The sequence below is a fragment of the Pseudonaja textilis genome, chromosome 1 (assembly GCF_049901715.1).
Source record: "Pseudonaja textilis isolate UNSWEBS1 chromosome 1, rPseTex1.2, whole genome shotgun sequence".
Lineage (NCBI taxonomy): Eukaryota > Metazoa > Chordata > Lepidosauria > Squamata > Elapidae > Pseudonaja > Pseudonaja textilis.
Window position 1 is genome coordinate 273,329,183 of NC_141990.1, and position 144,179 is coordinate 273,473,361.

The 144,179-nt window shown below is 38.0% G+C and overlaps 3 long non-coding RNA genes across 4 annotated transcripts; 2 read left to right on the forward strand and 1 right to left on the reverse strand.

The window, feature by feature from the left end:
* Positions 1-11,739: 11,739 nt before the first annotated feature.
* On the reverse strand, positions 11,740-46,512 carry LOC148128213 (uncharacterized). 2 transcript variants are annotated; one of them, XR_015741046.1, is made up of 4 exons: positions 46,265-46,512; positions 22,531-22,617; positions 13,347-13,446; positions 11,740-12,134 (listed from the first exon to the last, which is right to left on the reverse strand). It is a non-coding gene; the product is annotated as an uncharacterized LOC148128213 (long non-coding RNA). The 2 variants fall into 2 exon arrangements; XR_015741047.1 differs by lacking the exon at positions 46,265-46,512 and adding an exon at positions 25,886-25,980.
* LOC113439225 (uncharacterized) lies at positions 45,730-55,621 on the forward strand. Its single transcript, XR_003374521.2, has 3 exons — positions 45,730-45,803; positions 52,917-53,123; positions 54,623-55,621. It is a non-coding gene; the product is annotated as an uncharacterized LOC113439225 (long non-coding RNA).
* Positions 55,622-72,792: 17,171 nt separating this feature from the next.
* LOC148128214 (uncharacterized) lies at positions 72,793-111,603 on the forward strand. Its single transcript, XR_015741045.1, has 4 exons — positions 72,793-72,880; positions 104,747-104,905; positions 108,975-110,297; positions 111,210-111,603. It is a non-coding gene; the product is annotated as an uncharacterized LOC148128214 (long non-coding RNA).
* The last annotated feature ends 32,576 nt before the right edge of the window (positions 111,604-144,179 follow it).

The following is a 144,179-nucleotide window of genomic DNA, read 5'->3' on the forward strand; positions in this document are numbered from 1 at the left end:
TTTGGAGGATTTAGCCAAAGCTTTTATTTTTCATTAAATTTCTAGGATGTAGTTCAGTAATTTAATTAAGAAAAATAAACTGTAACATTAATACATTAATATGCACCCTGGAATTAATGGGCATATTTTTAGAGATGTATATGCATGTGTCTAAGGGTGTTTTTTAATAATCTAGACAGTCTTCTATTCTGAATGCTCCTCATGCTGGTCATTTATTTTAGGAAGTCCCAGAAAGATTATTTTGACCTTTTATTTGGTTCTTATTCTCTAATTGCATTTTGTTATGCTGCTTAAAATGTTTGTGTAATTTTAAGTACACATATAAATGCAAAACCAGAAAACACACAAAGCTTGTAAGCCAGTAAAACAGAGACTTATTTATCAGTTGAGCCTTCTCCATATTTGATCAGATTTTGCTTGTTTGTGATGTGTATTGGGTTTTAGCAGATTTATTACAGAAACTGGCAACAATATTGTTTAAATTTGTTTCAGCAGTTTATATGCTGCTGAATTCCAAAATAATTGTGAGTGGTCTCTATTGAATAAAATAGAAAGAAAACAACCATTCCCACTCCAAGTGAATGACATCCAATTTCTTAATCACTGATACAACAAGGAAAAGTGTCTTAATAGTAATCATCTCCTATGGCCAGGAAGGGAACACTTCCATCAATCTCCAAAATTGTCTGGTCACAGCTGAAAGTATAAGACTAGAATCATATATAGATCAAAGTACAAATATGCATCATATGGACAAGTAATGAAGCATTAGAACTGCTGGTGAGAATAGAGATGAAGATAATTAGTAAAATGTAACTTGAGGGATTAAAACTTTACACAGAGATGAGGAGGAGAATGATCATCACCAAAATAGTCGCCAACATACATGATATACACACCCAGAATTGATAATCATAGCCAAAATATGGCTTTACTTATGATTCTTCTTTTCTTCCCACACTTAAATAAATCCTATTTACACAAATCCTATTTAAATATTCTACAAATGAAAGATTTGAGTAAAGAATTGTTTACAAACTGGCAGTCAAAACTTGAAATTGGCAAAAAAACAATTGTGTTTGGAAGTCTGAACATTCACATTAAAAAAAAAGCAATTATATCTACAAAGTATCCTCCCCATTTCTCAAAAGACAGACAAACAATCTCTTTCCAGCAATACAGATATAATTTAGGATGTGAAATTAAGTGAGCCAGACAAAATGAAGCAAAAAACAGATGTTCAGGAAGTCCCTCCAAGCTTCTATATCACGTCTGCAAAAATGTATGATCCAACAATGGAACTTGGGTGCACATTCAAAACCTCCCACTTTTTGTTTTGTTTTTTACCATTTCTTGCAAATAGCAGCAAAAGAAAGAGGAATGAGTCTTAGTGCGTGATGACTTTATGACCCTTACATCAAATAAATGGATGATTAAGAATAAAATATCACATAGATCTGAGAGGCAGGGGTGAGTGAATGAACAAGAAGGAACAAACCGATACGTAGCAAATCATAAAATAAATCATCAAATGAATAAATAAAAATCCACTCCCATTGTGTTGGAACGGGACAGGTAATATTTTACCAATCACTAAGCAGTTTTTAATTTGAAAGGATTCCTGCCCAGCATTGAAACACAAGCCTTTCTATTCCCTGAAGAAAATTACTCTGAAACTTCAAAGTTTTAGAAATATGGCTTCAGATATGTACACTTAGAAGCGAATATTTGTATAGGGTTGAACTGTGGGTTCCTTGATGCTCTCTAAACTTGATCTTTTCTTGCAGATGTTTCATTACCCAACTAGGTAACACCATCAGTGCCAGAGAGGGAGTGAGGTTTGCTCTCAACATTGGTGGGAGTGATCTGTGTGGTTCCTTAATTAGGTTGTTGTTTACTGTTAACTTGTTTGTCTGAGTTGGTACCCTGTTCATCAATGGATTTTGGTTTCATCCAAATGCACAATTCAGAAACAAATTCCTAAACAATGCTTATGCATTCAAATGAGCTAGAAGTCCTGAAAGTTTCTGGCTTTGTTGTGATAGTACTGTCAAGAGAATGGTGTTGATTACATTGGAACAGACTCAGATGAAAGAAGACTAAATAAAATATACACTGCTCAAAAAAATAAAGGGAACACTTAAACAACACAATGTAACTCCAAGTCAATCACACTGTCCACATAAGTAGCAACATTGATTGACAATCAATTTCACATGCTGTTGTGCAAATGGAATAGACAACAGATGGAAAGCATAGGCAGTTAGCAAGACATCCCCAATAAAGGAGTGGTTCTGCAGGTGGCGACCACAGACCACTTCTCAGTTCCTATGCTTTCTGGCTGATGGTTTGGTCACTTTTGAATGCTGGTGGTGCTTTCACTCTAGTGGTAGCATGAGACGGAGTCTACAACCCACACAAATGACTCAGGTAGTGCAGCTCATCCAGAATGGCACATCAATGCGAGCTGTGGCAAGAAGGTTTGCAGTATCTGTCAGCGTAGTGTCCAGAGCATGTAGGCGCTCCTAGGAGACAGGCCAGTACATCAGGCGATGTGGAGGAGCCGTAGGAGGGTAACAACCCAGCATCAGGACCGCTACCTCCGCCTTTGTGCAAGGAGGGACAGGAGGAGCACTGCCGGAGCCCTGCAAAATGACCTCCAGCGGGCCACAAATGTGCATGTGGCTACTGAAACGGTCAGAAACAGACTCCATGAGGGTGGTATGAGGGCCTGACATCCACAGGTTGGGGTTGTGCTTACAGCCCAACACCATGCAGGACGTTTGGCATTTGCCAGAGAACACCAAGATTGGCAAATTCACCACTGGTGCCCTGTGCTCTTCACAGATGAAAGCAGGTTCACACTGAGCACATGTGACAGATGTGACAGGGTCTGGAGACACTGTGGAGAATGTTCTGCTGCCTGCAACATCCTCCAGCATGACCGGTTTGGCAGTGGGTCAGTAATGGTGTGGGATGGCATTTCTTTAGGGGTGCACAGACCTCCATGTGCTCTCCAGAGGTAGCCTGACTGTTATTAGGTACTGAGGTGAGATTCTCAGGCCCCTTGTGAGACCATATGCTGGTGCGGTTGGCACTGGCTTCCTCCTAATGCACGACAATGCTAGACCTCATGTGGCTGGAGGGTGTCAGCAGTTCCTACAAGATGAAGGCATTGATGTTATGGACTGGCCCGCCCGTTCCCCAGACCTGAATCCAATTGAGCACATCTGGGACATCATGTATCACTCCATCCACCAACATCTCGATGCACCACAGACTGTCCAGGAGTTGGGGGATGCTTTAGTCCAGGTGTGGGAGGAGATCCCTCAGGAGACCATCCGCCACCTCATCAGGAGCATGCCCAGGTGTTGTAGGGAGGTCATACAGGCACGTGGAGGCCACACACACTACTGAGCCTCATTTTGACTTGTTTTAAGGACATTACATCAAAGTTGGATCAGCCTGTAGTGTTTTTTTCCACTTTAATTTTGAGTGTAACTCCAAATCCAGACTTCCATGAGTTGCTAAATTTGATTTCCATTGATAATTTTGGTGTGATTTTGTTGTCAACACATTCAACTATGTAATGAACAAAATATTTAATAAGAATATTTCATTCATTCAGATCTAGGATGTCTTATTTTTGTGTTCCCTTTATTTATTTTTTTGAGCAGTGTATGTAATCAAGACTATTCTTTTCACTCTTTTCAAGAACATAGTAATATGGGAAGGAAATCTTGAGAAATAGGATGCTTGGTATCCAAATAGTCAACTCAGGGAAGTCAGGTGAGCCTTGTTAAGAAGGAGGACTACTGTAAAAGATGTTTTACCTGAATCAATACATTTCCAAGAGAACAGAATTCACTGCTCAATGAAAGGTCAGAGTTTGTATTGCATGGCAATTCTATTATTCTTTTCAAAAATTATATCCTATTTTTCCCCATAAGTATTCAAATTAATTCAATATGTATATGAAGATATCTTCTCTCATTTTATCTTCATGGCATCAACTCTGACAGCTGGATGGAGTTGAGAGACAATAATTGGCCATAAGCCACCCAAAGAGCAACATGGGTGAATATAGATTTGTACCTGGGTCTTTCTAAAGTAGATACATGGGTGTGTCAGTATGTCTGAAATGCGTTGTAGACAAGTTCCGGGAATAGGAGCAACTGGGAGGCATGCACATCTGGCCTTCAAGCTGGCTTGCCTTCTGATCACTCAGAAATATCTCATTTTGTCATTCAATCCTAATCCATCTTCTTTAACAATAGCAACAGGCAAGATATTGCAGCAAATCACATATGAGAAAGAGCATGACATACTTTTAATATTATTCCTGGGAAATAGACATTAAGATATAAATTATATGTTGCTAGTTTAAAACTGGATACAAGAACAGAATGTAATGAAATCAAATGTGTCACCTAGAAGTACAGAGATTATTTCCATATTTATATTTGACTTTTGCTGTTTGCTCATTCATATACCACGATGATTATAGATGGCCAACAGGAAGGGAGTAGTAATTGGAAGGATTTTGCAAATCAGTCTAACTTAATCTTCCCCAAATTGGTGACCTCCAGCTGTCCTGAACTTCAGCTTTCACAATTCCCAGATAGGAAGTTCATGTTCAGCACATACTAGACCGAAGATGGTTGCTGTAACTTTGTTTTTCATGAATCAAGTCTAACCTTTTGCAATATCTTTTTACATTATTCAAAAGATGGTATTATTCTAAACTGGATTTGCTTCTAGAATTCCCGATAACTTAGTTTAACTTGACACATTGGCTCTCATGCTGCATAAAAACATATGACATCAATGCACATTAACAAAAATCCACCAGATTAGTGTGATGTCATGGTACTAATTTAATTTTATTTATCAGCATAATCTTTTTGTGGGTCTGTTGAAAAGTAAATCTCACTGAGGAAATAAGTGCAGATAGCAATAGCATGTAGACTTATATACCACTTTACAGGGCTTTACAGCCCTCTCTAAGCAGTTTACAGAGTCAGCATATTGCACCCAACAAACTTGGTCCTCATTTTACCGACCTTGAATCAACCTTGAGCTGGTGAGATTTGAACTGCCAAACTGCTGGCAATTGGCAGTCAGCAGAATTAGCAGAATTAGCCTGCAGTACTGCATTCCAACCACTGTGCCACCATGGCTCATAATGCATAATTTATGTTTAATCAACCTTTTACTACATTGTGGATTTGGCTATATTGTAGAAGAAGGAGCTCTGAAAATCCATGAGATTTTATTATAAATAGTGCATAAAGTCTGGGCTGACTGATATAATGAAAATATTTTAAAAAATGATAGATTGAACATTTATTTTAGTTCTTATTTTATTCAGGTGAAAAAGAGCAATAAAATACATGCAGATGAAATGCAGGTGTTTGTTTTGCTTGGTAGGATTGGGCTTCCCTTCCCTTTAGTAGCAACTTACATGATCCTTAACATAAAATAAGAGGCAAAGGACTCATGGAGTGAAGACTTCTATTCTACATGAGCCTGGCTCTATCAGATATCAAATCAGCCCTTTGTGAACATCACATCACCTGTGAACAATCTTTAATTTTTAATTATCTGTTCCAAGATAGGTGCCTCATTGCCTGCAATACATGTTGCTTCATATCTTTTCAGTCTAATTATTTTATATGGAGGCGGCAAAATTATACCCTACAGAAAAGGAGCTTCACAGGAAGAAAACATTTTTTAATCTTTTAACATTTCTTGTAGTTTGGATGAACTGGGTAACAGCAGGAGACTGTTTTGAGTCATACACTTTCCTGAAATAGGGCAAAAGGCATGGGTGCCATGTTGATGCTTCTTCCTTTGAAGTCTTACACAGCCCTATACAATCTGGCTTTCCCAAAATTTAATAAAAGTTTTAGGGATTGCTTTTGGCTATGTCACTTTACTCTGATATCCTTGTTTGCCAGACCTCATAAGGGCTGCATTATTAAATATGTGATTGCTTAAAATAATGACTGTGGGTCTCCAGCTTTCAATGTTGTCTGCCCATACGGAATTATCAGTTTTTAATATCCTTTTAATAGATGATTTTAATATACATTATTCTGTACTTTTAATTGTTTTAATGCACTCTAACTTTATTCGAAGTTAATATGTTGAATAGCTTCATGTAAAAATAATAAACTAATTCCGTGATATGGACTGCTTGTGAGAAATGATTTTGTACATGTAACTCTATACATATAACAGTCAGGAATGCTGATTGCTCTAGGGTTCCTATTCATATAGAGAAAGTTCTACACATTTAACAGTGAAGAGGTGACTATCAGTGGTGAGACCCAGAAACCAAGTCAGTCTGAAATGTCTTGACTGGTGGGTAGGAGAATCTAAGTTCAAGTGAATACTCATGTGCTTCCTTGAATCCAGAAAGAGTGAAGGGACACAGATTGAAGATAATAAAAATATGACATGTTTTAATGTACCTTAGTGCTTGTTGTTCTTAATGCAAAAGATTAAAAGGCAATTATTTTGGAAACTGTTGATAAAAATATGATACTGCAGTTTCTTTAATTATAAATTTATTTTATAATTTTTGTGACTGGTGGTCTTAAATTTCTGACTCACCGAAGGGAAAATGTGTACTGGTAGGAAGAACAAAATGTTCTTTGTTTCTTATTCCTGTTTATTAGTGCTTGGGCATTCTAGGATGAAGAAGGAAGAGCTTGGCTGAAAGCTCAGGAAGGTAGCCATACCCTTGGATTATCCCAGTAGGACACTGTTTCTCAATCATGGCAACTTTAAGATGTTTGGGCTTCAACTCCAATGGCTAGTTGGGGGATTGTGGGAATTGAAGCTCATGCATCTTAAAAATGCCAAGGTTGGGAAATACTGCACTAGGATGCACATCATTGAATGTGCATCCATACATTAGATTTATTTTTTCTCTTTGCACTTATGGACCTTTCTTTAAAATACTCTTAATTATAGTACACTTTTCAGCAGGATGAAATAAGGTCATGGATGGACTCGTTTCTGCAATCATGATTAAGCAATTTGAAGTAAGAAATCCTTGGGGATTTTTTGCAAATACCCCAGAAATATTTCACTGATTCAGCTCCATTTTCTGCCAAGTTTTCAGTAAAAACACTGTTGGTGCTAATGTGGAAAATATTAGTTGCTTTTGCCATGAGAGAAATGTCCTTAAAGAAGCAGTGGCTTAGTTATGAGATGACTAGGAGAGTGTATGTCAACCCCTCGGAAAGGTTTTTTCAATAGCACTGCCAGAATCCTCAGTAAAGGGATTATTGCCTTCCAGAATTTTTTTTCTTTCTCTTGGCAGAATTTGAAGAAATTTGGTAGCCTTTTGGAAGGCATTGGTGCCAGAGTTTCTAACCGAACAGATTAATGGAGTTGGAAGGGACCTTGGATATCTTCTAGTCCAACTCCCTGCTTAAACATAAGGCCCCATACCATTTCAGACAAGTGCCTGTCTTCTTACACCCACAACTTCTGAACACAAACTGTTCCACTGGTTAATTATTTTAACTGCCAGGAAATTCCTTCTTATTTATAGGTTGGTCTTCTCCTTGATTAATTTCCATTGATTGCTTCTTGTTCTGCCTTCTGATGTTTCAGAAAATAAGTTGAACTGCTCTTTTTTGTTTTTCTTTCTTTGTATTGTAGCTATTGATGGATGGCAGTCTCTAATATGTCTCACCACTGGCCATTTTCCCTACTGGTATTAGGAGTTGGAATTTAGCAATATCTGAAGGACCACATGTTCCCAAATCAGCTTTAAAATCATCAGTGGATATAAAAGCAATGAATATGTATTTTGTTTATAACAACCTGGATATTTGGGTTGCTTGTTGTCACAACATATCCATGGAACAATATTTAAGAATATTGTTGAAGGTCAATGGAGAAGAGAATAAGAAATATGGGTTAAAAGAAGGATGTGTAGCAAGTTTATTTACCCATGGCAGAAAAATACATTGGATTGCTGCTTAGTGGAATTTGGAAATTTCATCTAGTGGTCCATACAGTGAGCTGAGTACTAGTGAGGAAAATAGGCAGGAAACACAAGTCACATGACAGATATTAAATTCATGTCATGTCAATGTCTATTCATTCCCAGACTCAATCAAAGTGCTGTCTTTTGATTGCTGAAATCCATAATATGTGACTGACCAGGTTCTTTGAGAATAAATTGTCTTCATATGGAAATGTCTGAAAGTTAAGATATACAATGTTAGAAAGGTATCTGGATAGCAATAATTGTATTTTACTTTTATTATGTTTACTTCCCTACTCGAGTTGTAAAGACAGCTGATACATAATTAAATGTAATTTGGTTCTAAACATAGAACATAGAATCATAGGGCTGAAAAGAATCTTGGAGGTCTTCAAATCCAATGCCCTGCTCAAGGCAGGAGACTTTATACCAGGGGTGTCAAATTCATGTCCTCACAGCATCATCATGTGACATATCTGGACTTTTTCCTCCTTTTCTAAACTGGGTGTGAGTGTGGTCAACATGTGACACATCCGACCGACGGGCTGGGAGTTTGACAGCCCTGGTGTTGTGTCTTTGGGACTGGTTGGGGTTTCCAACCAGGTCCGTTCTTTAAGCAGGAGCACCAGCAGCTCCCATTGGTTGGCTCCGTTTGACAGTCGGCTATAAAAGCCGGCTGTCAAGCCAAGCCAGTTGTTGCTCGCTAGCAAGCCTGCCTGTTAGCTGGCAGACGTGACAACCCTTGTTCTTTGAATAAAGCCTTGTTGATTGCATGCTCTGGTCTAAGCCTCTCCTTTTCCTTCAAACCACAACACCTGCCTTATGCCATCCGGATCAAATGGTTATCTAGTCCATGTTTGAAAACCTCCAGTGATGGAGGATACACAACTCCAGGAGGCGAGGTCTTCAATTGTTTAATTGTTCTCACTGTCAGAAAATTTGTCTTTACTTCTAGGTTGGGTCTCTTTTTAACAAGCTTCCACCCATTACTTCTTGTCCTGCCCTTTGGTGCTTTGGAGAATAAGGCAATCCCCTTTTCTTTGTGACAGCCCCTTAAGTACTGGAAGACAATTATCATGTCCTTCCTAATCTTTCTGGTGAAGGATTAGGTGAATATATGGTAAAAACATTACTGTATCAGAGAATTATTTTTATTAACTGATGTAATTAATCAGATGTGCTTTGTAACAACCAAATGCCTTGTGTAAGAAAAATATACACAAGCTTTTTGTGTGTGTGTGAAGGCTACCGATTGAGCCATAGGCCACATTTGGCTGATCACAGACCCACAGATCTACTGCCTTTAAGAAATTAAGATACTGTATATGAACAATCCCAGTGTTCTTCTGTTTGTGCATCTTGTTGCTCATTCTTGAGTCAAAGAACCAGTGAGTAAGCAAATAACAAATATCTTTTCAATTGGCTACATTATTGTATACACAAATTGTGTAGAGTACAGACCTGTATGCATTTGAAAAAATTCTACCTAATATATATATTTGTGTGATGTGAAAATCAGATGCAGCCTTCTGTAGTGTTCAATAAATAATAAGAAAATAAGAAATAATAATACAGTTTTTAATTTGTAATGAATCTAAACTTAGCAAACTGAGTAAAGAAGACAGGGTCTGGAAAGTATAGTGAAATTCAGTCCATTTTTAAAAGAAATATACTTATTTTAAGCAGGCAATATTAAAAGCAAACATTGTTTACTTTTTTTTCTACCAAACTATTACTACTGGAAAGTCTAAAGTTCAAAATAGTGACATATTTTTTAATAGGGAAAGGATAGATCCTGGTCCAAGCCTTTCTATCAGTTTCTGCTATATTTAGAAAGTAAGAACCTCAAAAATGATAAAAGTTTCCTTTGAGCCGAGCTCAAATCCAAATGACTTCATAAACATATCAGTTGATTTTATTTGGCAGCCATACAAATACCATACAAGTGGTTTGCCACTGTTTTCTTCTGAGATATTTACTGAATACTCAAACCTCACCTAAAGCTCTGGGAATTATGGAGGTGCCTCATCCAAGTACTAATCATGTCCAGTCCTGCTTTCGATCAAAGGGAGATTGACCTTTCCACTTTAGGATGTTGCCAGACTTTCAGAATTGTCTAGACCACATGGAATCTAGGAGGCATTCACTCTGGATAGAAGAAAGAATATTAGTTCAGGAAAAAAAAATGTGTAGTGTAAATGTAGCCTAGGTCTTTCTCCTTCAGAAGAATGTACACAGTTGGGCTACCATTTGCAAAAAAAGTAAAAGAAGAGAAGTCTGACAAAGCCTTGAAATACATAAAGGAGAGCCATATTTATCATGTTTATTTGTTTAATTTACAGGTCTTCTCATCTCATATACATGATTCTGGCCAGCTAACAATTAAAAACAGAATAAAAACATAATGAAAAACAACCATGGATGCCTTACCTTCTCACATTATCTCTTTTGATATTAATGTAGTTCCACTTCATAGAGAAAATAATTATTTATTTAAAATAAATTCTCAGCCAGTTTTCTAGACACTCGCAGATTTGTAGATACAAACCAATTAACTTTAAGGTTTGAAGTAGTTTAATTTACAAGCAACGAACATCCCTTTGGCAAGAACGGCCAATATCCGATCTAGGTTAGCGCTGGGAGCATCTGCCTTCCAGTGCTGTTTATAGTGCAACCATGCCCACCTAATCACGGCTAACTCCTGCATTCCGCCCTGTTCTAATTATCCCCTTTGTTTATCTTCCCCAGTTTATCATAGCCCTATCCTTCCTACTCTTCTCTCATCTGCTTTCTCCGCTCTCTTTTATCTAGCCCCGGCCCATCTCTAATCCCCAAGTCCCCCCCCCCTCTGTTTGCAAGAGGGGAAAGCTCTCTGTCATAAGCTGAATCACCCCCAAAGGGCCTGGTGCTGCCGATCGCCAAACAAGGGACCCCCGTTGTTACAACAACATCATCTCCTTCTGGGGATTCCCCACGTGTTCACTGCCTGTCAGCTGATGGTGTGGCTCAGGGCAGCAGGGGGGATCGGATACTGTCATCACCCTCAATGCTGGTGGGCTCCAAGGTTAATATTGTCACGTTCGGAGCCTGACATAAATAATCTATTTTAAAAACAAAAACAAAGAGAAAGGAAGCTTTGTGATATGGGTAGGGAATGGCAAAAGGGTGTCCCCTGGAAGAAGTTAGTCTTGAAAGGCCCCAGATTCTAGAGTTGAGGATAATTCATTGAATTAAAGGCTATTCTTGGATCAGTCGCAAGATTCTTGAAACAACAACACAATCAGCAACTATTAACCAGTGGAGATCAAGACAACCTGGCAACTTAGTATGAAATTATTATCCAGGGCAGCAACAAGTTTTAGAGGGAAGATGATTGCTAGGTTCTTCAGCATTTCTGAGCAAGGACTGTCATTAGATTGAAGAAAACTGGTGATCATCTGTTCTGAAGAACTTAAGACAGCTTAGGCTCTTGTAGGATTCATTGTTTTTTTTAAAAAAAAAACTTGGGACATACATCGAGATATACAGTATTGTAAATACCTAAAGTAAAGGATTTATTGCATTGGCATTCCTTATTTTCTGTGATTTCACCTTTCAAAATTTTATAGTCATCATCATCACCATCCATTTCAATGAAGCTTTAACAGCTATCATTTAAGTTTTAAACTATTTCCAATATAATTTATTACCCAAAACTGATGGAACAGAGCCACTGATGATCATTTCACATGTATCTCAGAAAGTAACAAAGAGCTTTTATTCCCACAAAATGAGACCAGGCAATTGCCTTGGAAATGACCAGACGAGACAATATTTCTCTTTCTAATATTTTTCTGCCTTGAGAAACATGGTGTGAAATTAATTTCCTTTTCTTATTCGTTCAAAAATAGCTCTTAATTGCCTTAAAAAGGCTGTACAATTTGGAATAAATCAAATTGAGCTTTGCTTTCATCATTCTTGGAGAGAATGTATACTTATAAGTTGTCCTTTGAGTTGCATAGATCTCAGTGTGGTTAACATGCAGGTGCAGTTGGACTACTCTGTCTGCTTTGAGTCTGGATCAGCTTCATGTGGCTTTATTCATAATTCTGCTCAGTATCATTTCCCCATAAATCTTAATTCATTTCTAAAAAAAGAAAAAAGTAAACATGTTTTAGCATCTTTCTGAATTTATTTTCTGAGAAAATACAAAACAAATGAAAGAAGATATTCTGAAATATTTCTATTTAAATCAGATTTTGGTCACCATGATGTAAAAAAGATGTTAAGACTCTAGAAAGAGTGGAGAGAAGAGCAACAAAGATGATTAGGGAACTGGGAGCTAAAACATATGAAGAACAGTTGCAGGAACTGGCTATGTCTAGTCTAATGCAAAGAAGGACTAGGGGAGACATGATAGCAGTCTTCCAATATCTCAGGGGCTGCCTCAAAGAAGAGGAAGTCAAGCTATTCTCCAAAGCACCTGAGGGCAGGACAAGAAGAAATGGGTGAAACTAATCAAGGAGAGAAGCAACTTAGAACTAAAGAGAAATTTCCTGACAGAACAATTAATCAGTGGAACAACTTGCCTCAAGAAGTTGTGAATGCTCCAACACTGGAAGTTTTTAAAAAGATGTTGGATAACAATTTGTCTGAAGTGGTGTAGGGTTTCCTGCCTAGGCAGGGGGTTGGACTAGAAGACCTCCAAGGTCTCTTCCAACTCTAAAACTATGATTCTTATAGATCACTATATTTCACAAATTCTCTGGTCATAGATATAACAATTCCAGACATCACAGCTAATGTGGATGTCCTAAATGAAACTCCTGATATAAAATACATTAAGATACTTGAAGATTTTTCTTAATTTTTCCCCCTCTTATGCCATTCTAGTTTTCTGCTTTCTTTTTTTTTAGAAAAAAATTTCAATATTTCTTAATAAATAAGTTGTTCTTTTCATTCTCATCTAATTCTAGCATCTCCTTGACTAACAGAGAAAAAAGTTCTAAGATTAGGTCAGCCTGCCATAATAACTATTAAGCTCAGCCAGATTGTTGACATATTTCTTGGACTATGCAGTAGCAATGAGTTTTAAAAAGCAGAAGCAGAAAAACTTATTAGAATTTGTTTTTGTTTTAATCCCTCTGATAGTTTGAATACGCTTTTCTGTTTCAGCCTGATGGTCAACATTTGTTATGGCCAAAATTCCAAACTAAGTTTTTTAGAACTCTTAGTTGTAATATACTTATTATTTCTCAGGCTGGATTTGTTCACACACTTATTCTAAATCAGTAAGAGCAAGTGCTGAAAGATATTGGAAATGGCAAAATTTAGTAATAAATTACATGTAATCACACACCTGTGTGCAACCTGTCTTGTTGCTGTTTAATTGTACATGTCATGTATCCTTACACATCCCTCTTTCTTCGTTCCCTCTCTTCTTCTGATTTTCTTTTTCACTGATGATAAAACAGAAGTTCAATAGGATTAAATTCAGGAAACAGATTCCAATTAAGAGGTTGGAAAAAATCTTTCCCAATAAGGTTTCAGAGGATGAAATAAATAGCTGAAGATGTTTTGTTCAAGCTGGAGTTTTTTAAGGAAAAGCTGAATGAATTTTAATGTGGCTTTAAGATGAATAAAGATAAAGGAATTCTTCACAAACTATATTTCATCTCAGATTATCTGATGCTCCCACACACGCATTTTAAAAAATAAAGTATAAAAATGGTCTGGCATGTTAGAGGCACATGTTTTACTGTACTCTCTCTCCCACTCTCATTCCATCCCTCCATTTTTAAATCTGTTTGATCACCTTTTGTTAAGTATTCAAATAGATTAGTTCATGAAAAATTGGACAGCATAAGTAATTTATTATACAGAATAAATGAATGCTATAATAAGTGAACATGTCTATGGAGATTCTCAGCCATCCAGGTCATGGTTGTCGCAAAGGTACTTTTTTTCAAGAGGCAACTGGACTTTCTGGTTTTTCTTTGAAAACATTTTGCTTCTCATCCAAGAAGCTTCTTTAGCTCTGGCTGGATAGTGGAAAATGGAAGGATTTATATACCTTGCAGACAGCTGGTCATTTGCATCCTTTCAGAGAGCTGGTGAGGCCATTTGGAGGTTTATCTGTGTTCTCAAGGTCATCTGAGTAGTGCAAATGAATGTGGAGTCTTCTTTGTCCAAAATGTGGGCATCCCTTCTTAGGGATGACCACTGGTTTGAAAGAGGGTCAAACAGACCATCTATAACAAAATTGAACAGCCCTCTCTCAACAGAGGGGGAGGGATACAACACCAACTATCTCTAGTCTACAACACAGTCCTTTCAATAGTTCCAAGAAGGCTTCACACCCATTTGCACTACTCAGGTAATCCTGAGGATACAGGTAAACCTCCAAATGGTCTCAACAGCTCTCTAAGTCTGCAAGGAATATAACTCCTTCTATTCCCCAGTCAGAGTTGAGGAAGCTTCTTGGATGAGAAGCGAAATGTCTTCAAAGAAAAACAAGGAAGTCCAGTCGCCTCCTGAATAGCATCTTTGGGATAATAAGTTTATAATTACATGTAATCATTTCCATGGTAATCCATGGTTTATTTCTGAGGAAAGTAAGTGTTTGCCATTTCTGTCCAGAAATTAGTAATTCAACTGGTTCAATAATATAAGAGATGATATCAACAAACTTTCTTTGTTATTTGTTAAACCATAAAGAATGTGTGAGAACCACCCAAACATCTATTATTATAAACAACTGGTAATGCTACATTCGGTAAATGTTTTTAGCATATTTCCATGGATATACAAGGATAAAAATCTCAGTCTTTGATATTCTATATATTTGTAGTTTGATTTATTGTTGTTTTTAGCAACTCTTGTAAATGCTAGTAACCTTACTAAAGAATTATGATACTGTACTAGACCACAATTATAGAACTTCAAAGGAAGCTTCAGATAACTTCATTTCTCAGACTTAGAATTTCCTGGGTGTATATATATTCCACCTTCAGCTATTCTCCAGATGTTGTAGAATTTCATCCCTATAATCTCTGGCCACTGGCTATCCTAAACATATTTATGGAAACTGAAGTTCAGTACATTTAGAAGTTTGAGAAAATGCCTCTCCTTGCAGGCATTGGTAATGTGGATTAACTCTCAAAAATTTAAACACTTATGATTATCCAAATATTTTTTAATTTAAATTTTTCAATTAAGAAAAAAATTATTCAGAACAGAAATTGACTTTGACTTTTCAGCCTGCAAGTAATTGTGGAAAGTTTATCAAACTTATCCTCTTTCATAGCTGCATTTAACAAAACCAAAATGTTTAACAAGATTTCTTGCAGTTCTTTTGGATTACCTTTTAGGTAATTGTAACCACATGTAAGTCCCTCTGAATTCAATCATATTTAATATTTAATTTAATCATATTTAACTCTGGTTAAAGTTAAAGGTTTAATTCTTTTTCTAAAAAACACCAAACACTTCAGTAGGCAAGTCAGTTACAAACATTACCTAATCTGAAAATTCCAACGACTAAAATAAGAAATAAAATAGTAGAACTGCTGGTTAGTTTATAAAATGAATTCTATTAGTGTTCCTTTGAAAACAAATTAAGATGAATGAAAATATTTTGATTTAGGCTCAATAAAATTTGCAGACAAAAGATTCACAATAATCTGAAAAATCAAAAGTTGCTATTTTTCTTCCAAATTATTTTTTCTTCTTAGTTGGAAAGTTTAAGGACAAATGCATCCATTCTTAGAAGAGCACAGTTTATATTAGGCAAGGGTTTGTTAGTACTGTACAAAGTAACAAAGATTGGTATTGATGTGGTTTAATCCAAAAAGGGTTTGCCTCATTTGGATGTCTCCTAAGGTTTTTCTGAATTGTTGGATATATAATGTAACAGTAACTGGTGAAATCAAAGTTATGCTTTAATGGGCACCAAATCGCCTAGTGGTCTTTTAGTGGGATTATGGACTTAGTTATTCTTGCGTATCCACCACAAACATCTCTTTCATGGCTTCTTACTTTTAAATGCCTATTACTTGGCAGTGGCAGATGAGAAACGATGCCAATTCAATCCAACAATTATTCATTCCAAACTCTGGCCACATGAAACGAATGGAATGTTTCCTGGTAACTTGGCCTTAACAACTTGTTGCCATCCCTGATTAAGCACTGGAGAAATAGCCTAAACCATTCCACCTAACTGAGTCACAATAAAAGAGGAAACTAGACATTTCTTTCTAATAATGTATTTTCTAATGGGAGAAACAACCCTATGCATGATCTTTATTTTAAATCTAATTCCCATCATGGGAATAGCTGTTTTTATGCTGCCCCATAGAGCAGCACACCTATTTTAAGATGCAGGCGAGGGATGGAGGTGAAAAGGGTGAGTAATGTGTAGGAGCCAATTAGTCTGAAACCATTTGTCTGAAATGGAATAGGGTTTCTTCCTTGAAAGGGGGTTGGACTAGAAGACATCCAAGGTCCCTTCCAACTCTGTTATTCTGTTAGAATGGCAATGTGACTTTCCATTTCTATACTTTCCTTATCCAGTTTGGTAAATACAACACAGCAATAAGAGACAACCAGATAATGACTGTTTCCTCAGGAAGGAAAGTATAGAAATGGAAAGTCACATTGCCATTCAAAACCACACAATTATGGGAAGTGGGTGCATCTTTTATAACTAGGTATAAAGATTAAAAAGGGAAGGTAGTAGAGGAAGATTATTTATTGTAGAAAGGTTTGTAGAAGTTGTTTCAAGTGCTGGTGTTATGTAAGAAAGCTCAAGGAAGAATAAGATACACATAAACCTTTCTGTCACTTGCAAAACAAACAAACAAACAAAATAAACAAATAAATAGATAAAAACCTGATAATGTAAAAAGAGAGATCAGAAATTGACTTAATAAGTGTATTCTATTGAATGAATCCATTCCTTACTGATTACTGAACTAACTGTTATTTTGTTTTGTGTTATCTTAACAGTATATTGGATGCTTTGGGAGTTAAGGTAAAAATTAGCATAAAACCACTTGATTATTGCAGGCCAAAGCAGGTCAAAGAGGGTGGGTGGCCTTTCAGGAAAATGTTTGCAGAACAGATCAACTGAAGAATATTCAAGCACATGAGCCAAGGCAGATATTCTATGAAAAGGAAAACAAAGAATCTCCTTGAGTGAAAGATTTTTTGCAATTGCTGGACAAAACAATGATCTGAGCATTATTTAATATGCATGTTAATATAAAGCAGAATGTGGACTTGACTAACTTCCATCTTCTTAAAGGAGGATTATATAAGAAGATGTTTTGTAATAATGACTGGAGAGAAAAAAAATCATCAGATCAAAATATTAAATCCTTAATTGGGCTTCAGTTGAATAACTTTATTGATCAAAGACAGCAGACGTGAAACTCTGATGCCAATCCTTCAGTGGCATTTTTCTTTGGCAAATTTTATGGCTGCCCATTTCACAAACAAGCGGCTCTGGGTGGCAGACAGCATAGCTAGAAAACAATAAATATATCCAAACAGCAATTGTTATTAAAAAAAAAAAACTTTTAAGACTGTATTAAACAAAAAGCACAAAGCTAAAAATAGAAGAAATATTGGGTGGACAGAAAATCTTTCGAGTGAACCACCTCACTATTCCACCAGTTCTTTGGACTCCTCCCCAGACTTGATGGCAGTATTTGAAGGACTTCTGGAAAATCAAAAGGGATGAAGCCAGCTTTGCTTTGGGAAAAGGGAGGATATTTTCAGTGAAAGATGAATTTAGGAGAAACTGCATTATTGCCTAAAAGCTGTGATCTGTGGTCTAATTGCAAATTAGAATTTCAAAAAGATTTCCCACATGTACGTCTGCAGAAAAGGCCATACCCTATTTCAGGGGTGTCAAATTTGCGTTGTCATGGTAGTGTCACGTGACCTATTGGAACTTTTCCCCCTTTCAGTAAACTGGGTGGGGGCGTGGCCAGCATGTGATGCATCTGGACTACAGGCTGGGAGTTTAATAGCCCTGCCCTATTTGAAGTGCTACTGCAGGTTAGTGTTCACCTGAAGGCACTTTCCATTTAAAGGTCAGCCTAATGAAATTGTGAGGATATTCCTCATTACAGGTGGTCTTCTTAATAGTGTGAAGCCTGCTTTACAGATAGTCCTCAACTTATGACCACAATGGAGCCCCATTGCTAAACAAAGCAGTTGTTCACTGAGTTGTGCTCCATTTATGAGCTTTTTTATTCATGTTGTTAAGCAAATCACTACAATCGTTATATGAATCATGTGGTTGTTAAGTGAAACAGGCTTTCCCTATTGACTTTGCTTGTCACAGGCCAGCTGGGAAGATTACAAATTGTGATCACATCACATCAGAGTAGTGCCATTGTCATAAATACATGCCAGTTACCAATTTTGATCATGTAACCATGGGGACGAACCATGTGGCAACGATCATAAGTATGAAAAATGATCATAAGCCACTTTCTTCAGTGCTGTTGGAAGTCGAAGACTACCTCTCATTGTATCTAAATTAAATTAAGCCTTTCAAAAGATTATCAATCTGAAAAGAATTAATATATTAAAATCTATAATTTGTGCAATTTGATTATGCCACATAACTGGCTACAAAAATGAACTTGGGACTTGCATTAAAGGATGTAGGCAATTTCCAGAAAGATAATCTGGTCTTTTTGTCATTAGAAGATGGAGGGGCACATTCTGCAAAGTGATACACAGGTATAAATAGCACTTTTTCCTATCCTCTAAAAAGCCTCCTGACCAAAGACACTTTGTACTGCTGTTGAGATCTTTTCCAATATTTGTCAGGGAGTTTGAGGAACTGAGAAAATGTTGCTATTGTTCTTCTCATCTTCAAGGACTTCTGCCATGTACCATAGTAAAGACCAGCATACTAGTCTCCTGCCTAAATATTATAGAGCTATAGTGCATCAGAATATAACTTCTGAAAAATGAGAAAGATGACAAAAAACAGAAAAACAAGGAAGTCCAGTTGTCTCCTGAAAAACCACCTTTGGGACAACCATGACCTGGATGATTGAAAATCTCTACAGACTTTTAGCTATACAATTTGGAATGAATACACTTTGAATAAGGGACACGGTGGCTCAGTGGCTAAGATGCTGAGCTTGTCAATCAGAAAGGTTGGCAGTTCGGTGGTTCGGTGGTTTGAATCCCTAGCGCTGCGTAACGCAGTGAGCTCCCGTTACTTGTCCCAGCTTCTGCCAACCTAGCAGTTTGGAAGCATGTAAAAATGCAAGTAGAAAAATAGGGACCACTTGTGGTGGGAAGGTAACAGTGTTCCATGCACCTTCGGCATTTAGTTGTGTTGGCCACACGACCCTGGAGACGTCTTCAGACAGCACCGGCTCTTTGGCTTTATAACGGAGATGAGCACCGCCCCCTAGAGCCGGAAATGACTAGCACGTATGTGTGAGGGGAACCTTTACCTTTACCTTTTACCCTTTGAATGGTGTGGGAATAGGAATGGATTTCCAGAGAAAAATTGCAGACTACAGGAACCAAAGCGCTACTCAGGTGACCCTGAGGACACAGATAAACCTTCAAATGCTTCAACAGTATTCTAAAAGGATGCAAATGACCAGCTGTCTGAAAAAAATATAAATCCTTCCATTCCCTACTATCCTATCAGAGCTGAAGAAGTTTCAGTTTGGATGAGAAGCGAAATATTTTCAAAGAAAAAAAACAAGAAAGTCCAGTTCCCTCCTGAAAAAATACCTTTGGGATGTGACATGAAGATCATTTTCTAATCTTTCTGAAGCATTACCTCTTCAGCATTTCATGAGCACATGTAACCTCATGATGCACGTTGACTTCAGGAACCACAGTTTGTGTAACTCTTTATCCTTTCTTCTCTTTGTTTTCATAGTGTTTTCACAAGACACCCTAATTCTCAGATGTCTCAAAAGGAGCAACTGCAGTCTACTTGAGCTCTTTACTCACTCCTATTAAGTCAACTAATATACCAATATACCCATACCAATTAAAAACTCACTGGTTTTGTCAGCTGGTTTGGTTTTATATCCCCTTTTTAATGTTTAACCTTGTATATTTCACTTATATTAAGGAATCCTCTGAATATGCAAAAACACAAATTGATTTTACAGTTGCCTCAGTCCACTGCCAAGTAGTTGCTCATTCACCTGAGATGGTTATCAGAGGGGATAATGATTTATATATTTACTTATCTTATGCCATATACATAAGGCCAAATCTGAAGTTGGCTTTGTGTTTCATTGTCAGCTTTCTGTCCAGTTTGAATTTGAATGGTATTTTGTTGACAGTGAGTCAGAGTTTAAAAAATGGAGCTTATATTCAAATCAGCTACTTGAATTGCCAACATTAATTAAAGAGAAAACTCTAAAGTAGGTTGGAGCCAAATACCTAATGATTAACCATTACAACAGCCCAAGATTCTCCTTTGGCAGAAAATATATCCATTAAATTTTCTGGTAAATACCAAATGGAGCAAAAATTACCACAACTAAATGCTGGCAAGCTGCTCTTTACCTCAAAACATGAAAGGAATGTCAGATGGAACTCTCTAAACCATCAGAATCATGAACTTTGTGCTACATAGATATGTAAATGAAATTCACTGGAAGCTTTGAACAAATGTTTATACTTGCAAAGTTAAGAAAGTGAGCAAGGTCCTTAACCTGCAGGTTAAGATGGTAAAGCTATCACTTGAAAATGATAACTGTTTAATGTACATTTATCTCTATTCCCAGACCTCTGCAAGCACAAATTACTTTAGCATTCTTTGGCATACATCATTTCACTTATTTTGAGGGATGATCTTATTGAAGTGTCAAAACAATTTGAAGTCAATGGAACAGAATGTCCCATGAAGAATACTCGGGTTCAGCAACCCTGATGGCAATTCCTTTGCATTGGCTTTACTTTGAAGGTAACAAAAGATGACTTGAACAGCTCACCCAAACAAAAAACTAGAGCACAAATAATTGCTTGATAGGCAGACTGTCCCTGACCATCTGCAATGGTGCTTTAGACACCTGGCAAGTAGCCCTGGTATGAACAACAAACCTTGGAATTTGAAGTTCATACTTGAAATATTATTTCATAAAAGATTATGTTCATATTATCAGAATCTTGTATTCAGGTAAATAAGTCAATGTTTAAGCTTTTTCTCACCCTGCATCCTTAAGTTACTTCTCTTCTCTGCATTAGCTAATTAGAAATGAGATGACTGATGAAACCCCTTTCTAGATTTCAGCTTATTTCTCCAGTTTGGCACAGTGATGGCCTGATGCTCTCCTTTTATCACAGCTCTGACTGGTGGGTTCTCCTGCTTCCATTTTCCTCACTGATATATTAAAATAACAACAACAGAACAGGTTGTTTTACCATTTTCCTGTGTCTGGGCTATTAGAGTTTTAGTTAGTTTCACCAGGTTAAAAAAAACCTCCATCAGTGAAAAGAAACTAAACTAAACCCAGGTTTTCTCTGTTTTTCCATGTTTAAAAAAAAGGACTGAAGAGTGGGGTAATTGTAGCATTTCTGCCATAGTGCGCAATAGTTGACAGGAGTGGAGGAAATTGCCCATAATGAAATGAAGTATATAGAAGGTGAAAACTACCTGAAATCTTTTGTCCCCGCTAGTGTCCAGTTTTTGGAATAATGAAATTATTTATTTATATTATGTTTTGTAAAAACCAATACAGGATCTGTTGCTGGCAAAATGTTATTTGTTCTTTATAATTAATTCCAAAATCAGATAATCAGAGTTGGAAGGGACCTTATAGGCCATCTAGTCCAACCCCCTGCCCAAGCAGGAGATTCTACACCATTTCTGACAGATGGCAACCCAATCTCTTCTTGAAAGTCTCAAGTGATGGCTCTCCCACAACTTCCAAGGGCAAGCTGTTCCATTGGTTGATTGTTCTCACTGTCAGAAAGTTTCTCCTTATTTCCAAGTTAAATCTCTCCTTGTTCAGCTTCCATCCATTATTCATCTTTTTTCTAATCTTTTTTGTAAAAGTTTCAATATTACATTTTTATGTAGATCCTTTGTCCATTTATAATATTTTAAGATCAAAATCATACTTAAGTTTTTGCAGTTTATTTCAGCTTCTTTAAATTATTAAGTTGATTAAAATTTTCTTTCATTCAGGATTGAAGGCAGACCCACCCAGTGTTTTCCAAAGTGTCATTCTAAAGGTTTCTAAAAGTTTAGAAGAGTTAAGGAGCAACTTCCATGAGTGGTTAGAAATTGAGGCTTGTGAATTTTGTGTCCTTTTAAAAGGCTCTGCCATGTTTGCAAAAAATGTCATCTTTCAATGCTCTAACCCAGGGCTGTAAAACTCCCAGCCCATGGGCCAGATGCATTACACGCTGACCACACCCACATCTGGTTTAGCGAAGGGAGAAAAGGTCCTGATACATCACGTGACACTGCGGTGACGATGTGAGTTTGATACCCCTGCTCTAACCTGTGGAAAACTACTATCTGGAGGTTTCCTTACAGGGAACATTCAGAGTAGATGTGGGTGATCTCCTGCCTTCTTCTTATTCACAGAGGTGCCAAGGAACCAGTCGTCTCATGGAATGACCTGGGGAAAGGATGGAAAAAGATGCTGCCTATTAATTAAACAAGAAAGGCACAGTGACTGAATGGTCAGAAACAGAAACTTTGAAAGGATCCTAATGGATCAAGCAATTAAAATTGGCAATGGAAATTTTGTACTTTCAGACTCGCAAGATTCTGTTAATGTAGCCTTACAATAAAATAGATCTGGCTCACCCAGTGTTTTCTATCTGGTTTATCCCACTGGTTCATTGGTCTTTGCCACAGTCAAATAGCCATCTTCCCTTTGCCATATCTCCTCTGAAAGCTTCAGATAACCCTACTTTTGGTATGGAGAAGAACAAATTGGTGGAGGTTGCAGGGACTAAGTTCAGAGAAGGACAACATTATGCATTCCTGTCTTCAAGAGATGGTCAGTGGCTCATAAGTAGGTTATGCAGATGAACCCTTTGACATATCTTTCCTCTTAGTGTTGTATCTTAGAACTGAGATTACTCATTTCACAAGATATTTTTCCGAGAGACTGTTAAGGTTCTTTTTCTTCTGTTCTTAGGGGGAAAAAAAATGCAACTTCACAGAGTTCTTCAAATATGCTTAAAGGATCACCATTGTTCTTTCTGGTGGTTAAACTTCTTCCTAATATGCTGCTACAGAATGGCATAGAAACAAGCACTAATGAACTTGGGGCAAAGAAGAGAAACTCTGCTCTGCCACTGTGAATGTTAAATCTAGGAAACATATGGAGAATTGCTCCTCTCCCAAGTGAAAAATTCTTTTTCCATTTTTCCCCATCTGCAATAAGAAAATTTCAAGAGATAATTTATTCTCACCTCATCTTTATCTACAATTAAGAGAGCACACAGTTTTAATCAAGCCACACATTTCTTTCACAGACTATAATCACTACAGAATATTAGGGGAATATTTTCCTTGCAAAAGAAATACAAATATTCATCTTCGGTGCTAACAGTTTGATTTTCTATTTTAATCAACCAAATGTATATAAAACCATATGTTATGATTAAACTCCAAAAGATTTTAATCGTGTGATTTTTTTTTCATTCCTGGTAACATACCTTAATGAACATGAAGGTAAAACAGGTGGAATAATTTTTAAAATAAACATTTCTGCAATTTGTTTCATTTACATTCCGCTGCAATCAATTATACTTTCTATGAAAGCATCAGCATTTGAATTCTCACATGCAGTACCAAGGCATATTTGATAGTACTGCTGGCTTCTTATTTGTGTTGCCTTTCTGAACATTCATCTTTCAGAATTCCCAAACCTAATTCATACTTTTGATGTTCTTATTAGTTTTCCCAACTTTCTGGGTGGTTCAGTTGTCTGAAATCATTTTATGTCAAAACAGGTTGCTTGAGTAAACTGACTTTTGAGTAACGTGCATCCTTTTTTTCCCTCCAGAATTTCTCCAGAGCTCCAATGACTGTTCTTAATTTAGAGTTTATTTGGCAATGCCATTTTCACTGTTATCCAGATGCAGACAAATTTGCCTCTCCTAGAGATGAAGCAGACAGTCACACTGAGTGAGCAGCTCCCAGAGCAACTTGTTTAGAGCTTTCATTGCTTTCAAGTGACATTGTCCATGTCCATGTTTGTATATTTTCAGTTCTCTAGCAACAGCTTCTGTTCCCTTGCAGCAGACTTTCAAAAATACCACTTGATGTATTTGCGTTCTTTTGATAATTCCTGGAAAATATCAAGAATGTGAGATAATTTTTAAAACAAGAAGTAACTGAACAGAATAATTCAGAGACAGGATCCCACTTCCACCAAGTGTTTGTAGAATACAAACATGTCATTTCAAGGAAGTTTCACAAAGAATATTGGACCATTTGTAAATCTTAATACAGTGGTACTTTGGCAAATCATTGTTAATTGGTTCTTGGAGGTGTGATGAGTACCAAACATTTTTTTCCTATAAGGAATAATGTAGTGAGTCACAAAGTAGCTGGCCCCAACAAGTTCTAGCTTGTTCATTGAGCACCAAACAAATGATGAGTACCAGAACAATATTTTCATGTCAAAATGCATTGAATACCAAATTCGATGAGATTCAAAGCAGTTGAATACCAAGATACCACTATAATTTGATACAAGCTTCATTCAGTACTGCATCATACCTTCAGGTGTGTTCTTTTACCTTAATCTGAATTCTTTTACCCCTAATCAGTTCACATTACAGCTAGATCTCAATTTATGTCCACAATTGTGACTGGATGGAGGTTGTCAAGTGAATTGTGCCCATTTTTATGACCTTTTTGCTGTGGTATAAAGCTCCACAATTGATGTTAAGGGCCTTGAAGTGGCAGATTTTCACAGCACCCTCAGCTTTTCCAAGTAGATTACAGCTTGAAGATACTGCTTTTTGTAATATTTAAATTTCCAAAAAGATATCAGTTTTATGTTTATAGTAGAAACAGAAAAGAAATTGAGAAGTGATTGTGTAGAAAGCAGTGGAATAGTTATTTTGTAAGTTAGACCTCTAAAATGATATTACAGACAAATACAAATTTTAAAAATAATTTTGTTGAAGCCATCCCATTCATTTTTAATCTTGGTTTATAAAAAGGTGACCAGTATTCTACAAATTAAATCACACTGATTTCTCTCAAAAGCAGATATAAATTAAAGTGATCTTATGATTACAAGTTATGTACATTAAGCTGAGAATTATGTTCACTTACCTCTCTGGACATATGGAGCACAAGCAGTATTTCTGAATAGTATTTACTATTCATAATTAATTCAATGCAAATCTTAAGCAAAAGGAATTAATTCCTACTCACTAGTCATAGTCCATGCATGGTTGCATTAAGCACTGTTCATTCCTAGTACATTTCAATACTTATGATTCAGGTAGGTAAGGGGAGAAAATTGGGCTTTAGTCTTTCTCTCTGATAATTCATAATTGAAATAATATTTTTCATCATTGTCATAAGGAACAAATCAAGTTGGTTTATTTCAAGGTTAACCATTGGTTCACCTGGTTCAATGTTTGTTAGATTGACTGAAAGTTATTTTCCATCTGAAATGCCAGAAAAGAGCCAATAAGATTAAATATGAACTTAAGTTGAGGAAAAAAGAAAGGACTTCTAATAATGACATATTTACTTGAGAACTTTGGAAATAGATCATCATTTGGAATGGCTGTTTTACTTCTTTTAAGACTTGATTTTTTCCTTGATAAATATTTCAAGGCCACCCACAAAGTTTCAAGCCTGAGGAGAAATTTGAACTCAGGATTTTCTGGCCCAAGTCCAAAACTAACATGCAGCCTATCATAATGCAATAACCCTCTGATAAGTATCTGGTTCTTCTTTTTAATAAGAAAGAAATAAGAAGCATCCACTTTCTGGCTAGAAGTTTTCTCACAGTAAGTGAGCTGCCTTTTGTAGCATCAGTTTATGCCAATATTTATGACGCAGGATTTATCACATGGTGCTTGTTGGTCGAGAAGCTGAAAAATGGAAAACAAACGAGGGAAAGTTCAAAGTTCAGTTTCTTCTTCAAACATTTTGTGAAGAGAATGGATAAGATAACAGTGCTCAACAAGACAATCATTGGCAGGGAACAAAGCCAATACAATGTTTCTTTTAATGAGTAATCCTTGGAACTTTCCTAAACAGCTAACAATTAATTTTAATAAATTGCGGTCAAGCATTTAAGCACATTTGAAAGGTAATTTTCCCAGAAAACAGAATAAAGCAAAATTAATACAATTCAGGGTTTGATACTGCTGGGTACAATGATAAAATGTGTTTCTTTGTTTATTTATTATATTTATATTATAATATAATATCTTTGTGGATTTCTTACATGAGGTCCACTGTGAAACTACAGGTATAAGAAATCAAGAAACTACCAATTAAAAGAGGGTTGTCATTATATTGATCTGATGATACAAAACACATGAGAACACATGTGTAATGTAATGATAATAAGTGGAGGAGTCATGGCTCCTCCACTTATTACTTTTAGGCATAAAGATGAATTATGCAATTATTTATCAGTAGTGCTTTCGTTGATGTCAAATACATTTTTCACTTTTCATTCTTGTTGAATATTTGGAGTATGTGGTAGTATACCCATACGGCTCAAGGATTATTGAATAACTCTGGTTAACCGGATCTTTTTCAATTTGATTTCTCAGTATTAAGGAATTACCTTGGTTTTAAATTAAATTAGCTATTCAAAACTGAAGGAAATAATCAACCCTTCATCATATATCGTGCCAGTTGAATAAAATAGCCAAAAAGCCATATCTCATCTAATATACATATTTTTTAGGATTAGGTCCTTACCTTCTGTGAAGGTAATGCCACCAAGTTTTAAAAGGGTTGTTTTCTTTTAAATTAGATGAATACTAAAAGAATATATGTTCAGCATATATGGGACGTTATGGGAAGAAGAAGAGAATGAGGGAGAAGAAGGAGAAGGGGAGGGGGAGGAGGAGGAGGAGAAGGAGGAAGAGGAAATCTGAGTTGTTATAAAACATATGCTATGATGATAAGAAGGTCCAAGATGCCTAAATAGGAGTCTATGCGGAAAAGAGTGCTGTTCCTCATAAAGAAATACAAATGCTAAATCTACATTATCATAATAAATCTCACATTTCCTGCTTAAATGTCTGGTATATTATGTCAAACAAATGGTTATCTCAAATAAGCATGCAATGGATTCTGGACTTTGGTATTTATATGTTCTGTTTTCATTTATCATGTTGCTTTTAGTTGTGGTTTAAGAAGAATGTCATGGTATTGTATACAAGAAACTAATCCATGTCATGTGTAATGTAATAATTTTATGGCTAACAATAGTTTGATCGATTGTTCTGCATAACAATAATCTTAACCTTTTCTTGGAATTGTATAATTTACTGTTGTATAGATGATAAAGGAAAAGTACAAGTTAAGACAAAAAGTTATTTGCCAATTTGAACACCAGAAATAATGTTCCTTAAGAGAATTAGAATAAATTTTACACTTTAAATTCATGCTTGGAAATATGTCAAGTTTCAATGCTTCAGAGAAAATAAAATAATTGTGCTCCTGAAAACATTCAGGTCAGAGCAAGTTATTCTAAATTTACCTTGGGGTATATAGGCACACCTTAGCAGACCACATAGTTATTTAGTGATTCACAATGTTATAATACTGTACTGTTCAATATTTCCAAAATAATCCAAAATACACAAAAAACCCATCTCTTTGGTCATGATCATAGATCGATTTTAAAAAAGTACATTTTTTTGTAGGAAGTATAAATGGCCCATAAAATAGTAATTTGGAACAATCAAAAGCCAATTACTCTCGTGAACATATGGCAGGGCAGCTTTGGAGATTCAGAACTTTGGAGATTCATCACTATCGCAAACTTACCTTTTAATTTTTTTTTTTATTTATGTAGTCTTTTAAACTCTCTTCCCTTGTTTGTGCTTTAAAAAGTCCAATTGGCTGTAACATGGATGACCTCTAGGTGGCAGCTTTTAGGAGAACATTTTATAGGATTATAAAATCGTAAAATAGAGAAGCCAGAGCCAAAGTTCTGGATCTTCCATTTCTTTGTGTATCCTAAAGCCAATTTTCCATGTGAATTGTTTTTGCATAGACAAGACATTCAGTATTCCAAAGAAAATCAAAAAAGAACCAGTGTCCTGTCTCACATAGCCAAAGCCTGAGAAGTCTTGGAGGTGCCAGCAATGGGAGTTTTGGCAGCAGATTTACCAGGCCAGTTGGAGCTGAGCAACACGTTGCTACTGACTATGTTTTCCACAAGATACTTCACCTGCAAAGTTCTGTTTCAGGAAAAGAAGGAAAACATTCCTTCCAAACTGGAATAACTAAAGAAGGTTCTAGCCTTCCGGAAGCAGACATCTGAGGATAAAATGAAGCTGATTAATTCAGAGATAGTGTGTAAAGCATCATTGTGCCACAGCAAGAAGGACGTGTGAAGCTTTGTTCTAGACATTTGTCAGATAATACAGAATGTGGTCCTAAGACTATGTGCCACTTAGAATAGAATAACAGAGTTGGAAGGGACCTTGGAGGTCTTCTAGTCCCACCCCCTGCCTAGGTAGGAAACCCTACACCACTTCAGACAAATTGTTATCCAATGTTTTTTAAAAAAACTTCCAGTATTGAAGCATTTACAACTTCTGGAGGAAAGTTGTTCCACTGATTAATTGTTCTAACTGTCAGGAAATTCCACCTTAGTTCTAAGTTGCTTCTCTCCTTGATTAGTTTCTACCCATTGCTTCTTGTCCTGCCCTCAGGTGCTTTGGAGAATAGCTTGACTCCTTCTTTGCTGCAGCCCCTGAGATAGAAGACTCTAGAAGTCTATGGAGATTCTTAGGCATCCTGATCATGGTTGTCCCAAAGGTGCTTTTTCAAAAGGACTTTGTTTTTTTAATTGAATATGCTTCACTTCTCATTTAAGAAGCTTCTTCATTCTTTAGAGGCTATTGTGTCTTAGATGTAAGTTTGCGACTTCTATTTTCTTTTCTTCCTAGCATTTTTCAACATGTGCTGGATCCACTTTTTTTTTTCAGATCAACTTCAGATCAGTTTCAGATCAACCAAGTGTTGATTAATTGATTGTGACAGGAATTGACTTACTGGCTTGTGCCCGAACTTAATATTGTGGCCTGAGAGAGAATGACTGTCCCAAAATTATCCAACTGTCTTACATGCCTAAGGCAGTCCCTGGTTTCTAGCCCAGTGTCTTAACCACTAGACCAAACCACTAGACCAATCTTCTAAAGTGGCATTATATAATATTTAAATTCTTATATAATAATATTCTGTTGGGGTATTTTTAAAATATGGAATGCCCTGGATAGTATTCCTTAACTGAGTGTTAGCGATTTTTAATGGAGTAGAAAAGCCATGTATATTTATTCTCCAGAAGTTAGATGACTAACTTATGTTCTACTAAAAAATTAGCTACTGGAACAGTACTAATTAACATCTGAACTTACAAATGTATCACTATTAGGAACAGAATAGGTCAACTTGCTGCAGCCAACCTCCATGTGCATAGAATACACATTGTCTTTTATTTTGCTCCTGCAAAAAATTCCCTGTTTAGTCGAATCAAGTTCTGGTTGAGAAGAAAGCTATTTCTTCTCAGGGATGTCAAACTCTCAGCCCACAGCCATTTCTACTCCATTTTAGCGAAGGGAAAAAAATGGGACACCGTGAGTTTGACACCCCTGACCTAGCTTTCTTTTCTGACTAGCTGTTGCACATCCCTTACATATTATGGCCTTTAGAGGCTGAGCTAGAGTAAAGAGTCAGAACAATGGTGGGGAACAATTTCTTATGCCAAGAGGCAAAGTTATCTTTTATTTAACCTGTAGTCTGTCAGAAACTGAAGCCAATCATCTTGATTGCTACTGTAAAGGTGTGCAAAAACCCCAAAGTGTGCTTCAAATCATGCCCTTCCTTATTGAGAAGGCAGAAAGGGACCAGCAGTGGAAGTTGGCAGAAAGGCAGGAAAATGGTTCCAGTGTCAGATTCCCTCCTCTGTGATCAGAGCCCTGTAGCAGTCTTCGAGAATGGAATCTAAGAAATTCTATGGTTCCTGAGTTGTTGTCCAAGAGCCAGATAATAATCCTCAAAAGGAATCTCTGGTGAAACTCAGAGACAAATGTTTTCTCTTCCACCCCTTCTTCCAGGAGTCATCTTTTAAATTCCAGAGTTTGTACTTCAACCTCACAATATGATTTTTGAATTTTCAGAAATTCATTTCATTTTTCCCCCAGTACTAAATGGAAAACAATAAAGACGGATTGTTTATGACTGGTCGTGAGGTTTTTCTTTCAAAAGAAGCAGTATATTAATTATTGTGGGACAGTTATTCAAAGTTCAAAAGCTCTTATTCTTAGAACCTTAACTTGTCCTTGGCTCCATGAAATCATTGATGTCTGAACAATTTTATACTTGGTAAGTAGAAAAACATATTCTGAAAGAAGGGAAGAGTAAAGTTCTGTTAGTGAGATTGTTGCATGGACTTGTCCACATATTAAGGGCATCTTTATTTTTATAGCATAGGTTGGAACAGGAACTATTTTTAATTACTGGATTACATTGGTAATCCAAATAAGCAACTTTAAGTATAAACTAGGAAAACAGTTCTAACAAAAAATAAAAATAAATCCACTGCTTTTCATTTTTAGTGTATTTTATATGAAGAGTATTATTTCCAATTCTTGATTGATTATATTTGAACTATAGCTTTGCACATAGTTATCTGGGAGCACATCTCCTGGGTCTATAGGATTAGGATGCTAATTAAACAGTTTATATAGCATCTCATAAAGTTGTCTTGCTATTTTGTTCTCTTAGAGATAATCCCATCTGTTTATTATGTAAACAAATATGACTTTGAAGTTTCCATCTTCTACCTCATAAAAATTTGTCTAGTCAACTAATTAAACATAATCAGTTGTTTAGTCAAGTAATTGCTTTGTTTTCCATTTAGTACAAGGGAGAATATGAAATGAATTTCTGAAAAGTCAAAAATCATATTGTGAGGTTAAAGTAAAAACAGTGGAATTTAGATGATGATTCCTGGAAAAATAAAGGATATTTTCTCTCACCCAAGATTTTTTTATGGGTACAGTTCTTTCTTTCTTTGATTCGTCAAGGTCAGATTCCCTTACAGATGTTCCTATTATAAATGTTTCACAGTCTTGGAGAAGCATACTATGTTTACTACAGATGATCCCCACTATAGAAGAAAAGAAAAGCATGCTGAAATTTTACTCCTTTCCAATTTTTTTCCTATTTTTCCTTGAAGAACCAAGTTCATGCTGGCCTCCATTCAACAGGATGGAGGGTGGGAGGAAGGCAAGGGAGGGCATTTTAAATGGGTTAATAATAGCTTATGAATTGGACTACTGATCTCAGATTTTTTTTTTCGGACTACCAATTTTAGGATGAATGAAGCAAAAATTGGTGCATATCAACCTAGCAGATCCAAATGAGCCAAGGAACTAAAATTAAACCCAACCTTTCTTTAGAGTCAAGAGTTTAATAAGGTTCCCTAGCCTATAATTTGTTGTCAGCATAGGTAAAGACTTCTTCTTTTTTCTTTACCAAAGCTTGAACAGTTGAGTTGTCTCCCAGCCACAAAACTCAACAGCCAGATTATGTTCAGTTGAACAATCCCTCTTCTTCTGCATCTTCAACATAAAGCAGCTGCATTAGAGTGTTAGCTTGCCAAGCCTGAATATTCTAAATATCAATTTAAACATCAGCAGGAATAAACTTGGATCTAGCAAAGCTGATGGAATCTTAAAAATGTGATACTGTCAGGATACTGTGTCTGGCAAGTAGAGAATTTGGCTCTCTTCTGCATGAAGATGGAAAATAAATAATGTAGCAGGATATACAATCATTAACAGAAAATAGTATGGTTTTGGAATAATACAAACTATTTGGATTATTCTACATTGCCCCACGCATAGAGAGGAAACCCACTCTAGTCTCTTCCCAAGTTCTTTTCCCATTTTTTGTCTTTGTTTTGCTTCTTCCTCCCTTGACCCAAATCAACTGAATTTCACCATTGCTTTCATCATTTATTGCTGAAAATACATTAAGATATTTTTTATAAAATTTTGTTGAAATATATATGGCAAGGTAAGAAAGTGAGAATAAAGTTAAAACTTTTGCAAGATGCTAGAATAAGAGGAGGATTTGGTTTGCCTAATTGGGAGTTGTATTACCAAGCTACAAATTTGATGTGGGTTAAGGAATGGATAACATTAAGAAATACTGGACTGTTGACCTTAGAAGGACATTATCTGTTGTTGGGTGGCATGCTTTTTTATGGTATAAAGGAACTAAAACACAGGGGTACTTTAGAAGACATTATACACGGGAGTCTCTGTGCTTAAATTGGGAAAAGATTAAAAGACAATGTTATTTGAAAATTCCAGTCTGGCTATCGACTATTGAAGCATTTTCTTATCCTATAATATACAAAAAAGAACAAACAGTTAGATATGGTGAAATATTGAATGAAAAGGGTGAACTTAAATCTATACAAAAACTAGAGGAACAAGTTATAAAGATGAATTGGTTTTCATATGCGCAAATACATTCAAGGTATGATAAAGATTCTAAAAGAGAAGGTTTCTATGATAAACTGACTGACTTAGATAAGATTTTGACAGGTACTGATGAAAAGGTGATAAAAAAATTGTACGGATATTTATTAGAAATTAAACTAGAAGAAGAACAAGTTAAAGAAACTATGATTGCTTGGGGGAAGAATTTTGGATATGGGATTGATCTTGAGAAATGGCAAAAACTGTGGTCTCAAAATTATAAAATGACAATGTCAACAGCATATAAAGAAAATTTGTATAAGATGTTTTACAGGTGGCACTTTCCCCCGACAAGAATAGCAAGAATGTTCAAGAATAAATCCAAAAAATGTTGGAAATGTCATCAGATACCTGGCTCATATTACCATATGTGGTAGACTTTTGCGGATGCTAAAAAATACTGGACTAAAATCCACACGTGGTTGGAAAAAATGACAAAAAAGCATATAGATTTGAAACCAGAAATATTTTTATTGGGAATTTTACCTGAAATATATAGTAAAGACTTGAAATACCTGATTGTAAATGTATTAACAGCGGCTAGGATTGTATTTGCTAAAAACTGGAAAAATGAGAAAATACCATCACAGGAGGAAATCATTAAGAAAATATTGGAATGTGCTGAAATGAGTAGATTGACATTTGACATTAGAGAACAAGAGGATAAACAATTTTATAAAATTTGGGATCTATTCTATCAATGGTTAGATAATAAAATATAGTAATGAAATATGTAGACTTTTAGAAAATAATAAATATATAAAGATATATTCTTTTCTAATTATATCTACAAAATGATTCTAGGATAGATCAGGGACGATGATATGAATTGTTATAAAACAAATTAAGTAAAATATGATCATTTTGGAAAACATGAATGAATAAAAGTATAGTCAAATGATTGATTAATAATGATATTAATGTATTTAATATATTGATTGAAAATACGAGATTATATGCTATGTAATTATAATTGAAGATTATGAAATGGAAGCACAAAACAATTTGTAAACCAATCGGCACACTGTATGTACATATATGGAAGATGATTTGATGTTTTTATGTTTTGTTTGTTTATGTTTGTTTTAAAAACCAATAAAAATTAAAAAAAAAGATATTTTTGAAGAGCTTGTTTGATGTAGTGGTTAAGGCACCAGGCTAATAACAGTGAGACTGTGAGCTCTTGTCCTGCCTTAGGCATGAAAGCCACCTGGGTGACCTTGGGCCAATCACTTCCCCTCAACCCTAAGAAGGAAGCAATGGCAAACCACTTCTTAAATTTTGCCAGGAAAGCTGCAGGGATTTGTCCAGGAAGGCATCAGCAGTTAACACTAACTTGAAAGGGACACAAACAGAAAGTGATACAAACATTTCATACAGACATGAATTTTTGGCAATTCTCTACATTCTCTAAAAATTCTCTGTCTTATGAAAGGGTGTAAGGCAATGTATGTTTTCACAGTGTTTCCTAAATCTATGGGGCATACAGTAGGAGAAACAGACCAAGCACATCAAGAAGGCACCAGACTGAAAAAGAAGGCTCTATTGTAGCTTCACAGCACTGGGAGTATTCCTGTGCAGTTTGTTTTTGCAGTTAAGGTTCTTCATGTAACAAAATCCAGTCAAGCAGCAAGCCAGGCTGTAAGATTATCTGTTTCTTTAATGCTTATTTCCAGTTAAGGCTTCAAAGCGAATGCACAATAAATTTTTTAACATAAATTTATAATGAAATGAATAATGGTTCTAACAAAAGAGGAAAAGTAGCCAAATGACTTTGGCAGTGCAGAAGTTATTAATCACCATTTAAATATAAGAAGAATGAAAGAAAAGATTCATTCAGCTGATCTTTTGTTCCCAGTTTTTGTCCAATACAGATAAAATTCCTAATATATTTCATTTTTAAGCACTTCCTCATAAAACAAAACACAAAACAATTCCCACAAATATTAGACATCCTCTGAAACACCAAAAGTGACTTGCAGCTAAAACTGAATTGGATACCTACTTCTCACAGATATCCAATTCTGACTATATCAGATGTCCTTCTGGCTACTTGCATTCTCTATCTCTTTCTTTCTTTAAAAGTTTTCAGCAGAAATTTGGCAAAATATCTGAGACAGAAATAACATTTGGGTGATGGGAAGGAAGCAGGGGAGACCTAATACATCACATTGCTCTGGGAAAAAAATCTGAACTTTTTGAACAGAGTTTCATTTATTCTGTTAAAGGTTACGGCACAGTGGTGGGATTCAAGAAACTTTACTACCGGTTCTGTGGGAGTGGCAGGAGAAGACTACTGTAAAATCTCCAGTCGGAGGTGATATTTGCCGGTTCTCCAAACTACTCGAAATTTCTGCTACCGATTCTCCAGAACTGGTCAGAACCTGATGAATACCACCTCTGTTATGGCAGTATCACTGAAAATGAATTTTAAAATGGAAGTAGGAAAGCTGCTTACCAAATTCTGTAATGCACAAAGACCCAAAGCGAAAAAGGGCAGATCCTCATTAAAATCTCCTATGTCCTGCATTTTGCCCCCTCATTGTGACATTTAGTAGTGCATAAAGAAAGACACAAGTTTACACTTTGAATGGAAACCGCAACAGACTAAAAGCCACAGGGATGTCAAAGGATGCCATTTAGTTTGAAATGGTCTAAGATGTTAAAAAACAGAAATAGTCAGGAATGCGTAATATAGCTTTATAACTTACTAGGCTTCTGCCTCAAAGGTCATGTTGTGTGATTCACAGCTGAACTGACTATGACTGGCTTCAAAGCTGTAATTAAATTAAGGTGCAAAGTGTACAGCATGCATTTTACAAATCAGAGAATAAGACTTTCACCACCATTATCACTATCACAGTCTAAGTAAAGTACTGTTACCACCATTGCTGAGAAGGAGGAGCTGTGAGGACACCCAAATTGTGCACGGAGTCTTTCTGAGGCAGGGACACTTCATCTAAAGCCAACAATGGAAGTCCCTTGGTATCAGAATATCCAAATGCTCACAGCCATTCAATGTTGCTTGGGTTGAATAAAAGTCTTTTCCAGCCCTCACAGCTAACAGGCATTGGAACAGGACAATCAGGTGGCCTAGGATGGAAATATAAAACTGGGTCTCATCAGCAAATTGGTGACACCTTTACCCCAAATGATCAAATGACCCTCACCCAGGGGTGAGATATGACAGGGTTAATAACCGTTCAGGATTTACGAGCTTCCCTGCCTGCTGTGAGCCGCGCGCCTATCAATCATCATTAGCACATCATTAGCACGCTGCTGCTGCCTTGCTGCCTAGAAGCAGCCTTTGAAACAGCCCTCTTTTCTTGTTTTTTCAACTGCAGCTGTGCCTCGTTCGGCAGCTGAAGTTGAAAAATCAGGAAATAAAGATCAGGTAAGAGCCCGGGTGGGCAAAAACATCAGCAGATTTAGAACCGGTTCTATGTCTGCTGCTCTTCAGAGCTACCAGTTCTACAGAGGTAGACAGAACCGGTAGAAACCCACCCCTGCCCTCACCTACTAGTCTCATGTAGAAATTAAATGGGAGAGGAAAAAGGACCAAGTCCTGAGGCACCACACAAAGTAAGGACTGCAGAAGGGTTCTCCCCTCCTATCAACACTGACTGGAACCAGTCTTTGAAAAAGGAGAAAAACACAACAAGAGAGTGCTAGCCACCCCCAACTCCCAGAGCTGGTGCAGAAGGATGCCATGATTGATGGTAGTGAAAGCTGCTGAGAAGACAGGCCACAGTAATTGGACACACTGCATTTTATAAAGGAATAATGTAATTCATATTCCATCTTCTTGTGTTATACGGTGGCCTTTTAAAAATAAAAATAAGTATCCATTTACTTCATCCTTCAGTAAAAGCTAGAGACATTTAATCAACAAGAACAGGACATACTTTGTGTGTATCTTTCCAACAGTATTTGATTTAAAACTGCTAAAGTCATTACTTTTTTGCTTCTAGGTGGATCAAGGCCCAAATCTTCTAAAAATATGACTGTACGTCTCTATTCGTCTGTTGATCATCTGTGGTTGGACTCTCAAATAGAAGGACTATAAGCCAAATCTTCTGAAACGAAGAAGCAAATTTAGAATTCAGCACATGAACACACGTCTTGGATGTAACGATTTTCAGAACTTGCTACAGCATCAATTTTATCATGTTTACTAATCCTACAGGAAGCAGAGCTGCTTATGAATTCATAACATGAAGGAAAATGCTGCATGCAAAATCAAAACCCAATCCCACAAAGAATATGTTTTTGTCATTTCATTAAGAGAATCTCTGTGTCTCTCTGTAACTATTAGTCTTTTCTTAATCTTCTATTGCTCTTTAAAGCTCTTTCTCTATTTGCTGTTTTGTCTGTGACTGTTTTAAATTATTTGGTTTAATTCTAAGTTATAATTTACTAGTACTACTCTTCCTGACCACAATGACAGAAATTTTTACCATATGTTGATAAAATGTGTGGAATCTGAAAACACACTTATTCATAGTCTGTATATTTAAAAAGGAACTACATTTTTTATTATTTCATTGGATAAGTGTTTTCACAGTTATTAACTTATATGAAGTTCATATATTTTTGGTAGAGTTCCAATCTCAGCAGAGAATAAATGACATTGGTTTAAAAAGAAAAGAGTTAGAGTTTGTTTACATAAAAATTAGAGCTGAGCACATTCTTTCCTTTCCCTCTTCAGAAGCAAAAGAGGAACAGTTTATGAAGCAGAGGTGCAAGAGTGGGAATGATTTGGCTGCTTCAAAAATTCGAAGAGAGGTATGTCCTCTTATGAACTAAGAAATATCTTTTTTTTTGAAGGATTTGCGCAGCCTTTACAGTGACTTGTTTCAGAATAAGCTTCACTGAACTCAATGAATAAGTAAGCACCATCTAGGACTGTTTTATGTGTGCATTGCTATGTTCCCTCCAGTGGTGGGATTCAAAATTTTTTACTATTGGTTCTGTGGGTGTGGCTTGGTGGGGGTGGCAGGGGAAGGATACTGTAAAATCTCCAGTGAGAGGTGGTATTTGCTGGTTCTCCAAACTACTCAAAATTTCCACTACTGGTTCTCCAGAACTGGTCAGAACCTGCTGAATATCACCTCTGGTTCCCTCTATATAGAACAGTTACTAGTACAATTATAAATATGTGTCTTGCTTTGCTGTTATTTTTTCTATAATCAAACCCATAAAGCATAAACTCTATGACCTTATTTCTACTGTTTGTCCATCAGTTCCTGCAAAAAGCCTCCAATTTCAATTGTGTATTGATTTTTAAAAGTATTCCTAATTTTTAAAATCTATATATTTTAACCTAAAACTTCCTGGCTTTGTACATGTCTACCAAACAGAATAAAATGTCAACTTTTATTTACATTTCCATCATAAATTTGAAATACCATTATACATTCCAGAACAGTGGTTCTCAACCTTTTCTTCACCATTAAATACCTTTTGTGGCTACTGATCACCAAGATTTAATTCAAGATTTAAATGATAAAATTTCATCAAACCTGTGCAGACCCCCTGTGGCAACATTGTGTGTCCCCCAAGGTCCATGGACTATAGGTTGAGAACTAGTGTTCTAGGCCAGGGGTCTCCAACCACTGGGCCCCGGACCGGTACTGGTCCGTGGAACATTTTCTACCGGGCCGCCGGTTTGCTGGGCGCCGCCATCTTGTTTCGATGAGAAAGTGCTTCTGGGTGAGCTTTTCCAGTTGGAAAGCAGAGTTCGGGTCCTGAAGGAATCCTCACGCCTTAGTTTCATTAAAGGGGGGGGGGCGGCTTCGAACGAAACTAAGGCGCGAGAATTATTTCAGCACCCAAGGCAAGGCGAGCCGAGTGACCGTCCCGAAGCCATCCTGAAGCCCATCGACAAAGGCACAAAGGAGGAGTTGAAGGTGGTGGGGAGAAGCGGGGGACGGCTGGCTGGCTGGTCGCTCGGCTCGCCTTGCCTTGTCATGCGTGCTGATCATTTTGTGATGCCGGTACTGGGCCGTGGCACAAAAAAGGTTGGGGGCCACTGTTCTAGGCAATTTCTCTGGTGACATATACCTGGCAAATGTTCCCAGCTTTAATGGGTTCATGCTTAAAACTTGCAGGCATAATCTTTTTTTAAAAAAAAATACACTATATTATTAACAGTATAAAAATGTGTAGTAGTAATCTAGTGGTGGGGAAGTTGTTGAAAAATTAGAAGACCTGCCCTTTTTAATGTGCAATGGTTGCTACACCTTGATCACATGACTCCCCTCTGAGAAGAACAATTAGTTCTATGATTCCTCCTAGTCTTAACCTTAGTCTTTGTCTTAGTCTTAACTTAGTCTTTCTTAGTCTTAGTCTTTCTTAGTTTTAGTCTTTCTTAATCTTGGTCTTAATCTATATTAGTCTTAGTCTTAACTTTTCCCAACCTTATATATAAAAAAAACTCAAGGAGGCAAACATACCTAGTATTGCAGGGACCACCTGTTTCTATCCAGTGTGTGTTTGGCCAGACTGGGCATACTCTGGTTCTGACTGATTGAGCGTTGTCATCTCCTGGGACCCAGAAAGCCTGCCTTCTTTGTTGTAGTACTTGCCCTCTGGAATGAGGTCTGGATGAGCCTACCCTGATGGTGTTCAAGGAAGCTATTAAAGACCTGGCTATTCTCCCAGGCTCTGGGCAGAGAGAAGGCTGAGCTCCTGATGGATGCTTTTTTTGATTTTATGTGATTTTCTTATTATCTTTTGTAACTTTTTTGTTTTAAAATTATAAGCTATTCAGAGTCATTGGAAGTTGGGTGGGCTCTAAAAAGAATAATATTTTTTTCTCTTTGCTGTTTTAATTTAAAAGCTGCCTGCTTCTGACTCAAAGCGAGACGGGCTTTGGGGAGTCATATTTTGAATTTTCTCTGTTGTAAATTTTGTTAGGTTTCTGGGAAAGGTTTCTATTTATAAGTGCCAATATAGCTGTAATGACAGAAAATGTTCATGTAATAGTTGCAGCTATTAAGATTCCAGTTCCAAGAGTTCTACATATTATCCTATTATAAACCACAAGGAGATAATTTGATTTCTATACCAATCCAATTAACTCCTCACACTGAAAATCAGGTTGGTCCAGGGGGCTTTAAGTAGGGTTACATGTTGCTCACCAACAGCAATAAGGGCTGATTGGACCACAGTGTCATTAATTCTTTTTAGTCACATACAATAGAGATAAAAAAAATTGCCATTAACTGGAAGAGCTACAGAGCTACAGATATTAAAACTCTGGAAATTTGTCAGGACAAAGAAAAGGGCTATCTATCACCTCCCCACTTTTCAGGACTGTGGGGATTCCTAGGCTTCTCTCTGCAACTATGGAAGGTTAAGGTTGAAAAGAAGGAAGAAACAGAGGAAGGGATTTGCCTGCCTATCTGGAGGATGCAGTTTTAGTATAATCAGGAATCAGAGAAAATAAATAAAGCTAACATAAAATAACGTTTAAATATCAACAATGCAGGAAGTGCCTAAAAGGTTCCAAACTTGGGTAAACCCCAGATCATTTTTTAAATAAATGGCAACTGTTTCTAGGCAAAGATTTGCAGCACTGAATGTCATAAACATGTTCTTGAATAGAAGTCAAGTTAGAATTTGTCAGAACAAATTAGGATGTGATAACAAAAGAAAAAGTTTCTTCAGCTGTCGTTAGAAAAGAAACAATGGACCAGTACATAAAGAATGGATTCAATAGCACCAGTTCAAATCAGGCAAGTTATAGTATAGGGATATATTAAATTTCAGAAGAGTTGAGGATAAGATGTCAAGCCTGCCTTTAAATCTTTATTGGAATTGGAAAATGTTGGATTATAACCAGCATATTATCTATTTCTGCCTTGCTCTCTGATGAGCTCTGAGAGCAGGTTAAGCTCATTTTGATATTTGATATCCAAAAGCTTATCGCTGACTGTTTTTGAGCCTCAGTAAGTTCTAAGAGATGTAGAAAGTCTCTAGAAAGGCCACCTAGTAAGAGTTGTCCCAAAACTACTGGAGACCATGACAACTGAACATGCTTGGTTAGGACAAGAATTACCAGCCTTTTTGGAAAAGAGGCAAAACATAGTCACCAAACGGTAGTAACACTGGTTGAATCCCACCCCTGATTAATGGCGGAATAAATCTAAAATCTGCCTGTTTAAAGCCCAGATTGGTTTCTTCTTCATTCATTTTTGCAGCCGAGCAGAAAGCTTGCTTGCTATTCTCAGCTTTTTAAAAAAAGAAAGAAAGAATTATAGCCACACCCCAGTTTTGAGGTATGTTACCAATTTGGTCTTTACAAAGCAAAAGGGAGACCATTAGAGCCAATATTAGATTTCAATATTCCAGGCAGAATATAACTATTGCCAAGAGCCTTGCCTGACTTTAGTGTATTAATGTGCCTCCTCATTTTGGGCGCTCAAAGAACTCAGGAAAAATCCATTAAGCTGCACAACCACAAATGCTTCCATATGGGATTTTTTAAATAATTCTAAAATAGATGAAATTAATTGCCATTTGGTTGCCCAGATGCAATATGTCAAAATGAGTATTTTAAAGTTTTGGCTGCAGGAGACAGGTGTTTCCACTATTTCATTAAGGCCTATCTTCTAAAAAATAACTTCCATAACATTTTAAAATTTGAATAACATAAAAGTAGATTCTATGCAGACATATTTATTATACTGCTCAGAGTGGTTAACCCGGTCTCTCTTAACCTAGCTCTATAGTCATAATCAATAAATTCTTTAGGCAGCCTTCCTTCCTTCCTTCCTTCCTTCCTTCCTTCCTTCCTTCCTTCCTTCCTGTTCCTGAAAGCTTGAATGAGAAATACATAATATCAAAGTGCTTGAGACCTACAGTATCTCATTACTTGGTGCATCATTTCAGCAGACTTTAACTCTTTAGAAATGATTCAAATGAGTCAAAGCAAAAGTAAGTGTTCTTCTTTAATTGCAGTCTTTAATTCATTTGGGTTCCCTCTAGTGTCCAATCTTCAAATTCCCATCCTATCATGTTTTCTTTAAAGAATTCAAAGCAACAGCATGTTCCCATAGGAAGGTTTCTTATGATTAACTTTAAAATTTTATCTCAAATCCATCTGACCCCTTCGTCTGTTTATAGCTTTCCAAAATCATTTTTGTGATCACCTTTTTACTGTTGATTAAAAAACCCCACATTTTTATGTCTTAAGCTTATATTTAAATTTTATTTTACTAAGTATTAAAGAAAACTGTCTCAGGATGTGTTATAAGGCCTATTGATCAAAAGGTTCTTAATAGTTTAAAAGCAGTTAAGAAGCAAGTTCCAAACCTGATTAAGAAATCAGACTTGTAGGAATTTATGTCTGTGAGTTTGGTGGAAATCCAAGCTCCAACTCCCAGCTGCTCAACTCAAAAGCCAACTGCAAAACCCTCATTTGATGCAAGTTACTCACAAGAAGCAGCTGTTCTTGTCACCTTGGGATCTTCCTTTCCTCTTTGTTTATTTATTTTTTGGTTGAAAAATGTAAAAAGCTTCCATACACATCCTTGACTCTTCCCCTCCCCACTTTACCCAGAAATATATAATACACATAAAGAGAAAATTGTAAGTCAAAGCAAGTCTCAAACAGGTCATTATTAAAGTTGATCTTGGAGCAAATCATTGGGAGGAATTTTCGCTTCTTAACTATATGCCATACAATTAATGCTGACTCCTAGAAACAATACGGATAGGCTTTTCCCCTAACCTGTTTCTTTTGATCTTCCAATAATTGCCCATCACTGCTGCATTTAAGTCTAGCCTCTTTTTTTTGCCTTCTGCCTTTCCCATTATTATATTATAATTGTCATCATCAGATTTTATGCCACAAACACATGTATATGTATATAATTTGGGGCAGTGAATTTACCTAGTACTCCTACCTCCTTTTTCCCCGCAACAATAATCCTTTTACAGTACGTGGGTTTTGCTGACAGAGTATGAATGGCCCAAAGTCAACCAGTTCACTTATGAGCTCAAAGGAGACCTAGAATTCACAGTCTCCTGATTTTTAAGCAACAGCTTTAACCACTACACTGAACTGGCTCTCTTAGCTCAAGAAAGCTACTACTAGAGATCCAATTACAGACTTCTCAAGAGAGCTAGGTTTTCTCATAATGTGTTCAAAATATGTTAATTTGGGCTGGTCATTTGTATCTCAGGTAAAATCTCTGAATTGTTCTATGATCCATTTGTTTGCTTTTTTGGCTGCTCATGTTATTATTGGTAGTCTTCTCCAACATCATAGTTTCAATCCAATGTTTGCTTCCATTGGATGTCACAAGGAAAGCCATTATTTGCATGATTCTTATTTCTGTTAGCTATATTGCATCACAGCTAAATCTCTTTTCCAAAACTTTCATTGTTCCCTATCAACCGCTGTGGTGTTTTTTTCTATGATGATGATGATGACATAAATGCTAGAATCAGATGGTAATGGCAGAATTTCTGATAACTAAGCTTTTCACTTATATGTATCCTGATAGTACAGGCTTAATATTAGATTATATTTCTGAGTATATTTCTCTTTTTTCTAATAGAGAACAAAGGTCAACAAAGGAGGATGTTTTTATGAAGGTTCTGGGCACTAAAGAGACCTCCACTGTCAGAATTATTCCTGGGTCAAATAAACATTCATTCATACTCTAAGTTCATTCGTACTCTAAGAAGTCAATAAACCTTTTGTTTCTGAATTCAATGAGCATAAAAACCATACTGCTAGCTTACTTGAAAGGGAATTTTATTTATTTATTTATTGAACTTATTGCCTTCTCATCTTACCACTGGGTAACTTCATGCAAAATAAATTAACAAAACAACTAATATAGGAAGTATTTTGTATTCCATTACAAAAATATACTCTGTAGTTTGACAATGGCATGCCTAGTGTTATTGAGTGAGCAGTAGTCTAGAAGTTAGGATGCCCTTTTCTTTATCTAGCTTTCATCTTACATGCCTCATTGTCCTTTTCCTTTTCATTCTGCTGCTCAAAATTATCCACTTGTAACATTCATTGCTGGAGCGAAATGTAAGGAAGCCTAAAGAAAGCATGATCTAGAATTCCCCTATAGATACTTTGGACATTTACTTTCAAATTTCTCCTTCCCCCCTTCTCTTATTCTAGGATGAGCATATCAGTTGTTTCCTTCTTCCGTCAGTTTTTCAATTTTGTTTTCCTTTGTTTGTTTTCAACTCCCTCAGTAACATTCTATATTTCAGCTGCTCTTAGTCACTGATTTTTTTTAATTATGGAAGGTTATTTTCTTAATGAAATTAATTATGATGCCTCCTAGCATCACTCAGCTATCACTGAAGATGGGGATGGTGTCAGAGGGAGTTTCCTTCCATTTCACCAGCATTCCTCCCCAATCTGTAACCTGTCAGCTGAACTATATTTAAATGCAACTTTAATACTCTCAAAGGACACTAGACCTGTGTTCAGAAGTTGCCCTAACTCAAGTGACTGTTAGGTAGCTTGAACAGTGGTTAAATCCACAGTTTAAAGCAGGGGTGTCAAACTTGCAGCATCACAGTGGTGTCATGTGATGTATCAGGACTTCCCCCTCTTTGCTAAACTGGGCAGGGGCAGAGGCAGCACATGGTGCATCTGCTCTGCGGGCCACAAGTTTGACCCCTGCTTTAAAGCATCTGCCTAAACACCTTGCTCAATCCTGCATTAAGGAGAGGGATTTGATTTCCCTAATTGCAGGTGATGCTTAGTGTTTGGGGATGTGGACCCAAGAGAACCCATTGGTTACTCTGCTTAACTTGCCTGAATTAAATCTTTAAGTACAGCATCTCTTACTCAGTCTTGTTGAGACAGAATAGCTGAGGTTGATGGGGCAGCAAATCAATGCCAGTAAATGGTGGATTGCATATTATGGATGGCCATCTGGTTTAGTGAAGATCGCTACTGGGGAATGGATGAAATTTTCTAATATCTGAATTCTTCAAAAACAAAACTTTTCTATATCATAGATCCAGCATTTTAGAAGCTTGCTGATTCTTATTAAATAATTTTTGTGTTTTTAATTATTTTTGTTACTGGTGCTTACAAATATATAGAATAACAGAGTTGGAAGGGACCTTGGAGGTCTTCAACCCCCTGCTTAGGCAGGAAACCCTACACCATATTCTACATCTACCTTAACAAGCTGTGTCTTATTTCTGTTTCAGATTATTTGGAACATAATTTTTCTATGAAATGCTGAAATTTTTCTTTACTTCATGTGCTATCCAGCTTAAGAAAATCACATGATTAAGAAAGCTGTGTCACAAGATATATGAAACCATAAACACTTGTCTCTTTTGTATTTGGGTATTTGATATTTTCTATCCCAAATATAACAGCAAACATCTAGGTACATCTAGGTAAGGTTATCTTGCCCAAATCAAGTGTTAATTAAGCACAGATCCAGACAGCTATTATTTCTTTAACTATGCAATTCTAAGCAAGTCACATTGGCTTTTCAGATCCAACAGTATTGCAGGATCCATTGTGTCCCATCTATTGTACAATCTTTTTCCTGTGCTACAAAAATAGACTATTAGACAATATTAGTACAGAAGCAGATTATCATTTATGGATAAAAACCGATTATTTTGGCTTTTGAAGATTTCCCACAGGCAGTTTAAAAAAAGTTATTTGTACAGTAAAATATTTCTATGTATATCTAAAACAACACCTGTACTTTTGGAAAATTAGGAATACTGTAGTCTTATAGCTGGTTAAACAGACATTCTTTTTAAAAAATGCAACCGAATTGAGCACAAAGTCTTGTTTCAGTCCAAAGATGAATAATGTTTAGATTTTTGTTGTTGTTGAGACGAGTAATATAAACACTGCATACCGCTGCTTTCCATGGAAAATGACGAAATTCAGTGTTCATTGCACTTTGCTAATATTGACGTTTTACCTGAGAAAATATGCATGACTTTGCCAAGAATTTAAATAGAGTTCCAAGTTAAGCATCAGATCTGCAGAGATGCACATTTATCTAATAGCTTCAAGCTAGTGATTTCAATTTTTGGTGCAGTATTCTGACATGTATGTATATGTGAATATGTGGTGGGGGGGGTGAGAAAATTATATACCTGTATAACTATGTGTGCTTATTATTTAACTTTGTTGATCTTTGTTTGGAGACAGAGAAATCTAAAATTTAATGAATAATTCCTTTAAAATGTCCATTTGATTTGAACAAATACTTAGCCATTGAAGAAACCTCCTTTTATGTATAATTGTATTTTTCAGCCACATAATGTTTTTCAGGGCAGATGCAAATTTTTTATTGAATTTGAAGCAGATGTTGCTTCAATTATTCCGCATTGCATTTATTACTTATATTGATAGCTTTCTCTCAGGATGACTTTTGTAAATTACAGCATTCTCTAGCTGGGGGGAGAGAACAGAAGAACAAAAAAGAGAAGCCAAATAGGAAAATAAAACTAAAATTATAAATGCAAAATAACTGTGAGATAACAGACTGCCTACAAAATAGCCAGTACCTGTGCTGCTCCAATTAAGTCCTCTCTCTAGTCAGCGTAGCAATTGTAGATTATAAAAGCTGAGGATGTTGGCCTTTGGGAGCAAGGGAAGGCAGTGTATGCATTTGTGAGGCAGTCTAAAGCAGATAGAAAAAGATACTGTTCTCCAGCAGTAGGACTCTCAAAGAGAAGTAATTGTAGTAGTAGTAGGTGTAGTAGAAGAGGGAAAGAGTGAGTAGTGAGCAGGGAGTACTAGGAGTTCAGTGTGTGTGTGTGTGTGTGTGTGTGTGTGTGTGTGTGTGTGTGAGATTATCTTGGCTTTCTTGGGTTTGAATTGGGTGCATGTAAAAGAACCAGTGATAGAAGCACAAGCAAGTTTAACTGAGGCACATTGAAGTACATAGTCTGAATTTTATTTATATGCTGTTGTAATTTGGCCTGGTGGTCAATGACCAAGAAAGCTTGAGGAACAGGGGACGAAAGGTTGAGAAAAGGACAAATTCCATACTGGTAATCATTAAGGAATTCAGAATTCAGAATAAAATTCTAATGCCATAATACTTACAATATATCATATCTATGAGACAGCCATCTCGAGTTTTGTATTATGCCCAATTTTAATTATCACATCACAGAAAGAAATGGGCTAAATATCTTATACATGGGGAGAAGTTACCAATGTTTTAAAAAACAATATGTGGGCATGATAGTTTCAAATTAGACAATACTTTTTCTTCCATAGAAAAATAGTTTCAGAGTTACCTTGTGAATAGTTCAGGAATAGCAATGAAGTATCACTGGTATTTGATACTGAATAAATTGACAAAAATGTAATGGAATTTCAAATATTTGCTGGAAATGTAATCAAACTGGGGGTACATTTTTTCATCTTTGGGGATCATGTAGGAAAACTAGAAAATATTGGAATGGAATAGATATTTTGATTCAGAAGATTTTAAAAATAAATATACATTTGAAACCAGAGGGTTTTTTCCCTTTTGAGGTTAATGAACAAAATGGACAGATTGAAAGATCTTATGGATCTTTGTTTTTATATATAATAACAACAGCAAGACTTTTATATAGAAGTGGAAGAACTTATAAATACTTATAATGGAAGGATGGCTGATAAAGCTGACGGCATTATCAGAGATAGTGAAATTTACAGCTTTGATTAAAGAAAAGACTTTGATCAACTTTATTTCTATCTAGGAACCACTTTGGGACTTTTGAAACTGAAAAAAAAAAACAGCCAGGGCAGGCAGAGTAGAAATATTAATTATAAGGAATTTTTTCTTTAACATAGTTAAAGTTTGCAGTTTAAAACTAGACACAAGAATGTTTTTTTCCCCGAAAGCCATCACTCTGCTAAACAAATAATTCCCTCAACATTGTTCAACGATTACAAAGTCTGCACTACTATTACTATTAATCTTCTCATCATTCCTTATCACCCATCCCCTCCCACTTGTGACTGTATGACTGTAACTTTGTTGCTTTTATCCTACGATTTATATTGACTGCTTCCAAGTATGATTTGATTGCTTATTGTACCCTATGACTATCACTAAGTGTTGTACCTTATGATTCTTGATGAATGTATCTTTTCTTTTATGTATACTGAGAGTATTTGCACCAAGACAAATTTCCTGTGAGTCCAACCACACTTGGCCAATAAAGAATTCTATTCTATTCTATTCTATTCTATTCTATTCTATTCTATTCTATTCTATTCTATTCTATTCTATTCCATTCCATTCCTCTTCTCTTCTCTTCTCTTCTCTTCTCTTCTCTTCTCTTCTCTTCTCTTCTCTTCTCTTCTCAAAAGTACAGGTGATTCTCTACCTACAACCACAACTGAGCCCAAAATTTCTGTTGCTAAGTGAGACAGTTGTTAAGTGACTTTTGGCCCATTTTATGACCTTTCTTTCCACAATTGCTAAGTGAATCATTGCAATTGTTAAATTAGTAATGTAGTTGTTAAGTGAATCTGGTTTCCCAATGACTTTGCTTGTCAGAAGGTTGCAAAATGTGATCCTATGACTGTGGGACATTGCAACCAACATAAATATGAACCGGTTGCCAAGCATCCCAATTTTGATCACATGACCATGGGGATTCTGCAAAGGTCATAAGTGTAAAAACAGTCATGGGTCACTTTTTTTCAGTGTTGTTGTAACTTCAGACATTCTCTAAATGAATGGTTGTTAGTCAAGGACTATCTGTACAGCTAAGAACATTGGGATTAGCCAATACTACATGGTTGGTTTAAGGGTTGATTTGCTAAAGGAGTCATGAACAAGGGATATATGGGTAATAAACAGGGGTGGGATGCTACTGGTTCTGCCTGGCTCTATAGAACTGATAGCTCTGAGGAGCAGCAGACACAGAACCACTTCTGTGTCTGCTGCTGTTTGGCCCACCCGCCCACCTGGGCTCTTACCTGACCTTTATTTCCTGCTTTTTCAACCTCAGCTGCTTTGCGTGGCACAGCTAAGGTTGAAAAAGTAGGAAAAAAGGTGTTTTTCAAATGCTGCGCACCCACGTACGGCGCTTATCAGCTGTCCAGGCAGCACAGCTTTAGGTTTATTACACACGCGTGCAGCATGTCTGGCGCGCATGCCCTCAAAGCATGCGCATGCAAAACATAATCATCGAACTGGTATTAACACCGGTTGAATCCCACCCCTAGTAATAAGTATTTTCAGATATTTTTAGTGTGTTGATAATAACTATGTTATCATGTAGCATTATTGTACTCTTGGTTTTTTAGCACTTATATATGAGCTCTTTTTTAAAAACCAAAATTTAAAAAGGTAATGCTGACTAACAATCTTGACAGCTTTAGCTAGAGTTCAGAGAAAACAGTGGAGGACGGGGTATCACTGGGTATGACACACAATGGCTACATAATAAAGCTGTGGAAGACACTTGAAAGGATTCCTTGGGAAGCACTAAAATACACGTAAAGGGTGGAGGATGTTTGGCATAATTCTTTCAGTGTTTTCCCAAGTCGTCTGACTATGCATTTGCACAATAAACAACATTGTTTCTCAAAGTGCTGACGAAGTAGAGTTGTGTTGCATGCGGGGGTGGGATTCTACCAGTTCCGACCAGTTCTATAGAACCGATTGTTATGATTCTGCACAGTTCAGAGAACTGGCAAATCGTGCCCCTGGCTGGCCCCGCCCCTCTCCATCTGCCCCTCCCCTCCCCTCCCAGTCAGTCCTTTTTGCACATGTGTAACATTGCACACATGTGCAACATTGCTGACTGCATTCTTCCTCACCCAGTCACTCTTTAAAGTATTTCTTTCCCCCACCCTTCCCAACAACCAGCTGTTCCAATGATCAGTTGTGCAGGTCTTACTGCTTCGCCCAGGAGGCTTCCCAGAGGCCCAGGAGGCAAAAAGGGAAATGCAGGAGGGATGCTGCCCACCCACGCTCCATTTTTTTGCCTCCCTGGGTCCCAGAGAAGGCTTCTGGGAGCAAAAATGCCCCCCTCCCGGAGGCTTGCCTGAAGCCCAGGACAAAAAAAAAGGGGCGGTGCTGCAAAAAAAAAAAAGGAGGAGGAGGAGGAGCCACACCCACCTAGTCACCTGGCCACGCCCACAGAACTGGTCGTTAAAAAATGTGAATCCTACCCCTGGTTGCATGTACATACCTGCAACTTGAGGATTGTTCCAGAAAAGAAGCATTATGAAGTGAGGCTCCTTCAGTGAGGTGAGGAAAAGTGTTGCAATGGTTTACACGATACTGTCATGTAATAAAACGTCAGTGGATCTGTATTAACGTTGAGCAGACTGATTCTCCTGCAATGTTTTCCTACCCATTTTCATTCAATATGATGAAGAAAAACAATCCTTTTTCAAAGGAGAAATTTGGAGACTGTTAGCTGCCACCTTACACTTGCTTGTGCTTTGCTACCATGCAGTGACCGTCTGCCATGATCTCTGGGGAGGATGGATGAGAGGGAAAATGCTTGGGGGAAAACAAAAGTACCTTCTGTATTGCCCTGAGACGCTGCCTCAAGGTCACCCAGGCTGTAAGAAGAAGGCAGCTGCATACCAACCTACACCTGAATGGCCATTCTGAAAACATCTTGCTTGAACCTGATTGGTCATGGGGGGTCAGCAGGGATGGGATCCAACTGGTGTAACTACCATTTTGGTGATTTTATGTTTTGTGCGTGCAAGCACGCTTCGCGGGCACGCTCGCCTGATGCGCGCTGTGTGCGCGTTTATATTGTCATCAGCTAGCTGCCTGGACAGCTGAGCAACACTCCGCACAGGTGCACACCGGTTGAAAAGGCACTTTTTCCCCTACTTTTTCAACTACGGCTGTGTTGCGCAAAGCAGCTGTGGTTGAAAAAGCAGGAAATAAAGGTCAGGTAAGAGGCCGGGCGGGTGGATGGGCCAAAAGAGCAGCAGACATAGAACCGATTCTATGTATGCTCTCTGTTTGCTGCTCTTCAGAGCAATCAGTTCTACACAGATGGATAGAACCAGTAGAATCCTACCCCTGGAGTTCAGTGATGGGAGGCAGTTAAGGCAGGGAAACATTGCACTTAGGGATTTGGGGAGATGTGATTCTCAGTTCTAGCTATGCATAACTGTAATAAACCTGACTTCTAATAAAACTGTACCTTTCTCAACAAATGGAGCCACGGATCATTTCTAATTAGGGGTTTAAGTTGTGGCAGGTATGACATAGACATTTTCATAGTTGGAATGTAAGGCCCTTGGACTAGTGGTGCTCAATAAATATCTTTCATCTCTTTATTTTATTTATTTATTTATTTATTTTGTCAAGCGATTATAAGATAACAGGCATAAGTATAAACATAGTTATGAATACATGAAATGGATACATATAAGAAAAATAAAAAGAAACAATAGGACAGGGATGGCAGGCAGATTGGTGCGCTTATGCACGCCCCCTACAGACCTCTTAGGAAAGGTGTGAGGTCAATAGTAGACAGTCTAAGGTTAAAGTTTTTGGGGTTTGGGGAAAAAACTAGAGTCAGGTAGAGTATTCCAGATATTGACCACTCTGTTGCTGAAGTTGTATTTCCTACAATCAAGTTTGGTGCGGTTTACCTTGAGTTTGTATCTATTGTGTGTTCTTGTATTGTTATGGTTGAAGATGAAGTATTCATTGACAGGTAGGACATTGCAATATATAATTTTATGTACTATACTTAGATCGGACCAAAGGCGGCATAGTTCTAGATTTTCTAGGTCTCGAATTTCAAGTCTGGTGGCATAAGGTATTCTGCAACAAGTAGAGTAGTGGAGAACTCTTCTTGTGAAATATTTCTGGACTTTCTCAACTGAATTAAGATACATAATGTGGGTTCCAGACTGATGAGCTGTGTTCAAGTATTGGTCTAGCAAATGTTTTGTATGCTCTAGTTAGTAGTGTAATATTACCAGAGAAAAAGCTATGTAGGATTAAGTTAACAAGTCTTAATGCCTTTTTGGCTATGTAGTTACAGTGGGTTTTAGCACTTAGGTCATTAGAGATGAGTACTCCAAGGTCCTTGACAGAGTTTGGATCATCAGCAAGGTCTTGACTATTCAGCTTGTATTTTATTTTCTGATTTTTTTTGTTTTCCAATATGTAAGACAGAGCATTTATTTGTTGACATTTGAAGTTCTTCAGCAGCTCGCATCCTCCCTGGCTTCCCTTGCTTCAATTAAAATCAAAGATTGGCAGCATGAGGAAACTTCTTTCATTAGTGTTTTTCCCAATAGCAATGATATTCTTACAAAAGAAGAATCCTACTCCTGAGAGATTATTGGAGAATTGTTCCTTCCCTTGAGAAATTAAGCAAAATTGTCCTCCCAATTACTCTGTACACAGTTTTGGTGAATAACTTGGAAAAGCTATTTGTACCCAGCTTGATTGCATAGCTGACATGAATGGTAGCCATTGTATTCCCTCTCAGTATCAATTGCTAGGGAACATAAATAGGATGATACTGTTGCATTTGTGTCCTGCTTGTTGGCCACTGAAAAACAGGGTCCTGGATTGTATAAAACTTTCATTTTGATTCAGTGCATAAAACATATTCTATGTTTTTGATTTCTATCTGCAATTTCCTCAATTTTCCAGTTTCTATAAAGCTTCAAGGCTTGATGCTGAGTTGCTTTCCACAAGAACCAACATCTAATGGTTTTTTTTATGCACAGGATGCTCATGAGAAGGCCTGCAAATATATAAATAACTACTTTTCTGCAATCTGGTGTTTGTCCAAATTTTTGCAATCAGATCTGAGAGCCCTAGGCAAGAAACAGTTCTGCTACTTCAAGTCAACCTACCTCCTCCTATTTACATATTGTGTATGCAAATATCTTAAGTATTTTGACATGAAAGACTCTATAGCTAGAAAAGTTATCCAAAATGTTGTACAATATATTAACAAAGTGCTCCAATTTTGAAATTTCATTTTAAAGGATTTGCATTTGAAATCGTATACATGTTATTGATAATGAAATAAAGCATGCTTTATTTTAAGGCACCAAAAAGTGTTGATTCCAAATAATTCAAAAGATTATTTTATTATGACTTGCTTCATTATGCTGCTATTTGATCAGCTGGTATATAAAAAATTGAAATACTGCTTTGATTACTGTGTATGATAATAGTGATTATTCCTGTTATGTATCCAGTTCAGGGGTGAATGATGATGTCCTTTTTCTCCAAATAAGTAACACACCTCCCAAAATGCACAACCAGATAAAATGTGGGTGTATCAGCAGATCTGGAAGAAGTCAAAGGTTTATATAATTGATTTGGGAAAAGATAATGGAATGAAAATTGAAGTATTTAATTGGAACTCAATGAAAAAGGAACATTCCGCAATGCAACATTTCATGGTAAATATTATTCGCATGTTATCTTCAATAATCATCAACATTTGGTATTGTTTGAAAGGTCCCTCCTCACCAACTATTTTGTTTTGGAGCATGTTGCATGAACGCATGCGTTTTTATATGACTTTCAGTTGAACACTTTATAACAGTGTTTTTCAACTTTGGCAGCCTGAAGTCCAGATGTTGAGAAACTACGGTTTATAATATTTATAAAGTTTAATTAATTCTTCCCCTCAAAAGATCCCAAATTTCTCTTATGTCGTATGTCCTGACCCACTGTTTCTCAAGGCATTGTTCCATCTCTGACGTATTTCTCTATTAGGAAAGGAAGTAGCAATACGTGTTACAATGGCAGGGTTTCTGTGTTATATTATAGTTATATCTTGTATTCTTCATACTATAGTAGTGAATTCATTGGTTAAATCACTATTGATAAATATGTATATTTTCCTCTCCCTGCCTCTCTAAGTTTGCACTTTTAGCTTGTATTTTTTTTTAAGATTAAAAATATTTTTGCTGAAAAATAATAGAAAAGGGAGGAAGAGAGATACAGGAAGAGGGGGAAAAGGAAGGAAGGAAGGAAGGAAGGAAGGAAGGAAGGAAGGAAGGAAGGAAGGAAGGAAGGAAGGAAGGAAGGAGACAAATATGTCCAGCCACATAAATGTTATATATTATTGGCTATCATAAATAGTAATGATTTTGATGGCAATATTTCCCCTCATATATCCTGGCATAATACTCCTGTAAGATTTCTTGGCTTACTCATTCAAGCAAATGCTTCTGTTTTTCTAGCAGGAACAGACCTTAGCTCTCTGAAGAAATATAACATTTGGTATTGTTTATTAGTAGTAAATTCTAAATCGGTAACAGTCAAAATTTCCCAGACCACACTTTACAATTTAACTAGTTTTCTTAAAGAGAAAGAATTGATAGCACATACTTCCATATAAAAATCCAAACATAGCCTCTAAGAAACCCAGCAGAATATATTATTCCCAGTTAGCATATCTAACCAAAACTAATGGTAGAATATCTTCATATAACTTGCAGCAATACATGGTTTATTCTAGATCAAGGGTCTTCAAATTGACAAGTTTAAGATTTGTGGACTACAACTTCCAGAATTCCTGAGCTAACATGATTGGAGGACAAATTCTGGGACTTGAAGTCCACAAGTCTTAAAGTTGTCAAGTTTAAAGACCCCTCTTCTAGATATTTATCTCCTCATTAAAAGGTCACTGTATTGTGCTTTTAAATATGCAAAGGAAATAAGGAATAAGTGTATGTGTATCTCTACTTAGTAATAGGTCACGTGTGTGTCTATTGTAATGTAACTGTTTAAAACAGAGATCTGGCTAAGTAATTCAGCAGTTCGGAAAAGTATGCTTCTTATCTAAAATGCTTTTCCACTGAAGGAAAAGATGAAGTATACAGATTTGTTGAGCAGCAATGGCTGGAAGTGAGATGACCTCTCCCATTTTTTTCTCATCCTGTCATTCCAGAGATGTCTACCTTGATGAAAAGAAGCAGAGCCTGTGAGGAGGGAGTAGGAACAACAATCTGCATTCTGTCACTTCAATAGATGACTCACCGTTGGCCTCTGTGACTAATTCTTTTTTCACAGAACAGTCTGTTAGGCAAGAAACTGAAGGAAGAAACAGCTGGGCCAGAACTATTTTTATAACTAATACCATATGGAGAGCCTCACTAGTTTTCCTATTGGGCTAAGGAATGACTTGTTTTGTTTTCTTAGCATTGTTGCTATTGCTTGGGTCAGGAGGGCTATGACTTCTTCCATTATTAGACCTCTTTTAATTTTTATGTCTATGCATAACTAATATTTCTAAGTCCAAGAGGGCAGCATATGACAGTTTTATAGGGTTGATGACCAGCAATCCTATTTCTTCTACTACATTCAACCTTGCCTCTTATTTGTTGCCAACTCTTTGGTCATTGTTATATTTTCCTCCTGTTGTTTTCCATGTCTTCTACTCTGCACAAAGTTACTTTGGCTTCAGAATGATTGATGTAGCTAATTGATGCATTGGACTCCAAATTCCATCAGCCTCACTCAGCATGCTATGGTGGCTGTGACAAAAAGGCAAATTCAATTATTGGAAGCATTAAGGAAAAGATTTTAAAACAAGTTTGTTAGATTTTTGTTTCTTATAAGGTACATTATATACCCAAAACATGGAGCATTATTTGAAGAAATATGCCAATCAGAACTCGAAACAGGGAGTTTTTTTAATGTTAAAAAGATTACATCTGTTTACAATCTGGTGTCTATTGGTTTATAAGCTGGTTCTTTATCAGTGTAATGGAAAAAGTGATAATATTACATGATGTGATCATGTTTTAAACATTGGGTTACAAACTAGATTGAATTATTTCAATGTTTTGATTGTTTAATTTTCATTAATTTAATTGTGGGAACCTCCAAGGGTCACATATGAGACATGAGTGGCTATACACATTTAATAAATAACAAATATAACATAGATGTTTTTGTTTTTTTAGTTCTTCTTTCTGCTTTCCCACCCCCCTCCTGCCCTTATGTATATTAAAGTGAAAATGTTAAACAAATGCAAGGAGCAGTTCTCTTAGAATATTTTTAACTCTTTGCTTTTCAAAACTCTAATGACAGTAAAGATAGAGACATGCAACACTAAAACATCTTAATCATCAATTATGCTAGTTTTCCCATGTAGAAAACATGACCAGATGAACTGATTCTATTTATTTATTTTTTGTTAAGGCTTTGTTAACAGAATCTTGCAGAATCTCCAATTGACTGACTAATTGGATTCATTTCTGAGTTTCTTTCTCGGGTTGTAAGATATTTGAAGGGAAGGCGATGCTCTCCCGTAAATGATTGTTCCTCCCATACATCTCTTCTTCCCATTATCTCCAACAGATAATTCCCACAAACCATTACAATCTACAGGTTGGAAATTGCAGGAAAGTATGATGTATTTTTCTCTACAAGATTCTGTTTGATTGCTCTTCCTTTCAATGTTAACATGCTACTTAATAATCACCACACATTAATGGGTGGAGATTTGGTTTAATAGAATTTTACAGAGATTTTTTATGACAGGAGTGCTACCATGAAAGAAAGTTTTTTAAAAATGCTCAAATTCAGTATTTTGGCATAAAGATATGAAAAATACAGATGACCGCAATGAAATCTAGATTACATTTTTGGTAACAAAATGGATGATTTTTTATTTTTATTCTAAAACTTGCCATCCTATTTATTTTTTATCTATTTTTATTTTACACTTTTTCAAACTTAACATGACAACACTTAGAGCAAACTCTGTCCATTTCTTTCTCTCTTTCTCTCTAATCTATCTAAGTGATACATTCTCAAAAGTAATAATTTTAAACAGGGCAAATAAAAAAATGAAAGGCATGGGAAATAATCATAAGCAGAACAAAACATTAAATATCAGCAGTTTTTTTTTAAAAAAAAGTCTTATAGTATTACCATGTGTTACAGTTTTATAAAAAAAAGCTATCAGCTAATTGGAGAAGCAGATGAGTGTGCTTAGCTCATATGAAAAGGATAAAAATTTGGAGACATTATAATCTTCCTTAGACTTAGCCCTCTGTAGAAGTCCACAATGCCAGAAAAGATTAAAGGAAAAGAAAGAAGAAAACAAGGTAAATGAACTCAAATTACAGTGGCAATGGGTGCATTGTTGGAAGATCTGAAGAGCTAAGTTGGGGCCAATTCATTCTGGAGAAAATCTATCTCTGTGGTTACTAAGGGTCAACACTATATTGGGAACACAAAATCAATTAATCAAAGTTCATAAGAATGAAGATTGATCAACTCAAAAACTGAAGGCACTGTTACAAGAAATGAGGAGAGGCAACTCCCTGCAAGGAAAACAATTAAATTGAGTAAGCCCAGTGGAAGAGAGTCCTAAAACCAGAATTGTAAAACATATTTTACTTTATTGGAACTAAAAAAAAAAAAAAAAGCTTATTGACCCTCACAGAGCAAAACAGCAAACAATCTGGGACTTGCTTGTTTTGCTGCAGCAAAACACGGCAGAACAAAGAATAGGATAGGACAGAGGGCATGCAGCTGTGCCCTGAATGGAGAAAAGAACATTTAAAAAAATAGGGATTGTTGACTCAAAACTACAAGGAATGAAACAGATGTGTATGCCAGGAACATAGACCAAGCATGTGGAACAAATTCCAAGACTTATCAAGTTTACTGACAGTAGTTATCCCTTCTTGCTAATCAATGCATGGACAAATTGTATTGCAAAAAACAGCTACAATCATATCAAAGATGGATTTCGATTATCTTGGAAAAAACTTAAATCACCTTGGGGTTCAGATTGTATTCTCATCCATTGCTAAGGTCCATGGAAAAGAAAGGGAAAAACAAAATAAAAAATAGACATGTAAATAGTTACTCAAATAGTGTCAGTGGGAGAAATTTGATTTTTTGAATCATGGTCAAAATTATCTGATGATGCTAGTGTGATCTGGCTTACAGTTCAGCCGGACCAGTAGAAATGTGTTCGGATAAAGTATGGCAGTTTGAAGCTTAGACTTAAATTCAGTCATGTAAAGATTTCATATAAAGACTTCTGCAATATAAAATGAAGTGAGATTGCTGTTTAATGGGATCTATATTGCATGACTTAATGAAAAATGAGAAAGAACATTGACTTCATGACTCTTGTTGTCCATACATTACCTTTCAAATAAGATTAACCCTTAATAAAGAAAGGGAAGACAAAATTACTACATCTAAAACAGAGGTCTGATGCAATGACTCCCATAGTTGGAATATATTGGAAGGATACTATTTGTTCAGAATAAACGGAAACACTAGAATGGTTATATGTTATACTGTGCAAACATTTAATCAAAAAGTTAAGTGAATGAACTTGGCAATACTATGCAGAGACTGAATTAAGCTAAGTAGTATTATTGGTGTTTACTATTGCCTACCCAACCAAAGGGAAAACTTGCATAATACTTTCCAAAAACAGGCTGCCTATCTTTCCAGGGGGCATGAAATAGTGAAAGAGGACTTTGAATACTGTAATATCTGGTGGGAGACAAACTGCCAAAAATGGTCCTTCTAGGATATTGCTGACATGTCAAGCTAACAGCTTTGACTTTCAGAAGTTAAAGGAAATTTCACAAGTATTAGTTATGGTTCATTAATCTCTGAGATTTGGTATGCATGTTCACACTTAGAACACACTGCCCTAAAAATCTAGAAGCTTTCACCAACTATTACTGAAAGATAAATGCCATCTTTGGGACAAAGTGCTTGAGAGAGTGATATTTGTGCTTTGGCGGGTATTCTTGGAAGAAGCCAATTATTTCTCCTGTTTTTTTACAATGAGTTTGAATCTGGTTAACCATGATTACTCTAATTCAGGAGTCTCCAGCCTTACCAACTTTAAGACTTGTGGACTTCAATCCCCAGAATTCTTTGCTGGCTGAGCTTTGCTGGCTGAGGAATTATGGGAATTGAAGTCCACAAGTCTTAAAGTTGCCAAGGCTGGAGACCCTGCTCTAATTGATGATCTATTTCAGGAGAAAGAGAGGGAACATGACTCTGTTAATCCTGTTTAAGCTCTCAGAGTCTTTTGATACTGCCGATTATTGCATTCTTTGGAACCATCTTTGTGAGCCTGAGCTGTTATGATGGTTCTACTCCAATTTTCAAGTAATGGCCTCAAAAAGTACTATTCGGTATGCCTTTGAGCCTTAATACCTCTGTACTTGACCCCAGTACTTTTTAACATTTAATGAGATTGTGGTGGGACACTACACCTGCAAAGTATCAACTGGTGGTGATTCATGGGTGGACATTCCTCATGGTAGTACCTACCCTCAGTAACACCCTACTTGACTTTGTAAACAGCTTATATTTACCTATACCCCACAGTTACCTAAGCACTGTGGAAGACCTTTCTTTTCATGCAGCGCTTCTCTGAATGTTAGATTAATGGATTCTGTTTCTTCTTTGATTTTCTTCATCCTCTTTTTATTAGTACATACTGCATTCATATTGTTTTTAATCTCAATTTCCTCCAGATATTTTTTATTTTGTAAACTGCCTCCTGCACATGCTTTTGTACAGGAAATAGTATAGAGCAATGTTCTTAATAAAAAACATGCCAAAGAGTCAGAAGCAGAGATGGGACAAAGGGTGAACAGGAAACAGGTATTGTATTAACCCACAACTAAGCTACACACGATGAAATACATTTTCTGAATTACAAATGCAGGTTATGGAAAAATTGATTGAGCTACTGATAAATACTGCACTTCGACTTCTATTCTGCCTTTTTACATATCTTAAAATCTATGAGTATTTCAGGCTGAGTACCGTCCAAGTATGATCTGTGCTTGTTCTTAATCATGAACAAGGAAGCCAAATAATACTTCATGGCGAATGTTTCTAAAACATAATGAAACCATAATGAAACTACAGCCAAGTTCAAAGAGGAGTTATATCTACTTACTCATCTTTGTCTTTTAACCACTGGGTTTTCTCAGGTTTTTTCTTGGATTTATTCCTCAGTGTCATCAATAGGAAAGACATTTTTTCTTGGAATGCCAATGGAATTCTGTTTGTTGCTAAAAGATAAGACAGAAACGTGCAATGGGGTTGTCAGGTGTAAAATGGTCAACAACAGATATGATTCGTAGCCAGAAGAGCATTTTGGATTGCTGTGATGTAGTAGGAAACTCAGCTAACATTATTACTTCTCTGCTCCATTCTTTAATAGCTGGAAGTGCAGCCTCAGTACCTCACAAGGGCGGTTTCCCCCACCCCATATATTTCCAATAAAAAAACTTTTTTCTCTGTTAAAATTACATAAAACTACTACTGTAGTTCTTACTCAGTAGATTCCTGCTTTCTGAGAACATAGTCAAATAATTTCATCCAACATTAATAAGGTGAAAAATACTTTACAGCTTTTCCTTTTACGGAACTGATGGTTTAATTTTTTTTTCTGGAATTCATCACATGAAGTTTCTACACTGTCAGGGACTATTACTTTCTTTTTTTAAAAAAATGATCAAAACAGATTCAACATCTCCCATCCTTTTTAAACTCTCCATAAAATTGTTGGGAGAAGTCATCTGCTGGTTTGTATTTTGCTAATAACAGTACCTTGATACTGAATTATATCTCTTGACCCCAAGCGAGCCAAATGAGGCTGTGAAGATTCTGTCCTGTGCTTGGAGTCTGTGTAGATTTGAATGAGGAGAACCATTTCCAACTCAATCTTAGTAAAACTGAATGACTATGGGTGTTTACACCACTTAGATCGGGGAATAATACATTTCTGAACTTAAATCGGTTGCACTTCTCCATTCCTCATTGCAAAAGTGTGCAAATTGAAGCACCTTCTGCTCACTGAGCAGATAGTAGTAGCTGGGGCCAGGAACACTTCTGTACTGTTTCATCTGGTGTACCTTGGCACCCTTTCCTCAATTAGGAAGCCCTTTAGATAATCACTCATGCCCCGACCACCTTACATCTTGACTACTGCAATGCATTCTATAAGGCTGCTCTTGAAGACTACCCAGAAGCTTCAATTTCCAGAATGCCATAGTGCAGATGGTGATAAGTAGGCCTCAATATGCCTGTACTGGCTGCCTGTTTGCTTTAAAGGTACTTTACAGCATGGCATCTGGTTACTTGAGGGAATGTCTATCTTCCATAGTATCTGGAAAGATTGGTGTGCCCTGGGTTTCTTTGATTAAACAATGCCATCTGTTGGGACCTCGGAAATGTGCCTTCTCAGTAGCGTGAGGTTTCCTCTGGGATCCATATTGCCCCTCCCCTCAAACTGGTGTTTTGAAAGGCCTTGAAGACTTTTCTCTTTGCTAAGACCTTTGATGAGGGTGAGCCTTTCAATTTAAGTGGGTCTGCTTTTCTATCACATGCTTTGTCATCCTTGTCAACTTCTTTTAGCTTTGTTTCTTATTCTTTTCTCACTTTTCTTGATGTTAATATTTTTACATGTAAGTGGCTCAGAGTTATTAGGAATGGGGTTGCATACCAATTCATTAATTTGTATTTAATGATCAAGTGAATTTAATCAGGAGGACACATTAAGGAAGAATTAATAGAATAGAAAAACATAGTTGAGGTGGACTTAGATCATGTAGAGTAATAGAGATTTGGTACATAAATTTAGTGTGGATAAGAGAAAAACTGAAGGGCTAAATGTGACATTCCTTCAAGACCAACCTTGATCAGATTTTTGTACAACTTAATTTTTTTAAAAGCATCTGGAGAATCCGTGCCAATTTGTTCCTTGCACCAGACATTAAATAGCAAATGCAAAGAAGTATTTTCCCCTCTCTTTTTCTTAAGTGAAAGTTGGAGAATTAAGTTAAAAATGGATAAGATAGGAAGTTGAATGTAGAAAATGAATAGATAATTATTGTCATATTTGCATGTAAAAGTGGTGACCTGAAATTATGTTGTACACTGAAAAGAGCTTTTTTTTCCCCCTTTGTTTTGGAAAAATTGAATAAAACTTGATTTTAAAAAAAGTATTTTCCCATCTAGTCTCACATCTGGATACTACAGTTCTCTAATAATATTTGAACTGTAATAGGATCCAATCTTATTTATTTATCTTTTTCAAGGTGAGGAATGCAAACCATTTTTAAAATGTTTGTTTGCTATTAATAGAGAAGAATCACGACCAAGCTATTTGCCCCTTATTAAACTGTCCAGTTACATCTGAGCAAATACAAACCACATCAATAATTTGATTTTCTTGCCAGCACTACTGTGTGTTGTTATGTGTGTTGCATTATTGTAATATGCATAGGGAGGCTGTTAGACAAGTTAATGTTAGTTGATGGTATTGCGAACTTATCTTGGGCTGAGTCTCTTCTGTCTTACTTATTAAGCTTGTATCTAATGTGTACCTCAATTTCATTTAATAACCAGCAAACATGAGTTTATGTGCTTGGTCTTAGGCAGAACTCCCAATATTAATTTTTCTGTACCACTTGTCAGTTGGTTGGAAGATTGCACTGTGTGTTACTGATGCAAGAACAGTGAAAAAACAAAGATACATCACTGGACTATATAGCCTGTTATTGTTGATTCATATATTTAACACATAAGAAAAGATGCTTTCAAATGCAATGGTGGTGATTGTTTTCTGATTCCCAAATATAACTCATTGAGAAGTCAACAATACACCTAAGAAATTTGAAAATTTTTATTCTGTCCCAAAGATTGATTTGTAATATTAGCATAAGTGCCATGGTGGTTAGAATACAATATTGCAGGCTACTTCTGCTGACTGCTGGCTGCCTAAAATTTGGCAGTTCAAATCTTCACCAGGCTCACGTTGACTCAGCCTTCCATCCTTCTGAGATCAGTAAAATAAGGACCCAGATTGTTGGGGCAATATGTTGACTTTTTAAATTACTTAGAGAGGGCCGTAAAGTACCATGAAGTGGTATGTAAGGCTAAATGCTAAATGCTATGCTATCGATAAACAGGTCACTATTTAAATTTGATATGCCAACAAATCTAAATTATTGATTTATTCAGTTATCTAGAAGGAAGGATTACAATTTCTGGAACTGAAAAACACCAATCTTCACACTAATTCTAACTTTTAGGATATATCCATTTTCTAGGAATAACATCTCTGTCATGAAAATTAAGCATTTCGGGATTGCATGAAGTGTAAGAATTCTGAATATTTTTTACCTCTGGGATGTAATACTATTGCCTTACTATAAAGCATGCAAATGCCAATAGATTTATAGCTACCATATTGGTGGAAAGGTGATAGAATTCTGTGCATTTTTGGCTGGCTGCATGACTATGAAAATTGTCCATGGACAATGCTGGATCCCTTGGCCAAAAAACAGAGATGAGCACCGTGCCTTAGAATCAGACACGACCAACAGAGAAACATTTACATTTACTATAACCGTACAATATGTTGTGGTTTAATTTAAGATGCTCTTATTTTGCCTTTCCCAAAGATGCTTTTTCAGGAGGCAACTGGACTTTCTTGTTTTTCTTTGAAGATGTTTCACTTCTCATCCAAGAAGCTTCTTCAGATCTGACTGGATGATGAGGAATGGAAGGATTTATACTCCTGTGGCTAATCTCTACATGGAAGAGATAGAAACCAAAGCTCTAAACTCCTTCATAGAAATTCCACCCACTCATTGGTATAGGTATGTGGACAATACTTGGGTCAAGATCAAAACACAGGAATTGGAAGCATTACCAAACTATAGGAATATAAATCCTTCCATTCTGCACCATCCGGTCAGAGCTGAAAATGCTTCTCGGATGAAAAGTGAAATGTCTTCAAAGAAAAACAAGAAAGTTCAGTTGCCTACTGAAAAAGCATCTCTGGGACACCCATGACTTGAATTACTGAGAATCTCCATACAATAATCTTCTCCTGTATATCTATTGCTGCCTACTCGTGGATTGTGGGCCGTTGTGTGGGTTTTATCTATAATTAATTCCAGAATCTATGTATTTGTGTTGTTTTTCTAAAATCCTTTTCTTACAGATTACTCAAATTGCAAACATTCATTAGATCATCGGAAAATGCAAAGAATATAAACTTTGTTTACAATATACTCCTCAGAGCCATTAGTGCCATTGGTCATGGATATTGAGTGACAGTATGATAATTTCAAACTAGCTTACTCTTTTATCAACCACACCAATGAAACAATATTATATGACATAATATAAATGTCATAAATGCTTATGCTTTTTAGCCTGTATGGAGAATTTCAGAAAGAGTTGAATGGAAGTTTTATAAACAAAACGGTAGAATTTGAGAAACTCATTATAGCTATAAAACTTGACAAACTTAGAGGAAAACTTAAGGAAAACTTAAACATTTTCCTAGAACTTTTAGAATGCTAATTAATGAACACACATAACTCATGTACAACTTTTCAAAATTTATCATAGACTTTATCATTATTCTGTATGATGATGAGCCATATTTCATACTAAACCACATTTAATCATTAACATAGCCACTTTAGGTAATATCTACATTTAAAAAAAACCATTAATGTATTTCCTTTTATGTTTCAAAACAACTGTTACACTGATAACTGATTCTTTTCCAATTCATGTGGCTTCAGCTTACTGGCATTCCATTCTAAGGGTTGGATTGCAAAACAGGAAAAGTAAAACAAATGAAATGGGAAAGCTATTGTTATAAGTATTATTGCAGTTAGATTAAGTAGTGGCCCAGAATGCAAATTCCTTTAATAACTGAACAGATATTATGTTATATTATAACGATATATATTAATTAATGTTTAAATAAGTGCTGAGCACATTAGGAAAAAAACTGTTTCCCTTCATTAATTCTTCACTACTATATTATCCTGTTTTCTGAAGAATTTGTTTACAATTTAAAATATAATAATTATAATCATTTTAGGGTTATTTCAGAAATAAAAGTTTATGTTTCTCTCTCTCTGTCTCTCTCTCTCACGCACGCACACACAATGCAATATTTTTCTTAGCTGCCTCTACTGGACTAAAGGCTTCTGGATAAATAAGTACAGATTTCAAAATATCTATGCACGTAACTGCATGATCCTGGACAACATACATGAAGTACTTTTTTAAAAAACAGAAATTTAGTGATACTGCAAGAATTAATCTCAAAATCCTAATCAGCAGACTATTAAATTTTTAACATTTAACATTCTGTCTGAATATAAATCTTTTAAATGTTCAATGTTCAAGTAAATACTGCATATCTGGCATAATTCAGTATAGCAAGAAAAAGAGTATTAATTCAAGAATTTTCTTTGCTGAAATCAGATTATACTGGAGCCTTGATTATGTCCCAAATTCAGTTTATTTGCTATTTTTAGTTTCATATAACATTTATTTTAGTTTTTTAAAATTTTCATAGAAGTAATCTCAAAGTGGAGAATATGTAATACAATCCAACCCAAAAGAATGCCTGCTGTCAATTTTGTGATTTTTTTTTGTTTATTCCTAATAACATCCTTAAAATGTTTGGATGCATTTATATTTACTTTTATTCATTTAATTAGTATTAATATTCTAAAATAATAACATGACTGCAAACATTTTATGAATGGACTAATTTATTTTGGTGTTTTTCTTTTGGAAATAAGATGATTTAATTATTATTTTTATCTCATCCAAGAAATGAAGATTATTTGGATATTTGTTATGTATAAATTAAGCTTTTTAAATGGATGCATTGTTAGTACCAGTAGTTGAAGCTCCACAACTGCATGTCATTTTTCAGTTGGTAGATAATCAGGTTTTGCATCGTGTTATGTACTATAGATAATATCATGGTGTTTGCAGAAGCTTCCTATTTTTGTCAAAATGATAATAGTGTCACACCAAGTCACAAGTTTCAGTACTTACATACCCACATATATACATGCATATGTGAGATATGATAGTCCAAAAAGGGGTGATTCTAGTATCATCATAGTGCAACATTGTGTTCATCATTTTGCCTTCCGGAGACTCTCTTTCTTGGCATGCCCACATGCAATTTGTGCCCACATAAAGTATTGTAATTTTAAAAAATAAACCTCATGTATGAAGTTTCTTCACAAAATCTGCTATTGAAATGTAATGGATCCGAAACAATCCAAAAAGACTGCAAATAACTAGAGAGTTGATTGTAAAAGAACATGACATTCCAGTTCATCTGTTGGCCATTTTGTAGTCAAAATATGTGCAAACGCAGCACCCTCCACCATAGGTGTCCACGGCTAATTTTCATTAAATTTCATCACATTGAATGAAAACCAGAGCATATATTTTCCTGCACAAAGACAGTATTCTTTCATTATATGGTAGCCTAGCCTGATTTTAATCATACATAAATAGAGCAAGCTGAACAGTTGATTGATCTTAAGCTACTTAATTAAAATCCACAGAAAATACATTTAAATTCGAATGCTCCATCCATTCTTTCTGACTTGTTATTATTTTATAGAACAAATTCATGAAATACCACTACAGCCAGTCTACTGGTTCATTGGCACCTATTCAACTTGGTCTCTGCAAAGCTGCGGAGTTAGCAACCCTTCAAGATAGATAGATCGATACATAAATAAAAGGATGGTAAGGAAACCCCATTAGCCACTCATTTGTCAAGGAAACATGCTAATGTAATTGCAATCAAATTTGTTGCTCAGCCAAGCATTCACTGAACAGAATATAAAGAGCACTGGGAACAACTTCTTTTACAAAGTTTAGTTTGGCAGGGCAAAGCAGAGTCAAACTTGAGATCTCTCTTGAGGGATGCCTGGACTACTCCATTAGCTTACAATGACAGCTAGCCAGAGGGGAGGGCAAGGGGGGGATTAGGTTACCTTGAGCCAGGAGGAAATCTGTTAGGGACAACAGTTAGTCCCTGTTGGGGAACTGTGAGGCAGGAAACAGGAAAGACTGGGACTCTGTTGATTCTTCCTTTTCAAGTCTCAGTTTTATGAGCTCATAGATTGATAGTCTCATAGTTCTTCTAAGAGTCAGCCAAAGAAAGAAGTGTTTGTTTTCGAGCTGCAACTATTTCTTTTTATGTCACCCTGTTTTCTCTTTAACACAACAGGAAGTTTCTTTACTAAGGATGAGTTTTCACTTTTTTGTGTGTAACTGTGTACATAGATGGAGATTTGCTGCTGCATTAGGTGAGTTTTCCATCAATCAGAATAGAGCTGGAAGGGATCTTGGAAGTCTTTTAGTCCAAGTCCCTGCTCAATCAGGAGACCCTATACCATTTCAGACAGGTGGCTGGTGCTTTGGAAATGAAGTTGACCCCTCTTTTTTATAGTAGTCCCTCAAATACTGGGATATTGCTGTTATGTCACCCCTAGTCCTCTTTTTCTCTAAACTAGCCATAACCAATTCCTGCAACCATTCTTCATATCTTTTTGTCTCCAGGCTTTTAACCATCTTAGTTGCTCTTCTTTGCATTTTTTCAAAGTCTCAACATCTTTTTTGTAATGTGGTGACCAAAACTGGATGCAGTATTCTAGGTGTGGCCTTACTAAGGATTTTTAAAACAGCACTAATATTTCACGTCATTTTGATTCTATGCCTTTGTTTATACAGTAGACATATATAAGAGATGTATACTATGTAGTATATACAATATATATCAGATTTGCTGACAAGAAATTGAAACTTCTTTCAACATTTAGTTGCAAGAAAAAGTCCTCCATGGCATACAGAATAACCATATAACTTAGGGGATGGAATGCAGGTCATGTGACATTATTAGGTATCTAGTCTACATTTGCTACCTCACAGTACCAAATGGAAAAGCTTTCCCTACATATTGGTTATGCAGCATCAAATGGATACAATATGTAGAAGGAATCAAGGCCATATGGAGAAAAATATAGTACAGGGCTGTCAAACTCCTGGCCCGTGGGCCAGATGCATCACATGCTAGCCACGTACATGTCCGGTTTAGCGAATGGGGAAAAAGTCCTGATACGTCACGTGACACCGCCGTGACAATGTGGGTTTGACACCCCCGATATAGTTTGGTCAGCAGCATTGCACTCAGACCTCTGCTGGCTGTAACAAGACTTGTTTGCAGGTAGAAGGGATGAGCAGGAATGAAATACCTTGGAAGTTGCCAAAATTCTTATGGAAAATTGCACAATGTATCTTCTGTCTCTTAAAGATTTTTGTTCTCCCACCAAAAGTCTTAAACAAATGTACAAATTAAAATAATGAAGAAGATTTGTTGATAGTGATTTAGGAACTAAAGCCCAGTGCCAGCGTAGTTTATTATTTTTATTTCCTTACCAAGAACTGTATGTTTAGAATTAAAAAAACACTACTGTATATAGTCTGAGTAATAAGCAATAGCAAGGATAAGTAGTCCTTTCATTCATGCTTTGCATTTTGTATTAGTGGTCTAGATGGCCATACACTTTAGTCAGGATAGCAGTGCCCAATAATTACGTGTTATTATGTTATTTATTATATTATTTAAAATTACATAGTAAAATATGACATACTTTTACTCCAGGTGTAGGTTTCTAGAGTAAAACAAACAGTTTAGAAAAGTAATGTCTCATTACTCTTCTATTTTTAAGGTGAGAAAGGAGATCTAATAACAATAAGAAAGAATTTGGCACAACTTCATTCTAAGGGCTTGGCTCAGTCCCAGTTGTTACCCCATTAACATTTGCAAGGCTAATGTCATTTCTATGGGGGATGCAGGCTCAGCACTAGAAGCTAAAATTTGATACGTTTGAGTGTAACCTTCCTCCTCTTCCTCCTCCCCTTCTCCCTAACATCAGAGATGTCAAACTAGCGACAACACATTGTTGTCATGTAACGTATCCCAACTTTTTCCCCTTTGCTAAACTGGCGGTGGGCATGTCACATCCAGTCCAGGGGCCGCGAGTTTGACACCCCTGCCCTAGATATACTGAATTCCAACTTCCATCAACATTAATCAATATTGAAAATAGATTGTTAAGGATTACCACTAGGAAACTCATGTGAAAGCCTATAGAATTGCTCAAGATTCTATCAGCAAATAATAAAAGATTATACAACATAAAAACATTACGTGTGTGTGTGTGTGTGTATGTTTGTTTGCACCAAAGACATATTAATTGCATATTAATTTGCAGGCAGGAAAGGAAGGAAGGAAGGAAGGAAGGAAGGAAGGAAGGAAGGAAGGAAGGAAGGAAGGAAGGAAGGAAAGAAGGAAAAAGATTTCATATCTACTTGAAAGGTAGATATGGTGACATTTTTTTCTTTTCTACTTTGTAGCTAATTGCTATAACTAGCAAGTATTAGAAAAGCTTCCTATTCTTCACTATTCAGGTGGGGACATCAGTATTCAAATGATTTTAGATAATTTTCAACTTTCAAGTGCATCTTCTATTTAAGTGTGTACAGCAGAGGTGGTATTCAGCAGGTTCTGACCAGTTCTGGAGAACCGGTAGCGGACATTTTGAGTAGTTTGGAGAACTAGCAAATTACACCTCTGACTGGAGTTATAGTAACCTTCCCCTGCCATGGCCACCAAGCCACGCCCACAGAACCGGTAGTAAACATATTGAATCCCACCACTGGTGTAGAGTGCTCTCTGCAGGGGAGGAATCAAACATTATCACTAATAGTTTAAAGTTGCGGGTAACTTACAACTGCCTGTGGATATTTTTTTTTTCTGAAACTAATAATGTTAATTTTGTTTAGTATTCTATATGTAATGTCATGAATTGGGAACAAGGAGTTAGAATTTATTGGAAACTGAAATTGTTCTCAGGAAGGGTTTTTTTTTCTCTCTATTCATTTTTGTTACATCTGAGGCCAATAAAAGCAAACTTTGTTTTCAGTAGATATGTAAAAGAGGCATATGTAGTGTAGTATTTCTCATTGTGGGTTATGAATACTAAGAGCTCCCAGTTCCTTCCTCTGATATCCACTCAGACCTCTGCCTAATTCACAAAGGTCTATGTGAAAAATTATCCCCAATCAGACTAACATTTTTCTCTTGCCAAAACTAGATTTTATATTTAGACCAGGTTTTTTTTGAGGTAGCAATAGGTAGACAGTGTTTTCCATGTCAAGTGTTGCAATTCAGCCTTCCAATTATCACAGGGATTTATCAGGGAAAGAGCAACAGAAAATCCAAATGGATGCTTTGGGTGTGGAAAGATTTTAAGGATAAGACCAGAGCATTTTGCATGCAAAGTCTTAGTGTACACACCCAATCATTTGGAAGTGAAGGGAAGCAAAAGAGCTGGAGGAGGGGCAGGCTTGCAAATAGAAAAATCACAATGAATAAATAAAATTACTCCTGCCATTTTGCACAATATTGGGAGTGTGATCTTAGAATCCATCTAGGGAAGGGCATTTAGCCTGCAGCCCTCAAGCTATCCACTCCTGCTCTAGAAGGCTAGTGAATAAAGCATGTTTCCAGACCAGCACAGCTAACTGGATGTCAGGACTCCACGGCTGAGCAGCAGCAGGACACTGATGGAGGAGAAGAGGAACCAGCTGTCTCAACAAAGAGCAGTAATGAATCCAGGTCCCAATATTAAATCAAAACCTCTGAGTTAGAATCCCATGTTAAAATTTCCCGACAGAGAGGGAGATAATATAACCATGGTATTAACTTATTCATAGGATTTAGCCTCCAAGTCCAGACCCTTTAGCAATAGCGATAGCACTTAGACTTATATACCACTTCACAGTTCTTTTACAGCCCTCTCTAAGTGGTTTACAGAGTCAGAATATTGCCCCCAACAATCTGGGTCCTCATTTTACCCACCTCGGAAGGATGGAAGGCTGAGTCAACCTTGAACCCGGTGAGATTTGAACTGCCAAATTGCAGACAGAAGAAGTAGCCTACACTACAGGGGTGGGATTCAAATTTTTTAACAACTGGTTCTGTGGGCATGGCTTGGTTGGTGGGCGTGGCTTGGTGGTCATGTGACTGGGTGGACGTGGCTTGGTGGTCATGTTATTGGCTGGGCGTAGCCAACTCAATATCACTCACATCGAGGCATGCATCTCCTCGCCTGGCCTTTCATGACTGTGGGGATGCTGCAACAGTCGTAAGTGTGAAAAATGGTCATAAGTCACTTTTTTCAGTGCCATTGTAACTTTGAATGGTCACTCCACACAAACAAAGTACCAGCAAAGGAGGGAAAAAGAATTCCAGAGACGTTCCTGAGACAGGAAGTCTAGTCCTGCCAAGAATGTAATAAGGGTTAATGGAGAGGCAGTTTCTGTAAGCAACACCAGAATGTTTCCTTCCTGCCTTCCTTACAGGATTAGGCCAGTAATTTCTTCTAACAACCGGTTCTCCGAACTGCTTAAAATGTCAACAACCAGTTCTCGTGAATAGGTGCGAACTGGTAGAATCCCACCCCTGCTGCACTACTGCATTCTAACCACTGCACCACTATGGCTCTTCTCATCTTTTTCATGTTGTATGACTAGAACTGGACACAGTATTCCCAATGAGGCCATTCTAGTGCAGTAGAGCATGATGCTATCACTTCTCATAATCTTGATGCTATCCCTCTGTTGAAGCAGCCTAGGATTGCATTGGCTTCTTCAGCACATGCAGCACCCTGCGTGCTCATACTTAAGTGGCGGTCCACTGGGACATCTGCCATAGATTCATCTCACAATTACTACTGTTGAGGCAGGTACTGCCTATTCTATACCTATGCATTTGATTTTTCCTGCCTAGGTGCAGGACCTTACATTTTTCACCACTGAACTGCATCATGTTGGATGGAGTCCAATGCTAAAATCTGTCAAGATCCTTGTGAATCTGGAGTTTATTTTCTAAAGTTTGGCAATACTCCTCAGTTTGGCATCATCTGCAAATCTGATGAATCCACTTCTATCCATTCATCTAAATCATTTATGAAGATACTGAAGAGCAGAGATGGTATTCAACCGGTTCGCACCTACTCGGGCAAACTGGTAGCGGTTATTTGGCATGGGTCACCGAACCGGTGACAACCCCTGGCTGGCCATGCCCCCAACCCGGTTGCCCTGTCACTCACTTGCGATTGCTCTCCTAGCTTTCCATTCCCCACGACCTCTTTCTCCCTGGGGAAAAGGAAGAAAGGCATGGACACTGCAAGTATCACTTTCCCCGTGTGAGTTAAAGTGTCTGGAATGAGAAAGAGTGTGGTCTGACAGAGAGGGTGGGGGTGAATCAAGCCTTGGAGCACTTTTGCAATGTAAAAGAAATGCATTTTGGAAGCAGGTCCTTTAAAAACTTCTCCAAGGATTCCCCATGGACACTGCAAATATCCCTTTCCCCTTGTGAGTTAAAGTGCTGGAGTAAGAAGGAGTGCCATCTAACAGAGGGGATGGGGGAATCCACTCAAGCCTTGGAGAAATTTAAAGGAGCTGCTTCCAAAATGTTTGTTTGTTAAGTGCTCTGTGTGTGTGTGTGTGTGTGTGTGTGTGTGTGTGAGAGAGAGAAAGAAAGAAAGAAAGAAAGAAAGAAAGAAAGAAAGAAAGAAAGAAAGAAAGAAAGAAAGAAAGAAAGAAGAAGGTAGAGAAAGAAAGAAAGAAATAGGAAGAGAGAAAAGAGATAAAACTCTGTGCTATTATTTTTAATTGTTCCATTATTTATCATGTGTTAATATTTTACACTGTCCCTACACCTAGAGTGATTTTTCTGCCTTTCTTTTGCCCAGGGCTACCACATATTTTTCAGGATTTACATGCATTCAATGCCAATAGTCCAGAGCATAAAATACACATATGTTTAACAAGAGTTGAAAGGGACCTTGGAGGTCTTCTAGTCCAACCCCCAGCTCAGGCAAGAAAACTGAGGATGCCAAACTCTGAGTAGAGATCCTGGGAAAGGTGTCAGAATAATACTTAGAAGGGACCTTGGGATGGACCCTATATCATTTCAGAGAAATGGCTGTCCAGTCTTGTCTTAAAAACTTCCAGTGATTGAGCACCTAGAACTTCTGGAGACAGGCAGTTCCACTGGTTAATTGTTCTCACTGTCAGGAAGTTTCTCCTTAGTTTTAGGTTGCTTCTCTCTGTTCAGTTTCCATCCATTGTTTCTTGTTTGCATTCTGCTTCTTTGGAAAATACATTGTCCCCCTTTCTTTCTGGCAGCCCCTTAAAAGCCTGTTGCCTATCTCACTCTTGGGTAAAGTGTGTGAGCCATTTCATCCTTTCAGTGGTCCATGAATGTACATCTATGGTATGCATATAATAAAGTCAAAAAAGGTGAACAACATTTTTACAGAACTATAGATAAGTTGAGGCTGGGTGAAAAGGAATGGCTGGGAGGGGAGGGGCCAGGTGAGGCACCCCTTGATGTGAGTGACATTGAATTGGCCACGCCCACCCAGACACATGACCACAAGCCACACCCACCAAATAAGCCACGCCCACAGAACTGGTAGTAAAAAATGTTGAATTCCACCACTGCTGAAGAGTACTAGACCCAAGACAGAACACTGAGGAACCTCACTGTATACTCTCCTCCACATACAATAAATGTAGTTCCATTAAGGACCACCTGCTGAGTATGATTGGTCAGCCAATTGCAAATCCATCTGGGTTCTATTTGTTCTATTTCTATCCACACTGTTCTATTTTTGTCTACTATATCAAATGCCTTACTGAAATCTAAGTATATTTTATCTGTAGCATTTCCCTGGCTTATTAATTTAGTCACTTTAGCAAAGAAGGCAATAAGATTTGTCTGGCATGATCTGCTTCTAATGATCGCTTTGTTCATTTCTAAGTGCTCAGAAATTTGCTGCTTGATAATCTTTTCAGGATTTTTGCAAGAATCGATCTCAACTTGATCGATCTGCTAGATATATTTTTTTCCTCTTTTTAAAGACTGGAACTACATTGGCTCGTCTTCAGTTCCCTGGCAGTTCCCCATTCTCCAGCAGCCTCTCAAAGATTTCATTTATTGGTTCTGAAATTACATCTGCCAGCTCCTTCAGCAACTTGGGTCCAGTAGAGTAGCTGGGTATTCTCTAATTCCTTACCTATTTTGACCTGCATTCCTTTTCCCGCTCCACAACCTGCTTTTGACAGGTTGAACTATTTTTTTCCCTTTTGTGTAAAGACAGGATTAGAAACGGAATTTGCAGTTCTGGTTTCTCCCTGCTGCCTGTCACCTTCTTGCCATTCTCTCCCATTAGTTGCTCAATCATTTCCTTGATTTTCCTCTTATTTGTTACATATCAAATAAAACTATTTTGTTGTTGTTGTTGGAAGTCTTAGATCATTCTGAGTCTCAGCCTTCCTGACTATGTCCTTGCAGATTTGGGCTATTTGCTGGTGTTGTGCTCCACTTATAAGCCCCTCTTTCCATTTTTTTAAACTTGTCCTTCTATATTTTTGTCCCTTATTTTTTCAGAGAGTTTTGTGTAACCAAGCTTGCCTTGTCAGGGGGTCTCTTGTTTTTCTTTCTCTGTTTTGTTGGAGCAATTATCTCATTTTTTTAGAGGTTCCCAAGCATCCTGAACTGTTTTTCCTTCTAGAATTTCCAGCCCGTTGAATCCTTTCTGTTCTTTCTTAGTTTGTTGAAGTTAGCTCTCTTAAAATCTAGAACTGTAGTCTGACTGTACCCTTGCTTGCATTATGGTGAAATCTCGTATGACATAGTTATACCCTCCCAAAGTTCTTTACAACCTCCACTCCTCGGTTTCTTCCTTCCTTTCAGTAACTCCAGTAAGTCTAATATAACTGACTGTTTAGTTCTCTCTCCATCTACTGAGTGATAAAGTTATCAACAACGCATGTCAGAAACCTATTTAATATTCTACTTGCTGCAGAATTTTCTCCCAGGGGATATCAGGGTAGTTAAAGTCCCATATTAGTAGAGTGGCGTGTTTTTTGGACACCGCCAATCAATCAGAATAGAGCACAAGAGAACCTGTAGGTCTTCTAGTCCAACCCCCTGGTCAATTGAGAGACCTGTACAATTTCAGACAAGTGGCTGTCCAGTGTCTTCTTAAAAACCTCCAGTGATGAAGCACCCATGACCTCTGAAGGCAAGCTGACTCTGCTAACTGATTTACAAATATATCTATTAAACAACTCTCCACGGAATACATCAGTTAAATAACTCTTGTGGAGTTTTCAACAGAATCACAGCAACGGCCAAAACTACAGAATTTGGTTAATGATCACCTCAGGTTCTTTTCTATATTTGATAAACAAGTCAAAGCACTGTGATCCTTCCGTCAAAACAGAACACTGTTTTTTAATTAATCTGAAGGCTGAATTTCTTAGAGAAACTTTTCTCTGTTTGAGCAGGAGATGTCTTCTTTTCCATAGGTCAATCAATTCATTTGAATTTGGTGTCAAGAGAAGGCAGCTGTGGACAAAGGCGAATGGAATGGTGTATAATACTAACCAAAGTCTAGGATTCCTGAGAGCAGCTGTGGATTTCAATGAGACTTTAAAACAGCCAGTTAATTATAATTGTAAATGTGTAGTTAAGGAGAAGGCTTTTCAAAATATGGATCTATTGTTAAACTGGGGCAGGATTTGGTTGATCTCTGACTCTTAGGGTTAAATGTTTGCTTTAGTAACACAGCAGGGAGATGCAGATACTGAGAGAGGCAATGGACTTGTGGTTGAGATAAGTTCCAGCCCTTTTTTTTCTGGGATACTGAACCAACGCAAGTACTTTTTTGATGACACAAAGGAATATGTCAATGAAATTCATTCAACAGAACCAAGGCATGTCTCCCTCATGCTAATGATTCCCAGGATTGAATTCTTTCATTAAAAAAAGGCCTCTATAGATTAGTGACGATAATGCAAACACACATCTCATCTTAATAAGAACTGTGTTTTTATAGTAATATCATCACTGAGATCAAAGTAATGGTTAAAGATTTGGGTCTTCCCATACACATTGGGCTTTAAATGTGGTCTACTCTGAATTGGCATCCTCTCAGTTTGATTGTTTTTATTGTGATATTTGTGGGTTTTTTTTAAAAAAAAAATCATGTTGCAAGCCACCCAAAGCACTTGGCAAATTGATTAAATGAAGAAATAGTTTGAAGGAACAAATGCATTCTCTGGTATAAGAAGTGAGATTGTGAATTTACTTACCTTTTATTTGTACTTCATCACAAAAACAGGTACTGCTAGTGAACAGAAAATAAAGGATAAGTAGCACTGAAATGAGAAGATAGGAAGCTACTATACGTTGGTTTGGAATACTGTTCCAGTGGCTTCTGGAAGGAGCTTTTTCCAGCAAGATTATAAGAGAGATTAATTGAATTTAGGACTTTGCCCCTGCAGGAGATGTATACTCACGTATACACTTTAAAAGAATGAATTTCAAATGGGAAAAAAATGCATGGAAAGAAGATTAAATACCCTTTTCCCCAGAATTCTTTCCCAAATCAATTTAGTAGTTCCATATGTCTAAAGTGAAGGGGAGAGAGAGAGAGAGAGAGAGAGAGAGAGAGAGAGAGAGAGAGAGAGAGAGAGAGAGAACAAACAGGAGATAAATGGATTTCCTGTGTAGTTATGTGCTTACAGTTTTGGAATGAAGTTATTTGTTAGATGTTGATAAATTGTTATTCTTAGAGAATTAAACATTGGCAAAGATTGTTACTTTTTAGATTAAAGTACTAAAACATTGAATTGACAACTGCCAGTTTAACTTTTCTACTGAAACTTCCTCTGGGCTATCTGACATGGGTAAGCTAATTAAATTGTTATCTGTGAATTTGGAAACCTTTTTGTTCTGTACAGACATCTGCATACTCGAAATCCGGCAGCCCGGATTGGCTAAAGCGCACGGCCACCGGATTGGCTGAGTGCGCGGCACTGATTGGTCGCTCGGAATCGACCGCGATTGGCTGAGCCGATCGCGGGCGATTCAAAACGACCCGATTGGCCGCAGCACTCAGCAGAAAGCCTTTTAAGCCGCGCTTCTTCCCCACTCTCCCCACTTGTGTTTTTACCCCCAATAAATGAGCTGAACCAAGTCACTGACTCGCGTCCTTTGTTCGTATGAGATATACGACACTGGCGACGAGGGTGGGATTCTAACAAAATTCCACATCGCACGTGGCCCACGGAACCGCAACCGGCAATATGGCCAGCGGCAACGTGCCACCCGCTCCTTTCAACGCGGCTACTGAGGACTGGGAATCTTACATCGACAGATTCCTCATGTTCTTAGAGAGTAGCAATCTCAAGGACGCAAATGGACAGAGGAAACGAGCCGTTTTTCTCACACACTGCGGCCCCGCGGTCTTCAAAATGGCAAAAGCCCTTGCCAAGCCGATCGATGTGAAGATCATGGACTGGGCCGATCTCGAACCTCTGCTGAGGAACCACTACGCGCCCGCTGTGCCCACCCTCATTCGGCGGCACGAATTCTATCGCCGCGACCAGAAGCCGGGTGAGAGCGTCAGCAAATTTGTGGCGGAACTCAGGGACCTCGGAGGGCTGTGCGGGTTTACCGACTTAGACGAGGCTCTACGGGACCGCGTCGTCCTCGGCCTCCGGGACACCGTCCTGCAAAGCCGGATCATGGCGAAAGGCGACATCGCCCTCGCCGATGCCCTCGCAGAAGCCACAGCGGCGGAAGCAACCCGGAGATCAGCGGCCCAGCTGAAGCAAACCGGCACCGCGGAATGGGCCGCCGCAGCCGCGACACCCGAAAACTGGACCGACGACAACTACCGGGCGGCCACATCCACGCACCACGGCGACCTCGAGTCCCCCTCCGGATCGGAAGACGACGAGGAAGACGTCCATCGCCTGCAGACGGGACGAGACAGGCGCGAACCACGGAACCGAAAATCGAAGTTCCAGTGTGCCGGCTGCGGGGGGGAGCACCCAAGGTCAGAATGCCGTTTTTTCGACGCGATCTGCCGCCATTGCGACAAACGGGGACACATCGCAAAGGTCTGCCGTTTCAAGAGGAACCACAGCCCCCGCCACCGAGACACCACCCCCGGAGACGCGAAAGTGCCAGGCGCAACAACACCCCGCCGAGGAACCGCGATCGGGACGGTGAGAGCCGCTGGAGCCGGGAATCGAGGAGCCGCCGTTTCCTGAAGGCCGCCAGCGCGAGGAAACCCACCAAACGGTCATCGCCGGCCATTCCTCCAACTGGGACGGCCGGAAAGTCCACGTGGAGGTCAAAATCGAGGACCGCCCTGCAAAATGGAGGTCGACTCCGGATCGTACCTGTCCATGGTCGCATGGCGGGAAATTAAGCGACTGGTACCTTCCATGAAGCGGCACGAGCTGGAGAACCAGACACTCATCCTTAAAGATTACCAGGGGAATCGCATCCCCGTGGTAGGGACCGGGCACTTCAAGGTTACCTTCAAAGGGCGCACAGAGATACTTCCGCTAACCGTCGTCGAACGAGACCGCCCCAGCCTCTTGGGACTGCAATGGTTTGCGCCGCTGGGACTAGAAGTGACCGGCACCAACCACGTCGCCGAGGCGGACTGGGAGGAACAGCTCAGTGCGCGAAGTTCCAGGAGGTCTTCGACGGAAATCTGAGGCAAGTACCGGGGCCCCCCAATATCCTTCAGCCTAGACCCCACCATCGCTCCCATCCGCCTCAAACCCCGGCGAGTGCCTTTCGCTCTCCGGCCCAAAATCGATGAGCAATTAAACAAGCTCATCGAACAGGGAGTCCTCGAAGCCACAGACCATGCCCGATGGGAGACCCCTATAGTCACCCCGATAAAGCCAGACGGGTCTGTGAGAATCTGCGGGGACTATAAGGCAACCCTGAACCGCGCGCTACAACAAAGCGCCTACCCCGTCCCAGTAGTACAACACCTCTTGCACTCGTTGGGAGGGGGCAGGGTTTTCGCCAAACTCGACCTGGCCCAAGCCTATCAGCAATTGCCGGTCGACGAGGAAACCGCCGAGGCGCAGACAATAGTTACCCACCGGGGGGGCATTCCGTTGCAAGAGGCTCCAATTCGGAGTCAGCGTAGCCCCGGGGTATTTCAAAGCCTCATGGAAAGACTCCTCCGGGGCATAAAAGGGGTAGTGCCTTACTTGACGATGTGTTGGTAGCAGGGCTGACCAGAAACAATTAGAGGACCGCCACGGGAAGTTCTGAGGAGATTCCAAAGTGCGGGCTCAAGGTTAAGAGAGAGAAGTGCCAACTGCACACGGCACGGGTCGAGTTCCTGGGGTACTTACTAGATCGGCATGGAATCCACCCCACCGAGGGCAAAATAAAAGCCGTTAAAGAAGCCCCGAAGCCCCGAAACAAAACGGAATTACAAGCGTTCCTGGGGTTGATTAATTTCTACAATGTTTTCCTGCCCCAAAAGGCGACCGTGGCGGAGCCGTTGCATAGGCTGCTCGACAAGGCAGCCACCTGGACGTGGGGGAGACGAGAAGAGGACGCCTTCAACAGAACCAAGGACCTTCTCACATCAGACGCTGTCCTCATCCAGTACAGCGAGACACTCCCCATCACGGTAACGTGCGACGCATCCCCTTTTGGAGTAGGAGCCGTCCTCAGCCATACCTCTCGCCGACAGAAAAGAAGCACCCATCGCCTTTTTCTCGAGGACCCTTTCAAAACCCGAACGAAACTACAGCCAATTGGATAAAGAGGCTCTAGCCATCGTCGCGGCCGTAAAGAAATTCCACGAATACCTTTACGGCAGGACCTTCACCATAATCACGGACCACAAACCGCTGCTGGGAATTCTGGCAGGAGACCGGGCCACCCCAATCATCCTCTCTCCAAGGATGACAAGGTGGTCCGAATTTCTCGCCGCCTATAACTACCGGCTAATCCACCGCCCCGGTAAGACAATTCCGCACACAGACGCCCTGGACGCCGACCCAGCACCAACCACGTCAACTCTGAGCATCGAGACCTTACCCAACCTACCTCTGACCGCGTCAGACATTGCCCTAGCAACCAATAAAGACAAACGTCTGGCGCAGGTCCTGAGATGGGTGGGGAAAGGCTGGCCGGAAAAAGACGGGGACAGCGAGTTCAAAGCTTACCGGAACCGACAAACAGAACTGTCAATACAAAAAGGTTGTTTACTGTGGGGGGACAGGGTCGTAATCCCGGAAAAGTTACAAAAACGAGTCCTGAGCATGCTGCACGAAGGGCACCCCGGCATCGTCAGGACAAAAGCCCTGGCCAGAAGCCACGCCTGGTGGCCAGGGATGGACAAGGAGATCGAAGCCTGGGTAGCCGCCTGCAAACAGTGCCAGGAATCAAGACCAAACCCCCCCAGCCGCCCCAATCCAGGAGTGGGAAACCCCCAGGGGGCCATGGTCCCGAATCCACGTAGACTTCGCGGGACCAACCAGAGGACACACCTTCCTGGTAACCGTAGACGCTTACTCCAACTGGCTGGAGGTAAGCAACATGAAGACAACCACCACAGACTCCGTCATCAGACAACTCAGCAAACTCTTCGCAACCCACGGCCTCCCTGATGTCATCGTATCAGACAATGGGGCCCAGTTCACCGCACTACCGTTCAAGAAATTCTTAGCAGAACGAGGGATCCGGCACGCACTAACGGCACCGGCGCACCCGGCGGCGAACGGTAGAGCGGAGAAAATGGTTCAATTTACAAAAAAGACCATTCAAAAGATCGAAACCGGGGACATACAGGACAAGATTAATCGGATGCTCCTAATTCAACACATAACCCCGAGTACCACAACGAACAAAAGCCCAGCGGAGCTACTAATGGGAAGAAAACTGCGATCCCCGCTCGACCGCCTGCACCCCACATACAACCCGGAAAGACCCCCTGACTCTACCAGCAAATACAGAACATTCTCACCGGGAGACAAGGTCTACGCAAGAAACCTCACCGGAGACCCCCTCTGGGTACCGGCAACGATCACCCAAGCAACAGGCCCACTCTCGTACCGCCTCCAAACAGATGACGGACGAGCGTGGAAACGCCACATCGACCAACTGAGATCAAGAACCACCGCGGGAAACACAACCGACACACAGACACCAGGTACAGAAGGAAACCGGCAAGACACCAACCAAGAGGGGAGGGAAGCCCCCAAAGAACAAAAAGAACAAACCCACCCGAAAAGGAACCAGCAGTACTCACCATCTGAAGAACCGGAGAGCGACCCACTCGAAGCCTCACCTGGAAGGAGCAGCCGAGCTAGCTCAACCGACCCCGGAAGCCCGAGCGGGAGCAGCCAAGCCAGCTCAACCAGCCCGGAAAAGCCGAGCGGGAGCAGCGAAGCCAACAGCTCGACCGACCCGGGAAGACCAGGAGGGAGCCGCGGCGAGAGGCCTGACTCACCCTTCCAGGCGGTTCCATCAACGAGGCGGAGAGCGACAGGAGTCCCACCCGAACCGGCCAACAAACAGGAGACAACTGACCAGCGCAAGTCAAGTCGGAAAATACGGAGCCCCGCCTACTTATGGGACTACGTCACGTAGGACCAAACCAAGAGGGGAGGGGTGTTCTGTACAGACATCTGCATACTCGAAATCCGGCAGCCCGGATTGGCTAAAGCGCACGGCCACCGGATTGGCTGAGTGCGCGGCACTGATTGGTCGCTCGGAATCGACCGCGATTGGCTGAGCCGATCGCGGGCGATTCAAAACGACCCGATTGGCCGCAGCACTCAGCAGAAAGCCTTTTAAGCCGCGCTTCTTCCCCACTCTCCCCACTTGTGTTTTTACCCCCAATAAATGAGCTGAACCAAGTCACTGACTCGCGTCCTTTGTTCGTATGAGATATACGACACTTTTCATTCCATCTGACAGCATAAATTAGAATTCTGTAAATATTTCAGTCCTGGAATTTAACATTAACTCATATGATACCTCACCGCTGTTTGTATATGTTGAATTGTTTCCATTTATTATCTTCCTACATTTCCTATCCTAGTTAGTATCCATGTACGCTTTATCATTTTTGCCATCTCTTCACTGACAAATGAGGGAGACCAACCATTCAGAATAAGTTGGATCCATATTTCCTGCTGAAAAAAAGCACCTGATTGCTAAAAGACCATCTTCCAAAGTTCATTATTTTCATAATCACTGTGGATAAGAAACATTTGTAACAGAATAACAGAGTTGGAAAGGACCTTGGAAGTCTTCTAGCCCAACTCCTTGCTCAAATAGGAGACATTATATACCATTTCAGACAAATGGTTGTCCAATCTGTTAAAAGTCTCTAGTGATAGAGCACACACAACTTCTGCAGGCAAGTCATTCCACTGATTAATTGTTCTAATTGTCAGGAAATATTTCCTTAGTTCTAGGTTGGTTCTTTCTTTGATTAGTTTCCATCCATTACTTCTTCTGCCTTCAGGTGCTTTGTAGAATAGATTGGTCAAATCTTTGTGGCATCCTCTTAAATATTGGAACATTGCTATCATGTCAGCCCTAGTCCTTCTTTTCTTTAATTTGCAAATTTATAGTGAATATCTCTTTTAAAATATGCAATATCCTGACATTTCTTTTGTATTTGCATAGTACTGTATTAACTGGTGATCCTTAAGCAAAATCACATCCTTTGAAGGATTAACCCAAGTATCCAAATATTACTTTTTTCTCACATCAGTACCTAATTTCTAAAAATTCAAAGAAAAGAAACTTATCAGTCTCAATCTATTTTGAAGGATTATTCTTTAAGCAGCGTGTGTGTGTGTGTGTGTGTGTGTGTGTGTGTGTGTATGGATGAGTCATATTGTATTCTTATTTTATTTATTTATTTGTCAAAGTTAGATTCTGCCCATTTCACTGTCTAAGTGATTATGGGCAATTTACAAACAAAAGCTCTAAAACCATAAATAATATATTTTAAAAATAGGGTTAAAAAGCAGAATTAACACACAATAAAAAACAAGTTAAAAGATGGAGGGAGCACTTTCAGATTTATTTATTTTATTTTATTTATTTATTTGATTTGTCAATCGCTTACAAGATAATAGGTATTATATACATAGTTACGAATACGTGAAATGGGTACATATAAGAAAAATAAAAGAAACAATGGGACAGGGATGGTAGGCACATTGTTGCGCTTATGCATGCCCCCTACAGACCTCTTAGGAAAGGGGTGAGGTCAATAGTAGACAGTCTAAGGTTAAAGTTTTTGGGGTTTGGGGAAGAAACCACAGAGTCAGGAAGAGTATTCCAGACATTGACCACTCTGTTGCTGAAGTCGTATTTTCTGCAATCAAGTTTGGTGCAGTTAACCTTGAGTTTGTATCTATTGTGTGCTCACAATATCTGAATATCCACTATCTGAGGGCTGCATTCTTCCATCAATTTTTATTAGCTGCATTCCTAGTAAAAACTGTTGCTAGAGAATCTGTTGCTAAATGAATCATGACATAAATTAAATCCTGTCACAATGTTTTCTTAGCAATTGGGAGCAAGATTTGTGAGTTTTTGATTTGCTGGTTTGATCCATTTTCTTCCTCCTCCTGATCTCCTATGAGCCAGAACTTCCTTTCAGTCAGCAAGAAACTAATAAAAACAGATGCCATGAAGAAGATTATCACAATATTTATGGTTTATAATTACTTCTACCAAAGATTGTGGGAGATCTTCTCTTTCTCCTTCTGTCCCTCCCTCTTCTGGTTATACTCAAGTACTATCATGGCTCTTAATATTGGAATAGTCCCTAAGGCACTAGGCTTCTGCACAAGTCTATCTCCCCGCCCCCTCAAGAATTTTATTAAGATTATCATAGTATAAAATACAAATGAAAATAAAGGTAATAGGAAGACTTAGAATAATTTTATTGTCATTTTGAATGTACACTAATCGGCATACATTAAAATGAAATTTTATTGCACATTGCTCTCAAAGGGTCACCACCTCCAATATACACTACATAAACATGACTAAATAAATCAATCAATAAACAAATACAAAATTATGCATATACCCAAATATATTATATGATACAGAGAAATAACACAGTCTAGTTCAGATGTATACATGTACACGGCGAGAAAAACTAATCTTGTGAGTTTACCAGACAGATGGCCTAGGGAACAAAGGTGTTACAGAACAGTAGTGGATTCAAAACACAGCCCTGTGGGTAACCTGTACTCAAGGAGAAGGAATTGGAAACTTTTCTTCCAACTCGCACAAACTGCGGATATCAATAAAGAAATGGGGAAGAGGAAGAAAGGGAAAGGAAAACATATAAGGGAGAAAGCATTGATTTTCAACTTTTTTTCAGCACAGTAAAATACAAAATAAAATTACATCCATATTTTTCTTTACCAACAAGTACTCACCATTTCTACAGCAACAAACTAGATTAATCAGCAAAATCCAAAGTCCTGTCACATATGCAAAGCTCCAAAGCAGTTTCCAAGTAGAAACATGATTGTTTCTCTAATTAAAATAGTCAGTTTTGCCACCTCTGCTAACTCCGTCACTTTTTCCACCCATTCTTCTCTTGTGGGATTGACATATGTTTCCATCTCTGTCCATATAGAATTCTCACTCCAGACAACATGTACAACAGCAAAGTTCCAAATCCTTTTCCAACTTCTTGTCTAAAACTTCAAGTTTCAATTTTATGTTAATTTTAAGAATCCTTTGCATTATAACATGAATCTGGGCCCATCAAATCTCTATAATAAAGTCTTGTGTTTAACCAGAGAATTGCATTACATAGAGCATTTGCATTACACAGAACAGCATTTCTCCACCTTGGCAACTTTAAGAAGTATGGATTTCAACTCCCAGAATTTATCAGATTTAGTTACTGCCCATCTCACTGTCTAAGTGAGGCTTGATATCTGGGGATTCTGGGAGTTGAAGTACATACATTTTAAAATTGCCAAGGTTGAGAAAGATTGGTGTATAGAATGAAGGTGATTCTATCTTTCTTCCAGCATGGTCCCTGTTGTTTTTGCACTCTTCTAGCTCTTTACTGGAGCCTCCCTTAAAAACATTATGGCCCTAATTTCAATAATGACAAGACTATTTCTCCTATCTCTTTCCCTGGCCTTTTTGACTTGTTAAGCTGTGATACTGGTAACTGTATGGAGACTGTAAAGCAATGAACCCAAGTCACAGAAATGCAATTATAAACAGACATGACTCCCCTAGGTCAGTTCAAACAGGATGGAAAAAATTCTTCCCAGCCAATAATGAGCAGCCAATACCTTATGGGCTGAACTCATTATCATCAAGAGGATGGAATGCTATTTGCTGGCTGAGAATGCAATCTTTCTGTGTGAAAGAAAGCTTTCCATTTGCCTCACCCCAAGCTTTGCTTTCCAAATCAATTTCTTGATTAAAGATTAGAGGAAAGAAATGCATGCACTCTTGAAAGGAAACCTCTAGGGGTATCTTAATAAGGATTTTCTTGCATGATGACATAGATTGGATTTGAATTGACAACTGGTGCATACTGCATACATCCCCACCTGTGTCCATCTGTTTGGAATAGAAATAATTTGGCAATTGAAATGCAGCCAGAGAAAAAGTCAGAAGTAGAAATGCACAGCAACCATAAGATCCAGTTCAAATTAAGCCAATTTGAGAATCCTCCACCATTGAAAAAGAGCTTGGACCAATTTGGAGGCCATCAGTTCAACGTGAGGCCTGAATTCAAACTTCTCTTTGGAAAGCAAAAGTTGACTATCTTTGGAACTTGACAATTGACAGAACTGGATGCATTCCTTACCAGTAGCCATTACTTGGGAAAGAAAGAAAAATATTTTAAATGTAGATGTATTGGTTAAGCGCTTTTTTTAAAAAAAATTAAAATATACTGAACTTTTATTCTTAGGCCTCAGTGGATGAAATTTATAGAAAGATCTGACCCTATAAAAAATATAAAATGCTGACAATGTTTAAACAGTTCACTTTGGGGTTTCCCCCAAAATGTATTCGTCTCTGATTCTTATAAATAACATTTGTTAACTAGAATCATCTCAATGCATTTATTTTGAAATTTACCTCGGGGTTTAATGAGATTAAGCATGCTTAAAACCCTTACCTTTTTTCTGGGTTTTTATCTACTATTTTAAATCAAGGGCTATGAGCAGAAAGAATGGAAGACAATAAAATAAAGCATCAGACACTAACAGCAATCAGACAATAAAATAATAGCCTTTACATAAGCATTTTGAATTATAAATCATTATGAATGTAAGCATTAGGATACAACTGTACTTTTTAACTACACCTACTTTACTATTGTAAGTTTGCATATGTAATGACATTAATATTAATATCCTGTAGTGTTAAACACTCTTTAAGGGCGTTCTTGGATTAGATTTTTTTCATAAAGAAGCCATTCAAAACAAACAAAATGACCTCACCCCAAAACAGTCTGTAACTTACTGTAAACGGAAATTCCTTAAAACCTTAATGAGAAACATACTTCGACAAATGTAGGACAGAAGATAAAAAGTGAGATTTAAATTGGATAAGATTGCCTTTTTTCTCTCCAAAAATTTTACATTGTGTTAAAAAAAAAAGATGAAAAACTTTGCAAAGGGTGTTTTAAATTTATATGTGCTATTAGGGTAAAAAGAAAGCCAAAACAGCTGGAAGATCCCACAAAGAAAATACTACCACATTTCTCAATACATGTATAAATCACGCTACGTGATGGTTGCCTGCTTCACAATGGACAAAGATGGCCAATTTTAGAGCCGAATATGATATGATTTGAGAGGAGCCTCTCCTTTATGATATCCATTCATCATAATGGAAAAACTGCTTGTGCTAAATACATCATAATATATATGCGTGTATATTGTTATGTGTATATATATGTGTGTGTGTGTGAGAGAGAGGGTGGGGGAGAGACAGAGACTACACTGCATATACATAAAACAATAAAATAACAATATACATATACATACATGCACACACACACACACACACACACACACACATATATATTTGTACACACACATTATATATTCATTCATTCATTCAATTTTCTTCAAGTTACTTAAAATAATCCACAGTCTTTTTTAATATTATATATTTACTGGTAATAGATAACATATTAATGTATTTCAACCCGGGATTTCAGTGTAGCTATATGAAGCAGTCTATTTAAATGGACTGAAACAAAACCATTTTAAAATAATGTAGCAGATGTAGCTAAAATAGGTAATAGCAAAAAAAAAAAAAGTAACAGAAAAGACAAACCAATTTAACAAAACCAATAGGATCAAATATATGAAACTATAAAATCTTTTTTTTTTTAAATGAATCCGTTGCCAAGATTCACAGTCTAGGATTGATTGATCTGACTTCATAGAATCATTCAGCTCACATGGGTGACTCTGGATTGCTTACAATTAAACAGATAAAATCTAATAAATACATTTTATTTTATATATAATATAAAATAAAAACACATAGCATCTAAGCTTCATAATGGTCAACAAAGTAAAGAGCCTGTTGGTTTCTTTTATTCTTCAAAGTGACTTCTGAAATACTTGAAAATGTTTCCCATACCTTACATTCTGATAGTGAGATAATTTTAAAAAACATTTATTTAATATTTAGATTTTTAAAAACATTATAGTTAAAATTTTCTGTAGAAATATTACATATTGGTAGCTGATAGGAAATGCTATATTTGTATTTATATTAGAGGTCTATGTTATATAATCTGAAGGATCAAATTAGCAACTGATCATTATAGAGAAAATCTGTGCATATGGAATTGACAATTGCACATAGAACATGGATGGAGACCCTATACCATTCTGGACAGATGGCTGTAGTCTCTTCTTAAAAACTTTCAGTGATGGAACACCCAATCACTTCTGAAGGCAAGCTGTTCCACTGATTCACACTGTCAGGAAATTTCTCCTTAAGTCTAGGCTGGATCTCTCTTTAATGATTTTCCACCTGTTAGTTCTTGTCCTGCCCTCGGGTTTTTTGGAGAATAAATTGACTCTGTCTTCTCTGTGACAGCCCCTGAAATACTGAAAGACTGCAATCATATCATTTTTCTCTTCATTATAGACCTAGTTTCCTCAATCATTTATCATATGGTTTATCCAGTGGTGGTATGCACATTTTTTTAATACCGGTTCTGTGGACATGGCTTGGTGGTCATGGCAGGGGAAGGATGCTGTAAAATCTCCAGTCAGAGGTAGCATTTGCCAGTTCTCCGAACTACTCAAAATTTCCGCTACCTGTTCTCCAGAACTGGTCAGAACTTGCTGAATACCACCTCTAGGTTTATCCTCGGGTAGCCTTATCATCTTCGTTGCTCCTCCCTGTACTAGGATCTCAACATCTTTTTTGTATTGTGGTGACCAGAATTGGATTAACTATTCTGAATGTGGTTTCACCAGTGCTAAATTGGAAAAATGACAAGAATTGCTTTACATGGCAGGGGAAGGATACTGTAAAATCTCCAGTCAGAGGTGGCATTTGCCATTCACACTACAAAATCCTGAGTACCTGGATTTGTTTTGATTTATTTGAGACTATTTTCAGATGACTAGCATTTGGAAAAAGGTGTGTTCTGTACCATGTGCTACTCTTCTTCTTTTGTTAATAGAAAAAAAATTGTCAAAAAGTGTCTGTTCTCTCATCAAGAGGGGTTTGTTTAACTTTGAATAGAAGTTAATCATATAAAAGTATTCCACTGTATAAACATTTCTTAATATTCCCTTTTAGAATATGTTATTGCTCACATTCTAGGATTAGGTTCCCTCCCTTGTTAACAATGAAGTTAATTTTAAAAGTTTTCCTTCCATCCTCTTAAATCCTTTGCCACAATATTTTTTTGTGATGAGTCACTACTGTTCAGTGGGAATCTCTATGCTCAAAGGGATTCAAGATCCTTTCTCTTAGCAAATCTACTTTATAGTTAAACTGACTTCATATTTAAAGCACTATCTCAACTGCTGACATGATAAAGAATCTGTTCTCTTAGGTCATTGACTTCTTACACATCTTGTTTTGTTTTCCATGTTTTATATAGAAACCACCTTACTGTGGTTTCTTAGTGGGGCCAATTGATTTTCTGTAGCAAGTTATTGGAAATGATATCGTCTCTCTCAAAATTCTTTAAAAAAATTCAATGTCACATGCTTTTGTTAAAGCTTTGACTGAGAATGTAGCAAACATGACAAGAAAGATAGAGGACAAATATTTTCAATATCAGAGATGTACCTTCTGAAACAAGCTATACACTTATCATAAATAATGCCTAGATTCTTGGCTAAACAATATATGTAAGAGCCATGGTGACGCAGTGGTTAGAATGCAGTATTGCAGGCTAGTTTTGCTGACTGCCAGGTGCCTGCAATTTGACAATTCAAATCTCACCAGGCTCAAGGTTGACTCAGCCTTCCATCCTTCTGAGGTCAGTAAAATGAAGACCCAGATTGTTGGGGGCAATAAGCTGATTCTGTAAACTGCTTAGAGTGGGCTGTAAAGCACTGTGAAGTGGTATATAGTTCTAAGTGATTATTGTATATATATAATGTGTGTGTGTGTGTGTGTGTGTGTGTGTGTGTAAAGCTATTGTCTAAATCATTTCCATTACCAACAACTAAAGTCAAATAAATTGAATATTTATTGGGTCTTAGAGTATATACTCATATAAATTTACCAAACTTTGGTTTCTGCAACAATTAAGATTCAAATACCTTATTTAGAAGTAGATGGAATTGTCCCAGCTGCTCAAATAGGGAGTAAGTTTAGTTGAATTTTAAGTCACGAATGCAATCAAAATTCAAACAGAATTAAGAATTTGCTGGGAGTGAAAGGGGAAGGTTCTAGCAGGAACTGGAGATAAATTATGCAAAATTAACCTTTGTTTTAGGACCAAATATTTAAATATATCTAGAACCACGCTCCTTGTATCTACTTCAGCACAACTGACACTGTTAGTTCCTGACCCTCAATATCAAGCTAATAAATATACCCAGTGTTGTAGTTGAGCAATGAGAGGCTAGACCAGGGCATGGATGCAACAAGACTTTATTGGAACAATAAAGGACTGTACGTGTTAGCCCTGCCTGGAGCAGGCTCACAGCGAACAGCGGCTGGCCGAACCCTGCAGCTGGCTTTTATAGCCGGCTGCCGTGGGAAGCCAGCCAATGAGGGGCAGCAAACGCCCCCGCAGCACGAACGGACCTGGGTGGGGACTCTGGCAAGTTCCAGGGACATAACACCCCTTCCCCCCAGATGCGAACACGCATAGTCATTCAAATAAGCGGGTGGTCTGTGCTGGCGCCCCGAGCGACGTAACTCAGGCGAGCTGTCAAGTGTCTCAGAGTTCGTAGGAACCGGTTGGGTTGGTGACGGGGTGCGAACTTGCTCGGAGGTCTGCGCTGGTAATGGTGACATGCCTCTGGCCGTAGATGTCGTGTCCCCGTCGGATGGTTCGGGCGGAGGACCCGTCGGGCAGTCCCGGTCTACTGCCTGCTCCATCGGCTCAGGTGAAGGTGGCGACGAGCCTCTGGGACGGTCTTCGATGAGAGTTTGGTGAGGCACCTGGGTGCTGACCTGTGCCCACGATCCGGCACTGGCGAGGGTACCTTGTCGCTTCCTTAGCTGGTCCAGGTGCCTTCTCCAGATGCGGCCATCTTCCAGTTGGACTCGGTACGACCTGGGACCGGTGATGGCTACAATCTCCCCTGGGATCCAAAGTGGGTCTCCGGCGTAGTTCCTTGCGAAGACATGTTCCTGCAAGACAAAATCTCTGACCCCCGTCAATGAAGCTAGAGGGGTGTCAGGGCAATAGTGAGGGTGGAGCCTATCCAACATAGTCCTTAGGCGCCTACCCATCAGAAGTTCCGCTGGGGACTTATTGGTGACCATGCAAGGGGTCGAGTGTTGGCTTAGTAAGAAGTGGGAGAGTCTGTGATGCCAGTCTTCCTTGCTGAATCTGGCTAACGCTTCTTTTGTGGTCCTAACGGCTCTCTCTGCCAATCCGTTGCTGGCAGGATGAAAGGGGGCCATGAAGATGTGTCGGATGCCAAGATTGGTGGCAAAACGGCTGAATTCTGCCGAGGCAAACTGGGGGCCGTTGTCCGAAACTATAGTATCTGGTAGCCCGTGTGTCACGAATAGGCGGGTCAAGGCCTTGGCAACTGCTTGCGTGGTGGTCGTGGATAGTTGGGCCACATCGATCCATTTAGAGTAAGAATCCACGACCACCAAGAAGGTCTTGCCGTGGATAGGACCCGCTAAGTCAATGTGAAGCCTTGACCAAGGCGCGTTGGCGCTCTCCCACTTTGTGGGGGTGGTGACTGGAGGGGATGGTCTGGATTCCTGACAGGGTTGGCAAGAGCTTACCCACTTGACGATGTCATCGTCCAGGCCAGGCCACCAGACGTAACTCCGAGCCAACGCCTTCATCCGGACAATGCCCGGGTGGCCCTCGTGTAGCGCCTCTAAGACTGGCGTGCGAAGCAAGGCCGGAATGACAACTCTGGTGCCCCACAACAGGCAGCCCTGCAAGCTAGATAGTTCCTGTTGACGGGTCTTAAAAGGTGTGAATTCGGTTGCGAGGTTAGTGCCCGGCCACCCCCTCCTCACCCAGTCCAGTACTTGGGCGATTGTTTTGTCCGTCTTGGATTTGGTGGCGATGTCGAGGGCGGTGACGGGAAGGTCGAGCTCGGTGACATCGAAGATTGCGTGGACCGGTGCCGGGTCCTCAGCTGGAGCTGGCAGGGGGCAGCGGCTGAGGGCGTCTGCATGGCTTAATGTTTTTCCTGGGCGGTGGATGAGCTTGTACGAGTAAGCCGCCAGGAACAGGGTCCACCTCGTCATTCTGGGAGACAACACTTGGGGAGTCTGTTTGTCTCCGGCTAGAAGACCCAGGAGAGGCTTGTGGTCCGTGATTAGTTCGAAGTTGTGGCCAAAAAGGAATTCATGAAATTTCTTTACCGCTGCCACTGCGGGTAAAGCCTCCTTGTCAATTTGACTATAGTTACGCTCTGTTGTTGAGAGCGTTCTGGAAAAGAAGGCGATTGGTGCCTCAGAGCCGTTGGGTAGTCTGTGGCTTAAGACAGCTCCAATCCCGAAAGGGGATGCATCAGCTGCTAGTACTAATGGAAGATGTGGGTCAAATTGAATAAGGACCACGTCTGATGTGAGCAGTGATTTGACTGCGCGAAAAGCGGTGTCTTCCTTGTGTCCCCAGTGCCAAGGTGATTTTTTTATCCAAGAGCCTGTGTAAGGGCTCTGCTACTGACGCTTTGTGGGGTAGGAATGATGCATAGAAGTTCAATAATCCCAAAAAGGCTTGTAGCTCGGCTTTAGTGGTTGGTGTGGGTGCCTCATGGATTGCCTTGACTTTGGATTCTAGGGGGTGAATGCCTGAGGCGTCAATTCTATAGCCCAGAAAGTCCACTTGTCTAGTGGCAATGGCACATTTCTCCCTTTTTAATTTGAGGCCATGCTGTCTGAACCTGTCTAACACTGCTCTGACTCTCTGGAAGAGTTGGGGTCTGTCCCTGGCCGAGACCAAAATGTCGTCGAAGTAGGGTACTATGCCAGGGAGGCCCTGAAGTATACGCTCCATGAGGGATTGGAAAATGCCAGGGGCAACACTTACGCCAAACTGGAGACGCCTGCACCGGAAAGCACCCCTGTGGGTCACAATAGTTTGTAATTCGGCTGTTTGATTGTCAACAGGGAACTGTTGATACGCTTGTGACATGTCCAATTTGGCAAAAATGTTGCCAGGCTCAAAAGTGTGCAGTAAATGTTGAATGACCGGGACTGGGTAAGCGCTAACTTGTAGAAAGCGGTTAATTGTTGTTTTGTAATCCGAACAAATTCTCAGACTGCCATCCTTTTTAAGGGGTGTGACAATTGGCGTCTCCCATTTGGCGAAGTCTGTCGGCTCAATGACCCCTTGCTTTAATAATTTATCCAGTTCCGCGTCCAGTTTAGGCCGAATGGCGAATGGGACTCTACGAGGTTTCAGCCGGACTGGAACTGCTTGGGGGTCAACTGCAAATGAGATGGGAGTACCGTTATAACACCCCAACTCATCGCTGAATACGTCTGAATAGTCAGTGAATAAGGAGTCAGTGTCAGAAGCTGAGACAGCATGGACTCCTGTTAACCCTAGGCTGAGATAGGGGAACCAATCAAGCCCCAAGAGACTAGGGAGGTTGCCGTTAACTACCACTAGAGGCAGGTGGCCTTTGAAAGCTTTAAAATTAACAAGGAACTTGCCTTTGCCGAGTACTGGGATGTCCTTCCCTTGATAATCCCTCAAGGTGAGCTGGCACTTCTGGAGCTGGTCTCTGGATAGTCTGGGCTGGATTCTCTTGAGAGTGTTCCAAGAGATGATTGAGAGCGCTGACCCCGTGTCAACCTCCATACGACAAGGTTTACCTTCTAATAAAATGGAGAGTGTGATTTTACTAATAGAATGACAGGTGTGATTAGCATGGTAGCAAGTGTGACAATTTAGTACTTGCCTTTGGAGTCCAGAATGGGAAAAGGAAGGGACCTTTTGTGCTAAGTTGTGTGCGGCCTGGCAGACTCTGGCGATGTGGCCCTTTTTGTGGCAATTGTTGCAGGTGGCACCTTTGAATTTGCAGGTAGCTCTCGAGTGAGGTCCGCCACAGGATAGGCACAGGGTGATGTGTTTCGGTGAACTGTTGCCTTCTTGCCTGGTTCCTACCTGTGGTTGTTTGGCATGAGCGAGGCGGTGGATGTCTGTTTGATCGTTGGGATCATCTTCGTTGACCACCTCTTCTGAGTGGATGGTGGCATAGCTTTGTTTGGGAGCGGGACCTTGAATCTCGGTGGCTGACTGGGTTGCCAGTTCCGCAGCCAAGGCTTCCTCGACGGCCTGGGAGAGGTTGAGATCCTTCCTGGCAAGCAGTCGCCTTTGGAGGTGAAGGTCCTTGACCCCGCAGACGAGCTGGTCGAGGAGCATGTCATCCAGGTAGTTCCCGAACCCGCAGTGGAGAGCTGCAGTCCTCAAAGCGGCCATGTACTGGTTGACGGTTTCCTTTTCAGCTTGCTTCCTCATCCGGAAGGTGAAACGCCTCGCGATCTGTGAGGGCCTAGGGGAATAATGATTAGTAAGGATTTCCAGCAATTCTGCCCAGGGAACATTTTTTAACTCACGTGGAGCGACGAGTGCTGTGGCGGTATCAAAAACGATGGCTCCGCAATAACTGAGAAAGAATGACTTCTTTCTGTGCTCCCCCGCATCTGCCAGACCAATGGCGTCGATATAGTGATTAAAGCGATTTTTGTATGATTCCCACTTTTCTTCATCAGGCTTGAATGGTGGGAAGGCTGGGTTGGAGTTCATGATGAGAACTTCTGCAGGTTGAGCTGCTGTGAAATCTCTCTGGGACAACAAAAATGGCCCTTTGTGCCCTTGTCAGGCTAGTGACTTCAGCTTTGGAGAGGCTCCACAGACCCTCTCTGCTCTCTCTGGGTTAGCGATTGTGGCTTGGCTGCAACGGCTGTTGGCAGCGTTTTGAATTTCGCGCTCCTGGGGAGCGTAGGTGGTAATGGCTAGCCGCCTTTGATAGCGCTTCAAATTTCGCGCCTGCGTGGGCGTCAGTGACTCGGAATAACAGCACCGCGCTGTATTCCGGCAAGAAATTCAAACGACAGCCGTTTGAATTTCACGCTCTTTTGTGCTGAGCGGCTGCGGCTCGCAGCGCTTCACTTTCCCCTGTAGCTTGCTAACCAAGCGGCTACAGACACTCTTTACTTTCGTTTCTTTGCTGACCGAGCTCTCCGGCGGCGCGGCTGCGGCTCAGCAATTTAGTGACTTCAGCTGTTGCGAATTGCCTCTGGTAGCCATCCCATCCTCGTCGCCAGTGTTGTAGTTGAGCAATGAGAGGCTAGACCAGGGCATGGATGCAACAAGACTTTATTGGAACAATAAAGGACTGTACGTGTTAGCCCTGCCTGGAGCAGGCTCACAGCGAACAGCGGCTGGCCGAACCCTGCAGCTGGCTTTTATAGCCGGCTGCCGTGGGAAGCCAGCCAATGAGGGGCAGCAAACGCCCCTGCAGCACGAACGGACCTGGGTGGGGACTCTGGCAAGTTCCAGGGACATAACACCCAGGGGTGGGATTCGACAAGGTTAACTACCAATTCATGATTTACGAGCTTCCCTGCCTGCTGTGAGCTGCGAGCCTATTAATCATCATTAGCACGCTGCATGCGAGAAGCAGCCTTTGACAAAAGCCCTCATTTCTTGTTTTTTTAACTGCAGTGGTGCCTCATTTGGCAGCTGAAGTTGAAAAATCAGGAAATAAAGTTCAGGTAAGAGCCTAGATGGGTGGGTGGGCAAAAACATCAGCAGACATACAACCAGTTCTATGTCTGCTGCTCTTCAGAGCTACTGGTTCTACAGAGGTGGACAGAACCAGTAGAAACCCACCCCTGAACATACCCATTCCAGCTGTTTACTTCTTAGCCATGTATTCCTTGGTTCCTTGTTTTCCAGATGAATAGGCCTTCACCTGAATATCTGTGTCAATTGCCAAAGATAACCCTGCCTATTGAGTCAGGTCACCTCAGGATGGTCTGCTGAAAATTCTGTCAGCCAATTGATTGTGGGTGGACACATTTGCTTGCATATTTTTGTCTGTTGTGCTAGGTATTTTTGGACGCGGGGGGGGAGTTTTTTGGGATTTGTTGTGACAGTAAAAACAAGGGACTGAGGTGACTAATAAAGATCAGTTGATAAATAAATAGAGTTTGGGTCCAAAGGGAGGCTATTGTTGCCTCACTATTACTGCTTGGATCAGGACTTTCAGTGACTGATTCCTTGAATTGTTCCTACGGTCTTCTTCTGTTACAAATCTGTAAGGTTCTCTTCATGTGAAGCAATAGACATCCATTAGCAGAGAATGAACTGGGGGGTGTTGGTAAAGTCTGTTTACTAGCCACAAGTAGCAAATTGGAGGAGTATACCTAAGCCACAGTCTATGCATACCCTTCTAAACACTGTGCTGTGGAAGAATTGTCCAGTTAAACATAAGGAGATATATTCATTAGCAGGGCCTATAACAGTGTTGGCTAAACTCTTTGGACTTTTGTGCCAAAAATTGTGGTGCTTATGTGCTTGCATGCTTGCATGTTTACATGCCAGCACCCAGAAGGCAATGTGTGTGTCCCCCAAGCCTCCTGCGCATGCACGTGCAATCCCCCCTGCCACCCCCTTACCTGCACTGCACTTCACAGCTGATTTTTTGGCTGGGTTGAGGCCTTTTTTCGCCTCCCAGAGCTTGAAAAAAGCCACTGCAGGCTTTGCAGGATGAATAATAGGCCCGTTTCATCACTTCCAGTATTACAGGAAGCGACAAAATGGGCCTATTATTCAGCCTGCAGAGGCTTTTTTCAAGCCTCTGGGAGGCCAAAAAGGCCTCAAACTAGCTGAAAAATCAGCTGTGTGGTGCGCACACGAACAGTATGGTAAGTTTGCTTGCGGCTTGCATGCTGGCACAAATGGCTCTGCGTGCCACCTGTGCCATAGGTTCACCATCATGGGCCTATAATATTAACAGCTATCAGCAAGATTTTTAAGCACAGTTCTGTGGTCAGTTTTCATTTCTCAGTATTCATTTTGACCATTGCTGTTTCTTCTCAAAATTCACTAGTAATACTTTTATTTCTTAACAAAAGCATGCCATCTTGGGGGGTGGGGGGAGTATGGCTGGAACAAAACAAATAAAATTATTACCAGCTGCTTTCTATTCATCTAACAGAATGGCAGAATATAAATCAATTTTTTTGTTTTTGGACATTCCTGAAACTTGGAATGTTTCTCTACTCATTAAACTACCCAAATCAAAGAAGTTTAAAAATCAATGACCAAAAGATTGAGAATTGAGATGAGAGTGCTCTGTGCTATTAAGACATCTGGGATATACTGGATAATCTTATTACTTTAGTCAGCTACATTATTAACAGTGATCCATTGTGATGGACCATAGAAGATAGAGTTTGTTAGGAATTGATAGTCACCTAACAGTTGGGTTGGAAATATATAAACCAGGATAGACATTTAATACTGTCTCTTTAAGGGAATGATAAAATTGTAATTGGGTGTGGTTTCTCAAATGGCCATAAGATGAAGCCCGAAACCTGGGTTGTTCTGTTGTTGCTAGATGTTCTGATGTTCGGTGTTTTTGGTTCCTGCATTTTTCCCTACTGACTGTTGCTGATCATCATTCTTCTTGGATTGCTGTAAGTCTGTTACTGAACTGTGTATGATACTGGACTTTGTTATTTGGATTATCCCTGGACTGAAAACTGACTGCTTTAACCGTGTACGACTTGGACTGCTTCTTGGACTTTGCTTAACCATTTACTGGAAGTAAAACCTACATTTTACTATTCAGTGTATCTGTGTGCTGGTCATGTGTTATTCAATACCACTCTCGCTACGTCTCCCTGTGTGCACTCATTCTCCTAATGGGGAATTACTTCAACAGAGTTTAATCTCAGTTCCATAATGAAAAGGAATCTCTCCCTGTTATAAAATCCAGAAAAGAATTTCTACTCCTCACATTATAAAAACTTAGAAACCTGGTTAACAACAAAAAGACTTTATTCTTTGGTTACTTTTTCATTTGGAATTTTGGAAGGTACTGGAATGAACCCAATTTAACTACAATATCTTCCTTCCATTCTCTTCCAGCTTCCAAAGCTCACTCCTACACCTATTGTTCCCCTGGCAATATGACTTTCCCTCATGGAGCCTTCTGTTTGCCAAAGTCTATTGTAAGACCATGATTAAGCCTACAAGTTTCAACTGCTCATTATCTGACTCAGAAGAGCATCTGTCTTGAAGGGTCTGCTGGTTAAGACACGTTGCACAGCTGCACCACTTTGTATCCAAACCAAAGCCCAGCAGATGTTTACTACAGCTTACTGTTATACATGTTTATACAACCATATTGTTACCACATACAACTCCTAATTTCTTAGGGAGCTATTGTGTTAAATATTGTAAATTCAGTATTAGCATGTTAAAAGTGTGTTTCTTTCTCTTCCTATATATATATATATATTTACTTTTGCCCAGGAAAAAAATGTTTCCTGGATGGATGTCTGTCAAAAATAATAAAAATAAATAAAAATACAGAGCAATAATGATTAGTACAAATATAAAAAGATTAAAGCATATAAAAACACGTTCACAACCAACAAATTCAGACTTAAAACATTAAAATCTAACAGGTTTTAAGGAAGAGCACCATACTCACATTCAGGATAATATTCCAGGTCACGGAGTAGACAGACAGATGCTAATGAACAGGATATGGGAGTAAAACTTTTCTTCCATGTTGTGTCTCAGCAAATATTTTGCCTGTGATTAAGGAAGTAATAAATACACTAGTAGCCACTGATGGCATTAATGAATCCTTTTAAACTTATAATCATCACCTCATCAGGCAGCAGCAAATTTCAATGCTGAATTTAAAAAAAACAACCACAATCAATCTTTATTCAGTTTCAATAAATTCTCCTAAGTTCTATAGTATGAGCCATGAAGAAAACTCTGTTTTCTATGTAGAATATCTGTAGCTTGGGTGGAGGATGAGGGTAGTGGTTTGTTCTCTTAGCTTGTAGGTTGGTTCCCGAACATTTTGTGTGATGGTGAGGTCCGACCCACAACCTACCTTCCCAACCTCTCCCAACCAGCACTTCACTTACTAATGATAATTTATCAGTACTTTTTTTGCATTAAAATTTTATGAACTACCTGTTGGTAACTTTCGTAAATAATCTATCTGGGAGGTAATCAACCAATTAAAAGGTCAGAGGTATTGGACATTCAAGGGAGGTGAATGTTACATTAAACAAACAAACAAACACTGTTAGGGATATACCCTAGCAAGATCTGCAGGACAGGCAGGCAGGCAGGCAGAATATGTGAGATATCGTGTTTTTTTTTTTGTAGCTTACACTCAGTAAACAGAGGCACAGTGCTAATTAAATAGTTTTATTCCAGCAAGAGTTAAAGCATAGTCAAAACAGTCCATATATCATTCACTTAGTTCAGTCCGTCCAGGGATTATTCAGTTGCAAATTCCAGTGTCGAAAAAGAGAAGTCAGTACACTTACAAATATCAGTCCAGTGATATATCTCCTCGCAGTAGAGAGATATGAAGAACTCAAAAACTCCTCTCTTCCTTTAGCAACTCTTCAGTAGGGGAAGGACGCAGCTAACAAACCATCAACGTAATCCAATCCAGTAATTGTCAGTAATTGCCAGCAAACCGTCAGGGAATCATCAGCAATCAATCAGGTTGTCTTGCTCCCTCTTATGGTGGTTTCACACCACACCCAAAATTACATGCTTTGCATTTAAAGTGACACACACTTAAACTAACAATCCTAGCTTATATATATTATTTTACCCAAACTACGTTAGGTGACCTATGTTATACCTAACAAACACATACATACATACATACTTACATATTAATGAACAATAAAGTACTGTCTTGATTCCTCAGATTTTTTCACCATTCTGTTTTGGTATCTGGCAAAAAAAAGGATGATACCTCCATTACAGTTGTTTCCATACAACTCACGGTTTTCACACAACTAGTCTGCAAAGCATGTCCCAAAGAACAAATCTAGAATGTTCACACACTTCCCAGAAATTCAATTTCCTTCTCTTTTACACCAACGGAATAACTTGCCAATAGAATAAGGAGGAAGTGGTGATTACATATTTCCCTCTGCAACTTCCAGCTCGTCCTCAAAACCTTTTCAAGAGGATTAGAGAAACCTTTGAAGCTGAACTGGACTAGAAGGAGAGGAGGGGAGAATTAAATCACACAAGCGGAAGTATACTCACACAACACGGGATTTAAACCTTTCTTGAAAGAAGCAACAGATTATATTTAGACCATGATTCCAACAGTGATGTAAACTTGGCTGGGGAATTCTGGGAGTTGAAGTCCCCCAGCCTTAAAGTTGCCAAGGTTGGAGAGCCCTGATGTAAACCATCCCCCAGGAAAGAACTGAAAAAATTAGAATGAGAAATTCAGGCTATAAAGCAGACATTCAAGTTATCTTCATTCAAGAGGTATCAAAGAAGTCACTGTTATCAAGGCGGCTCAGGCCATTCTGAAGAATGACAGGAAGAAGCATATCATAATGCAGGGTGATCTTGTAAACGAATTAACTCCCATTTCAAATTTGCCACAAGGGCTTTATGCTATCATAAAACAAAAGACCCAACATATATTTTAGTGTCTTTTATTCTTTTTGTCCAATCCCTCCTTTTTCTACTCCCCCCCCCTTTTTTTTTTATTTTCAGGATATATGGATTGCGGTATTATATCTTCTGAAAACTGTTTTGGATATCCTTCTGTTTTTATGAGAAGAACCTTGGCTATTAATCCAGTCGCACTATTAATTTAGATTCCTTGTCTCAGTTCAAACACTCTTTTATGCTTTATTATTTTCATGTGTGCCTTGGTGAATAAACTAACTGATTTCTTATTGCCAGCTCCATTTATCTGGACTACAAAATGTTATCTCTGGTTCGCTTTATTTAATGCCAGCTTTATGAAGTTATTCTTTGAACTTTCTGTTAGGATCTGAGTTAATAAAATTTTAAAAGAGGAACTAAAAACAGTGTTATTTGACATCCTGCTCTAGTGGAAAAATTATTACTACTTTAGATGATTTTTGGCTAAGTTTATTACCTTATAGAAATTCACTGAGATTAAATGTTTTAAAATAGATTATCGATATCATGTTAGTTGTTGATCTGATGTACATATTTATTATACTGTATCTTACTGAATTTATTGTGCTAGTTAGTTTTTTGGCTATGGTACTACTATTGATGTTACATTGTGTTGAGGAACAATTTCATTTCAACTGTATATTATACTGACTACTCATTAGTTTGCATTATGTATTTTGCAACATTTAATTACAACACAAAATAAATTCTAGCCATTGAGGGCTACAGAAGACTTCACTAGCCCTTTACCAGCATCTAGTAGTTTTTGGAGTTTTACAGCTGAAAATCAGCAATTCTATTTCTATTGCTTCTGTATCTACTAAATGGAAATATGGGTTTTCTCTCCTATTTTTGATCCTTATATTTGTTTGTGGAAATATTTGGGTTGTTCTTTATTTAGGGATACAATTTTAATTTCTCATTTTACACAAAAATTTTAGCTTGGCTTCCAGGATGACTGTTGAAAAAGCATATGATGAACAATGATGAATTTCTTTATTTTGGTTTTCAAAGTACTCAATGTCTGCTAGTGCTGTACTTGCAAGTAAGCTAAAGAAAGGACTTGATCATGGGTAATACCTGTAAATAGCATACATTTATATATCATATGTCACTTCATTACTTTTATTAGTGTAGCCATACAGAGTTTTATAACTAGTAGCAGCAACATCTACCAATAGGAGAAAAACACTACTATAGCAATGCAGATTCTACCTTGTGCTAAACTTGCACAAATGTATGTGCTACACACAGAGAGAACCATGAGCAGCTTTACATGAGAGGACAAGAAATTAAACCAGTTATGGAAACATCCATAAGAATATTTGTGGGCTTATTATATTTGCCACTTTTTTGGTGCTGTATTATTTCATACTCCAGTTAATTCATTGTAGAAATGGCATAAGTCCAGGTGTCTGTTCCAAAATGGAATATTGTCAGTCTGGAAACAATCCAGCTTGTCCTGAGGGATAGTAGGCTACAATTTTCATTTCCTATCATCAGAATGCACCAGTCTCCTACTACAATAATAGATGGAATGTCATCATTTTTCTCTGCAACTAAATATTCTGTTCTTCTCTTCATAAATAATATTAAGGCTAAGAGTGAATAGTTTCCTTACTCTGTAAATTATGCCATTGTTTTTACTTATTTTGTTCACTTACCACTTTTTCTTAAATTCTGCTTAAAAAAGAAAGAGAATAGGGTACTTCCAAACTTTAATTCTCCTATTTTATCAGTTGTTTTGGAATTCTGGCCTAAACTGAATATGTACTGCAACCTTCCTCAAGCAGTAGTAGTACAGGATCAGCTTGTTTTATAAATTTGCTAGATAACCTGGGGGTCCCACTGGGTTATCGCTTCAGAGGTATTTTGTTACCTAAATAGAGAAAGAAGAATGGCCACAAGTGGGCAAAAAAGCAATGGGAGCAGGAGCAACTTCCAACTTTCTACTACTGTCAGGTCCCAGAGTTCTCTAGAGGGATGCTGCCATTCTGGCGGGAGCGGGGAAACTTGGGGGGGGGGGTTCTGTACATGGGGTTCCTTTTGCTTTGCTTTGTGGGACCTTGTGGGAAATAGGAAGGGGGGAAAGAATGTGCTTTGAGCCATCTGTTTTATCTCACCATTGGAAAAGTGAAACAGAAGTGCCTGGGAGTTGACAGTTATCACCTTCTCTGCCAGAGGTTCTCAAAACCTCTTCCCACCTAGGAATTGGCTCGATGTTGATATGGACATTGGGAGAGGCTTTGTAGCGGTTTAACCTAATGCTTTGAGTGTGAAACTTCAGATCCTGCCTACATTTCCTTTGCTAGACACTGTCTTTCAATAAAAGTGCCTTTTGAAATGATAATCATTTCTACTCTCTTGAGAAGACTGGAGAGGCAGGATCTTATAGCCAGCTTCTTCACTGAGTTTCCTGACAATGGCTAAGCTGAAGCAGCCACAACTTCCTCACATTTCATTCACTTGGGAGCAAGGGATCTTGATATTCTGGATGTTAGTCCATGTTGAGTTATTTGTTCAATAATTGTTAATTATTTGTTCAATAATTGTTGCCCTATACTTTCCAATTTTGCCTAATTGAAGGTTACAAAGTATCAAGCAAGCATAAGAGTTTTAGTAGTATATAGATTTGGTAATTTACTTCCAACTCTTTTGTTCTCTTCTCTTCAACCCACCTTCCAAATTTTTAAGTGTAACCTGATTCCAAGTGAAGCCTGAATGCAAGCCTGGGTAATAACTTTTGTACATATATTGCAGAGAGGTTTTATATCAGTCTCCCCTAATCTGAGGCCTCCTGATGCATTGAACTAGACACCTTATCATTTCCTGCCAGCATTGCCAGCGGCCATGCAAACTTGACGTGATGACGGTTCTAGTCTAATGCTATTGAATGGTGTCAGGTTGGGCAAAATTATTTTGTGCTGATAAGTTATAACATTTTGTATATATAAATTTTATTGAATTTACTAGGTATAACATTTTGAATGTATTAATTCAAATTTGGGGTTGCATAAACTTTCTTTGTCTAATTTCAGCAATATGGGTTGAATAAGCAACTGTCTTGCACAATATTTGGAAAGGGATCTCTAAACATTGAAGGTAATTTACGTCAACATAAAAGCATGTTTCCCTGATGAGTAGTCAGCAGCTCTGGTTAGTGTTTAAATTCTTTCACCTATTACACTTCGCTGGAGAAAATTCTGCTTTGAGATTAGCATACTATATGAAGTATTCTGCAGTATTTTCCATAGAAAAATCTTAGTTTCCTGTGAACTTAGGTAGGTTAGGCCCAGCTTCCAGAATAAAATAGGTGAAAATGTATTAGTATGTGCCGGATATCCTATGCTTACTGTACATCTGGTTGCTTTGATTTACTTATTCTACAGATAGAGAATACTTTTCCTTTTAAATGAACATGTACACATTAATAAAGGCTGAACTTTTTTAATCACAAAGTTCTATCCAATTATGAGTGTTTGATAAAGAACACTTCAAGACTCCCCCATGGAATTAAGGGCTGGTGCTTGTTATGGTTCTAGAATTTTTCTTGTTATGGTTCTAGAACTACAGGTTACTTTCATGGGCAGTTCCTTGTTCCCCCTGAAAAAGATGTTGACTCTTAATCAATTAAATACAAGATGGTTACCATCCAAATGGGTAGGGAGCCAAGGAAGAGAAAGGATTCATATTCTTAGAAGCACTTGAGGACATAAGCTATACCCCTAGGAAGTGTTCATTAATGGATTTCTCTCCATCACTCCCTCTTCAAATAATTCAGGAAGTGGACTCTTGACTTAAAACTCATGGACAAGACTTGCTTAGCCTCATTACTTTGGACAGGTTAGAATGAGCCCATAATGAAGTGAAGGTTTCTCTACTGTCATTCATCACAATCAAGTGAAGGAGAAGAAGAAAGGAGTGGAATTAAATTCTAAGTTTTTTTTCCTCCAATCTGTCTGAATCAGTGGGTATTTTGCTGTGCTACTCAAGGGTATGAGAGCATAGACATTTTGATGCTCTCGTACCCTTGAGAGCATAGACATTTTTTTCAGCAAAGGAAGTGTAGTTCCTGCTCACCATTTTCACTCCTCACTTGAGATACTAAGGCTATTTTTTCAGATGATTGAGTTATCCTGAATCCTATAGTCAACCCAAAGCACAGATGTGGAGAAAATGAATACTATTCATTGAAAATATTTGTATGCAGCTCCTCAGGATAATTTTCTCTGAGTGGCTTACACATGGCAAACCTTTTCTTCTTCTTGCAACTGTATTTTTAGAACAATTTTATGAAAACGTGCAGTTAGAAATATAAAAGGTTATTTATTTAATTAATTTATTTATATGCTGCTAATCTCACTTTTCAAACTCACTATCTACAAACTAACAAGTAAAAAAAATCAATAAAGAAAAGGATATGGAAAATGAGAAAGGAGCATATAAAGAAAAATAGAAAGAAGGAACAAATAATGTAGTAAAAGAAAAGAAAAATATCTAAAGAAATTACTTCTCCCCCTTCATCACAAGTAGAAAACAATTTCAGTAAATTATCACCTTGTCTGAGAATACAACAAACAGCTCTTCTTCCTATATCTCATCTATTTTCAGTAAGAAAATTCTTAAAACCGTATGATTCAGTCCTAGTCACAAAAGTCTATTAAGGGTTACCAGAAAACAACATATATATTTTAATCTTAATCAAATAAACCAACTTTATATGCCTTCCTTTATTTTAACATAGTAACTGGCTACCAGAAACAATAGCATATTTACATTAACCTTGATCAAATTAACCAACATTGTATTTCTTCCTTTCATTTTAACAATCTTCATCTCTTTAAATAGCATCCCAGAGCTTGATTTATTTTCATTTTCTTTTTGTCTTGTTTCAGAAAATCTTTGAAACGTTAACAAATCTAATCTGGGTCAGTCACCTAGTGCACACTCTGCAAGAGAGCAGTTCCCTGAAGATGGGCTCCAGCAGGAGTCCAAAAGTTCAGAAGACAAAATTTCTGGTCCCAGTGACTGACCCAGACTGGATCCTGGGACAGGTATATTTACCTTCATTCATTAACAAATCTCTTTTATAAATCCAAAATAATAAAATTATTGAAGTCACTCTTCTGGTTTATTATATATATATTTCTTGTAATTATTATGGCATCATCCAATTTCATTTGAATATCCAGTGTAATATCTTTTTTTCATATCATTTTTATAACATCATTTTTAAATCCACATTTGAATCAGCCATAGGCTGCATATTATCCAGTGTAACTTCTTCCTTTTTTGATAACCTTTTAAATCCAGTTTGTCCATTATAGCAGAAAATCTTAAGATTAATTTCTGAGTCCATTGTTCCCAAATATCTTTAAACTCACCCAAAATTACAATATTTTTCTCCATTCTGTATTAGAGAGTTGAATTTAAGTGCTCTTCCTCTTTAATTATAATCTTTAGTTCTTTTTTTTTTCCTCTGGTGTCCAATCTTCAGTCCCATCTTATCATATTTGTTTGTTTTCTCACAGGAAGGCTTTTGTAATCTTGCTCCCAAAATTTCTTTTTCCAAGGGTTGAAAAAAAGTTACCCAATGAATGTAATAAAACTTGACAAAACAAAGGTTCTTAATAAGTGAAAAGCAATTAAAAAGCAATTCCAAAAGAGATTCAGAAATGAGGCTCAACTGAGATTTTTGTCCATATAGGCTACATTAACATCTATCAGTTTATGGGACTCCCACAACTCCCAAGCATTCCACTCATGAACCAATCATAAAAACTTCATTTCCTGTAGTCAACTTGTGAGGCACAGCTGTTTGGAGTGAATATCTTGTAATACCTCCTTTTTCTGGAGAAATAGAAAGCATCCAGAATACACCTTCTGATCACTGATTTTTGCTACAACACTGTCCCCAATTCATTGATGATCTTCAGCTTACCATGTCCTTCCTGGAAGTCTTCTTGCAAGCATTTTTAAGATGTAGGAATTTTAGAAAGAATTATATAATAATGAGCCCAAAGCAAGATACTTTAAGAACCAATTTTATCCCTTCATGAGAGTTAGCCACTGTACTCTGATGCAAGATCTCCATTAATAAAATCAATAATGTTAAATTTTAGACTGGAAAATTTAACCGTTTCAGAATTATATCCAAGGGAGTTTTCTTTTTCCCCATAATTAAGAATGATCATTATTTATATAAGTGGGTGGGAGCAAAACTACTGAAATGATTAAAACCAGGAATGTTAGAAGAACACCTTCCATTTCAATGAGTGTTAGACTTTACATCCTATTGAATAGAGGAGGAGGGGACATGTTAACCCCCTCCATCTTTTACTCTGCCTGCTCTGTGTTATTGCTAATCATAAAATACTTTCTTCTTGCCTTTGTTTTTAAAAGCACAGGTGCTCTCTTGAGTCTCACTTAAAAAGAGCTACTTGGCTTGGAGCTAAGCTTTCACTCTTCCATGTATATCCTATATTAAACACTCTTTCTGTGAAAGTTAGATGGACTGCTTCACTAGTCATTGTTCATTTCAGAGAGATTCCTCCTCTCTAAAAACACACTAATCATTTCTTCTAAGTGGCACCATCAGAACTGCTTATAGGATCTAGCATTTTCATCTAATGGTGAAAGCAATGCTGTTCTCTTAGCAATGATGCAAGCTCCATCTCTTTTGTACATGTGTATAGTGTTGTGACACATGTACAAAAGAGGCTAGGTTTTATCACATGGGTGTAATGTTACTTTTGACATCTCCTTGGCCAACCATTGCAAATGCTGTACCATGAAGTGGGGGAGTGGGGGGGGATTCAAAAAAAATGTTACTACTGGTTCTGTGGGCGTGGCTTGGTGGGCATGGCAGAGGAAGGAACTGTAAAATTTCCAGTTAGAAATGGTATTTGCCAGTTCTTCAAACTACTCAAAATTTCCACTACCAGTTATCCAGAACTGGTCAGAACCTGCTAAATACTACTTCTGAAGTGGGGTCCTAAGCAAGTTGACCATAATGAGTTGGCTGTGGTGAGTTGTCCCATTCCAAATGTGACCAAAAAAAAGTCACCATAGGCAACTAATATTGCTCTTAAAAGAGGCAGCTGGGGAACAATTCAAACCTCAGTTCATATTTTCTCAAGCTCAGCCTGGGCTTTTCTCAATGCTTTTATTATTAGTAAAGTACCGTAAATGAAGATGTTGGTTCAATTGAATTGCAACAACTGTAAGTTGAAGGATTGATGTTTTCATAAGTTGTGTTGTGTCCAATCACACTCAAATGAATAAATATTTGCTTCTTTTCAAGGAGACATGCAATAGAGGAAAAAATGTGGTTGGAAAAATAGCTCCTACTCATTCCCCCACATTGTTCCTCTAAAAAAGATCTTATCCTTTAGCTATATTCTCATAAAGACTTTCTCTACTCAAGACCTTCATGATTCATGTTTTATATATATTAAGCAAATTTATTACCCTCTAGCTCACCTAAGAGAAAAGAAAAAAGAGTCAAGTGCCCCTCTATATTTATAATTTAACTGTTCACACTACCTTTCTTGTAAACCAGTGGCTGAATTTGTTTTTCTATCCATGCTGCATTGAGAGATTTGCAATAGATAAAATTCTTTATTGGCCAAGTGTGATTGGACACACAAGGAATTTGTCTTGGTGCAAATGCTTTCAGTGTACATAAAAGAAAAGATACATTCATCAAGAGTCAAGAATCATAAGCTACAACACTTAATGATAGTCATAGGGTACAATGAGCAATCAAATCATACTAGGAAACAGTCAATATAAATCATAAGGATACAAGCGACAAAGTTACAGTGATACAGTCACAAGTGGGAGGGGATGGGTGGTAAGGAGTGATGAGAAGATTAATAGTAATAGTAGTGCAGACTTTGTAAATGGCTGAACAGTGTTGAGGGAATTATTTGTTTAGCAGAATGATGGCTTTGGGGGAAAAACTGTTCTTGTGTCTAGTTGTTCTGATGTGCAGTGCTCTATTGTGTCATTTTGAGGGAAGGAGTTGAAACAGTTTATGTCCAGGATGTGAGGGGTCTGTAAATATCTTCACAGCCCTCTTTTTGACTTGTGCAGTATACAGGTTGGTTGAAGGCAGGTTGGTAGTAATTGTTTTTTAAATATGTTGACTTGTAACCCAAATGAATGAATGAATATATGAATAAATAAATGGAATAAATCTTATCTACCATAGACAACATCTAACAGCACATACTTTTATGATTTGTGGATTTGTTCTTATATTTTGAAGGACTAAAAATAGTTATTTAACTTCCACTAGGAAAAAACTGCTCAAAGCTATCCTCCTTCAAACTATTTCATGGTGGAAAAAAGAGAAACTATTCTGATATATTATAGACACAAGCAGATTTTTAGATTTTTCTTCTTTTCATTCTCTTTTGTCTCAAGTGAAAGGATAAAGGGATTTGGGATGTTTGATGGTGTTACAGATATCATTGCAGGATGGAAGCTATTCCAGTAAAGCCACCTTTTGCAATTGACTGATGGAAAAATTGTTCAAGTAATGTCTCAGTTGTCTTGGGATAGCATGCAAGACCACTATTGGTACTACTTTTGCTTGCTTTGGCCACAGTCATTCTATTTTTATTTTGTAGATCTTTGTATTTTGTAATCTTCTCCAGTTTCTTCTCTTCTATTCTGCTGTCTCCAGGTGCTACCACATCCACTATCAAGATTTTTTTTTTTGTCTTTCTTATCTACAATTGTTGTCTGGGGTGTTAGATGACAGGGGCCTGTCTGTTTGAATTCTAAAGTCCCAAAGCAATTTAATTTCTTCATTTTCTATGACTTTCTCTATTTTATGATCCCACCAGTTCTTGCTTGCAAGCAAATGATATTTCTTGCAGATCTTCTAGTGCACCATTGTTGCTACTTTGTCATGCTGCTATTTCTGGTCAATCTATGCAATCTTCTTGCAGCAGCTTACTAGGTGATCCCCTGTTTCTTCAGCTTCTTAGTATGGGCGGCATTTGTATGCATTTGTCCTCAAGGATCATTATTGTTGTCATTGTTGTTTTTATTGTTGTTATTATTTTTAGGATTTGGATTGCAGCATTGACTAATGGTTTTCTTTTTCTTCAGGATTCTCATAATCAGATGGAGACCACAGATACTTCAACCTACTGAGGACAGGAAAAGGAAATGGTACACATGGAAGAATCTTCTATTTAGAAACAGAAGAAGGAAGAAGAACCTTAAATGGAGTTTGTCTATCAACTGAAAAAGAAAACGAGAAATAATTGTGAGATAGGCGGATGTGTGAAGATGGCCCTTAACCCAAAATTTTCATTTTATGAAATAACAAATACTATGATACTCAACTTATTACACTGGAGCAGTATTAACAGCTTTTGTCATATTGAATAATATGAGCATTTGCAGAACCTTTTTCTTTTGCCGTCAGTTACAATATTCAGTCCTTCCTAGAAACAGAATTAAGAAACAGACCTTTTGAACTAATGGCATATTTCCCAGATAGACTGAATCATTTATACTTCCAATTTTTTTTTGAAAGGAGTAAACTCTATCTACAAGCATATAAATTTTGTTCTTTTCCATATAAAACCCCCCTCCTTATTTCCCTTCATAACAGTCTTTCATAAAAAATGTTTTTTAATCACAATTTCCTTTCTTTTTATTAGTCAAGTTTTTTCAAAAAGTCTTTACTACATTGCATTTCCACCAAGGTGTAACCTCAGCTCAGCCCCTGATTCTTCAGCACCCAGGTTTCTTTGTCTTACAATACAACAAATATCTCAAAACATATCCAGAAAGCTTTTTACCTAATCCCCTGAATAACTGTACTCCAGCAGTTCCTCACTTAATCAGGCAGTAGAAGCCCCAAGTACATTTTTTTGGTTCAGAAGCTCTCAAGATTCCCTTCAACAGCTTTCAGAAATTTTATTTCTGACAGTTCAAAAATATCCTCAATATCCTGCAGAAAAAAACTGCTGAAAATAAAATTCAAAATCATCTAATAGCATATAAACATGCCCTGTGCTAAACAAGTTACCATGAGAATAGGAATAATAAAACAACATTGTATTTAACATTTGTCTCCAGGAAGTTAACTCCCTCTTCCCAACACAAGACAGAAAAATAGGCAAAAGGGCACATTTTAAATTCAAGCTGTCACAGCACTTAACAGCCTTCCCTAACCTAATGTACTTCAGGTACCTTAGATTTCAACTCCCAAATATCCTTCAGCAACTGTTTTCTGCAACACTCCTGAACAGTTGATATAAGACACATGGCAGTATCGAAACTGGATTTTAAATTGCTAGATTACTTTTAAGCAAGGAAGGTATAATATAAACAGGTTCATTATTCAAAGGATCAGGCCATCATCCACAAATTGATAAACTGGATTATACGAGGGCTATCCACAAAATAGATTACGTTTTTGTCTGTAGCAAGAAGGCATGGAGCTAGCGTGGCCATCTTTGGTCTGTGTGTCTGCCGCTCAGTCTGCACCTAGTCATGCTAGTGGGAGGTTCGTATCGTTGCCCGTTATTTCACATCAAACGTTTGAAATGTGTGCTGCAATTGAAAGTCCCTCGAGTTGTGAGGTGTGATCAATGATAAGGGTTTTTTTTGGCAAAAAGCCATAAACCGATTGAAATTTTTCGGCAATTGTGTGAAGTGTATGGGGACAACATCATCACTGAAGGTGGAGTGCGCCAATGGTGCATTAAGTTTAAAAATGGCCGAACTACAGCACTCAAGAACTTGTGAATGCTTTCAAGTGGGAGATTTTTCCTCATCCGCCCTGCAGCCCCGATCTTGCACCAAGCGACTACCACTTGTTTCTGAGGATGAAGACCTGGCTTGGAACACAGGGCTTTGACGCCTGAGATTTGAGCCAGTCAGTCACGCCCGCCCGGAGTTCCGCATCATCGTCAAAGCGCTGTGTTCCAAGCCAGGTCTTCATCCTCGGAAACAAGTGGTAGTCGCTTGGTGCGAGATCGGGGCTATAGGGCGGATGAGGAAAAATCTCCCACTTGAAAGCATTCAGGATTTCTCGAGTGCCGTAGTTTGGCCATTTTTAAACTTAATGCACCATTGGTGCACTCCACCTTCAGTGATGATGTTGTCCCCGTAAACTTCACACAGTTGCCGAAAAATTTCAATCGGTTTATGGTTTTTTGCCAAAAAAACCCGTATCATTGATCACACCTCACAACTCGAAGGACTTTCAATTGCAGCACACATTTCAAACGTTTGCTGTGAAATAACGGGCAATGAGACGAACCTCCCTTTAGCACAACTAGGTGCAGACTGAGCGGCGGACGCACAGACCAAAGATGGCCACGCTAGCTCCGTGCCTTCTTGCTACAGACGAAAACATAATCTATTTTGTGGATAGCCCTCATAATTAGTCACAGTAAAGAATGTGACTTGACTCAACTTCTGTAATTCAGTACTAATACAGATAAAATTTTCTAGTCTGTATTGCTGTGTGCCAATTATTATGTGTGCCAACAGGTAAACATGCATGCATGTGACAGTGATTTATGTATGAATTTGTCTGCCTCAAATAATCTTTCTTATTAGGGATTAATGATATATCCAGCACAATACTGAATTCTCCTGTGACCTCCATACAGCAGCTGCAAACAAATATTTATATTTGTCAACATGTACTAGTCGCATTTAAAAGTGCTTCTTCTTGCATAAATAAAATCAAGAAACCATGTATAGTATTTGCTTCAAAGAAGTCTTAGTGTAACTTTGTTGTGGGTATGCATATAATTTATCTTTGTCTGTCTGTCTGTCTGTGAGAGAGAGAGAGAGAGAGAGAGAGAGAGAGAGAGAGAGAGAGAGGGAGAGAGAGAGAGAGAGAGAGAAACTTGAGAAGATTCCTTGCATTCCAGAATGAGTACTACTGAAAAGTAACATCTATTATTAACCTTCCCCTGTAATGATTATGCAGTGAATGTCTCTTTCTCTTTGCAAAACTTCCTCAGACAACATTGTTCTGGCTGTGACGCTGCTGAACAGCAAATATTCAAGCCATATATGGGCAGCCCCTTTTAAGCAGCCAAATATGATATGATTCAGAGAACTTTAGTATGGGAATTCCTTTTGATGTAACTTCAGAAAGCTATTTTATAAATTTAGGGATAAGTAATTAAACTTTTAGACTTTGTTTAGATTTTATTTCACTTAAAGCTTTTAAAGTATGGTTCCTCATCCATTGTTAATAACATCATTTTATCTTCATTACAATCTTATTCACTAATTAGTGTGCTTTTCTGTATCTGTCAAAATCAAGTTACACTGCAATTTGAGCACTCCCTACTTCCAGCTTCTCAGTATCTGTAAGTACCTGTAGACCCCAATGGATTTATTTATGCTTATTATTTAATCACTTTTGTGACACAGTTATTTAACTATATTTCTCGCTTGCCATATTATGCCATTATCTTAGGGAGCTAATAATAAAACTCCAGTTAAGAAGATTATGAAATCAACCTTCTAAAAATCCATTAATTTGGTAGGAAGAGAAAAAAGAAAAGTACAGCTACTTTCCAAAGTTACAACCCAATGTGTATTATATGTTAGCCAAATTAACTATCTAGGTGGTTCATACATCAGCAGGCAGTTTATTATTACTCCAGTGTTATAAGATTGTTAGTGGAATGTCTGAATAAAGAGATGAAGTCAGTGATAAAAGTATTTAGCAAACTTTACTTGATTTAACACAACCAACAAAATAAAAAAGGAAATTTTGAAACATAATCATCAGCAGATCACAAAACAAAGGATTGATGGAGAATGAAAATTGCATGTATTCACAGGAAATCTGAAATCTACATTGCCTTACATCATTACTAGGACACTATTTCTGTAAAGATGAAGTAGCCTTTTTACCCTGACATAATTTTATTCATCTCTTTTCCAGTGGTCATGGCCAACACTATGCAATGCTATCTCTATAGAGCCTTAATCCATCATCTTTTGCAACACACTAAGTGAATCATTTGGTCCAGGTTTTTTTAGCAATGGTCATCCATCAAATGACCAATGTTTCTATCTGATGTTTCTTTTAAACATCAGATACTTGAGATGTTTAAACTGTTGTATATCTAGTTTAGCCTTATTGCTACACATACATGCGAATTCAGCGACACTTTGGGCAGTGTTTAACCTCTGTTCAGTCATCATTTTTCACTTTTAGTAACCATGCAACCAAATTGTTGATCTCGGAAACATTCTTAGGAAATATTCTTAGGAAATCCCAAGTTTGTTACAACAAGCTCTTTCAAAACTTTATCAAAATCACAGCAACATTACTTTAGTACTGATCATCAAGATTCAAGATTTAGAAGTGTGTGTGCCAAATTTCTGAATAATAAAAATTATCATTACAACATCCTAGGTTCTTCCAAAGAACTTGATGCACCCGAAGGCTAATACCAGTTAAACAATTGGCAGCTGTAACTCCACATTATTGTGAACAAATAAATTATTATTGTTGTTGTTGTTGTTGTTATTGTTGTTGTTGTAGTACAAAAAATGACCCGTATACACAGCAGACGAGATAACCACGCTGGGTTTCGTATCACAAATCACTTCCCAAGTGTTTAGGACTGCGTGATGTATTGGCGGATTATGCAAGCAGATCCCAGTAAGGTGGTCTTCTGCAGCTGACCAATGGTGATCTTGTCAGCGCCAATTGTTTTGAAGTGCTTGCCTAGGTCTTTAGGCACAGCACCCAGTGTGCTGATCACCACTGGAACCACCTGCACTGGTTTATGCCAGAGTCTCTGCAGTTCAATTCTCAAGTCTGGTGACTTTTTCAAGTTGTTTCTCGTCGATTCTGCTATCACCAGGTATGGCAATGTCGATGATCCACACTTTCTTCTTCTTCTTCTTCTTCTTCTTCTTCTTCTTCTTCTTCTTCTTCTTCTTCTTCTTCTTCTTCTTCTTCTCCTCTTCTTCTTCCTCCTCCCCTCCTCCTCCTCCTCCTCCTCCTCCTCCTCCTCCTCCTCCTCCTCTTCTCTTCTTCTTCTTCTTTCTTCTTCTTCTTCTTCTTCTTCTTCTTCTTCTTCTCTTCCTCTTCCTCTTCCTCCTTCCTCTTCCTCTTCCTCTTCCTCTTCTATTATTATTATTCACACAGTCAGCTAGATGTTCAGACTGGGTTTGGCATTTTTGTCTGCCTATCAAGTCCTTACCAATGACCTGGGATAGGCAAATCTGGATATTTAATGGTGTTACAGATATCGCCACAGGATGGAAGCTGTTCCAAGTAAAGCTGCATTCTGCAATTGACTGATGGCAAATTTGTCAATGTCCATGGTGTTCAAGTGGTACTCCAGTTGTTTTAGGACTGCACCCAAGGCCCCTATTACTATTGGTACTATCCTTGCTTGTTATGTCAGTTATGTTGTGGGCAAAGTGCCTGTCAGTCTGAATTCTGAAGTCCCACAAGATCTTGACTTTTTCATTTTCTAGAACCTTGTCAACCTGATTTTTCCAGTAGTTGTTACTATACTCAAATCCAAACTTTTGGCACAGTTTCCAGTGAATGATTTTAGCAACTCGGTTATGGTGTTCTAAGTAGTCAGTTTGTAAAATTTTGCTGCACCCACTGATTAAATGGTCAACTGTTTCATCTTTCTCATTACAGAAGTGGCATTTGCTGTTATTATTGTTGGTGGTGATATTATTATTATTATTATTATTATTATTATTATTATTATTATTATTATTATTATTATTATTAACAAAAAAATGATGGTGTACACAGCAAATGAGATGACTTTCATATCACAAATCACTAGTCGAACACTTCCCAAGTGTTTAGGACTGCATGATATATTGGCGGATTATGCAAGTAGATCCCAGTAAGGTGGCCTTCTGCAGCTGACCAATGGGGATTTTGTCAGCACCAATTGTTTTCAAGTGCTTGCCTAGGTCTTTAGGCACAGCACCCAGTGTGCTGAGTACCAATGGAACCACCTGCACTGGTTTATGCCAGAGTCTTTGCAGTTTGATTCAAGTCCTGATATCTAGTTATTTTTTCAAGTTGTTTCTCATCAATTCTGTTGTCACCAGGTATGGAAATGTCGATGATTCACACTTTTTTCTTCTCCACAATTGTGATATCCGGGGTATTGTGTTCCAAAACTTTGTCAGTCTATATTTGGAAGCCCCACAGTAGTTTTGCATGCTCATTTTCGACCACTTTTTCAGGCTTATGATCCCACCAGTTCTTTGCTACAGGCAGATGGTAGTTGTGACACAAGTTCCAATGGACCATCTGAGCGACTGTGTAGGACATTCTTTGTAGTCAGTCTGAGCTATTGTCTTACAACAGCTCAGTATGTGATCGATGGTTTCAGCTGCTTCTTTGCAGAGTCTGCCTTTGGGGTCATCAGCAGATTTTTCTATTCAGGCTTTGATTGCATTCATTCTGATGGCTTGTTCTTGGGCTGCAAGAATCAAGCCTTCTGTCTCTTTCTTCAGTGTTCCGTTGGTCAACCATAACCATAAATTATTATTTACTTTATTCATTAAACATGAAACTCTGTCAACTGAACATTCAAAAATGCATCACTGGTGCTAATGGTTGATACGGGTTGCTGCCAGCATCCTAGGTATCAACCAAGTACCGTCTTAAGATGTATGATGTTCTGAGTAACATAGTTTTTTGCAGTTCCACTGGTGTTATTGCAGGAAGCTTTAATTTCTTGATGTATTTTATAAAATTCTCACCTTATATCCTGCAATAATACTTTTAACACCATCAAACATCCAATATTTACTTTTGAGTTGTACAAAGATCATCTTTGTGTGTGTGTGTGTGTGTGTGTGTGTGTGTGCGTGTGTATGTTTATATATATACACACAGGTATGTGTTTACTGAAAACACAATATTTGATAGCATCATTTTAACAAGATGCAAATGTTGCTGCCTTTTAAATTACATTCACTTGTGATATTCTTTTATGGAGTGCTTTTTAGTCCCAATGCAATCATAATTTTACTGCATTCTACCATGCCAAAGTGTTTTGTTACAATCTGTCTGTTTTGGAGAAAAAGGGCTATATCAGCAGACATCTTTTTGGCAAATAAAGATATAGAATCAGCAGAGCAACAGCATAGCAGCAATGCCAAGAGAAAGAACATGTTCTCCAACATACTCCAGTTTCTTCCAGTATCTAAAATCTTTTGATGCAGGATCTATTAAATTAGGGCTGCCCTACCTAAGCCAGGATGAGCATCCAGATGACCATGGGAAGGCAGCCAGAAGACAGCTTTGCCTAGAACTGAGAACCACAGCACTGTATAATGTTTGCAATGATATGCTAAAATGCACAAGTTCCATTCTGTTATTAAGATTCTGTCCCATCCTAATCCATGTCATCATAATAATAGACCAGATGGTTTGCTCCTCTTCTATTTTCTTTCTTCAACAGAAAGCATCAAACTACCAACATGAGTCCTTCTCCAGTGTCAACATCCACATTTATTTTCCTCTAGAAGGTAATAGAGTGGAAGAAAATAAGAGTAAAACAATGGTGATTTAGAATTAGGATATTTTGCCATTAGATGACCATGGGCTTTGGAACTGAAGTTTCAATTACCACATCTGGAGATGGCAGGGATTGTTTTTCTGTAACAGGAAGATAGGATTTTAGCACACATACACATTTAGTTGAATTAAATAATATTTATTTATCCATTTTGAGGCCACTCATCTCCCCCACAGGGTCCTATATTGAATCCAAGATGAATTGAATAATTAGATATAGTAAAGTAATTAAAATCTGCAGTCCCCCTCAATCTGGAATATGCCTTCTTGGAGGCATAAGTTAGTAGTTCAGGCAGCAGATGTTTCAGGATATACACATCTGTCTTTTTGAATTTTGGAAGGTATCTGACTTTCTTTCGAAGACCTGCTTGAAGATCAAGACTAAGATCTATATATACAAACAAACACATATGTGCAAAACAAGCTGCCTCCTTCTCCTACAATTTCAACGATCCTTTGGCTCAGAGTAACCCTGAGTAGAGGCAGTCAAACCTATATTTAATTTAATGCTTTTGTGGTTATGTAATTTTATTTGGGGTATTGCTGTACATTGTTCAGAGTTCTCCAGGACCAGGACAGAATATAAGCATTGTAAATGAGTAAATGAATGAAATACTCATGATTATGAATTGAGGATTCAGCAACATCCATAAAGGCAGAAACCAAACAACAGGATTACTAATACTCCTGAAGCTGTGTTTGGCACAATTATCACAAGCACACAATCTTTACTGTTACAACAATAACATTAACCTCATGAATATATTTTGGTGTATGCAAAGACAAAAATAAAACTAGAGCTCTTCTTTCTATTGTTTTTGAGAGGTTCAACCCTGGGCAGTCTGAAACATTATTTAATTGCTCTATTTCTGGCACATATTTGTAATCTAGCAGTTGCATGCTTCCATGTCTATATTTGTCAACTGGTGATAATTTTCACATATTTGATACATGACAGAGCCTCACAATCAGCTTGTACTATGTGGTAGCATTTACCACATGCCTATATTTGTAGGAAATTGATTGGGACAGTGAAGTTTTCCACTGCTGTAATTCTTAATAGATGATTTGAAATAATAACCCAAATGAGTTCTGGTGAATTAATCCTGCAGATAATTTCTAGAAGCTGTGCTAAGCAGCCCCTGAAAACCCTCGTACAACAAAATATAGTATCTCAACAAAACATAAATGATCATTTTTGAAAGGAGATGGTGCAATAAAAGCTGCAGGCTCTTCATAGATACCTTAAAATAGAGAAAAACAACTCCCCACCCTTTTCCCAAGGATGAAACAGTGTCATTTTGTCCTGCATTCAGGACTTAGGGGTAGAAAAGTCCAGTTCTAACCATCTGCCAGAGTAGTGGATACACTACTTAATAAGGATGGGATGGGCTCATGTCTAGTTTCTTCATTTTTGTTTACCTATCAACAGAAAACTTGCCGGACTAAAGCACTTATCTGCATAACTATTAAATATACCCTGTGAACTGCTAGGGAGGTGTCTGTTTTCATCCCTTTTCTGTATACCAAAGAGCTATTGTATGTTGTCCCTTTGCTCCCTGGGAAAGAGTCCTTCCCTTTTGCACCTCTCAACTACAATCCACCCAACTCAGTGGCACAATACTACACAGAAGGAAGGACAATCATGAATGAAAATTAAAACAACAACAATAACAATATAGGTATGATGCTATAGTTGCTAAGCTTCATGACCCTGGACCTGATCTAGTTGTGGTGGTCCACCCTAAATAATAGGGTACCTCATTTCACAAAGTATTGTCTAAGGGAAACGAGTGTTGTAAGAGGTTGCAGGTAAAAGGGAAATATTTCTATCAGGCAATAATAAAATATATTTTCCCAAGAGCATTGATAAAAATATTTGAGTTCTAGTCTATGGTATGTGTACATTATATTGAAAAACTTACAATCCCCTGGAGTCTCTCTTTGTTTTAAATAATAAAATTTGAAATAGAACAAAACATATTTTCCAAATACTGTTCCGGGATTACTGAACACCAATGTTATTTTTTCTCATGAGTCAAAACAAAGAGATATTATTTAGTCCCCATTATGAAAGTTTAGAGATATAATCTGATTCATACATTCATATTTTATGAGACATAAATTGTTACTGACTGAGACTATTCTTATCAGAATTCTTTTACAGTTGAGGCAAGGCAGCTCTGTCTGAACTGTTAGGTTCATGGATGGCTTCAATATTTAGTTGGATTTGTTTCAACAATCATTTCTTCCCTAACATGAAAGACAACCTGCATATAGTGGAAGCTTTGTATGAGCTGGATTATATTTTCAGTGGAACAGTTCCACAAATTAGCTTTACAAAGTTATCTATATTAAAGTTACACGGCCTGAAATGATTGAACTACTTGGAGAAATCTTGGTAATGGAAGGATATGAAAGAACTGGAGTAGCTTCCAGTTTATAAACAACACAGCATTAGCTATCTGCTTCAAAAGCTACTAGTCATTTACTCTAGGACGGAAAGTACCCAAACACTTCATGACTCAAAGACTAAATATTTTTAGTTCACTCTAGGGATATCCTCAGATATTTCTCAGACTTGTTCTCTTAATCAGACCAAAGAATGAGACTAAATGGGCATGACAAGAAGAAAAACAACAAAGTATTAACTTAATAAAGCCAGATGATCCCCACCTATGTTATGTGTTTACTTAGAGTTGATTTAAAAATGTACCGTTGTAAAAGGTATTCTCTGAACATAAAGTTACTCCAAGGATTTAGGATACGAAGGGTCAGAGGGTAAATCTATATAACAAAAGTTCCTTTTCCATTGAAAAATTATGTAAAATGTATAGAGAAAGGGTGTGATTAATATTCTCCTACCTGCCTTTGTCTTCACTTCTTCTGATTTGTTTCTTTACCTATAAAGTTTAGCCTACAACTTTATGGGGAGAAATCTGAGATATCATGAATAGATCATTGGCCTGGGAAGAATAAGTATTCAAGTCTTTGCAGTTTTTCTTTATATATCAATAGGGCTAGAAAGAAGGATAGGGCTCTATAATTGATCACCCAATGCTATGGAGACAGACTAAATTGTTTCATAATGGAATTCAAAATGTCTGTGAGGCTCGGCGATGTTTAAATCAACTATATAGTAAAAAAAAAATAAGAAGCATTTATTTCAGATGACATTTTCCACCCATAGATTATAGTTTATGTGTCTCGAAGACCATTTTGTAACTTCCCATGTACTCCTAAACCTACACTACTTACCAAAAAAGATAGAGCCAAACATTTTGCTGTGGCTTTAGGGGGAATTTAAGGGCTTTGGAGGGAACAATTCCTTAAACTTTGCAGAACCTTTAAAATGTTTGAGTTCCTCAAAAAAGCTGAAGCATTTGACTCATTCATAATGTTACAAAACACAGCCCCTGGGTACTCCAGAAACCCATTTTTTTCCTTTTAGGTGTAAAAACAAAAATAAGAAACAATATGTTTTGTATAACAATTACTTCTCATTGCAAACATTCCATTGGAAAAATGGTTTTCAGAACTTTTCTCTATTGGTCAAGAAATTAGGCAGAATAGAATAGTACGTGTACACAAGCAACACCAAAAGGGGCCTCATTTCCATCAATCTGCATAATACTATTTTTAAATTTTCCATATCTCCTGCAGAGCTGGTTTTCTTAAAGAAGGCACCCAGAAGCTCTTATGAGCAGGGAGATGCTAATTTAAAGTAAATGAGGCAACCAGGAGGGATCATTATGTTTATAGTCAAAAGTCATTTCCAAGTAACATAAATGGAGAAAACCTTTTAACGTTTGTAAGGGTCGAACAAGATTTGTTTATTGGTTTACTAATCTACCACTCAAATCAACAGCTCTGAGTTGCTTATAATTCAGGTTCCAATAATAAAGTTACAGTAAATAAAATAATTACATGGTGTCAATAAGCTACAATCGAAAGCACTGCATCTACCCCCAAACTATCCAGAGCTTATCCATCATGAAAGAACTTCTGAAAAGTAAGGTTTTAACTGATGTCAAGAACAGCACCAAGGACAACATTTCCTCCCTTGAATCCAGAGGTACATGATTGTGTGTGTCAGAAAATTCAATATGGTGACCATGTGATTGAAGCCTCACCCTTTTTTTACATGCATGAAAAAGATGTAGGGCATCAATTGTCTGTATGACAGCTATCTTGATTTTTAAAAAAATAAATCCTCAAGAAGCCTCTGCTTCTCTTATAAGTAGCAGAAGAAAACAAAACTATTATTGATTTGCTGTTAGAACAGCTATAGCAGGGGTCACCAGTGGTGATATTAAATTTTTTTTACTATAGGTTCTGTGGGCATGGCTTGGTGGATGTGGCATGGCTTCATGGGTGTGGCAGAGGAAGGTTACTGCACAATCCCATTCCTTCTCCAACCCACCAGCCTGCTTTCCAGCTCCATTCCCTGTGCAGGGCAACAAAAGAAGAGCCAGCTGATCAGTTGGGACTTGGGAGGCAGAGAATAGATGGGGGCGGGACCAGTCAGAGGTGGTATTTGCCGGTTCTCCCAACTACTCAAAATTTCTGCTATTGATTCTCCAGAACTGGTCAGAACCTGCTGAATACCACCTCTGGGGGTCACCAACCTCTAGGCCACAGACTGGTATTGGACCACAGTCCATTGGGAACTGTGCCACACAAGTGGCAGATAAGCATGTAAAGCTTCATTTGTGCATGTGCAGAATTAGGTTGTACATGCAAAACCATATGCTCCCCCACCCTGCCACCGCTGCTGGTTCATGGAGCTGCAAAGATTAGGCGCCGCTGGCCTGTAGAATCAGGAAGGTATTTAGCCCCAAAGTGGATTGGTTTGTTATATTTATGCCATGCATTTGCCTTAAAATAAGTGATCCTTATGGCTAATAAGAATAAAATGGAAATAAGTAGAAAAATATAAGGAAAACATTAGAAACAAATGAATACTTATACCATGAAGGACATCTATAAACCAGCTGTCAGCAATAAAGCCACTGATTTGGAAAAATAATTACAGACAAAACTGGTGCTTGTTGGCATTAAAATAGTTCCTTTACATTTAATTTAGCAATTAAATTGTGGACATTGCCCTTTTGCCCACCTGTCACTCTGATTCATTCTGGGAATGGTTTGTGGTTTTTTTTTCCCCTTCTTTCCATTCAGAGCTAGAATCTTTTGGTGAGAACACCTGTGAAATACATCTGCCAGCCTGATATAAAAAAGGAGTTTTGCAATTTTGGTGCAAAGCAACGTTTTGCTTGTTCTAGAACAATTTGTTCTGAGCCAGAGCGAGAAAAATAGGTTCATCTCATCACAATTATTAGTTGTTTTGGAATCTACTGGTAACTATTGCACTATAGACATTTCTATGGAACATAAGTGATCAATTTACCATACATTTCCATTAAAAAGAAAATCCCTAACCAATTAATGTATTTTTCCTGGAGCTCAGTCTAAAATGAACATGATACAGTCACTGATGGAGAATGCCATGTTTCTGAAACTGGGCCAGTTTCCCCACTGGCATGGCCTTCCTTCTGAATAAAAAGGAGGGGGCAGAGACATTTCACTACTATGTATTCCTGATACACATGATATACATTATACATGTTCGTTTCTCCCACACCACTAAAGGAAAGCACTCTGAAGTCAAGCAGAATTTCTGACCTGTAGCAAAAGAATGAACAGGGTAACATAAATCATTTCAAAGGACCACCATTATCCAATACAGCTAGTCCTTAACTTACAACCATTTGTTGAGTGACTGTTTGAAGTTACAATGGCCACTGACATGATCGTTTTCCATTCTTATGACTGTTACAGTATCCCCACAGTCACAGGATCAAAATTCGGCCGCTTGGCAACTGGCTCATGTTCATGATGATGACAATGTCCTGGGCTTATGTGATCACCTTTTGCAACTCTCTGACGAGCAAGTCAATATGGAAGCCAGATACACTTAATAACCATCTTACTAACAACTTGAAATGATTCACTTAACATCTGTGGCAAGAACGGTCACAAATGGGGCAAAACTCATTTAACAACTGCCTTGCTTAGCAGCGGACATTTTGGGTTCAATCAAGAGGTGGTATTCAGCAGGTTTTGACCAGTTCTGGAGTAGCAGAAATTTTGAGTAGTTCAAATAACCTGCAAATACCACCTCTGACTGGAGATTTTACAGTATCCTTCCCCTGTCACGCCCACCAAGCCATGCCCACAGAACCGGTAGTAAAAAAAATTGAATCCCACCACTGGTTCAATCATGGTCATAAGTCGAAGACCTGTAATACAATCTATAATCATGGCTGAAAACATGTCCATGGGGAACTTGGTACAGGCAAAGAAGTAAGGTGCTAGGTGCTAGGACCAAAGCCAAGTTAATCAGGAGAGGGAGGGAGGGAGGGAGGGAGGGAGAGAGAGAGAGAGAGAGAGAGAGAGAAACACAGTTCCTTAACTTTGCAATACACTTTTCTTATTTGCCATCTATAAGCTGACACAGTTGTTTTGGTTCAGTCGCTAAGTCATGTTTGACTCTTTGTGGCCCCATGGACCATAGGACCCTAGGTTCCCCTGTCCTGCACTGTCCCAGAGTTTGCCCAAAATTCATGTTCAATGAGTCAATAACATTATCTAACCATCTCATCCTCTGCCGTCCCCCTTGTCCTTTTGCCAAGACTTACATAGGCAACCATAAAGTCAGAGGATGAGACTAAATCTGGGGCAAGAATGTTTCCAGTATAGTCAGCTGGAAAAGCAAAAAGCTGGCTTCCTGCCAGATCGGTGTAGAGATGGCATGGAAATTGTCCAAACATAAGAGAGCTATGCATAAATTGGCCGGGTTATGAGACTTTTTTTTTAAAAAAAAGAAACACTATGAATTGGGTAATAGTAGATTACTAAGATGGTGACAGAGAACCTCTGCATTGTGCCATGAACATTCAAGAGTGCATTTAAACAGCGAGTGATGATCATCGCAAAGGAGACATGTTATGAATTAACATGCCAAAGGGACACCTCACCACAAACCAGTGAAATGAACTGCCTCTGGAAAGACATAGACAAGAACAGGTTATCCATGTTATTCTTGAATAAACAACCCTCATCCCCACCCCAATAGAGATTTTGTTTCATTATTCTTTCCTATGGAAAGAATTAGGTGTCTCCATCGAAAAGCAGAGAATTTTGCCAGGTGAAGCAAGGTAAACACTTCACCAGCACTTGGTATTTCCCTGCCTTTTGCATGATACAAAAGAAATGAGATTACCAACCTCCTTGCTGCCCACACAAATGATTTATCACCCCACATCCCGACAGAGATTTTATTGCAAGAGATGAGAGCTGTGACTAAGATCCTATTCTGAGGAATATTCATATATAAAGAATTAGGTGTCTCCATCGCAAAGCAGAGAATTTTGCCAGGTGAAGCAAGGTAAACACTTCACCAGCACTTGGTATTTCCCTGCCCTTTGCATGATACAAAAGGAGGGAGCTGCCCACACAAATGATTTATTTTGGGTGTTAACAGTGTCTCAAACAGCTGCTACTACTAAGTTGGCTGTCAAGTGTTGCACTTGAAGTGGACATGAGTTGGGCTGGTGCATAGATTGGATGGCCTTTGGCATGTTTATTCATTAGGAGTTTCCTTTGCTATTATCACCACTTACTGTTTAAATGCACTCTTGGATGTTCCTGGCATGATGCAGAGATTCTCTGTCACCTTCTCAGTAACCTACTATTACGCAGTCCGGAAGCTTTCCATTCATAATGAACGGATTCTTATTTTTTTCTCCCCATCAGCCTAAAACAGAGTTCTTTGTGTGGTGCGGATATTCTTTAAACGAACTATATTTTTTTTTTAAAAATGCAAATATCATTCAAGAATTACAACAACATTACTAGGTTCTTTCAATGTACTGGTAGTTTCTCCTTTGGGTACCTGGAGAAAAGTCCATCCTCATCTTCTTTTATAAGTAATCCGTGAGTTACCACAGTTCAATTAGTGACCATTCAGTGACCATACATGATAACCCCCTCAAAGTATTTGAGACACAGTCCCAAAATTCTGAATGTGGCAGCACCATAGCATTTGTTCACCCTTACGAATAACCACAGAGGCACTGCAACATTAACCTTGCCTATTCCCTTGTCTGGCTCCCCACAATTATTCCCCCTCCCATCCTGCTATGCTGGATCACTTATCTTCCCTTAAAGCATCCCATCTGCTTGCAAACACTTTGCACAGAGACTGGAAGTTTCTGGGGGCCATAATCTTGTGGAGCAGAGAGGCTGGAGAGTATCTTTGCAAGGTAAGTGACTTGGTGCAGCAGGATTGAGTGGGGAAACAATTGTGTGGAACATAGGTATCTCAGTGGGTTGGGGGGAGGCCTTGGGTGACCTTAAGCAGGTGGCCAGTTCCCATCCTGAGATGCCTCGTGTTCACGTAACAAACTGCACATTCGATTAGTGAATGCGTGGGAAAGAGCATGGAGTTTCCATGTTCATTTTACATGATTCACTCCAACAAATCCTTGGGTTACGAATGTAATTGGCAGGCTCCATCACATTTGTAACTCAAGGATGACCTGTATGTGTATGAAATCATCTGCAAGATTTAACTCTAAAACTGAACTCTTGCAATAAATATCAAAGTCCTAAACTAGTAAAATTGGTTGTATCTAAGAGTACTGAGCTTTAACAATGCACCTATCACAGTCAGGAAGTGGACTATAATCAGCTAAGGAATCAGGAACCTTGTGATCTTATCACCCTTGGCTTTCTTCAGCTTTCACAATTATAGTTGTGGCAGAGATGCTACCAGACTCTGATTTTTGGCTAGCATAGCTGTTTTACTATGCTCACAACCATGCAGCACAGTTATGTTTTTAGAACAGGCAATGATTTTACTTATGACTTTCTATACTGTCAGCAACTGATTGTGTTTTTGGTATGTTTGGTAAAAATAGTTTTGAATAAGATCAACAAGAGTGCTTTGGTCCACATTGTCAGCCTCTATCTTAGATTAGCAAAAGTAAAGACATGTGGGAGGACAGTACATCAGTTATCATGGGCATGTGTTATTTGCACTGAGTAAGCTACAAATGGCTGAAGAGAATTTCTGAAATGGATCAATTACAGCTACGAAGTGCAATGACAATGAAGTAAACTAAACTAAAAACTAATTTGCTTCCTTGGCTTCTTTCAGTTTAGACCTTGGAGCATGGTCCATCCTAAAACCACAAAGAGTTATATAAGTCCAAATGTACTTAATTTTGTTTGCAGTTTTATTACAAATTAGGCAAACATACTTTACAATCTAATTCCAAATATCAAGCCACTCCATTAACTAATGCTCATTATCTAATAAACTCCCATGATGTTTTATAAGGTTGAGTAGAATGTGAAATAATTGAACAATACTGTAATAAAACAATGCATCTTTTCTCACATAAATTAAAAGAAGAATTTTCCAGAAAGTGATTTATACAGTTTTCTTTCTTCTTTTTATCTTTAGGCTAAACTAGAAATGCATTTCAGGAATCCATGAGAAGAATCTGGGAATTCAATTTGATTAGGTTGTTGTTAATATGTCTCTTGATGTTACAAATATACAGAGAATAATTTTGAAAACAAATAACTAAGACTTAATTAAGAATTAATTAAGACTACATAGCTAGTAAAATGTCAGTATGCATTTTGTGTCTTGTGTAGCATTGTCCAGAAGTCATTTCATCAATGTTTTTTAAATCATTAAATTTGTTTCTCCCCTGATTCTTTCTTGAACTGGGTGACCTACGGAGTCCATTCCACTTGAAAAATTGTTTTACTGTATCTTATAATAACATGGAATTTGTGTATCTGCTTCCTGTCTGGACTATTTTGCAAAGTTGACATCATGCAAGTTTGAAAATACATTTCCCCCCTTTTGCCTTCACAGTCCAAGAAATTAAGGGAGGCTTCTTTCTGAGTTGTCTGCCATGTCCACATTCCTGCTGGAGGTTAAGTTGCCTCTTATCAGACCATTCCCCTGGCTCTTCCCACTGTCTCCCAAGGTCATTTGCACATACTGTTCAAGGGACAATCTCTTGAGATGACTGAGTAGACTGCCTATAGCAGGGGTCCCCAAACTTGGCAACTTTAAGACTTGTGGAATTCCTCAGCCAGCTATGCTCTTTTTCCAAACCCTTTCCAAATAAAATGTACATTTGTCCAGAGCTTCTCAGTACTATATTGTATGCTTCACTGCTAAATTTTAACTTGGGAAAAACAAATGTGGGTGCATTTTGATTCCAGAAGTTTTGTTTTGGATTTGCTGTTTATATGTTTTTCAGAACATTCTGTGAGCCATTCAGTTCATAAAGCAAACCACATACAAGTCAATCATGATGGAACTCACTATAGAACTTTTCCTGAAAGCTACATTTTTTTAAAGAATATTCCATTATGTTCATAGTTTCTGAAATGCAACCTTGACACATTATTAAACACAAAATTCTGGCAGAAGAATAACACATTTAGTAGTAATCCACATTTTACTTAATCCCCTTATTAGACATACCAACTTGCTATTTCTGTTTAGCAAAGGTCTAGCCATGCTAGTATATTGTTGCAAACAAGAAGATTAAGACTTGAGACTTAAGAAGTCAGATTTGCAGAAGAGCTATTTCCTGTTCTCTCTTTTCCTACAGCCACCCAAATTCTTTCCAAGTAAAAATTGTGTCTGGACTATTAGCAATTCCTCTTGAACAATATTGGTAGACTATGGAGACTGTTATCAACTCTGATGAATGTCCTTAATTTAACCTAATTTAGGATCAAACCAAACAATGTTTTTGTGTCATTATCATTCTTTTAGGAGATACAAGATCTTTGGTTACATTTACTGGCAATTTGTTCAATTAGTCCACTGGCTTTACATATCAATTAAAGAAACCTTTATCATATTGAAACATAATGCTAAAGTCAATGTTACATGGTAAGACTACTAAGTGAGAATTGCTCTCAAGGAGTACCATGTATATTTGAGTGTAGGGGACTGAGACCAGAGTACATAGAGAATATAGTTTTACTTTAGTATAAAGTAATCAATATGGGATATTATATCCCATATCAATATGGGCATGGCAGGGGAATGTATTGTAAAATCTCCATTCCAACCCCACACCAGGGGAAGGATACGGTAAAAACTCCATTCCCACCCAGGGATGGGATTCAAATTTTTTAACAACCGGTTCTGTGGGCGTGACTTAGTTGGTGGGCATGGCTTGGTGGTCATGTGACTGGGTGGACGTGGCTTGGTGGTCATGATATTGGCTGGGCGTGGCCAACTCAATATCACTTACATCGAGGCACCATCTCCTCACCTGGCCTTTCATGACTGTGGGGATGCTGCAACAGTCATAAGTGTGAAAAATGGTCATAAGTCACTTTTTTCAATGCCATTGTAACTTTGAATGGTCACTCCACACAAGCAAAGTACCAGCAAAGGAGGGAAAAATAACTCCAGAGAAGTTCCTGAGACAGGAAATCTAGTCCTGCCAAGAATGTAATAAGGGTTAACAGAGAGGCAGTTTCTGAAAAGATCAGAATGTTTCCTTCCTGCCTTCCTTACAGGATTAGGCTAGTAATTTCTTCTAACAACCGGTTCTCTGAACTGCTTAGCATGTTAACAACCAGTTCTACTGAATAGGGGCAAACTGGTAGAATCCCACCCCTGTTCCCACCCCACTTCTGGGGGAAGGTTACTGCACAATCCCCATTCCCTCCCCATCCCACTGACCTGCTTTCCAGCTCCGTTCTCCTATGCAGGGCAACAAAAGAAGACCCAGCTGATCAGCTGGGACTCAGGAGACAGAAAGTAGATGGGGGCAGGGCCAGTCAGAGGTGGTACTTGCCGGTTCTCTGAACTACTCAGAATTTCTGCTACTGGTTCTCCAGAACTGGTCAGAACCTGCTGAATACCACCTCTGACTCCCACTCACCCACATGCCTTTAAATGGCATATGGGAATTGGCTTGAGTCCTAGCTAAGCAGTGCTACTGTCCAGAGGTGGTATTCAGCAGGTTCTGGGGAGGGAATTGGGATTTTGCAGTATCCTTCCCCTGCCACGCCCAACAAGCCATGCCCACCAAGCCACACCATGCCCACAGAACCGGTAATAAAATTTTTTGAATCCCATCACTGCTACTGTCTCATTCTTCTGGTAATACATTTTTGAGGTCAGTTGCATCATATCATTAATAATTGATCATGATCCAACATAAACTGTTCAGTCTATTCCAGAAGTTTCAAAGTTTAGCCAACATTCCTCTTTTGTATCGTAAGGAATTTCCTTCTGGGATATGAACACTTAGAATTCTCTAACAGGATCTAATGCTGGGAAAGATGAAAGAAAGAGAAGAAGAGCAAGACCAACAGCATGGTGGATGGACTCTGTTATAGTAGCAATGAGTACATTGGAAGACTTGAAGGGCCAGATTAGGGATTAATGGAGAAAATATGGTCACTAGCAGTTGAAAACAACTTGATAATACATATTCATTCAGTTAATCAAATAATATTGAGAGTTTTTTTTGTAAATAATTTGTTGCTTGTCTACTATTTTATTTAAATTTCTATCATTTGTCATACCAGAGTTTTTCATGCTAAATCATGGAATATTTAATAAATTTCTTCAGGGCTTCCTGAAAATAAGGAAGATGGATTAAGTTTGTTAAGTACTCCAGGTCACTACAGGTAGTTCTCAATTTACAATGACAATTGCAAATCAGCCATTCAGCAAAATGTCATGTGATTGCCCTGTTATACAACTGCAATCCTGGCACTCCAAGTTATGGTCATTAAATGATTATATATGCCAGTGGTGGCTAACCTTTTCAGCACTGAGTGCTGAAATGGGAGCATGTGTGTGCACATGTCAGAAACCGGAAGAGTAGCTCCCCAACATGCATGCGGGAGCACTGGAAACCGGAAGCTTAGCTTCCCGGTGTGAGCATGCACGCTGCCCACCTGGTCTTCCGGTTTCTAATACGCATGCAGGCCAAAGACCAACTGGCTGGTGCTCATGTGTATGCTGGAACCCGGAAGAGCAATAGACAATGGCTGGCATGCCCAGAGAGATGGCTTTGCATGCCACTTCCGGCATGCGTGGCATAGGTTTGCCAAGTGGGGTGTATGCTATTAAGTGGGTGGAGTCAAGCAGGATTTTCATTCCCTGAGTAGAGAGACACTCTCATATGGCCAGAGCTGGCCTCTTAGGCCCCCTTTACTCCTCTGAGGCACCACACACTCCTTTCCTTTCCAGAGTGCTTCTCTGCTCAGAAACTGAAACTCCTTACTGAAACTCAGGCAGAATTTAAGCCCCATGCTCATGCGTGGCTTGTTCAAACCTATTAGGGCCTCCCATCCAGCCTGAGGCATTCCTCACTTCTTACCTCGCCATGCTGACTCTCTCTTCTCCTCCTGTATTTCTGTTCCGTCATCTCTAAAGAGCTGCTTGCCAAAAAGAGTTTATCTACCTCCCATGCAAAGAAGGGAATTTCTTAAGCATGGCACAGGAATGGAACCAAAACATTCAGGATTTCTGCTTCATTTTGCACTCTGCCAAAGGAGTCCAGCTCCCCTTTGTGCACAGACAGGAACTCCTTTAGCAGGTGTAGAGATTGAGCTGACACCTTCAACACTTTTGGCTCCATTTCTGCACCCCACCAAATGAAATCAGCTCCCCTGTGTGCACAGAAAGGAATTCCTTTGACAAAGTACAGGAACGTAGCAAAAATATTAGGAGTTCAGCTTCATTTCTGCACTCTGCCGAAGGAGTTCTGCTCCCCAGGAAGGCAGTTATTTCAGCCAGCCCACAGAGGTAGCAGCAGCTTACAATGTTACCTGCTGGCTTCCCCATTGACTTTCTGGGGAAATCATCAGAAAAGATTTCAAATAATGATCACATGATTGTGAGGTGCTTGGTAACCATAAGTGAAAACAAGTTGTCAAACACCCAAATCCCAGTCACATGACTACAGGAGTGGTCATGCAACATTCTGTGATGGCAGGAAATGTTTTAGGTTTTCTCAAGCTGTCATAATTGCACACCATTGTTAAAAAGTTGTTGTTTCAAGCCTTTCAGAGTATGTATTTCCCTCTTTGCTTCATAGAGGAGCCCTTTGCTGATATGCAATTAAAAGACATCTTTTAAAAGATGTTATTAATACAGAACAGACGCTACATTTTAAGTTAATAAACATATAAATGTATATTTCTTTTTTCATTTTCCTTTTTGGACAGTCTTACTAAACAGAGAGCTGAGGAATATTCCAAATTTAATTAAGAATGAAGCTTCTAAGTGTTCAGCTTTGATTGGATCATGTCCATAAAATTTTACTTACAATATGTAACATATTTGTAATGAAATAATGCTATTTGTTAAAAAAGCAACTCTTGAATGTGTGAGAATAGGATAAATACATTCAGTAACTATGTTTCTAGGTTAATGCCATTTCTACAGCTCACGCCCTGGTTGGCCTCTTTCCATTTCAACAGATGCTCCAGGCTGACAACTTCTTTTTATAAGCTGGGAATGAATGGATCTGTACCTCTTGTCCCATATTATTGTCTTTATGCAGTAAGCATCCAGAATTGTTAACTCTTCACCTTTGGATCTTGACAGGATTCAAAAAAGTAAACGGTTGATGATTTTTCAAATATGTTAATTTGTTACTGAGATTTGATCTGAATTTCTGAAGACTTTTCCTATTTTAATCTTTTTTTAAGCCATCCCAAATTCCATGTGTTTTCTTTCAAACTTGTATATTTCCAAGGTTTTACATTTAATCTAATGTTGCAGTCCAATCCATATGCACATATCCATCTCATTACAGCCAAAATAGACTAGAGAAAGCAGCCCTCCCTGGCTTAGTGCCCTCCAGATGTTTTTTTCACTGTAACTCCCTATATCCCTCTGCATTGGCCAAGTTAACTCAGGCTGATTTGAGTTTTGCTGCAAAATACCTAGAGAACATGCTAGGGTAGAGTGATAGCAAGCATTGCGGGGGGCGGGGGAAGTATTGGTAACAAAGGTGAGATCAAAATTATGGTTGGAGTTAATTTTCTTTAAACCAAAAAAGGCATTGTGCCTATGAAGATTTTCAGTCATCCAGATGGAGTTGTCTGAAAGTTGAGTCATGGCAACAACACTTCCTTTCTTTTCTTGTTGGTTCGAAACATTTCACTGCTTATCCAAGTAGCTTCTTCAGTTAGAGTAAGTTGGTTGGGGGTTAGAAATGAAACCACTCTGGAAGACATATATGGGGTCTTCCTAACCAACTTGCTCTGACTGAAGAAGCTACTTGGATAAACAGCAAAATGTTTCAAACCAACAAGAAAAATTCAGTTACCATGACTCAACTTCCAGACAAAAAGGCTATTACAGGACATAACATCAAGTTCTAGTAATTGTGTCTATAGGAACATCAACAGAGGAAGATCTCTTTCCAAAGCAAAGACCCAAGATGAGGAGAGGAAAAACATCCTGATATTGCTTTGTAAACTACTGCCAGTGAGGAGAAGAGAACATTAAATGAATTTCTTTTAGAAAAATGAAGCAAAATTAATATCCATAATGGAGACACTGATTGCCCTATTCTTTACAGTTTCAAAATTTAGCTCTCAAGGCCACAGGGAACCAGGTCACAAAAGGAAACATTCTGCCAGGACTTTGTCCAAAGGAAGAGGGGTTTTTTTTTGGTTGTTGTTGTTGATCCAGCATAAGCTGCAAAAAGAGAAATATCTGATGGTAACAATGCATGTGACAGACTTGATATCCCTGAAAAGAAGCAGATGTCCCTCCTGATGCCACCACTGCAGAATTGTGAAAAGTTAATAGCACTTTTTTTTTGACCAAGCATATGTAGTATGGTACAGTGGGGATACTTGTCAAATTTCTCAATTCTAGATTATTCCAAGAAATATCTATGCAACTCAAGATCCATAAACATGATATTCACGATCATGATGAAGAACTATTTTTACACAGATGTTTTACTTAACTAAATTAAACAACAGTATATTGTGCATAGGCCATGAAAAGCAAACCTTGTAAAATTGTAGAAACACATTATTATAAAACCTAAAATGATGTTATAGTCCACCCTTCCTGAGCAACATTGGAATCCTAAATTTATCGCACAGCCTGAACAGCTTTGCCTCCAGTGAAGGTACCTTACTATCTGAAGCAGTGTGCTTCATATTGTATATTGCCTGTACTAATTCACCCTTTCCCACTTTTTATCAGCTCTGCACTGTTTGACATATAAATAGTATTCTGGAGAAACTAGTTACTTCCTGGTGAGGGTATTCAACTACATATATATACCAGTGAATCTGCATTTATAGCTAATCTACTGCAGAAGAAAGTTCCTGTTGTGATAAAGAAATCATAAGGATTTTAAAAATATTTTATTAAAATAAATATTTTATTTACCACAAATAAATGCCCATAGACTGTCTTTAAATAATAAAGATCTCCTAAGGATAATAAATGTATAATATGAAGTAACTATAGATTATCATACTAAATAATTACTGTTTCACCAATAAAATAAAATAATAAAATGATTCAGGATCTAGCTTTTTTATCAAATTAATGGAAACATCACATAGTGAGGACAATCCTTGCCACATTCATACATGCAGGTAATATCATGATGCATACCGATGTGATGGAATTTACATTGTGTGACTATGATCATTTCTCCCGGTTTCCCTCATATTTGGCTTTTCCTAAATGGAAAAAGCTACGGCCCAAGATTCATAATGTTCAAAACACACAACTCAGTTCATATTGACTAAAACCCTTTTCCCAGCAAGAGCCATTTCACCTAAAATTACCTTCAAAGGGTATTATCTCCCATATCTGTTAGTTCCTTCCATGGTTGGTTGCAGTGGTGGGATTCAAAAATGTTTACTACTGGTTCTGCGGGTGTGGCTTGTTGGGAGTGGCAGGAGAAGGATACTGTAAAATTCGCATTCCCTCCCCACTCCTGGGGAAAGGTTGCTGCAAAATCCCCATTCCCTCCTCACCCCACTCACCTGCTTTCCAGCTCCGTTCTCCTGTGCAGGGGAAAAAAAAGAAGAGCCAGCCAATCATCTGGGACTCGGGAGGCAGAGAATAGATGGGGGCGAGGCCAGTCAGAAATGGTATTTGCCGGTTCTCTGAACAACGCAAAATTTCTGTTACTGGTTCTCCAGAATTGGTCAGAACCTGCTGAACACCATCTCTGGTTGATTGGTTGTGATGATGGTCCCTAAGAGGACAGAAATTATTTCAGATGTAACTTATGGAAGTCCTGAGAGTTTTTTTAAAAAACACATTCACCTGATTCTTCTTGACTGGATTGGAATCAGGACCTAATTGAAAATATGTTACCAGTATTTATTAATATATGCATGAAAGTATATGTTATATGTGAGATTATTTTTTGTGCACAAACAAAATTTCATACATTTTGTATTGGCAAGTGAGAATGTAAGTACGTGAGTATAGCATTACAATAAGCTTCACTCAGCCCATTTATTCTTCTAGTACATGGAGACTTCAGAAGAAAAACTTGGTGTCAAAGATCATTTTCTCAGTGTTTAAGAATCATGTTTATATGGAAGTATTTTGCAGGGGGAATGCTCTGGATGATCCATAATTTGTAGTCTCTCATGGTCATACAATGAATGATTAAACTTTGCGTTTTAGTTTGTTTTATTCCAGTTGGCCATAAAAAGAAATAAATGATATCCCTCTGAGTATAAGTTGAACAGCTGTTAGCTGATCTTAATCACTGAGAGGGAAAGAATGCAAATTCTTAAAAAAATATTTAAGCCAGTTTAGAGTTTCCTGGAAAGCTCACTAATATCACTAAAGCTGTGAAGCAGGGAATGTAGCTGGAATTCAGTTTGTTGCTTTACTGAAATGTGTGTACAAATATTAATACAAGGTTTCTTTCCCTGTTGCTGTTTTTGCTCCTGAAAATCTTTTGATTTATTTCTGGATGGTGGGATCTTTTTGCAACTACTGGTAAATGTAGTTGATTATAAGATCTTGATTTGATTATCCATTTGGAAACTTCATGGTCTATCTTATTGATGGAGAGTGCCAAGGACTCACTGGAGTTTTGGCAAAATCACTTTGTTAATTATTTTAATGGACCAACTTAAACTTTACAAAATAATGTGCATGTTTTCATGTATTCATCAGGTACGCCAAGCCAAGTATCCCCACCCTCTGAGAAAGGACAATATGGATAATCATGGCAAGGCAATATAGTGTGTGGACTCTATGCAACTCTCTATTTGAATAATCAAATCAAAATAATCAAACAGCAAAAAAATTAACAAACCGCAAAAACTTTAACAAACCGCAAAAACTTTAACAAACCGCAAAAATTTTAACCTTAGACTGTCTACTATTGACCTCACCCCTTTCCTAAGAGGTCTGTAGGGGCGTGCATAAGCACACCAACGTGCCTACCGTCCCTCTCCTATTGTTTCTTATTTTTTCTTATATGTACCTATTTCATGTATTCATAACTATGTTTATACTTATACCTGTTATCTAACAATTGCTTGACAAAATAAAAAAAGAGAGAGAATAACAGAGTTGGAATGGATCTTGGAGATCTTCTCGCCAAATCCCCCACTCAAGCAGGATACCCTACCATTTCAGACAAATAGTTGTTCAATCAGTTTCCAGAAGCTGCCAGTTGAATTATATTCTCTACCTCCTTGAGTGAGGAATGAGACTTTAAATTTCAATGACTTAGATTGCTCACTGTTGCTGCTCCATTTTGTGCTTTTGCAAAGACTTATGGTATGTCAGAGTACAAAATTCTCCATCTTATTTCAACACTTAATGATACTCTTCAGGCTATCCTGCAATAGAAACTGAGTTCATAAAGATAAATGGGATTTGAGAGCCAATGTAGTGTTGTGGTTAAGGTGTTTAGTAGAAGCAAGGAGACCTAAGTTTTAGTCCTCTTTTAGATAGGGAAGCTGGATGGATGATTTTGGGCCAATCATATTCACTCAGCTTCTATCTATCAACCCAATCTGCATTGGACTAGTGTTATAAATTATAATCTATAATCTTTGATTGAGAATTCTTCATTTTGCAGTGGATTGGTTTGGGATTAATATTATTTTAAAATATTATACCTTTTGTTGGACTGATCTGGTTGTCAGGATTCCGGCAGTTTCTTTTGTTTGAAGGCAAGAGTCTCCAAAAGATGTAAGATGTCTTGCAATAGTTACATTGTGGGGAAAACATTGTGATAAAACTATGAACAAAATAAGCTCTTGTACAAGGACAGCAATTCAGGTTGATAAAGTAACTCATCTGTTTTATTTAAAAAAATGTATGAATACAATTAATAAGTCATTGCTTGCCCAAGACATTTTCTGTTTTAACTTTTGAAACAGATCACTGTGTTTCACACAAGATCATTAAAATATACCTACATTTTTTTTTACAATGTTGTAACATTTTTGTTGCCTTGGTTCAGTTCTAGGAAGAGATTTTGAAACCTATTAAAATGTTCTGGAGACAGTAGTGAGACATAACTTTCTCTCCATGAATAACAACTTTTGGTTGATGGCTCCCCTCAGAGGCAATATAGAAAGTATGCAGTCATCTTAAAGCATTTTTTTCTGTGTATTTGTATGAAGAATAAATTGTGCCTGGTGAGAAACTGAAAAAGAGTGTACCTTCTGCCTTCCAAACAAACAAAATTACAACATTTTTCTTCCTCAATATATATGAGAGCAATGCAAAAGCATAAATGAAACACTGCTTAATTGTGGAAAAGATGATAAAAATTAAAAAGACAGAAGAATAATCAAAAAGTGAATTCAATTTTATACAGCATAACTTTTAACTGATATTAACAAAGTATTTCAGAGTTCTTTAATTCATGTCAACCTTTTCTCAACCATGCAATTGTGGAATGGGGCTTCATAGATTCCAGAAGTAAATCCTCAGAAGATCTGATGGCTCAGGTATTCTGTGGTGTTCAGGTCCCCAAACAGGCATGTTTTGTCTAGAATGCTATGTTTGGGATACTCTGAACCAATTATGAATTAATTTCCAAAAATGCTGAATTGTACAGTCCAACATTTGCCATGGTTCAGAGAAGAAACAGAACATTCCTGAATCAGGGTGTTTTGACATTTCTACTAGGATAGGAAATTCAAGTAGCATGAGGGGCTGTAAATGATCTGGATTTAAGCTGAGTAGTGGGGTAGCAGTATTTGTTAATACCTGACTGTTCAGTAAAATCAGAAAAGGAATGGGAATAATTCCGAAGAGTTTTTTCCAAGCTAGGTCAGTGAATTTCAAAATGCTAAATACAGTTCAGGGTAAACAAATTTGTACTGATAGTTCTTAGTGCTTAAAAAAAAAAAGCACTATCTGAATTGTCAGTGATTAACTAGGAAAAGTTCTTTGATACACAATAGCTAAATGGAAATAGTAACCCAGCGTGTAACTGATGAAAAAAATGGTACAACCCATGTTTGAAATCATTAGGAAAAGAACTAGCAATAACAATAGCAATAGCATTTAGATCTATATACCACTTCACAGTGCTTTACAGCCCTCTCTAATAGGTTTACAGAGTCAGCACATTGCCCCAACAATCTGAGGCCTCATTTTACCAATCTCAGTAAAATTTAGCATGGTTCTTCAACTAAAAATTGAAAGGCTATTGTAATAATGCTTTGGCATATATGTATGGTGAAATCAAACTTGGACTGTTGTGTTTAATTTTGACCACCTAGCTGGATAAGATTATTAAGGTTATGATCACCTTAAGAATAGCAAATAATTTTTAAATGGTTTAGAGGGAGCCAAAATAATTATGGGCTTGAATATTTCACCTATAAGAAAAGCTTGGAAGAAAGAACATGCACTACATAGATCCTATATTTCAAAATGTTCCCCTGGGTTTGCTAATTAATTTTTATTGTTTTTTTTCTGTCATTTGAATGATTTCTCCAACCTTGGAAATTTATTATTGGGATTGTTAATTTTTCTTATTGGTGTTGATCCTTGTATGCTCCCCAGAGTTTTTGCATTGCATTGAGATGGATGGTTATATCAATCAATCAATCAAAACTTGAAATTATCTACATGCAAGGAGAATTAGGACCAAGAGGGAGAAGTATTTTTTATGAACAAATAAATGATGAAATTCATATTGGTTGGAGAATAGACTAGACTAGACTAGACTAGACTAGACTAGAATAGAATAGAATAGAATAGAATAGAATAGAATAGAATAGCTTTATTGGCCATGTATAATTGAACATACAGGGAATTTGTCTCCAGTACATAAGCTCTCAGTGTACATGCATGCAACAAGTGATAAACCATGATCATAATCATAAAATACAATCATTATAAATAATAACATGTAGCACTCAGTGATAGTCATAGGATACCAAATAAGAAATCAACACAAATCATAATAGAATACTATATAAAAGCAATAAACATAAATCATAAGATACAAACAGCAAAATTATAGTCATATAACTCCAGAGGGTTAATGTCATTGCCCGAAAGATCATTGGTTGCACTCTCCCTGCTTTGGAAGAGCTTTATAACTCCCACTGCCTTAAAAAAGTTCAAAACATTCTCAAAGATCCATCTCATCCTGGGCACCCTTATTTTGAACTATTACCATCTGGCACACGGTACAGAATAATAAAAACAAGGACAAATAGGCTGAAAAACAGCTTCTATCCCAGAGCAGTAGCTCTTTTGAATTCTGCTGTGTAGTGCAGTGTTGGTGTGTTGTCGGGGGTTTCCGGTTCAATGAGTGAAGGTGAAGGATGTGTGTTTGTGTTTATTTTCATGGTCATGATCATGATGTACACTGAAGATGGCGTTTGATTTCATTGTACGAGGTGCAATGACAATAAAGTAAAGTAAAGTAAACTAATAATCCAATTTACAATCTGTTCTTTGCAGAAATGAACATTAAATTATCCAAGGCAGGTTGAACACATATTATGAAGGAGCACCCATTCCACTTTACTGGGAATTGGTTCCAATCATTTAGCAAGATTAGGATATTCCACAAAACAAGAAAACTGACTCAGATTACCTTAATAGTCTAATAAATGAATGGACATATTCTTATGGTATTTTCCTGAGCATATATCTTAGTTAAACAGTAAAGCATCTTTTTAAAAATATATGAACTACTCCCACAAATTAATATGATGGATAGAAATCTGATTAATGCTATAAGTGCTATAAACTATCAATTTTCATTATTACCAAAATTGATGACATTGAATTTTAACTGGTCAGAATAAAAGCTTGCAATAATTTATTTATATTTTAAAAAGTAATTTTTATTGCAAGTTTTAATTGCTATAGTAAAAGAGAATAGAAAAAGAAAGAAAGAAAAGCGAGAACAAAAAAATCAGAGAAAATAAAGACAATGGAAAAAGGAAAAAACAAAGTGACCTCCCACCTTCATCGTGACAAATATAAACAATTTTCCTATCTCTTCCCTCCTCATAATTAACAGATATAAAACTCTTCACCCCATAAAAAGCTTGCAATGATTTATCAGCCCAATTGTCCACTGCATAGCTTTGAAATGAAAACTGGAAAGATCCCAAATGTCTTCCTTTTGAGTAATTTATGTACTGTTTGCCAACAGACAACAGCAGATAAGTGTTGTCAGATGTTAAAGAAAGTGCCAAATAAAGCAGTATAAAGTGAAATGTTCACAATGCAGCTTATTTACTTAAACAAACACTCAATTTGCATCCTTCCTTTCTTCCCCAGAGAGCCAGCACATATCAAATGGCCACCCATGTGGTCTGCTGGCCATTTCTCTCCAGCCAGCTAATAAACATCTTTAAAACAAAGAAAATGAAAAGACAATTAAACATGTGCTTGGATACTGACAAACAAATGCAAAGCACCTGTATCATGTAACTAAATTCATTTTAATGTTAAAATTCAATTTTAACATTAAGTTTATAATAGTCTCACAGGCCTTTTTAAAAAAAATAGTGATAAAAAGCAAAAAAAGCAACAAAAGCAAAATTAAAAATATATTCTTTTAAAATAAAAGTGAATCAAAATATGACAAAGGAAAAAAGTATAATATATCATTTTAACAGTAAATAGTTAAAAATCTCTATATAATTATCTAATGAAAGTATTATTCAAAAAATATATTTCTAATATATTTATAACTACAGTATATATGAGTCGCATATTTCATTGCGCTTGTCCATACAACGTCTATATCTATTAGGCAATCCATTCACAGGTGGCAAGTGCAATCAGTTTCTCAGTCCATTGAGTAAAACATATCTTTCCAATGCTTCCATGTCAGTATTTTGGCATAGGAAGGACAGAAGAACCATAAGTTGTTCAGTTATTAAAGTCCAGATACTTAGACTATGTAGTTCAAAAGAATACTATTGTCTGAAATTTTTAGCTTTTGTTGCATAATCATGTTTATATAGTCACTTTCTCCCAAAACACTATATACAGACCATTGTAAAAACATGTGCTTTAAAGGAGCATTGTCCTTATTACATCTCCAAAAAAATGCTGCCCAGGGCAATATTTTTCTATACAAACATTAATGGAATCCAATAAATTCTAAATATTAATTTTTGTTGTATAAGTTGTAACTTAAGTCAATTGACCTTGTTGGTCACACTCTCCATTTTATAGGCAGTATAGGAACTCTAATTCTTTATCTTATTCTTCTCCTAATATCTCCATGTTGTTGTTGTTAGTTGCGAAGTCGTGTCCGACCCATTGCGACCCCACGGACAACATTCCTCCAGGCCTTCCTGTCCTCTACCATCCTCCAGAGTCCATTTAAGCTCACACCGACTCCTTCAGTGATTCCATCCAGCCACCTCATTCTCTGTCATCCCCTTCTTGTTTTGCCCTCAATCGTTCCCAAAAATTAGGCTCTTCTCCAGTGAGTCCTTCCTTTTCATTAGGTGGCTGAAGTATTTGAGTTTCATCTTCAGGATCTGGCCTTCTAAAGAGCAGTCAGAGTTGATCTCCTCTAGGGCTGACCGGTTTGATCACCTTGCAATCCAAGGGACTCGCAGGAGTCTTCTCCAGCACCAGAGTTCAAAGGCGTCAATTTTTTGGTGCTCAGCCTTCCTTATGGTCCAGCTTTCATAGCCATACATTGCAACTGGGAAAACCATAGCCTTGACTAACTGATTTATTGATGACAGATAACTACAGAAATTAATAATATGTTTTTTTTAATGTTTTAAAGGATTTAATAAGTTGTTTTATTATCTTAATATCTTGTCTCAAAATCTGAACATGCTACTGGTCCAAATAATGTTGTTAACAAATGTTTTAATATTGCAGTTGGGCTACAGCCAATGGATAATATTTAATATCTCTTAAAATATAATATAGTTTAAAAATCATCCTCATTATCTATCAGTTCATACAAAGTCAATCCAAAGGTGCTTTTCCAAAAAGCTGAACTGAAGAAGCTTCTTGGATGAGAAGCAAAACATTTTCAAAAAAACAGCAACAAGAAAATCTAGTTGGATTTTGGAAAAGCAACTTTGGGACAACCCTAACCTGGATGCCTGAGAATCTCCATAAACATACAAGGATGATATTCCCAGTTCTACCCAATTTTTATATCACCTTTCCCCCCCAATTTTAAAAGTTGGGTTTCCCCATAAAGTCAACTTAGTACAGGAAAAAGGGTCAAATCTTTTTTTTAATTAGGCAATGGATTTCTGGGTGTGTTTTGCTAGCATGTCCTTCACAAAGAAAAAAGGATCCTGACATTTTCACAATATATATATATGATGTTCATAAAAACTTTTTCATTTTCACTGCACGCTTAGCCAGACAAGTACCAACTAAACAGCATATAAAAGATCATTTATCCATTTGTAGGATGAGAGGAAATTTGTTTAGTTTTGATTTATACGGTTGATATTCCTGCAGTTTGAGGGTTTGTTGGCTTAGTAGATAATAAATAATTGGAGGCTTTTGTTACCTAGCCCTTAGTTATTTCCCTTTGTATGCTAGAAGTAACTTGTCCACAAGAGCTAGAGAGGTTGACCACAAACACCTCATGAATTGACCACAAACATCTCCTATTTAGAGTAATTTATATGTTGTGGCTTTGACACTTCACTAAGATATTTTATAAGTGAATCTGTTACTGGAATTAAGGAAGGTGATGCCACATTTACCTTAAGTAGTGGTGAGGGTTGTCCAGACAGAAGCTTGGAAGTAAGCAAAGTTCCTCATTAAAAAACACACCCAAAAGTAATAAACTTTTATGATAATGAAGTAGAATTAAATAATTAATGGAGTATTATAGGATAGTTTTGCTTCGTACCAAGTGTGACTGTTATGTAACTTTACAACCAATTAACAATTCTCTTCATTTTGTTTCTTGTAGTAAATGGTATAAAAATAACTGTGCCTAATTTCTGATGCACTTCTGCAGTATGAAATCCAAAGACATCCTCTTAATAAAAGACTTCTGTCTTTCCTTGATCCTGTGTAGAAATTGGCTTTTTCATATTGGGTTCCCGCATCTAGCCAGCATTCTGGCCAACACATCTTTAAGAAATAGCAGAGTGGGGAAAATTACAACTGTAATCTCTTGATGCTTTCTGGGAAGTCTTGTAATCTGTTGACATTATTGAAGGGAAACATGTGCTACTTAGCACATCGCAAATACAACTTTTGTGCTTCAACATTCTTTGTGAGGTAAGATTGCATTGTGGGTCAACACTCTATGTTGCTAAGCAAAGTCAAAATGAGAACTAGAGCAAAATACTGCCATATGCCTTCTTTCTTACAATTGTTTTGGCAGGATATATATTTGGGTCTGCTGAGATGCTCATCTTTGTTTATTTTGCTGTATCCTTTTTAAAGCAGTGATCTTCAACATTGTTTGGTTTAGTAGAAAGCTTTCATTTGATCTGAGTTAGCAATGAATCATGGGATCATAGACCTGGGAAGGGCCATTTAAACCACTGAATCCAATAACATGCTCTGTAGAAGAATCCAGATGAAAGCAACTTGGACTGCATTTAGTAATGGGTGATCCCTTACCAACTCTATAGATAGGTTTGCTTCAAAGTGTTCTTAATGACAGAGGTTTTTTTTAAAATCCAATCACAAATTCCTGTAATTTACAAACATTTTTGAATCTTGCCAAAAAAATGAATGATGGAGAACGTGATCTCACTTTCTTCTGTATCCTTGCAGATACTGTAAATCCATTCCACCCAGCCTCTTTTCTTAAAACTTTTCCAAATTACTTTAACAACATCTAAGCTTCTGATCATCCTCACTGGCCATCTTTGAATTTGTTCCAATTTTCTCTGAATCATCCTAAAAGGGTGGTGTTCAGAACATTACTCAAAATGGTGCCTGATCAATGCCACATCACATTCCTGACTACTTATAAATTACCAACTATTCCGAGACCATTTGACAAGGTCCCACCATTGATTTCCATTTCCTCAGTGAATAACTTTTGATTTCTCTCTGTTAAGTTTCTTTTAATAATTTTCTCCCTATTTGTCTAATTTAGCAAGATAATTTTGGTTTTGGTTTTATTTCTATCTTTAGGATAGTGACTATCCTACAAGATATTTTGTTCTGAGATTGATTGATTGTTTATACAATTTTGTGTCATCAGCAAATTCAATTATCATAGGAGTGTTGCAAGGGATAAAGTTTGATTTAGAAAGTTTGTTATTTATTTTCTAGTTATATTAATTGTAATTATTAAACTTCTATACAAACAACTTGTACCAAAGATTTTTGGCAGTTTATATTAATAACATACAACAAGAACTATGCCAAAAATTAAAAAACTTAAATGCTTCTAGATAACATTTTGTTTAGGCTTCCATCACAGAATTTATGGTGATTATAAAACTAGATATCATGTGATTATGTAACCACATGACTTTTCCAGAAACTTCCAAGAAAAAAAGCCTTTAAAAACTAATAATAAAGTGAAGAAACCACTGTGGGCAGGAGTGAAATACTGACACTGTAAGATCATACCACTAGCAGTGGTGGAATTCAATTTTTTTTTTACTACCGGTTCTTTGGGTGTGGCTTGGTGGGCATGGCAGGAGAAGGATACTGTAAAATCTCCAGTCAGAGGCGGTATTTGCCGGTTCTCCGAACTACTCAAAATTTCCACTACCGGTTCTCCAGAACGGGTCAAAACCTGCTGAATACCACCTCTGACCACTAGGGATTTTTTTTTTTGTCCTACTATTCTCTCTGAAATACAATGTATTGCTGTATTGAGCACATGCTATTATCATCTTCAAAAATCCTTTATTTTTACAAATGGCAATAAATCATAAGGATGTTCTATCATCACCATGTAAACCAATGATTTAAACCAGTAATTAAAAAGCACTGTTGTTTTTTGTCAGGTTGTTTTGTTCTTGCTCACAGCAATTTTTAAAGTAAGGTAGGCAGCCTATAAATTTTATAAATAAATAAATAAAATGGTTAAAATGCAGTTAGGGGTTTTTTGAGGCCTTTCAAAACTGCCTTTTTGGCAGTTTCTAAGATTGTGGGAGCATTTATCCACGTTATATGCTGCACTTAGCCAGCTCCTTCAGATACAGGGTTCTGCTAGCTCCTTTTTAGCTCCTTAATAACAAAGACA